Source organism: Mustelus asterias, chromosome 10, assembly GCF_964213995.1.
Source record: "Mustelus asterias chromosome 10, sMusAst1.hap1.1, whole genome shotgun sequence".
NCBI lineage: Eukaryota > Metazoa > Chordata > Chondrichthyes > Carcharhiniformes > Triakidae > Mustelus > Mustelus asterias.
The window spans coordinates 114616343-114760521 of NC_135810.1; the positions used below are offsets into that span (position 1 = coordinate 114616343).

At 46.4% G+C, this 144179-nt stretch overlaps 1 protein-coding gene across 3 annotated transcripts; it reads right to left on the minus strand.

Moving 5' to 3' along the window:
• Positions 1 to 23746: 23746 nt before the first annotated feature.
• LOC144499889 (uncharacterized) lies at positions 23747 to 113718 on the minus strand. 3 transcript variants are annotated; one of them, XM_078222525.1, is made up of 9 exons: positions 113522 to 113713; positions 92330 to 92389; positions 82816 to 82875; positions 80248 to 80307; positions 79094 to 79153; positions 73274 to 73348; positions 69964 to 70065; positions 66247 to 66301; positions 23747 to 23847 (listed from the first exon to the last, which is right to left on the minus strand). In XM_078222525.1, the coding sequence occupies exons 1-8, from the start codon at positions 113580 to 113582 to the stop codon at positions 66261 to 66263; spliced, it is 519 nt and encodes a 172-aa protein (XP_078078651.1). In that variant the 5' UTR covers positions 113583 to 113713; the 3' UTR covers positions 23747 to 23847; positions 66247 to 66260. The 3 variants fall into 3 exon arrangements, with proteins under 3 accessions (XP_078078651.1, XP_078078649.1, XP_078078652.1); XM_078222523.1 differs by lacking the exon at positions 23747 to 23847 and adding an exon at positions 60615 to 63417 and having other exon boundaries at positions 113522 to 113718; XM_078222526.1 differs by lacking the exons at positions 23747 to 23847; positions 80248 to 80307 and adding an exon at positions 60615 to 63417 and having other exon boundaries at positions 113522 to 113698.
• Between the last annotated feature and the right edge of the window lie 30461 nt (positions 113719 to 144179).

The window sequence follows — 144179 nt, forward strand, 5'->3', positions numbered from 1 at the left end:
TTCCCATCCTATTCATGTATTTGTCCAGACGCCCATTAAAAGTCACTATTGTATCTGCTTCCACAACCTCCCCCAGCAACGAGTTCTTCTTCCCTGCTGCCACCAGACTTCTGAATGGACCTACCTCGCACTAAGTTGACCTTTCTTTACACCCTAGCTATAACTGTAACACTACATTCTGCACTCTCCTGTTTCCTTCTCTATGAATGGTATGCTTTGTCTGTATAGCGCACAAGAAACAATACTTTTCACTGTATGCTAATACATGTGACAATAATAAATCAAATCAAAAAAGCTTCTGACTATCCACTCTGTCCATGCCACTCATAATCTTGTAGACTTCTATCAGGTTGCCCCTCAACCTCCGTTGTTCCAGTGAGAACAAACCAAGTTTCTCCAACCTCTCATAGCTAATGGCCTCCATACCAGGCAACATCCTGGTAAATCTTTTCTGTACCCTCTCCAAAGCCTCCACATCCTTCTGGTAGTGTGGCGACCAGAATTGAACATTATATTCCATGTGTAGCCTAACTAAGGGTCTATAAAGTTGCAACACGATTTGCCAATTTTTAAACTCAATACTCCGGCCAATGAAAGCAAGCATGCCGTATGCCTTCTTGACTACCTTCTCCACCTGCATTGCCACTTTCAGTGACCTGTGTACCTGTACACCCAGATCCCTCTGCCTATCAATACCCTTAAGAGTTCTGCCATTTACTGTATATTTTCTATCTGCATTAGATCTTCCAAAATGCATTAACTCACATTTGTCCAGATTAAACTCCATCTGCCACCTCTCCACCCAAATCTCCAATTGATCTATATCCTGCTGTATCCTCTGATGGTCCTCATCGCAATCCACAAATCCACCAACCTTTGTGTCGTCAGCAAACTTACTAATCAAACCAGTTACGTTTTCCTCCAAATCATTTATATACATTACAAACAGCAAAGGTCCCAGCACTGATCCCTGAGGAACGCCACTTGTCACAGCCCTCCATTCAGAAATGCACCCTTCCACTGCTACCCTCTGTCTTCTTTGACCGAGCCAGTTTTGTATCCACCTTGCCAGCTCACCTCTGATCCCATGCGACTTTACCTTCTGCACCAATCTGCCATGAGGGACCTTGTCAAAGGCCTTACTGAAGTCCATGTAGACAACATCCACTGCCCTACCCTCATCAATCATCTTCGTCACTTCCTCGAAAAACTCGACCAAGTTAGTGAGACACGACCTCCCCTTCACAAAACCATATTCCCTCTCGCTAATACATCCACTTATTTCTAAGTGGAAATAAATCCTGTCTCGAAGAAGCCTCTCCAATAATTTCCCGACAGCTGATGTAAGGCTCACCGGCCTGTAAATACCGGTGTGCAGTTCCAGTCACCACATTATAGAAAGGATGTGATTGCACTGGAAGGGGTGCAGAGGAGATTCACCAGAATGCTGCCTGGAATGGAACATTTAATTTATGAAGAGCGGTTGAATAGGCTTGAATTGTTTTCATTGGAGCAGAGAAGACTGAGAGGCGACCTAATCAAGGTGTACAAGATTATGAGAGACATGGACAGAATGGCTAAGGAGTAGCTATTCCCCTTAGTTGAAGGGTCAGTCATGAGGGGACGCAAGTTCAAGGTGGGGAGGAAAATGTTTAGAGGGAATGTGAGGAAAAACCTTTTAACCCAGTGACGGTCTGGAATGTGCTGCCTGGGAGGGTGATAGAAGTGTCTCATATCCTTTAGGAAGTACCTGGATGAGCACTTGGCACATCATAACATTCAGGGCTATGGGCCAAGTGCCAGTAGATGGGATTAGGTGGGAGTTCAGGTGTTTCTTGCATGTCAGTGTAGACTCGATGGGCCAAAGGGCCTCTTCTGCACTATATGATTCTATGATTCTGTTTTGTGATTTTTGAGCCCGCATTGGCCATCAGCATAAACAGCGACATAGTCCCAAAAATCTCACGGGAGTCAGGCAACTACATTCACGCTGGCGAGTTCTCATTTCCCGATTTTCCACACCCCTCGCCCGTGACGTAAAGCTCATTTCAATAAATTTTAATAAATTTTAATTTCACAGCAGGGCTTCCAGTTACAAAGATGGATGCTTAATGTTAACATCCTTTCAGTTATTTTTTCATCTGTCTACTTGTTTCCCTGAACTTGTAAGCATTATTGAGGACTTGGTTTCTATGAGCTGTTGAACAGGACGATGGGAATAAGGTGAATAAAGAAAGTGTGAAGGAGTAATTGCCTCATGACAATGCTGAGAGTTAATCCCGGGACAGTCATTCCACAAAACAATATTCCTCATAGCATCATTTAGAATTTAGTTTCATTATTTGAATAAAAATGTTTTATTTTTGTTTTAAATTGCTCGAAATTGAAATGATTTATCAAACTAACTGTGAAACTTGAGCAGGGATTTGGGAAGATATTTATAAGGATTGTGTTTCATGGGTTAATGTCCTTTTTTTAAAGTTTATTTATTAGTCACAAGTAAGGCTTACATTAACATTGCAATGAAGTTACTGTGAAATTCCCCTCGTCACCACACTACAGCACCTGTTCGGGTCACTCCACCTAACCAGCACATCTTTCAGAATGTGGGAGGAAACCGGAGCACCCAGAGGAAACCCACGCAGACATGGGGAGAACGTGCAAACTCCGCACAGACAGTGGCCAGAGCTGGGAATCGAACCTGGGTCCCTGGTGCTGCAAGACAGCAGTGCTAACCACTGTACCACTGTGCCACCCTGATGCCCACGGATCAGGAAGGTTCTCTTTTTTAATCATTAGCTCTCAGCGGAATTTTCCAGCTACTTCCAACAGTGGAATTTTCCAGTCCCGCCAATAGTTCCAGTCCCTGGGCTAATAGTTTTATTTCTATATTTCTTGGGATCTGGGTTCCGCTGGCTAAGCCAGCATTGAAGTCTTACCCCTAATTGCCCTCGTGAAGGTGGTAGTGAGCTGCCCTCTTGAACCGCTGCAGACCATGTTGCAAATGGAGAAGAGTTTCGGCACTCTCAGTCTAGGGGAGTAAAGAATTCCGGTAAGGCATCTGTTTCTGGTTGTTATCCAGTGACTGCCACCCGCCCCCCCCCCCCACCCCCCACCCCCCCCCCCCCCCCCCCCCCCCGACCCCCGCACCCCCCTCCGCCCCATCACCTTGACGGAAACCCTGCACGCTGGGACAACAAATGAGAAGAGAAGTGGGCTCCACCACTGCACTAGCCGGGGGCAAACAGCATGCCCCACATCACTTTCTGGATACACACGTGGAGTATAAACCATATGGAGCATAAATCAGATAATTGCGGTTGTTGAAGGTGGGACCTCAGATGTAGTGAGACTGCTCCCTTTTCTAACTTGTTCTTTTCCAGGGCTCGAAAGAAAGATAAAAGAAAGATTTGCCTTCATATAGCATTCTTCACAACCATCTCAGAACCAGTGGAATCCTCTGTAAAAGTATAGTCACTGTTGTAATGTAGGCAATGCGGCAGTCAACCTGTTCACAGCAATCACCTACAAACAGCAATATGATAATGACTGTTTTTGTGATGTTGATTGAGGGATAAATATCGGCCAGGACACTAGAGATAACTTGCCCTGCTTTTTCTCAAAGTGGTGTCAGGGGATCTTTTACTGTCACCCAAACAGACAGATGGGGCCTCAGTTTAACATTTCATCCAAAGGACAGCACCTCCAATAGTGCAGTGTTCCCTCTGTATTGCCCTGGGCTGTCAGTATGGACAGCACGGTGGCACAGTAGTTAGCACCGCTGCCTCACAGCGCCAAAGACCCAGGTTCAATTCCTGGCTTGGGTCACTGTCTACGTGGAGTCTGCACGTTCTCCCCGTGTCTGCGTGGGTTTCCTCCGGATGCTCCAGTTTCCTCCCACAATCCGAAAGACATGCTGGTTAGGTGCAATGGTCATGCTAAATTCTCCCTCAGTGTACCCCGAACAGGTACCGGAGTGTGGCGTCTAGGGGACTTTCACAGTAACTTCACTGCAGTGTCAATGTAAGCCTACTTGTGACACTAATAAATAAACTTTAACTTTATGTCCTCCACTTTGGACCTTTTCTCCTTTCATCCTTGTTTCTCTTTTTTTGTGAAACATACTCTCTGAAGCATTAGTTAATGATCTTTGATATTTTGAGCCCCTCCAGCCGGTCACTGTTGTTGGGCTCTGATCTGTTGGTCCCATTGCTGGGTCTGTAGCATGTTTAGGTTAGGAGAGAATTCCAACTGTTTTCTGAGTCAGGTATGCCTGCCAAACCCAAAGCAGGGGCGTCGAGGAAACATAAAGCAGGAATAGGAACCATGAAGAAATCAAAGGTTTGAGAGAATTTGAGAGGGCAGCAATGGGGAAACAAGGGCATGCACAAAGATTCATCCAAGAAGAGCGTCTGTCACAGAGAAACCAACAAGTCAGCAAGACATATCCTGAGGCCTGTGGAAATGCTCTATCCCTTCAACCCTTCGTTATTCTCGACACTGACACCAACCCTTTGGAACAGTGGCCAGTTTCCGCAGGTCTATTGAGTAAATTACTTCTCTCGGAATCATAGAATCCTACAGTACAGGCCATTCAGCCCATTGAGTCTGCACTAACCACAATCCCACCGAGACCCTAACCCCATAACCCCATGCATTTACCCTAGCTAATGCCCCTAACACTAAGGGGCAATTTAGCAAGGCCAATCCACCTAACGAGCACATCTTTGGACTGTGGGAGGAAATCCGAGCACCCGGAGGAAATCCATGCAGACTCGGGGAGAATGTGCAAACTCCACACAGACAGTGACCAGAGGTTGGAATCAAACCCGGGTCCCTGGCGCTGTGAGACAGCAGTGCTAACCACTGTGCCGCCCACAGATGTAAGCTGGCATGACAGAGCTGACTTAGTAGGTCACACCTTGTACATATCAATCTTGTGTGAGGATATGTATCTCTGTGTTCAAAAAAAGGGACACATATGAGGCTCAAAGGGTGCATGAGGGGTGGCTTGTGTGAGTGAGAGAGGGTGATTTTTAAAAATTCATTTGTGGGATGTGGATGTCGCTAGCTGGGCCAGCATTTATTGCCCATCCCTAGTTGCCCAAGGGCAGTTGAGAGTCAACTACATTGCTGTAGCTCTGGAGTCACATGTAGGCCAGACCAGGTAAGGACGGCAGATTTCCTTCGCTAAAGGACATTAGTGAGAGAGACATTGGGCGGAGTTTTCCCATCTCGCCTGCCACGGGAATCATAGCGGGCGGGACACAGGCCATGCAAAGGTCCGTTGACCTCAGGTGATATTTTCCAGCTTTGGGGCGAGGGCGGCCAGAAAATACCACCCATTGGGTGCAATTGAAATATATCCACCGATATCAGATCAGGAGTTGTGGGGCCCTTTCATAGTCTGCAGTAATTCATTTATACTTGCTGCATATTTTCTGTTCTTATTAATGATTATGTTCAATCCTTTCATTTCCAGGAGAGCTCTGCGCGGATACATAACAGGCTTGCATTGAGCTTGGCTCCCACCCATATATTGTAAGTGTATTGAGAGGACAAACAACCCATCAAATGTCCAGAGGGTCGGACAGATTCTGTCAGCATTGTGCAGATCCTTGAGGTGATTTTGCACCTCTGGCTTCTGTCATAAGGTGAGTCTGGAATTACACGGTAACTTTAATATTGCTGTAAGTGGGGAAGAAAACCACCCTGAAAGACGGGGGAGAAAGGTAGAGAGAAAGATAACTGGAGCTTGAATCGGGTCACGGATTCCCGTCCTTAAAAAGGATTAACAATTACAGTTTTATATGTCAGTGCCCTTTATAAAATCTAATCAGGCAAATCTCAATTTTCAAGAGTCCTATTTTTAAATCTAAAACCCAGGGCAACATACCTATTAGGAGTTAGTTAACAAGAAAAGATTTCAAATTAGAACAACAGAATATAAACTTTTTTTTACTGGACGGATTTATCTGCTTAAAACATGTGTTTTTATCTCATGGGCATCACTGGCAAGGGCAGCATTTATTGTCCATCCTTTGACTTAGTTGCCCTGAATGCAGGTGTTGGGTTTTATCGCAGTCCATGCGATGTTGGCACTCCCACAATGATGTGAGGTAGGATTTGGACCCAGCTCGGGAAAAGAATGGTGATTATGTATGTAAGTCCAGCGGCTGTGTGATTTGGAGGGGAACCTGGAGGTGATTGTGTTCCCATGCATCTGCTGCCCTTGACATCCGAGGTGGTGGAAGTTGCAGTCTTGGGTGACGCTGCTGGGAAAGTCTTGGCGAATGACTGCACTCCATCTTGTTGATAGTGCACACTGCAGTCACGGATCATTGATGGTGGGGAGGGGGGGTGGGATATTCCAATGGGTGAACTGTCATTCAGGCAGACTTCTTTGGCCTTCTTTGGATGATGTCAACTTTCTATATCATTGTTGCAGCTGCATCATCCAGGCTGCACTCCTGCTTTGTTTGTGGTGGAGCTCTCTATGAAACATAGAAGATAGGAGCAGGAGGAGGCCATTTGGCCCTTCGAGTCTACTCCACCATTCATCACGATCATGGCTGATCATCCAACTCAGTAGCCTAATCCTGCTTTCTCCCCAATAGAAACATAGTACGGGATCACTAGGTGTTTTTCACCTCAGAATACCTAGCCTCTGACCTGCTCCTATAGCCACGGCATTTATGCGTCTGGTCCAATTGACTTTCTAATCGGTGGTGATCGAGATGTTGATAGTGGTAACTTGGCAGTGGTCGTTCCACTGATTGCCAAAGGGGAAGTGATTCAGCACTCCCTTGTTAAAGATGATCATTGCTAGGCACTCATGTGGTATGAATGTTGCCACTTATCCACCCAAGCCTGGATGCTGTCCAGGTCTTGCTACATGTGGCGATGAACTGGCTTCATTGTCTGAGGTACTATGAGTAAAACTGAAGATAATCACCAGAGAACAGCTCCACGCCTGACTTACCATGAAGGGAAGTTACTAAACTTTATTTATGAGTGTCACAAGTAGGCTTACATTAACACTGCAATGAAGTTACTATGAAAATCCCCTAGTCGCCACACTCCAGTGTCTGCTTGGTTACATTGAGGGAGAATTTAGCATGGCCAGTGCACCTAACCGGCACATCTTTGGACTGTGGGGGGGAACCAGAGCAGACACGGGGAGAATGTGCAGACTCCGCACAGACAGTGACCCAAGCCGGGAATCGAACTTGGGTCCCTGGTGCTGTGAGGCAGCAGTGCCAAAAACCATTGTGCCACTGTGCCACCCTCATGGATGAAGCAGTGAGAAAATTGCACTCAAGAGTCTGCCTTGCAGTCCTACACTGGGGTCCCAGAGCTGAGGCAATAGGCTTCCAACACCGACAACCAGTGTCCAAGTGTGGCTTCAACCACTGGAGAGTTTCCTCCACATTGACATCATTGATGCTGGGGTTCCTTCGGGCTAAACTCTGATCAAATGTTGCCTTGATGTCATGGCCAGTCTGTCTCACTTCACCTCTGATATTCAACTCTTGTGTCCAAGGTGAGAATGAGGCCTTGTGGTCCTGGTGTAACCCAAACTAAGCATCACTGAGCAGGTTACCGGGAAGTAACTGATATCACTATTGACGACTTGCTCTATCACTTTGCTGATGACTGGGAGAAGTTTGATACGGCTGACTTTGTCCATCATTTTACAGACAGGATATCTACGTGGGCAATGTTTCAAATTGTTAGATAGATGCCAGTGCTGGTGTCTTGGGTAGGCAGGTGACTATGGAGCAGAGGTCTTCAGAGCCACAACCAGAATGTTGTCCGGGTTGACAGACTCTGCTGTTTTCAGTGCTCACATCAATTTCTTGATGTCATCTAGAATTAATCAAACGTGCTGAAGACCGGCATCTGTGCTGGGAATGAAACCAGGAGGAGGCTGAGAATTATTGCCAACTCAGCACTTCCGGTTAAAGAAGGTTCCAAGCACTGCAGCCTTTTCTCCTGCACTCAGTTGCTGGACTTGGGCATCATTAAGGATTAGGACTTTCATAGGCCTCTTCCATCTGTTAGTTGCTTAATGGTCAATCACCATTTAAGACCTGGAACATGATGTATTTATGGAATATGGGCGTCACTGGCTGGGCCAGCATTTATTAATCACCTCTAGTTGTCCTTGAGCAGGTGGTGATGAACTGTTTTCTTGAACTATTGCAGACCCTGTGGTGTAGATACATCCACTGTGCTGTTAGGGAGGGAGTTCCAGGATTTTGACCCAGCAATATTGAAGGAACGGTGATATATTCCCAAGTCAAGATGGTGAGTGACTTGGAGGGAAATCTCCAGGTGTTAGTGTTCCCATGTATCTTCTGCCCTTGTCCTTCTAGAAGATAGTAGTTGTGGGTTTGGAAGGTGCTGCCTAAGGAATCTTGATGAGTTCCTGGAGTGCATCTTGTAGATAGTACACACTGCTGCCACTGTTTGTCAGAGGTGTGGGGATTGAATGTTTGCAGAAGGGGTAGCAATCAAGTGGGCTGCTTTGTCCTGGATGGGGTTGAGCTTCTTGAGTGTTGTTGGAGCTGCACTCATCCAGACAAGTGGGGAGTATTCCATCACACTCCTGACTTGTGCCTTGTAAATGGTGGACATGCTTTGGGGAGTCAGGAGGTGATATCACTCATCACAGGATTCTCAGCCTTTGACCTACTCTTATAGCCACAGTATTTATATGGCTAGTCCAGTTTGGTTTGTTCAATGTTGATAGGGGGGGATTCTACATCTAATTTAACAAGGCTTGGTAATCAGACATTATGGTGATGGATAACTGAGGGACAAACTGGGTATGAGGTTATATATTGTGTAGTACGTAACTCTTCTGCAGCCTAAGTGCCTCATAGATGCCCAGTTTTGAGCTGCTAGATCTGTTCTTAATCTATCCTACTTAACATGGTGGCAGCGCCTTGTCTCACAATGGAGGGTGTTCTCAGTGTAAAGGTAGAACTTGGTGTCCTCGAGAATTGTAAAGTGATCACTGCACCAACAATGTTCTGGCCAGATGCATTTCAAAAGGTGCATTGCTGAAAATTAGGTCATCGTAGTATCGTAGTATCACAGAATCCCTACAGTGCAGAAGGAGGCCCATTGATTCTGCACCAACTCTTTGAAAGAGCATCTTACCCAGGCTCACCCCCCCATTCCTGTAACTCTGCGCATTTACCATGGCTAAACCACCTAACCTACACATCTTCGGACACGAGGGAGCAATTTACTGTGGTCAATGCACCTACCCTGAACATCTTTGGAGTATGGGAGGAAACTGGAGCACCCGGAGGAAAGTCACACCGACACTGGGAGAACATACAAACTCCACGCAGATGCCCACCCAAGGTCAGTTAGGTTATTCCTCCATTTCTGGTTCAAACTCATAGAATCACAGAATCATAGAATCCCTACAGCACAGGAGGAGGCCATTCCGTCCATCAAGCCTGCACCGACAACAATCCCACCGAGGCCCTAACCCTGTCACCCCAAGTATTATACCCACTAATCCCCCTGACACTAAGGGGCAATTTAGCATGGCCAATCCACCTAATCCGCACATCTCTGGACTGTGGGAGGAAACCGGAGCACCCGGAGGAAACCCACGTAGACACAGGAGAACGTGCAAGCTTCATGCAGACAGTTACCCAAGACCGGAATTGAACCCGGGTCCCTGGCGCTGTGAGGCAGCAGTACTAACCACTGTGCCACTGTGCCACCCCAATGCTATGTAACTGGCATCTTATTTGACATTGAGATGAGCTTCTGATCACATATCAGCTTCATCTATCTACTTCCATTTCCAGAACAATGCCGGTCTCTGACTCTTCTGAGCTCATCGACTGCAGAAACCTTCACCAGTGCCTTTGCTGCCTCTAAACTTGGCTATTGCAATGGTCCCCCCCTGCCTGACTCCTCAGCCTCCACCCTTTAGAAAGCTGAACTCATCCAATCCTCCTTTGCCTGCTTCTGAATTCACACTGAATCCCATTCACCCATGCCTCTCAGTGATCTAGTTTTGCAGCCTAGCAACAAGTTGATTTTTTTCTCCCTCCTTGTTTTCAAATCCCTCTGTGGACACATCCTTCTTTACCTCGGAAACTTCCATCAGCACTGCAAACCTCCAAGATCTCTCTGCACTCCATCGATCCTGGCCTGTTGCTGTGCATCCTCAATTTTAATTGCCAAACAACTGGTCGCCCTACTTTTCTGTTTATTTGTTCATGGGATGTGGGTGTCGCTGGCTGGCCAGCATTTATTATGTGGAGATGCCGGCTTTTGTGTCTCTGTATGCCCTGTTTGAGAGCAGATATCCACTCCATCTGACGCAGGAGCAGCGCTCCGAAAGCTAATGGCATTTGCTACCAAATAAACCTATTGGACTTTAACCTGGTGTTGTTAAAACTCTTACAGCATTTATTGCTCATTCCTGAGGGCAGTTGAGAGTCAACCACATTGCTGTGGCCCTGGAGTCATAGGTAGGTCAGGCCAGGTAAGGATGGTAGATTTCCTTCCCTAAAGGTCATTAGTGAACCAGATGGGTTTTTCCGACAATCGACAATGGTCATCATCAGACTTTTAATTCCAGATTCCTTTTATTGAATTCAAATTTCACCATCTGTCATGGTGGGATTTGAACCCACGTCCCCAGATCCCCAGGGCGGCACGGTAGCACAGTGGTTGGCACTGCTGCTTCACAGCTCCAGGGACTTGGGTTCGATTCCCGGCTTGGGTCACTGTCTGTGTGGAGTTTGCACATTCTCCTCGTGTCTGCGTGGGTTTCCTCCGGGTGCTCTGGTTTCCTCCCACAGTCCAAAGATGTGCGGGTTAGGTTGATTGGCCTGGTTAAAAATTGCCCCTTAGAGTCCTGAGATGTGTAGGTTAGAGGGATTAGCGGGTAAATATGTGGGGGTAGGGCCTGGGTGGGATTGTGGTCGGTGCAGACTCGATGGGCCGAATGGCCTCCTTCTGCACTGTAGGGTTTCTATGATTTCTTCTATGATTGTATTGGTCTCTGGATTACTAGTCCAGCAGCAATGCCACTATGCCACCAGCTTCACTCCCCTTTGAATTTCCTTGGCCCTAAGCTCTGAAATTCCCTCCCGGAACCTCTCAAACTCTGTCCTTTACCAAGATGCTCCTGAAACCTGACTTTTTCCATTCCCCCATTAGCCACCTCCTAAAATCATAGGACCATAGAATCCCTACAGTGCCGGAGGAGGCCATTGAGCCTGCACCAACAACAATCCCACCCAGGCCCTATCCCCTTAACCCCACGTATTTAGCCTGTTAGTCCCCCTGACACTAAGGGGCAATTTATCATGGCGAATTAACCTAAGCTGCACATATTTGGGAGGAAACCAGAGCACCCAGAGGAAACCCACGCAGACACAGGGAGAACGTGCAAACCTCCACACAGAGAGTCACCCGAGGCTGGATTAAAACCCAGGTTCCTGGCACTGTGAGGTAGCAGCGCTACCCACTGCGCCACCGCGCCGACCCCAAACGTGGCTCGATATTTGATAACTCTCCTGCGACATGCCTTGAGATATTTAACTATGTTTCTATGACACCAATCTACGTACTGTTGCCCACGTAGAATAGAATATGTACTACAAGTGATGGACAAGCCACGTACAGCAGCCCCCATGTAAAACAGACAGTGTAAAATAGCCCTGGAGAACAGAATATGTAAAGCAGCCCCATGTACAACAGACATGGTAAATGTGACAAAAATCAAAAGGAGCAGTCACTGTAGAACTCAACACCCCACCTTGTTTTTATCATAACAATTAAAACTTTTAAATGCTTCCCCAATAAATAATTAATTATCCTGATTTTCTTTGGTTAAATAGTGACTTATCTCAACCATTTTGTACCAGTCCCACATCAGTTGCCCAACATCTTACATTGTTAAGCAACCCAAATAATTCAGGGAAATTATCCCAGAGAGAGAAGGGGGACATATTAGTCCCTTTCTGTTACCCTGGACATGGCGTAATATTGAGTTAACGATTATTGTTGGTGCAAGGTTGTCAGGAGGCGAGTCACCATTTCTTGGAGCTGTAAGTGTTTGCTTATAAAATACCTTTAAATCTACAGGTTGTAAAAACAAAACCCACAACAATGTTGTCATTGCGTTCAAATACACTCGGGAATGAGATTCAATTAAATCAGACATCTAACAAAAACGTGTTAAGACTGCCCGGGGAGGTAAGGAAAATTGCAAGGAGTATTTCATGTCGACATGTTGCTATCACTGCTCACATACCCAGAAACTACTTGTTGCATTTGGTATATTTCAACTTCCTTCCAGCATCCTCCTACTTACTCAACGGGTAATCTGTCTGGTTTGCGCAGAGGAATTACATTTGAATTTCATTTATTTTAATATTGTTACCCCAGTCTCTGTCCTCACAACGTTACAGCTGGTAAAACCCACCCTGAGATCATTCAACCTCCAAGTTGCCAATTAGGATTGGTGAAAGGGTTGCTTTCTCTTTTGTGGGGCTACGGATTAATCAACTGCACTTTATAATTTCAGAGAGAGAGAGAGAGGTCGTGGATTGTGTGAGTCTGTCTGTATCTTGGGGAGTTAATGAATAAAGTTGCTCCTACGCTGTTTTTACCAATGTTTGTCGACAATGCAGAAACCCTCCCCCTATTCAAACCCCCCACTCCTCCACAAAAAAGCATCTTCCTCTTTGACAACACTACATGTTTTCTAAAATATTCGGCCAGACTGTAGTGAGCAGGGTTAGGGGGGGTGGGGGGGAGGGACATGCGTCAAACCCATCGAAACTTTACACACAGAGCAAAATAAACAAATGCTCCAAGACAATCCGGGGAAATTCAGTTAGTGACTGGTGGGGATTTGTCCAGATCAAGAAAGGCAGAGAGAGAGAGAGAGAGAAATGCGGTTTCGGTGGAAAAGGCAGAATAAAAACGTGAGCAAAATGTTAAAATCTCTCGCTGCTTACACCGCCGGAGCTCCAGCTTCCCAAAAAACCCACGCTTGGAAGTCAATTTGTGCAAAGAAGTTGATCCAGATTAGGGTGCTAGTTTTTTTTGTTATTTAAGGGGGAGATTTAAAGGAGTCTTCATCAACCACCCTTTTTATTTTTGAGTGCCAAACTGGAGCCACACAGTCAGGAATACAAATTTCAGAGAAGCGACACCCCCCAATCACACACACGCACACACACACACAACACATACACACAACAATCTGGTACAATAGGAAACTTCCTGGATTCTTGGGAAAGTAGCAAGTTCAGTTCTTCCTGCCTTACAGATATGTTTGCATTATATATATATATATATATATATACACACACACTCACATTCTAAGAGGCTGACTACATTCTTAATGCTAATCTCAAACTGCAGGCTACATCTGGAGGCTGCACACTGATGTTACCAAGACAAGCACTGAAAGGTTGGGGTACATCAACCGGTTGTCCTAGCAAAGCAGGAGAGGGTTGTTGAGTGTGTCTTTTTTTTAAGGGGGTTAGTGGGTAAGTGGAGGTGGGGGGAAGGTGGGGGAAGGTGGGTCAGTGTTGGCAGTCACACTCACCCGTTCCAGTTCAGCTCCTTGCTGGGCTGCCCGCTCAATGTCACACAGTTTGTCCTCGGCGTGTGTGCGCCTTCACCTCTCCACATCAGATGCCGTGGTCGCAGTCGACATCCCGGCAGATGTACCACAGGATCACGTAAAGAATTAGCAGGATGGCGAAGATAAACAGAGCGACAAGAATAGCCTTTGTCACCGGAGAGATCAGAGACTGCATGACACCCACAACTCCTGTATCTAAATGTGTCCAACCCTCGGAGATAGCAGTGAAATGTTGTAAGGGGGAGGGGGGGGGGGTGGTTGAGGGGGGTGGGGGGTGGGGAAAGGGGGGGGATGAAAATTCACAACCAGTTCCCCCAGACAGGCAGCCAAATAGATCCCGACAAGCTCAAAGCACACCGACTAGACATCCAGACAAAACATTGGTGTGTGTGTGTGTGAGAGAGAGAGAGATTCCTGCAACAGAGATGATTTTTTTAGTGTCAACTAGGCAGAGGGTTTAAAAAAAAACAGGTAGCTTCCTTCCTGGCATCCGGAAAAAAGATCACGTCCACTTAGCACATCGAATGTTGACATGGTCACATTAGAGAAGCTGCCTCACACACACACTCACACAGGAAGAGTGGCACAGAGAGAACATGCGAGAGAGCTCCCAGTCTTTGAACGCGTCTTCAGTCAGTGAGAAATCAGTCTTTCACATGTGGGAAAAAGGACACACACACCTCTCTCTCTCTCTCACACACACACACACACACACACCTCACACACACATACCTCTCTCTCACACACACACACCTCTCTCTCACACACACCTCACACACACATACCTCTCACACACCTCTCTCACACACACCTCTCACACACATACCTCTCTCTCACACACACACACACCTCTCTCTCACACACACCTCACACACACACACCTCACACACACACACCTCTCCCCCACCCCTCACACACCTCTCTCACACACACACACCTCACACACCTCTCACACACCACACACCTCTCTCTCACACACACCTCACACACACATACCTCTCATACACATACCTCACACACACACACCTCACACACACATACCTCTCACACACACATACCTCTCTCATACACACACATCTCATACACATACCTCACACACACACCTCACACACACACACCTCTCACACACACACATCTCATACACACACCTCACACACACCTCTCTCTCACACACACCTCTCTCACACACATCTCACACACACACCCCTCACACACCTCTCACGCACACACACCTCTCAGATACACACCTCTCTCACACACGCACCACACACACACACCTCTCTCTCACACACACACTTCTGTCTCTCACACACACACCTCCCTCTCTTGCACACACACACACCTCCCTCTCACGCCTCTCTCACACACACTCCTGACGGTACAGTGTGTCAACAGAATCGGGAGATTAAAGGAAGTTGTGCTTTATTATGCTGGCCCGGTCATTCAGTCTCTCATCCGCTGGGCACAGGGAAGTGTGTGTGAAACGGGTTTGATTAGTATTCCGGCGAGGAAGCTTTCCCAAACACGCTGCTGATCCCAGATGATTGCGGGGTTTCTCTCCCTGTCTGCCTCTCCACTTTACCATTGATTGGTTTGTGTGTGATTTACCTCTCATTGTGTTTATAAAGAGGGGACTTCACCGTCTCCCAATCCCCTGCTTTTCCCAATGATCCCAGGAAGATATACTGCAAGGAGGAAGATCACCGTGCCATGAAAATCAACAATTCATTTCACGCTGTGTGAACTCTCTGCAATCCCAGACAGGATGGCTTCACACTTGTAAAAACCACACTGCAACGCGGGAGGGTGAGGGAGAGAAAGCTTAGTTACTGGGAAGAAGGATGAAAAACACAACTCACCTGTTTAAAAATACCGACCATAACAGACCGATTGTGGGGTTGGGGGGGAGGAACTCCTCTGATTAGGAGGGAAATAATGCCAGGCATGTATCAGAGAATGTGCAAGTGCAGCTCTGTGTTGGATCAAACAGATTGCATGTCAAGCAATCGCTCCTGCATCTACAATTTCCAACTTCTGTTCTGTGGCTGCTACTGTGCAGTGAAATTAGCCCCTAACTTTAAAATTGTGAGATGGTTCATATTTATTCAGACGATTAAAGGGGCTGGGGTTGTTTGTGTTTTATTGATGGGGGCTGGGTGATTTCTTTGACAATTCCATACAGTGGGGTAGTCCCGGATTTATCTCTGCTTTCACAGAGTTGATGTCTGGGTTCTTCCACAGGTTATGTTTTTTCGTATATCCCCCCTGAACGCAAGGGGGGATGTTCCCAGCAGCTTTTTTTTATTCATTCATTTCAGTGCCTGTTGCGCAGCCCACATAAATCTATCACAGTGCAATCAGACCCTTTCCCACTATGCTGGGTGATCTTATAGAGACATATAAGATAATGAAGGGGCTGGATAGGGTAGAGGTGGAGAGATTCTTTCCACTTAGAAGGGAAACCAGAACTAGAGGGCACAGCCTCAAAATAAGTGGGGGCCGGTTCAGAACAGAGTTGAGGGGGAGCTTCTTCTCTCAGATCCCGGTTGAGCACAGTTGGCAACCACATGATGGCCCAAAGCACTTTACAAGCCGTTGAAGTACTTTTGAAGTGTAGTCACTGCTGTCATGTCTGAGAGGTGACAGCCAATTTATACACTGAATGCTCCCACAATGTGATAATGGCCCAATAGCCTCATAGAGCGATCTTGGTTGATGGATAAACGGTGGCCATGGCCATGGGGATAACTCCCTTGCTGTTTCGCGAAAGAGTGCCAAGGGACTTCTTACTGCCTCCCGAGTAGGCAGACAGATGGGGCCTTGGTTTAACATTTCATCCAAAAGACAGCAGATCCATTAATGTTTTTAAATACCTTTTAAATCTCCCTGAGAGGACAAATGAGGTCTCGGTTGACCATCACATCCAAATGACAGGCACCTCGGACAGCCCGTCGGCCTCATTTAGATATTTGATTTGATTTGATTTGATTTATTATTGTCACATGTATTGGTATACAATGAAAAGTATTGTACCTTGCGTGCTGTACAGACTTAGGGGAGACACAGAGTACATAGGGGAGAAGGAAAGGAGAGGGTGTAGAATGTAGTGTTACAGTCATAGCTAGGGTGTAGAGAAAGATCAGCTTAATATATTATAGGACCATTCAAAAGTCTGATGGCAGCAGGGAAGAAGCTGTTCTTGAGTCGGTTGGTACATGATCTCAGACTTTTGTACATTTTTTCTGACGGAAAAGATGGAAGAGAGAATGTCTGGAGCACGTAGGGTCCTTGATTATGCTGGCTGTTTTTCCGAGGCAGCGGGAAGTGTAGACAGTGTCAATGGATGGGAGGCTGGCTTGCATGATGGATTGGGCTACATTCATGACCTTTTGTAGTTTCTTGCGGTCTTGGACAGAGCAAAACGCCTGTGCAGTGTTGAGGGAGTGCTGCATTATCGGCGATGTTCAACCGAGGTCCCGGCCGCCTCCTTGGATGGACATAAAAGATCTCATGACTCTCTTCAGAAAGGTTCTCTGGCCCATGTACATCTGTCAACAGTTTATTGGGTCAATTATCTTGCGGTTGTTAGTGGAACCATTCTGACTGTCGATTCACTGTTCCATTTCTCGAAACAGTCATTGCATTCACAAGCATTCCGTTGACTATGAAGTGTTTTGGAATGTCCTGATGTTGTGAAGGTAAGTCAATTCAAATTATGCCTTCGATCTGTAACGAGGAAGGCTTCAACTCACCTCAGACTGCCATGGCAGAGCAGAGAGAGCGCCATACTAACTTCTCGAGCTTAGTGGTTTACTAAAAATTTAACAAGTAAGAGGGAAAGATGAACACCTCACAAAATGCTGCAACAACGAGTTTGGCATTTCAATGTGAATACTCACTGAATACTCATTACTCGCTGAACATCTGCACCCTGAAAGGTAACTTTTATGTAACATGGCACGGTGGCACACTGGTTAGCACTGCTGCCTTACAGTGCCAGGGACCCAGGTTCGATTCCGGCCTTGAGTCACTGTCTGTGTGTTGTTTGCACGTTCTCCCCATATCTGCGTGGGTTTCCTCTGGGTGATTTGATTTATTATTGTCACATTGTATTAGCATACAATGAAAAGTATTGTTTCTTGCACTCTATACAGGAAAAGCATACCATTCATAGAGAAGGAAATGAGAGCATTCAGAATGTAGTGTTACAGTCATAGCTAGGGTGTAGAGAAAGATCAACTTCATGCGAGGTAAGTCCATTCAAAAGTCTGACAGCAAAAGGAATTAGCTTGAGTCAGTTGGTACGTGACCTCAGGCTTTTGTATCTTTTTTCCGATGGAAGAAGATGGAAGAGAGTATGTCTGGGGTGTGTGGGGTCCTTAGTTATGTTGGCTGCTTTTCTGAGGCAGTGGGAAGTGTCGACAGAGTTAATGAATGGGAGGCTGGTTTGCGTGATGGACTGGGCTTTGTTCACAACACTTTGTGGTTTTTTACGGTCTTGGGCAGAGCAGGAGCCCAGACCAAGCTGTGATACAACCAGAAAGAATGCTTTCTATGGTGCACCTGAAAACGTTGGTGGTCCCGTTTCCTCCCACAGCCCAAAGATATGTAGGTTAGGTGGATTGGCCATGCTAAATAAATTGTCCTTTAGTGTCCCAAGATGTGTAGGTTTGGGGGATTAGCCATGATAAATGCGTGGGTTTACGGAGATCGGGCCTGGGTGGGATGCTCTTTCAGAGAGTCGGTGCAGACTCGATGGGCCACATGGCCTCTTTCTGCACTGTAGGGATTCTATGGTCTATGGTCCTAATGGATGTGATTAGTATCAGTTTTAGTTCTTTCAAACACAACCACAGCTCACTTATCATTCTGATTATGGAGTGCTACTCTTAACTGAACAGGGCAAACTGTGAGGTTTAAGCCTGTTGTATTGCATATGCCTTTCATAAGATCATATTCACATACTTTACCTATCAATGTTCATGAAAGCCTTTGAAGTTCATCTGATTCTTGGATGACAACATCACAATGGTCACTTATGCAGAAACAAATCCACTGAGCACAAGCCATGGTCCACGGGCCCTGTGTATTTACAAAAGATCAAAGGACAGTATGGCACAGGAACAGGCCCTTCGGCCCATTAAGCCTGTGCCAACACATGTCACCTTTCTAAACTAAAGACCTTTTGCCTTTATATGGTCCATATCCTTCTATTCCCTGCCTATTCATGTATCTGTCAAGTTGACTCTTAAATGTTGCTATTGTATCTGCTTCTCCCATGTCCTCTGGCATCGCATTCCAGGCACTTACCACCATCTGTGTAAAAAACTTGCCTTTCACATCTCCTTTAAAACTTCCCCCTTTTATCTTAAACCTATGTCCCCTTTTCATTGACATTTCTACCCTAGGAACAAGACTGGAGGCATGGTGGCACAATGGTTAGCATTGTTGCCTCACAGCGTCAGGGGCCTGGGTTTGATTCCCAGCTTGGGTCACTGGCTGTGTGGAGTTTGCACGTTCTCCCCGTGTCTGCGGGGGTTTCCTCTGAGTGCTCCAGTTTCCTCCCACAATCTAAAAGACGTGCTGGTTAGGGTGCATTGACCCGGAGTTGGGGAATTTCACAGTAACTTTATTGCTGTGTTAATGTAAGCCTTACTTGTGATTAATAAATAAACTTTACTTTTCAGTCTATCCATCCTATCCGTGCCTCTCATAATTTTGGAAGCTTCGATCAGGTCGCCCCTCAGCCTCCGACATTCAAGTGAAAACAAACCAAGTTCGTCCAATCTCTCCTTATAGCTAGTACCCTCCAAACAGCTCAGAAATAGTAGCCTTCAGGAGGTATGATCAATAATCTCTGATTTCACAGAAGTGCCAGATTATGCTTGGCTTTTTTTTTTGTGATTGTACAAGGAAGGTTATCACAGTCTGAAATATGCTTCTCAATCTAAAATGTGTTGAAAAGCTGGAATGTGGGTCAGTGCTTGGAGCAGGAATGCAGCTTTCTGTAGACCTGACAGATCAGCTGATTCTGCGAACATAGAACATAGAAAAACTACAGCACAAACAGGCCCTTCGGCCCACAAGTTGCGCCGGTCATGTCCCTACCTACCTAGGCCTATATATAGGCTTAGCTATAACCCTCAATCCTATTAAGTCCTATGTACTCATCCAGAGGTCTCTTAAAAGAGCCTATCGAGTTTGCCTCCGCCACCATTGACGGCAGCCGAGCTTTGGTGCACCAGACTGATTTTCTCATGTTGGGATGTCCCAAATAAAACAGGGCATTTGAGAGGTACAGGAGATCAGACAGTAACATTGGGTCAGAAGCAGGCCATTTGGCCCCATGAGCCTGTTCCGCCATTAATGAGATTATGGCTGATAGGTGCCCTGATTCCATACACCCATGTTTGCGACATCTCCCTTAACAACTGTGGCTACCTCGTGGCACAGTGGTTAGCATTGCTGCCTCACAGCACCAGGGACCTGGGTTCAATTCCAGTCACTATCTGCGTGGAATTTGCATGTTCTTCCTGTGTCTATGTGGGTTTCCTCCAGGTGCTCCGGTTTCCTCCCACTCTCCAAAGACATGCGGGTTAGGTTGATTGGCCATGCTCAATTGCCTCTTAATGTCAGGGGCGCTTAGTAGGGGTTACATGGAGTTACGAGGATAGAGCTTGGGTGGGATTGTTGTCGGTGTGGGCTCAATGGGCCAAATGGCCTCCTTTTGCACTGTAGGGATTCTATGATACCAAACTGTCAATCTCAGATTGAAAATTACCAATCCTTTGAGCATCTATCACCAGTTGTGGAGGAGAGTTCCAAAATTCCATTACGTTTTGTAGGTAGAAGTGTCTGCTGACTTCACTCCTATGAGGTGTGGCTCTAACTTTCAGATTATGCCCCTTGCTCCTAGACTCCCCACAGCACAGTGATGAGTTTTTGATGTAAGCTACATTGTCAGCACCAATTTAACTGTAGCAGCAGTGGTCAGTTCATCGATTGGTTTCTTTCATTTGGTACAAATAATATTTCAGGTAGAAATTTTAATTCACCAAACTGAACAGAAGGAAAGCGAAATGCCTCTCAGGCCACAAGAAACTAAATCAATCAAGAAGTGCTGACAACATAGCAGATTCCATAGAATCTGAAAAGAGAAAGGAAATGAACATATAGGGTGGTGATTGCTAAATGGAACTGATACAGAACTGTAATGAAATCAATCAGGCCATTGAGGTTGGCTTATTGGAATATGAACTCCCTGATTAAGGATCCAATTGATGGACGAATCAGGGAGTCTTTGTCTTGTACATAACTGGGAGTGTCAGTTCCTCTGACACCCCCGGAGGTAGACTGCTGACTGCGAGCACTCTGTGTACTGCTGTTAGAGTTTGTAAATAAAGGGATTTTGGTGAAGGGACTTCTGCCTCCGCCAACTTATTACAAGAACCCATATAAAAGATTAACCTATTGTTTTCCCCTTTCCATCCAATTCAATTCTCTTCCCACACCCAGTGATGCACTAAGGCAGATTTTCATTTGTTTCCATAGCTAGCAATTCCTGGAACAGGTTGCTCGTCTGTCGTCAGGGGGCTTATAGTTTGAAGGACATCAAGCGTGGCTGACCAGGAGTCTCTCTCACTCTTACCGCCAGCCATTGGCACATTTGGAAGGATTTGCAGGTTGACACTCAACCTGTTTGACCGCATTATCAATGCACCTTCCTTGTCCATCAGGTCCTGGGGTGGGACTCGAGCCCAGAGCTTCTGGCTCAGAAGCAGGGTCACTACCAGCTGCACCACAAGACTTGTTTTCCACTTTGGATGCTTTTAGTAGCAACAGCCTTAACTTATTTAACACCTTTAACATCCCAGGAACTTCGCTGGAATGTAATCTGACAGAATTGGTTGCAAAGCCAATGAAGGAGGAAACAAGGGAGATGACTAAAAGCTGGGTCAAAGATGTAGGCTTCAAGGGGGAGAGGAAAGTGAAGAGGTAGAGAGGTTTAAAGAGGAAATCCTGGAGCTTGGGTTCCACATGGCTGAAGACATTGTCACCAGGTGTTGGGAAAAGAGAGTGGGAAATATGTTGAATTCTCGAATGTTGGTATAACTCGAAGGTTTAGTAATAGAGAGGACCAAATATATTTAAGTCAGCAGATTTGCAGAATGGGTGCATGGGACCTGATGCATGTTAGGATAGTCTTGGCACAGTTTCCAGTGAGCTCAAGTTGATGGAAGTGGGAGGCCAATCAGGAGAGCAGTGGAGTAACCTGGAGATAATCTATAGCATTGAGAAGGATTTTGTACTTTTTTATTCATTCATGGGACCTGGGCATCGCTGGCTGGCCAGCATTTATTGCCCATTCCTAGTTGCCCGAGGGCAGTTGAGAGTCAACCACATTGCTGTGGCTCTGGAGTCACATGTAGGCCAGACCAGGTAAGGATGGCAGATTTCCTCCCCTAAAGGACATGAGTGAACCAGATGGGTTTTTCCGACAATCGACAATGGTTTCATGGTCATCAGCAGATTCTTAATTCCAGGTATTTTCTATTGAATTCAAATTCTACCATGGCGGGATTCGAATCCCGATCACCAGAACATTAGCTGAGTTTCTGAATTAATAGTCTAGCGATAATACCACTAGGCCATCACCTCCTCTTGGTAGCAGAGATGGAGAGAGGAGATGTTATGGAGGTAGAATTAGGCAGGTGGAGACAGAAAGATGTCAGAAGCTGAGCTCAAGTCGAATGGGACACCAAGCCTGTAAACTGTTTGATTTAGCCTGAGAGAGTGGCAGGAGAGGTGGATGGAATCAGTGGAAGGGGAACGGGGTTAGTGGCCGGCACTGATCACAATAACTTAGGTATTCCCAACGTTTATTTGGAGGAAATTGTGATTCATCCACCATTGGATGTTAGACAGGCTGCTGACTCTCATAAGCTGCTGGTGAGTTAAAACTGTGTATTATCAGCATCTAGGGAGAGACAATGGTGTGATTGTACTCACACTGGACTAGTAATCCAGAAACCCAGGCCACTGTTCGGGGGACATGGGTTCAAATCCCACCATAACAACTGGTGGAATTTGAATTCAATTAATAAATCTAGAATATTGACAATCAGTAAGAAACATTGAGAATCAAAACTGTATGTGCTCCTAGAACATGGATCTGCTCAATCACTTTCTCAGACTCCCTCTGCTGGTACATGTGGGTATGGTAGCAATTTTCAATACGCTACAGTTACTACGGCTGCCTGGATGGGACAATTGGTGGAAGGGATAGACAGGTAGTCAGGCTTCAGTAAGAGGAAAGGTGTTGCCACCTGCGAGCCACCATGCCCTTGATGCCAATATCATCCAGAGTAAAGTCATGAATGGCATTGACCATGCTTGTAAGTGAACAGACACTTGGAAGAGATATGTGGAGAGAGGTAATGACTGTGACCCACTGGTAGAATCTAACGGGGTCAGCGATGGGAGCAATGTGTGAGATGGAAAGGAAGTGGGTAAGTTTAGACCTCGCAGACAAGCTAAGTCAGAAAATTGGCAAGAGAAGAAGATGGAGTCATTGGGGTTGTTCCCCAGCCAATCAGCACCGCAAGAAACACTCTGCTAAATGTAGACAAGTCATGCAAAGCAGTGACATATTTATTTTTCCTTACATCCTTTTCAAATGAGGAACAGAGAGAAAATGTCAGTTTCCACAATGCAGGACACCACCGCTAAGATTTTGCCATACACAAAACGAGTGTCACACTTGCCTTCATTGTGACATTGTTCACTGTGTGTGAAGCACTTTGGTGTGTGAAAGGGAATCTTTCTTTTTCAATCAGGATGTAATCTATCACTTGGTAATTTTTATCCCCAATTGTGTGGAAATGTTCTTGTTCTTGTTGTGAACCTTTCACTTTCCTGGACAGGGTTGAGTTTATAAACGTAAGTACAGATTGTACAGATGCTGTGTGAGAAGATGGTGTGTTCGTGAGCTTCTGGGACTGTGGAAATGTCATGGCAAGAAAGGCAATTGGACTGAGATGTTGAATGGTGAATGTTTCTGACCTTCTCCACTCTACAGGCATTTGAGACTCAAACAACTCCCTCTTGATTTAGCTCTTCCTGTCTCCTCTTCTTAATCCTCATTGTTCCCTGCAACATGGGTCCTGACTCTTCACTTAAGTTTTTCATGTAACACAGCATATCTTAAGGAAAGATAAATATTCCAGAGCTTTTCCCAATTTACCTGGAAGACTGGTGAGGAATGGGGCAGTTTCAAAAAAATAAGCTTCACAGAACCTTTCTCCAGGAGAAGAAATGGTTTTGGGGAAGTCCATGATAAACACACATTGCAAAGCAAATTAGTTAGAGTGCTCACTGGCTGCGAGAAGATGGCCCCTATTTCCAAAATACAATGAAATCTTATCATAGAATCCCGACAGTGCAGAAGGAAGTCATTCGGCCTGCACCAACAACAATCATACCTGGGCAGCATGGTGGCACAGTGGTTAGCACTGCTGCATCATAGTGCCCGGGACCCGGGTTCGATTCCCGTCTTGGGTCACTGTGTGAAGTTTGCACATTCTTCCTGTGTCTGCGTGAGTTTCCTCCGGGCGCTCTGGTTTCCTCCCACAGTCCAAAGATGTGCGGGTTAGGTGGATCGGCCATGGTAAATTGCCCCTTAGTGTCAGGAGGTCCAGCTAGAGTAAATGCATGGGGTTCTGGGGATAGAGCTTGGGTGGGATGGTGGTCAGTGCAGACTCGATGGGCTGAATGGCCACCTTCTGCATTGTATGATTCTAAGATTCTACCCTATCCCCAGAACCCCACATATTTACCCTGCTAATCCCCTCACATTAAGGGACAATTTAACTTGGCCAATCAACCTAACCCGCACATCCCTAGGGTGTGGGAGGAAACCGGAGCACCCGGAGGAAACCCACGCAAATACGGGGAGGGAGAACAGGCAGACTCCACACAGACAGTCACCCAAGGCCGGAATTGAACCCGAGTCCCTGGCACTGTGAGGCAGCAGTGCTACCCACTGTGCCACCATGCCACCCCCAAAATTCACAATTCCCTGATCGGGAAGTGAACCCAATGGAGAGAGAACCGAATCCTAATTTAGAGATCTTAAAGATCACTAATGTCCTTTTGGGAAGGAAATCTGCCATCCTTACCTGGCCTGGCCTCCATGTGACTCCAGAGCCACAGCAATGTGGTGGACTCTCAACTGCCCTCCAAGGGCAACTAGGGATGGGTAATAAATTCTGGCCAACCAGCGATGCCCATGTCCCACGAAAGAATGAAAAAAAAGCACAGCAATGAGTCATAGGGCAGACTTTTCCCGTCTTGCCCGCCATGGGAATTGTAACCGGCGGGACACGGACCATGCGAAGGTTTATTGAGCTCAGGCAGGATTTTCGGCTTTGAGATGGGCATGGCCGGAAAATCCCACCCATAGAGCCATAGAGATATACAGCACGGAAACAGGCCCTTCGGCCCAACTCATCCATGCCAACCAGGTTTCCTAAACTGAACTAGTCCAATTTGTCTGCATTTGGCCCATATCCCTCTAAACCTTACTATCCATGTATCTATCCAAATGTCTCTTAAATGTTGTGATTGTACCTGCCTTTACCAACTCCTTTGGCAGCTCATTCCATATGCATACCACTCTCTGTGTGAAAAAGTTGCCCCTTTGAAATCTTTCCCCGCTCACCTTAACCCTACACCCTCTAGATTTGGACTCACCTACACTGGGGAAAATACCTTGACTATTCACCTTACTATGCCCCTCATGATTTTACCTCTATAAGGTCATAGAATCCCTACATAGAATCACTACAGTACAGAAGAAGGTCATTCAGCCCATCGAGTCTGTACCGACCACATCCTACCCAGTCCCTATTCCCGTAACCACACACATTTATCCTGCTAATCCCCGACACGAGAGTCAATTTAGCACGGCCAATCAACCTAACCCACATATCTTTTGGACTGTAGGAGGAAACCGGAACACCTGGAGGAAACCAATGCAGACACGGGGAGAATGTGCAAACTCCACACAGACGGTGACCTGAGGCTGGAATTGAACCTGGGTCCCTGGCGCTGTGAGGCAGCAGTGCTAACCACTGTGCCACCGTGCCGCCCCTTATCCTCCTACACTCCAGGGAAAAAGGTCCCAGCCTATCCAGCCTCTCCAAATCCTCAAGTCCCGATAACATCCTTGTAAATCTTTTTTTGCACCGTTTCCAGTTTAACATCAGCCTGCAAGGGTTAATTTACCCTTTTCCTGTAGGCATAGCCTTACAGACTGTGTGGGCAACCAACAGCTTCTTTCGATGGAACAGCTGGGTTCCCCTCTCATAGACCTTCAAGACTATGCATGTGGATTACATGAATTACAAATACACACACGAGGCTCATCGCTCTAATGCCAGGAACTACAAGCGAACAGCCTGCACTGTAATCCTGTGCTTTTGGGATTTCTTTTCCATGAAAAGTCATTTCTCTTGCAGTAAACAAGTAAACAGAGATGTTAACAGTCTCTTCAGCTTGGTGAGTGAGGTGGCAATAGCTTAGCATTGAAGCTTCCTTCACATATTTCCTCCCAGTTTGAGCTTTACACCTGAGCATGACTAAAAGATCAGAACTCCATCTGTCAAGTTGCATACATTAACAGTTCAGAGAAGCTGTTCCCATCAACTAATTCTCAGCATCAAACCTCCTTGCCTTGTACTTGCTGTGCCTTACATTCCGACCTCATTGAGAAGGAAGCTACCTCTATTTTAAACGATACAAAATTAATTCAGAAACGCCCATGTCTCACACATTAGTATTCCACAGAAACTGGTGAATTAACCTGAAAGCATTAATCGTGCATCTTTGCACCATTGCCCAAAAATCTGAACAAAATTTTACATTCTTGAGAAATGAGACCCAATAACATCACTAAATTAAAATTTGTGAAAAAAATTGGCTTTTGCTGATTTAGTATGAAAACAGAGAAACAGCAGAAATTCCTGAGTAGCTTAGTCATCCTTTAGATCCAAAGTTGACACACAAAAAAATTAACATTTCTTTCTCTGTCAGATGCTCTTTCTTTTTAAATATTATTATCACAAATAGGCTTGCATTAACACTGCAATGGAGTTACTGTGAAAGTCCCCCAGTTGCCACACTCCGGCGCCTGTTCGGGTACACTGAGGGAGAATTTAGCATGGCCAATGCACCTAACCAGCACGTCTTTCGGACTGTGGCAGGAAACCGGAGCACCCGGAGGAAATCCAGGCAGACACGGGGAGAACGTGCGGACAGTGACCTAAGCTGGGAATCGAACACAGGTTCCTGGCGCTATGAGGCAGCAGTGCTAACCACTGTGGTACCTCACATAGAATCATAGAATCCCTACTGTGCAGAAGAGGCTATTTGGCCAATCGAGTCAGCACCGACTCTCTGACAGAGTATCTTACCCAGACATCTCTCCGCCCTATCCCTGTAATACCACACATTTACCATGGCTAATGCCATCTAATCTACACATCTTAGAATTCCATAGATTCCCTACAATGCAGAAGGAGGCCACTCAGCCCATCGAGTCTGCACTGACCACAATCCCACCCAGGCCCTATCCCTGTAACCCCACATATTTACCCTGCTAATCCCCCGACATGAGGGTCAATTCAGCATGGCCACTCAACCTTACCCGCACACTTTTGGGACACTAAGGGGCAATTTACCATGTCTGAAACACCAAACCTGCATATCTTTGGACTGTGGGAGGAAACCAGAGCATCTGGGAGGAAACCCATGCAGACAGGGGGAGAACGTGCAAACTCCACACGACAGTCACCCGAGGCTGGAATTGAACCCGGGTCCCTGAAGCTGTGAGGCAGCACCTGCTTTGCTTAGAATCATTTGACCCACATGAAAAAGGGGTCACCTTACCTATTAGAGCTTAATGAGAAAGCTCACAACTGCAGCACGCCAGGGGAATGACAGACTTTTCCAATGAACTGAATAATTACATGGAGCTTTTTATGGAGACAACACAAAACTGGATTTGTCTAGTTTAACGTAGGTTCTGATATCTCCCACCCATTTTCCTGTCTGTTGTGGTATTAGAATCACAGAATCCTACAGTGCAGAAGAGGCCCTTCGGCCCATTGAGTCTGCACCAATGCATGAAAGGCCTTGACCTGCCCACCTAATCCCACTTGCCAGCATTTGGCCCATAGCCTTGAATGTTATGGTGTTTGAAATTATTGTTCAAAGCAGGCAACTAAAAAAAACAGAACAACAAGACAGGACACAAAATCAACCTCCAATGATGGGATCTTCCCCTCCCGCCGATGGCGACCCCCCCCCCCCCCCTCCCACCCCCACCCCACCCCCGGCAGGTTCAAGCCCGTGCCATAAAGTTCAACAAGCCGATTACTTGGGTTGCATTGAAGGGACATGAGCAACACCCCAAACATCCTTGGAAAATGGCTCGTGGGAAGGGAACCTTTTTCTATCCATTTGTAGGTTTATCGAAAATATCCTCTGTATTCATACCAGCTCTTTTGCGGAAATTATTGGCAGAAGTTTCAACCCCAGGAAAGTTCCAGGTTCAACCCTTATCCAGTGCTCATCAGGATGGGTGGATTATTGGAATTGGCTTTGGTCGTGCCAATCTAGGGAGGGGAAACATTGATAAGAATTCATATTTCTGCCAATATTCTCACCCTGTTGGAAGTGTATGTTTGCATTGCCTAGTTGGCTGTGAGGCTCCATTGACCATTTGACTGCTGACATTAACTTTCTACAAAAAAATTCCGTTCCTACTGTCATGCTTCTTCCTATATCTAATCCACCTATTACAAGTATTGCTGAAAAGAGAGAGATGTCAAAGGGCCTCTTCTGCACTGTAGGATTCTGTGATTCTAATACCACAACAGACAGGAAAATGGGTGGGAGATATCAGAACCTACGTTAAACTAGACAAATCCAGTTTTGTGTTGCACTCATCAGGACTACCAATACAGGGGGAAAATAACAATTTATAGCATAAGAGAAGAGAATGCTGATTGTTTGGCAAGTAGACTCTGATTGGTGTTGCCATGGAGAATGCACCAGTTGATAGTGACTGACAGTTAACTGCCAAGCATTGGTTGAAATTTAAACAAGGTAGCTTGACCCTGTTGGTCAAGACATTGCCCTGAGTCAGTGAATGGCTAGAACTTACTATGGTTTAGCTCACAGGTAACAGGTCAGATAGGGATTGGGAATCATAGATTGCTTACAAAACAAAGGAGGCCATTTGGCCCATCAGGTACACACTGGCTCTCCACAAGAGCATCTCAGCTAGTCCCACTCCACACATTCCAATTGCTTCTCTGCAGATAATGATCCAATTCCCTTTCAAAATTCATGATTGAATCTTCCTGTACCGCACTCTCAGACAATGCATTCCAGATCCTAACCATTCACTGCTTAAAAACATCTGACCTTATGTTTCCAATGGTTTTATTACCAATCACCTTTGCTTCTCAGCCCTTCTGCCAATAAGCACAGTTTCTCCCTGCCTACCCTGCCCAGACCCCTCATGATTTTGAACACTTTGATCAAATCTCCAGTCAACTTTCACTTCCCTAAGAAGAAAAGCCTCAGTTTCGCCTATCTATACATGCAACTGAAGTCTCTCGCCATTCTCCTGAATCTTTGTGCTCCTTGTGATAAGGGACTCACACCTTAGGAAAGATGTGAAGGCATCTTTCCTAAGGTGTGAGGATATCTGACCCATTCTAACTCTTCAATTTAGAAACCGTCTTAATAACAGCAAAGAGAACAAAGAACAAAGAAAATTACAGCACAGGAACAGGCCCTTCGGCCCTCCAAGCCTGCGCCGACCATGCTGCCCGACTTAACCAAAACCCCCTACCCTTCCGGGGACCATATCCCTCTATTCCCATCCTATTCATGTATTTGTCAAGATGCCCCGTAACAGTCACTATCGTATCTGCTTCCACTACGTCCCACAACAGCGAGTTCCAGGCACCCACCACCCTCTGTGTAAAAAAATTGCCTCGTACATCTCCTTTAAATCTTGCCCCTCAAACCTTAAACCTGTGCCCCCTAGTAATTGACTCTTCCACTGTGGGAAAAAGCTTATGATTATCCACTCTGTCCATGCCCCTCATAATCATGTAGACTTCAGCCATCTATGGTTTTAGATGACTCCAATTTTATGCCTCTACTACCCGAACTCAAAGTCTATTCCACATGTTACTCTCTCTTTGCTCAACAAACATTTATCTGCCTAACGAAGTAGGATAAAAGAAGAATCATAGAATCCCTACAATCCAGGAAGAGACCATTCAGCCCAGCAAGTCTGCACTGACAACAATCCCAACCAGGCCTGATGCCTGTAACTTCACTTATTTGCCTCGCTAATTCCCCTGACGCTGAGGGTTAATTTAGCGCGGCCAATCCACCTAACCCGCACATCTTTGGAGTGTGGGAGGGAACTGAAGCACATAGAGGAAACCCACGCAGACGCAGGGAGAATGTGCAAACTTTACACAGACAGCCACCCGAGGCCAGAATTGAACCCGCATCCCTGGCGTTGTGAGGCAGCAGTGCTAACCACTGTGCCACCATGCCACCCATATAAGAGGGGCCAATTTTTGTTGCCAAGGATGTAATAACTTGAAGCAAGTCCGAAGTGAATCCAATCAAACCATTAAGCGGAGATTAACCACGAGTGGAAATAGTCCCTTATCACAAGGAGCAGACTCAAGGGGCTGAATGGCCTGCTCTTAATTTCATATCACAGCATGAGGAAGCAAATTGATCCCTAAGGGCAATTCCTTATCAAAAGTAAACTGTGGCACTGATGCTCTTAAACACACACATTTGACCATTCGCATTGATGGATTAAAATGCAGTGTCAATGTCACTAAGTCCACAGTGGCAGGCAGAACAGCTGTACACTTTCCAAATATTGGCCCTCGCAATGTTCTTCAGATGTTTGTTTAACTTGAAAATTGAATTGCAATGACAGAAAAGTCAACAGTCAAGAACCGACCAACCATGGGCTCAGCTTATTCAGAAATACTTAAGACAGTTTGGGAAAGAGCGTGGGAGAAGCAAATCTAAAGATGTGCGGGTTAGGTTGATTGGCCATGCTAAATTGCCCCTTAGTGTCCTGGGATGCGCAGGTTAGAGGGATTAGCAGGGTAAATACGTGGGGTTTTGGGGATAGGGCCTGGGTCAGACTGTTGTCGCTGAAGACTCAGTGGGCTGAATGGCCTCCTTCTGCACTGTAGGGATTCTATGATTCAATAGCAACTGAGCCACTTCCCTGGTTGACGTGAATACTGCAACTAATGCACGCCTTTGGGGCGTTTGGCAATGTTAGAGAATATGAACGCGTTAAAAGAATGATTTGAAAAATCCAACAGTATCTTGTAAAGATGAAAGGAAAAACCACAAATATAAGTCTGAAAAAAAACCTCAAGTGCCGGGAATGCACAATAGGCCTCAGGAACATCAGGAAAGGTCAAATATATAAGAGCTCAACCCAAAGCATTAATGTGGTATTGGCTTATCTGCTTCTCAAGCTCCAAGCCACTTGGAGCTCTTTTACTGAGGTATAGCCTGCTCCACAAACTCATGTCATGATAGACTCCTTGTTGTTTATAGAAACATAGAAACTCAAAGCAGGAGTAGGCCATTCGGCCCTTCAAGCCTGCTCCGCCATTCATTTTGATCATGGCTGATCATCAAATTCAATAACCTGTTCCCCCGTTCCCCCATATCTCCTGAACCCTTTAGTCCCTAGAGCTACAGAAATATAGCTGTGAATGATTGTCATCTATGGGTCCTCACATGATTGAAGAATCTGATGCAGGATTTTCGATTGCTACCCCTTCAACAAACATTCAATCCCTCCACCACCGACGGACAGTGCCGGCTGTGTGTACCATCTACAAGATACACTGTAGGAACTCATCAAGCCTCCTTAGGTAGCACCATGACTGGCAGCATTGAGAAGGACAAGCGTGGCAGATATCTGGGAACACCACCCCCTGGAGACTCCCCTCAAAGCCAGTCACCATCCTGACTTGGAAATATATCTCCATTCCATCACTGTCGCTGGGTCAAACTCTTGGAACTCCCTCCCCAGCAGCATGGTGGATGTACCTACATCCAGGGAACTGCAACGGTTCAAGAAGGCAGCTCACTACCACCCTCTGAAGGGCATCTGGGAATGGGCAATAAACACTGGCCTTGCCAGCAATGTCCACATCCTGTAACATGAATAGAAAATGGGACTTTCCCCAGGCCCTCTCCCTATCTCTGTAACTCCACACACTTAACATTTCAGAGAATCAACCACATTGCTGAGGCTCTGGAGTCACATGAAGACCAGACCAGGAAAGGGTGGCAGATTTTCCCCCTAAAGGACAATCAACAATGGTTTCATGGTCATCAGTAGATTCTTAATTCCAGATATATCTTTTATTGAATTCAAATTCCACCATCTGCCGTGGTGGGATTTGAACCCGGGTTCCCAGACCATTCTGGGTTTCTGGATTAATAGTCTAGTGATAATAGCACCAGGCCATCACCTCCCACTGCAGATAAGTGGCCTCAATTTAAAATCAATATGTATAAATGGCAATAGCCCTGAGTTAATTTGGGTTCAATTTCAAGAGTGCCATTGGAGTAAAGATTTCCGGTATTGGAAAAAGAAACATTTTCCCATTTCAATCTCCCAAGGAGGGAATTTAATCTCCTGGGAAGAAAATTGGGAGAAGGAGTAGGACCTCCAATCCTCGGAATAGAAGAGCAAATTAATCTTCTTTCTTGTATACTTTTGCATTGAAACCTTCAAATCTGCTCTGGAAGGTTTCATTACAGCTACCAATGGATGATTAAAATTTCCTTCAGCTGTCTTCAGAGACCCTGGCTTGCATGGACTTATTAAGCGTCTTCCAGAATTAAACTTTCACTGTTACTATCACGCCTCTTATTAAACTCAAGTTGCATCTGTAACATCAAAGGATGTTCCGATGGTGCTTCACAGACCAAACAATGAAGAATCATGGAATCTACCGTGCAGAAGGAGGCCATTTTGCCCATTGTGCCTGCACCGACAACAATCCCACCCAGGTCCCATCCCCGTAACCCCACATATTTACAGTCCTAATCCCCCTGACACGAAGGGGCAATTTATCATGGCCAATTAACCTAACCCGCATGGGAGGAAACCCATGCAGACAGGGGGAGAATGTGCAGACTCCACACAGACCGTGACCCCAGGCCGGAATTGAACCCGGGTCCCTGGTGCTATGAGGCAGCAGTACGAACCACTGTGTCACCGCGCCACCCCGGAAGAATACATGGAGGGATAATTTAAAGTATGGTCAAAGAGATAGCCTTTAAAGCAGGTGACCAAAGTGGAGGGGGAGGTGGAGTGGAGGAAACTGGTGAAGCTTGATTGGAGAGGATGTTGCTTCCTATCGGGCAATCTAGAACAAGAGGTCATAGTTTTAGGGTAAGGGGTGGCAGATATAAAACACAGATGAGGAGAAACTACTTCTCCCAAAGAGTCGTGAGTCTGTGGAATTCATTGCGCCAGAGTGCGATGGATGCCAGAGTTTAGAAGGATGAGGGGGGATCTTATGGAAACTTATAAGATAATGCGGGGGCTGGATAGGGTGGAGGCAGAGAGATACTTTCCACTTAGTAAGGAAGTTAAAACTAGAGGACACAGCCTCAAAATAAAGGGGGGTCGGTTTAAGACAGAGTTGAGGAGGAACTTCTTCTCCCAGAGGGTGGTGAATCTCTGGAATTCTCTGCCCACTGAGGTGGTGGAGGCTACCTCGCTGAATATGTTTAAAGCGCGGATGGATGGATTCCTGAGCGGTAAGGGAATTAAGGGTTATGGGGATCAGGCGGGTAAGTGGTACTGATCCACGTCAGATCAGCCATGATCTTATTGAATGGCGGGGCAGGCTCGAGGGGCTAGATGGCCTACTCCTGCTCCTATTTCTTATGTTCTTATGTTCTTATGTTCATTGAGTAAACTTAAGGAAGAGCAGGACTGATTTTTTATTAGTAATGGGTTTGAAGGGCTGTGGTGAATGGGCAGGAAAGTGGAGATGAGGCTGAGATGAGATCAGCCATGATTGTATTAACTAGCGGAGCAGGTTTGAGGGGCTGAATTGCCTACTCCTGCTCCCAGTTCTTGTGTGAGCAAACTAAAATGGATGGAAGTAAGGAACAGTGGAAAATATTTAAAGAAAAATCCAAAATGTGCAACAGAAGTACATTCCATTAAACCTAAAAACTCAAGAGAGAAAGATCTATCTGTGGCTTACTAAGGGAGGTTAAGGATAATATAAGATTAAAATAAATAGCTTGTTATGTTGCAATAAAGTTACTGTGAAAATCCCCTAGTTGCCACACTCCAGCGCCTGTTCGGGTACACTGAGAGAGAATTTAGCACGGCCAATGCACCTAACCAGCATGTCTTTCAGACTGTGGGAGGAAACCAGAGCACCCGGAGGAAACCCACGCAGACACGGGGAGAATGTGCAAACTCCACACAGACAGTGACCCAAGCCAGGAATTGAACCCGGTGCTGTAGGCAGCAATGCCAACCATTGTGCCACCGTGCTGCCCACAAGAGGTAAGGATGACACAAAGAGGCTGCAAAGGGATATAGCCAGGTTAAATGAGTGGACATCAAGGTGGCAGATGGAGTATGACATCATTCATTGTGTGGGTGGCATGGTGGCACAGTGAGGCACACGCTGCTTCACAGCGCCAGGGTCATGGGTTCAATTCCAACCTTGGGCGACTGTCTGTGTGGAGTTTACACGTTCTCCCTGTGCCTGCGTGGGGCGAACACAGTAAGAGTTTTAACAACACCAGGTTAAAGTCCAACAGGTTTATTTGGTTGCAAATACCATTAGCTTTCGGAGCGCTGCTCCTTCGTCAGATGGAGTGGGGCAACAGCTTTGGTCTTCCCAGTACTTAGCTGCAGCACAGAATGAAACATGAATAACCACCAGAGGGAGCTGTTGACATGTGTATTAAATGGTTTGGTGGTAAATTATTGGAGATTTCTGTTCATAAAGCACAAGTGATTAACTTTACTATCATTTTTGATTATAATTGTTTCTTCTTATGATTGCCATTCTGATTATCAAGTGGCTGAGTTTGCAGTACCCTCGCCCCTCAGCCGGGTGAATGTGAATTTCGGTGTTGTTTCAGAAAACGTCAAGGCTCCCACTTCGCCGCAGCGCTGAGGGAGTGCTACACTGGTGGAGGTGCCGTTCTTTTGGATGGCCTCGCAGGGGAATCCCGTGGCACATTTTTTTAAATGTCCTGGCCAATATTTATCCCTGATCCAACATCACTCATGATTGGAGATGCTGGCGTTGGACTGGGGTAAACACAGTCAGGAGTCTAACAACACCAGGTTAAAGTCCAACAGGTTTATTTGGGAGCAAACACCACTAGCGTTTCCTACCAAATAAACCTGTTGGGCTTTAACCTGGTGTTGTTAGACTCCTTACCAACATCACTCAATCAGACTCCTTGATCATTATCTCATTGCTGTTTGTGGGAGCTTTACTTTTTAATTAATTTTGATTTGATTTTGATTTTGATTGGATTTGATTTATTATTGTCACATGTATTAGTATACAGTGAAAAGTATTGTTTCTTGCACGCTATACAGACAAAGCATACCATTCGTGGGACATGGGCATCGCTGGCTGGCCAGCATTCATTGCCCATCCCTAGTTGCCCTTGGAGAGCAGTTGAGAGTCAACCACATTGCTGTGGATCTGGAGTCACATGTAGGCCAGACCGGGTAAGGACAGCAGATTTCCTTCCCTAAAGGACATTAGTGAACCAGATGGGTTTTTCCGACAATCGACAATGGTTTCATGGTCATCAGTAGATTCTTAATTCCAGATATTTTTCATTGAATGCCAACTCCACCATCTGCCGTGGCGGGATTCGAACCCGGGTCCCCAGAACATGGGCTGAGCTTCTGGATTAGTAGCCTAGTGATAATATCACGAGGCGGCATAGTAGCACAGTTGGGTGGCATGGTGGCACAGTGGGCGGCACGGTAGTACAGTTGGGTGGCACGGTAGCGCAGTGGTTAGCACTGCTGCCTCACAGTCCCAGGGACCCGGGTTCAATTCCCGGCTTGGGTCACTGTCTGTGTGGAGTCTGCACATTCTCCCCATGTCTGCATGGGTTTCCTCCGGGTGCTCTGGTTTCCTCCCACATTCTGAAAGACGTGCTGGTTAGGTGCATTGACCCAAACAGTGCCAGATTGTGGCGATGAAGGGAATTCACTTGCAGTGTTAATGTAAGCCTTACTTGTAAGTAATAAATAAACTTTACTTTAGGTCATTGCCTCCCCACTTCCTGTGCTTAAAATGGCTGATGTGTTTCCTTCACTATGACAATAACTGCATTTCAAAAATGTTCTGCTGGTGTTAAAGAGATTTGAGACATAAAGAGACCTTGAAAATCGGTGGAGCAAATCTCTTTCCTATTTTGAGCTGTGCATACCGGGAACATTGCAAGTTTGAGCTGCAGCCTGGATTGTGTTTGCCGGAATCAGTTGGAGGGAGGGTGGGAGCAATAAATTCGGAGAGGAGAGCTGGGGTCAGCAAGGATTTTGGTTCCTCACCAGCATTGATTAACCCGTGTGAAAAAGCACACGCCTGTGAATGTCAATTGAGAACACGCTCTCTCCCGGGTTCACTGCCTTCCTATCCTCACTTAATCGCTCCTTCCATGTAAACTCCCCACAACATATTGCGGGGGAAGGCAGAATCAGGCTTTTAAAGTTCAAAGTTTAGTTATTAGTCACAAGTAAGGCTTACACTAACATTGGAATGAAGTTACCGTGAAATTCCCCTCGTCGCCACACTCTCTCCCTCCATCCCTCTCCCTCCAACTCTCCATCTCTCTCCCTCCAACTGTCCTCTCTCTCCCTCCAACTCTCCACCTCTCTTCTTCCACCCCCTCCCTCCAACTCTCCACCTCTCTTCCTCTAACTCTCCACCTCTCTCCCTCCATCCCTCTCCCTCCAACTCACCACCTCTCTTCCTCCACCTCCCCTTCACCTCTCTCCCCCCACTTCTCCACTCTCTCCCTCCAACCGTCCACTCCCTCCCTCCAACTCTCCACCTCTCTCCTCCCACCCCCTCCCTCCAAGTCTCCACTTCTCTCCCTTCACCTCCCCACCTCTCTGCCTCCACCTCCCTCCCTCTCTCTCTCTCTCCACCTCTCTACCTTCCTGCCTCCACCCCTCTCCCTTCGCCTCTAACCCTCCACCTCCCCAATTCCCTCCCTCTACTCCACCTCTCTCTCGCCATCTCCCTCCACCTCTCCACCCTGACTTTCCTCCTTTAAATCACTTGGTCATTTGTTTTAATACCTCCCCATGTGGCGTAGTGTCACACTGTGCCTGGTGACACTCCTGTGAAGAGCCGTGGGGGGCGCTATCTATAATAAAGGCTTTATATAAATACAAGTTGTTGTTCTGATGACGCCTCCATTTGGAGAGCCTGTTGATAGTCTCAGCTTTAATTTACAGGAAGACCGTTCACAAGATTGGCCAATATCCATGCAGCTGCTCTCAGTGAGTGCGGACCAGCAGCCAGGAAGGAACAACAGCCAGAAATGCAACTGAAAAATGATTCTGCACAGCTGCATTTAAAGTACATTTATTAAATATCGACCTTGTTTGGAAAAATGAACAAATTCTGCTGTAGCTGATCCTCAGAGAGATCCTCTGTCGGATTAATGGACACTGAATGATGCTGGAAAAAAAATCATTATCCAATTGGGAAAATCAAAGTGTAGCTGAACTTTATAAATCTCACCCAATCTGTGCTGATTGATCTGATCTCATCCAGTGCAGTGAGTGCTCTCAATGTCCCTGGCTTCGGGCAGAGAACAGCGGTGGTGAAATCAGTCATTATCAGATCACAAGTGACCAATTTTATTCCTTTGCATCTGGTTCGAACCAATTAACCCGAGGCTTCCCCTGACAGGGAAAACAATGATGTGGAGATGCCGGCGTTGGACTGGGGTGAACACGGTAAGAAGTCTCACAACACCGGGTTAAAGCCCAACAGGTTTATTTGGTAGCAAATGCCATAAGCTTTCGGAGCGCTGCTCCTTCGTCGACGTTGGACGAAGGAGCAGTGCTCCGAAAGCTTACGGTATTTGCTACCAAATAAACCTGTTGGACTTTAACCTGGTGTTGTGAGACTTTTTACAGGGAAAACAATTGCAGTTTCCCCTGACAGGGAGGAACCAGCAATGAGAAGTGGCTCAGGAAGGTATGTCAACCTGGAGGGTTTTGAGAAAGGGTCGTCTGGACTCGAAACGTCAGCTCTTTTCTCTCCTTACGGATGCTGCCAGGCCTGCTGAGATTTTCCAGCGTTTTCTCTTTTGGTTTCAGATTTCAGCATCCGCAGTAAGTTGCTTTTATCCAGTCAACCTGATTTATTTTTTAGTTTGCACATGAGCCGGGAAGAATGAGAGTGTGCGATGAAACTTTAGCCTTCCCCTGAATCAAACCTCCCTTCTTCTCCCTGCTGATTACGAGACCCGGCTTCCTCAGTGGCCGGGTGGAGGGAACTATTTTTTCAGGCCCCTGCTCCCACCCACCCTCCAGCTGCTACTTTGGAGGTGACAGGACCATTAGATGTGAGGCTGGAAGTCGAAATGCAGCGAGCTGGGACCTTGGGCGTCTGTATAACTCATGCACAGTATCATAGAATTGCAGCGGAGAGAGAGACCATTTGGCCCATCGTGCCTGTGCCAACACTTTGAAATGAACCGTCAGCAGATTTCTGGGGCAGATGTTCACTGTTGAGTTTCTGGATTTCGTCCAGATCTGGAAAGGACAGATTCAGTTAAAAAAAAGAAATGTTTGCAGGACTACGGGGAAAGGACAGGAGGCTGGCACAAGAGGGGGAGGCGATGGCCTAGTGGTATTATTGCTAGACTTTATAGTGACTCGGACTCCTTAAGTATCAGTTGGCTAGATGGCTATTGTGGAACAGATTGGAATATGGCCTAGTGGTATTATCGCTAGACTATTCATCCAGAAACTCAGCCAATGTTCTGGGGACCCGGGTTCGAATCCCATCACGGCAGATGGTGGAATTTGAATTCAATAAAGAAAAATCTGGAATTAAGAGTCTACTGATGACCATGAAACCATTGTCGGTTGTTGGAAAAACCCATCTGGTTCACTAATATCCTTTAGGGAAGGAAATCTGCCGTCTTTACCTGGTCTCTCCTGCATGTGACTCCAAACCCACAGCAATGTGGCTCTCAACTGGCCTCCAAAGGGCATTAAATGCTGGCCAGCCAACAATGCCCATGTCCCACGTATGAATAAAAAAATGTGGGCAGCTCTTTCAAAGTGTTGGCACAGGCACGATAGGCCAAATGGTCTCTCTCTCTGCTGCAATTCTATGATACTATCCTCTCCTATTATCCACCCATTCATATTAAGGATCATTAGAGAGAAACCATGAACCCTGAATGGCTTTCTTCCATGGCTCTCGTACAATGATATAATCAATACAGTTGGTCAGATGGAATCCATCCCACCAGGGACACTGGTCCTCGTGGCAATAGGGATTATCATCAATCCTATGTGTGCCCCGGCATCTCTCTTTTCAAATTCCCAACCTTATTTACAAAACCCTGCACAGCCTCTGAAATAAGTCAGCAGAGGCCAATATCCCTTCACCAGATTTCTTTTTACTTACAAGTTCTATTACAGTTCATAGAGTGTCACAAGCTCTGAGTCAGCATTCAAAGTGCCAGGAGACCTGACGCTCCCAATTGTATATACAACAAAGACTCCCTGATCGGGCAGGCAATGATGAGCTCAATCAGGGAGTTCACATTGCCTTCCTATATCCCCTAGTCGCCACACTCCGGCGCCTGTTTGGGTACATTGAGGGACAATTTAGCATGGCCAATGCATCTAACCGGCACGTCTTTCGGGCTGTGGGAGAAAACTGGAGCAAGACACGGGGAGAACGTGCAGACACGGGGAGAACGTGCAGACTCCGCACAGACAGTGACCCAAGCCAGGAATCGAACCTGGGTCCCTGGCGCTGTGAGGCAGCATTGCCAACGACTGTGCCACTGTGCCGCCCCAATAGGATTATGGCTGTTCTGACTCTTCACGTCCATTTTCCTGCCCTTTCCCCGTAACCCTTGATTCCCTTACGGATCAAAAATCTATCCATCTCAGCCTTAAACATACACAACGACTCTGCCCCCACAGCTTTCTGTGGCAAGGAGTTCCTCCATGCCACCCAGTTTTTACCACTAAGCTGGTCCCAATTGCCTGCCTTTGGCCCATATCCCTCTATACCCATCTTACTCATGTAACTGTCTAAATGCTTTTTAAAAGACAAAATTTTGTTTGATAATACTCAAACATTTAATTGTCTCATAGGTGCTATATAAATGCAAGTTGTTGTTGTGATGGGACCTTTCTGTCCTTTTAATTACTGTGATGGTTCTGTCGCTGCTTTCTTACTCTGTGATCATAACAAAGCTCCGGTTCGCTGACTCTGGCCTCCTGGTTGCCATGACATCTTTCATCCAGCTGAGAACTCTGGGTAGATATATGGAAGTTCTGCTGCTTCATATTTCCTGTGGAAAGGGCCTCCTCCCTCTGATTTGAGGTTTTTCTTCCAACGCGATGAACCTGAGGGGTTATATTCAGGAAGCGGCTGGTAATCGCTCACCTAACAGATCTCAGCAGGGAAGGTAGGTGTCATGGCAACCCATCTGGAATGTGGCAAACAACCACAGACTGGTCTGGGCCAGAGGAGCTATAAACCTTCACAGTAATTAAAAGGAGAGCAGACTGCGAGCGGCCCCGCGTTCCCTGACGGTAAGAGCTTGCAACGGTTTGGAGTAAAGGAAACTCCTAGCTTTTTGATACCACCATTTCAATCGATATCATCAGATTCTGATTGTGTCGACCTCAACTCTTGTATAAAGTGAAGTGAATTCAGAGACTACCCCCAACTACCCTCTCCACAGGGACAGTATTTGGGCAGGTGGAAAAGAAAGACTTGCCTTTTGATCATGACTTCAATGATCTTAAGGCATCTCAAAGCACTTTACGGCCAATTAACTCTTGTCATAGAATCATAGAATCCCTCCAATGCAGAAGGAGGCCATGTGGCCCATCAAGTCTGCACTGACCATAATCCCACCCAGGCCCTATCCCCATAACCCCATGCATTTACCCCAGCTAGTCCCCCTGACACTAAGGGGCAATTTAGCATGACCAATCCACCTAACCCGCACATCTTTGGACTGTGGGAGGAAACCGAAGCACCCGGAGGAAACCCACGCAGACACGGGGAGAATGTGCAAACTCCACACAGACAGTGACCCAAGCCGGGAATCGAACCTGAGTCCCTGGCACTGTGAGGCAGCAGTGTGAACCACAGTGCCACCGTGCCACCCCACATAAGAAACATGGCTGCCAATTTGAGCACAGCAAGGTCCCAGAAACCCCCAAAGTAGTAATGACCATAGAATCCCTACAGTGCAGAAAGAGGCCATTTGGCCCATCGAGTCTCACCGACAACAATCCCACCCAGGCCCTATCCCCTTAACCCCATGTATTTACACTGCTAATTCCCTGACACTAAAGGGCAATTTAGCATGGACAATCAACCTAACCGGCACATCTTTGGACTGTGGGGGGAAACTGGAGCGTCCGGAGGAAACCCACGCAGACATGGGGAGAATGTGCAAACTCCACACAGACAGTGATCCAAGCTGGGATTCGAACCCAGGTCACTGGCGCTGTGAGACAGCGGTGCTAACCACCAGACTATCTAATTTTATGACACTGCTTAAGCGATAAATATTAGCCAGAGCACCAGGTCGAGCTCTGAAATAAGAACAGAAACTGCTGGAAATGCTCAGCAGGGCAGACGGTAGCTGTGGAGAGAGAAACGGAGTTAGCGCTTCAGGTCAACATCCTTACATTTTGCACTACGGCTAAGTCGGTATCATTGGTGATCGCCTCGAAGGGTTGAACGGGGACATCGTTTCACACCTCATCCAAAGGGAAGCAAGACCCCCACAACACCATCTCCTTCATCCACCCCACCCCGCCATTAGTATCTCACTGAACTGCCAGCCTGAACTTGGTCCCTGGAGTGCAATTATAAAAACACTGGCCGCAAATTTACCATCCCACCTACCATGGGAATCGGAGTGGAATACAATGGATTGGTCCGTTGACATCGGGAGGGATTTTATGGTTTCAGGATGAGCGAGGCTATAAAATCAGCCCCCCCCCCCCCACCTCTCCACCCAACCCCCCCCCCAACCTCTCCACCCACCCCCCCCCCCCACCTCTCCACACACCCCCCCCTCCCCCCCCCACCCCTCTTCACCCCACTGTCTTCCAACACCAGGGCATGAGTCCCACCCACTGAGTGACATTTGGAAACTACCTTGTGTCGAATTCTTATTGCCAACAATATATTCATGATCGACAAAGCTGATGGTAGCCGCTTAACCTCCTTGGCAAATGGCCCATCCAGCCAGGAGTCAGACGGAAGATGGAACTGTTTGTCTCCAGATCCATTCTTGGTGCCATAAAGAAACAGTGAGTGAGTGGTATGGTGGCTGGGATTCTTCAGCCCTTGCCTGCAGCTGGGATTCTCCATTCCTGCTGCACTGAATGGAGATTTGCCTGAGCGCCAAATTCTCCGTCCTTGCTGGCAGTGGCGGTGGACAAGACAGGAGAATTGAGCCCAAAGATTCTACTGCGGTCCCAACAACAGATTTGCTTGCCACTTTTGTCAGACTCCTCTTTATTGACTACAGCTCAGCCTTCAACACTATTATTCCCACGAATCTCATCTCCAAACTCTGTGGCCTGGGCCTCGGCACCTCACTCTGTGACTGGATCCTGAACTTCCTAACTCACAGACCACAATCAGTAAGGAAAGGCAACAACTCCTCCTCCACGATCATCCTCAACACCGGTGCCCCACAAGGCTGTGTTCTCAGCCCCCTACTATACTCTTTGTACACCTATGACTGTGCGGCCAAATTTCCCTACAATTCAATTTTCAAGTTTGCTGACGACACCACCGTAGTGGGTCGGACCTCAAACAATGATGAGACAGAGTACAGGAATGAGATACAGAATCTGGTGAACTGGTGCGGCAACAATAATCTCTCCCTCAATGTCAACAAAACGAAGGAGATTGTCATCGACTTCAGGAAGCATAAAGGAGAACATGCCCCTGTCTACATCAACGGGGACGAAGTAGAAAGCGTCGAGAGCTTCAAGTCTTTAGGTGTCCAGATCACCAACAACCTGTCATGTTCCCCATGCCAACACTATAGTTGAGAAAGCCCACCAACTCCTCCACTTTCTCAGAAGACTAAGGAAATTTGGCATGTCAGCTACGACTCTCACCAACTTTTACAGATGAACCATAGAAAGCATTCTTTCTGGTTGTATCACAGCCTGGTATGTCTCCTGCTCTGCCCAAGACTGCAAGGAACTACAAAAGGTTGTGAATGTAGCCCAATCCATCACGCAAACCAGCCTCCCATCCATTGACTCTGTCTACACTTCCTGCTGCCTTGGCAAAGCAGCCAGCATAATTAAGGATCTCACGCACCCCGGACATTCTCACTTCCCTCTTCTTCCTTCGGGAAAAAGATGCAAAAGCCTGAGGTCACGTACCAATCAATTCAAGAACAGCTTCTTCCCTGCTGCTGTCAGGCATTTGAATGGACTTACCTTGCATTAAGTTGATCTTTCTCTACACCCTAGATATGACTGTAATCGTAAATTCTGCACCCTCTCGTTTCCTTCTTTATGAATGGTATGTTTTGTCTATATAACGCGCAAGAAACAATACTCACATGTTAATACATGTGACAATAATAAATGAAATCAAAATGTTGCACTCCTCAAATGTCCCAGTTTCATGACCGCTATAGTGCCTCCCTCTGTAAGTCTCACCGTAAGTGTAGGATTCCTCACCATTTTCCCAGCTAAAGGTTAAATACACATTGACCTACATGTTGTTATGATCCAGAATGCTTCATCTGAGAGGCTGATACAAGCAGAAAACATTCAAAAAGAAATTAGTTAAATGCTTGGAAGTGTGTTTTTTTAACCAGAACTGTTCTGGGACCCTTGCTGTTTGTCATTTTCATAAATGACCTGGATGAGGAAGTGGAGGGATGGGTTGGTAAGTTTGCTGACGACACCAAGGTAGGTGGTGTTGTGGATAGTTTGGAGGGATGTCAGAAGTTGCAGCGAGACATAGATAGAATGCAAGACTGGGCGGAGAAGTGGCAGATGGACTTCAACCCGGATAAGTGTGTGGTGATCCATTTTGGCAGATCCAATGGGATGGAGCAGCAGTATAAAATGAAGGGTACCATTCTTAGCAGTGTAGAGGATCAGAAGGACCTTGGGGTCCGGGTCCATAGGACTCTTAAATCGGCCTCGCAGGTGGAGGATGCGGTCAAGAAGGCGTATGGCGTACTAGCCTTCATTAATCGAGGGATTGAGTTTAGGAGTCGGGAGATAATGCTGCAGCTTTATAGGACCCTGGTTAGACCCCACTTGGAGTACTGCGCGCAGTTCTGGTCACCTCATTACAGGAAAGATGTTGAAGCCATTGAAAGGGTGCAGAGGAGATTTACAAGGATGTTGCCTGGATTGGGGGGCATGCCTTATGAGGATAGGTTGAGGGAGCTTGGTCTCTTCTCCCTGGAGAGACGAAGGATGAGAGGTGACCTGATAGAGGTTTACAAGATGTTGAGGGGTCTGGATAGGGTGGACTCTCAGAGGCTATTTCCAAGGGCTGAAATGGTTGCTACGAGAGGACACAGGTTTAAGGTGCTGGGGGGTAGGTACAGGGGGGATGTCAGGGGTAAGTTTTTCACTCAGAGGGTGGTGGGTGAGTGGAATCGGCTGACGTCGGTGGTGGTGGAGGCAAACTCGTTGGGGTCTTTTAAGAGACTTCTGGATGAGTACATGGGATTTAATGGGATTGAGGGCTATAGATAGGCCTAGAGGTGGGGATGTGATCGGCGCAACTTGTGGGCCGAAGGGCCTGTTTGTGCTGTGGCTTTCTATGTTCTATAGGGAAAGAGCAAGAGAACCAGCACAGGAATGATGGGCCAAATAGCCTCCTTTTACCCCAAATCATACCATGCAGTATAGGACGTACATACGATGTATTGAATCTGTTTCTTAATTTATTCCACAGAAATCTCCTTCTGACTAATGGGTCTTCAAAGTTATTCCTCGTGTTGCTTAACGACCAGGTAGGCCTTTCCATAGATAGGTTGGCACCAGACACAGTGGACAGATAGGAGGAGGGAGTTGAAACATATCACAGCTGATCCAGTAAACAGATCAGTTGAACAAACCCGCTGGGGGTTCTCCTTGTTTGCTGTTTAGCTTTGCTGTAGACATGTTCATTAATTCCATTTAAACCAGTGTTAAGGAGCAGGTCAGAAACTCCAAGGTATTTTGTGAAGTTAGCCCAGACCCAACCTTTACATTTGAATTTAGCATTAGGGTGAGCATAAGGTGTTTCACTCCAGGTATGATTCCAATGACCCACTAGGAAGCTTTAATCAAAACAAACTTTATTTAAGAACACAGTTAGAATAATAACGAAAAGGGTTAACATAACTTTTACCAATTAAAATACTTAAACATGACAAGGTATAATTCTTAACAGCTAGCTATCTCTGTTGTTTCAATTTAGCAATACCCCCACAGACATGAGTCCCTTGCTTAGAACCAGTTCGCGCAGAAACCAGAGATGCTTATGTGGGTAATAGATTTCCAGCCTTCTCACACTTCTGAAGAGTGATGCAGACAGACATTGGTCTTTTCATTCTCATGCAACAACTTCCAGAGAAAGTTCAATTCCTCAAATAGTAGGATCTCAGAGAAAAAAGGCTTATTTCTTCATAGATTCCGGTCTCCAGACCTCAGAGACCTCTCCCAAAAAACAGACTGAGCTTGAGTCCTCTGTGTAAACCTAGCTGTACCCAGTCATATGACCTTATGGGGGCGGCACGGTAGCACAGTGGTTAGCACTGCTGCTTCACAGCTCCAGGGTCCCGGGTTCGATTCCCGGCTCGGGTCACTGTCTGTGTGGAGTTTGCACATTCTCCTCGTGCCTGCGTGGGTTTCCTCCGGGTGCTCCGGTTTCCTCCCACAGTCCAAAGATGTGCGGGTTAGGTTGATTGGCCAGGTTAAAAATTGCCCCTTAGAATCCTAAAATGCGTAGGTTAGTGGGATTAGCGGGTAAATATGTGGGGGTAGGGCCTGGGTGGGATTGTGGTCGGTGCAGACTCGATGGGCCGAATGGCCTCCTTCTGCACTGTAGGGTTTCTATGATTTCTATGATTTCTATGATTTCTTACCTGTCAATCAACCTAATCAAGCCCCACTCTGAAATATCCCGGGGGAAAACACAAAATAGCAGAACTCTGCATTAATTCAGATCAAAACAAACACTGCATCAATTAAGATCAATTATGTGGCTGCAGTAACAACGCAATGCTGCTGGATCCAGACAGAACGGCTCTGATGTTAAAAGCAAACATCTACAACCGATCCTGTACAAAAAAACATGACAAATACATTTCTTAAAGGTACAGTATCATCACACCGATACCCTCTAAGGGGCAAGCAGAGGAGTGAAACACCGGAGGAATATCACCTTGCCAAAAAGGAATCGGGTATTGAGCTCCCTAACAACTGATGAAGAAAATGCACTGAAGAAGGGAAAGGGTTAATGTTTTTTTGTACTCAATGTATTTTGTACCTAAAAGGTTGAACTTTGTACCTGGAATGTATCACAAACATAACCCTTCCTTATGGCTAGTCACCCCTTTGTTTATATTGCTCCTGGTAGTAGTATAAGCCATTTGTTCATGTCTTTCATCTTTAACTTTTAGTAGTATAAGCCATTTGTTCATGGTTCCCTCGCTTGTTTGTATCATTCTGATAAAACAGACAGTTAAATATAGATGTTGGGTTGAAAGTCTTACTTTTCCCGTAGGCTTGTCTATGATTTAAACAAAGGAAGCAGCTACCAAATGGTAGAGTGCGAGAATGGCCGTTTGAAGGAGGACTCCCACTGGGACAGCTGCAATCACACACAGTCACTTCAAAGGAAAAGCTGCGGGAAGAGCAGGGGACCAGAGGTGGCACCTTGACTACACCTACCTGGAGAATTGTGCTTTATGACCCAAGGATACCAGATAGTCTCTAACCATGATCCAGAGACTATCAGAAGCTGTTAAAGGAACTATAATTTATGATCAAGGACTGTTAACTGGACTTTGCTTCATGACTTGTATTGGGAACCCTGATGTATAAAGGTCCACGCTTCTTGTGTTCAGGGAGAACCTTGGCTTCCGCTTTCAAGGGGTCAAGTTCTCCCATAAGCTTGTGAGAATAAAGCCTGACTGTATTTTGACTCATACCAGCCTCAAGAGGTATATTTACCGACTTCATGCACCATCCACTGTTCCATTCTCAATTCCTTCTCGAGACTTGGATATTGCTGGCAACTTATTCCCCAACCTGAAACCAAAGTGATTTGCTAGGTTACTCTAGACTAGAGGGTAGTTCTGAGGCACCCTGGTTGTCCATACGTACAGACATCGAATTGGGATTTGGTCAAATATCGCATAATTAAAACCTTTTGTTTCTTTTCATATAATAAAATGGTTAGAAATTGCTCACTCCCATGATGCTTTTAGTATTAATACGTCAAAGCACAATTAAGCTGACACCCTTGTCAAGCTGTTTGCTAAAAGCACAGGCTATCCCTCTTAGCTAGCTCTCATAGTTAAATTGGGAGTCAGTTAGGCAATATAAGGAATGGAACAATGCAAGAACAGGATGCAAACAAGTTGCCCTCTTTTGTTTTGCGAACAAATTCATCCTTCTGAATCTCTTGTCCACAAGAATGCCTGTCACGCCGTAATCAATTATAAATTACAAGCTTTTCAGAGGATTAGACTGGAAAGATCTAAAGCTTTTCTGAACAGGTTGTAGAGAGGTTTAGCATCGGGAAGAATAGCAATTGTCTCTATCTGAGGGAAGGAAAGGTGTAACTTTATTTCTCTGCATGTCCACTGATATTGTGCATATCTGGACTTAGAACCATAGAACCATAGAACATTACAGCACAGAAACAGGCCTTTTGGCCCTTCTTGCCTGTGCCAAACCATTTTTCTGCCTAGCCCCACTGACCTGCACCTGGACCATATCCCTCCACACCCCTCTCATCCATGTACCTGTCTCTATTCCCAGCTGGGGTCACGGTCTGTGCGGAGTCTGCACGTTCTCCGTGGGTTTCCTAGGGGATTTCCACAGTAACTTCATTGCAGTGTTAATGTAAGCCTACTTCTGACACTAATAAATAAACTTAAACAGCCCTGGTCATCTCTGACTATAGCGACTTTACCTTTTATCTTGTTTCTATATAGCTTGAGAGGTACCACTCCACCACTGGGAGTAAGGAGAGGAGGCAACGGCACCTCCATGAACTACAGCAGCAGCATAGGCATTGCAATTATTCTCAACAACCTTTGACTGCTGAAAGAAAGATCATGATGTGGAGATGCCGGCGTTGGACTGGGGTGAACACAGTAAGAAGTCTCACAACACCAGTTTAAAGCCTAACAGGTTTATTTGGTATCATGAGCTTTTGGAACGGAGAAAGATCAGCCAGTGTTCTCCTTCATTGTGAGCTGTTCAATAGTTGGTGTTGTATTAGATTCCGGGTTCAGTTGTGCTGCTCCTGCAAGCAAGGCTCTCTGGTCAGGCTCCTGCTAACCTGGCTGAGTTAGCAGATGGTGTCTGCTACCTGTGAAGGCCGTACCACAGCACAGCAAGGCACTACAGGGAAACATATAGAAACATAGAAACTAGAATCAGGAGGAGGCCATTCAGCCCTTCGAGTCTGCCTCGCCATTCATTTTGATCATGGCTGATCATCGGAATTCAATATTCTTATTCCCCCCCTTCCTCCCCCATATCCCTTCATCTCTTTAGCCCTAAGAGTTATATCTAATTTCTTCTTGAAATCACATAATGTTTTGGCCTCAACTACATTCTGTGGTAGTGAATTCCACACATTCCCCATTCTCTGGGTGAAGAAATTTCTCCTCACCTCAGTTCTAAAAGGTTTACCCATTATCCTCAAACTGTGACCCCTAGTTCTGGACTCCCCCACCATCGGGAACATTCTTTCAGAATCGACACTGTCTAAAGGGAGAGAGGGACATTTTGGAAGAAAATCAAAAACCCATAGCAAGTGTGATATTCCATATCTTCAATAAATGCGAGTGTGTAAATTTTTTTTTTTAACCCATTCAAAATCATTTTTGGGCAAAAACAAGACTTTAGATGTAGGGGGGATATTCCCGATGGTGGGGGAGTCCAGAACCAGGGGTCACAGTCTGAGGATTCGGTGTAGACCATTTAGGACGGAGATGAGGAGACATTTCTTCGCCCAAAGAGCGGTGAGCCTGTGGAATTCATTACCACAGGAAAGGTAATGTAAAAGGTGAAGGCGGGAAAATCTGTACGGAACCAGTAGAAATGGCAGAGGTGCTTAATGAGTATTTTGCCTCGGTTTTCACAGAGGAGAAGGACATGGGTGGATGTACTGTGGGCGTGCGGTGGTCTGAAAAGATTGAGTATGTGGACTTTAACGAAGAGGTTATGCTGGAATCTTTGAATTGCATCAAGATAGATAAGTCGCCAGGTCCGGATGGGATGTACCCCAGGTTACTGTGGGAGGCGAGGGAAGAGATTGCTGAGTCTCTGGCGATGATCTTTGCGTCGTCGATGGAGACGGGAGAGGTGCCGGAGGATTGGAGGATTGCGGATGTGGTTCCTATTTTCAAGAAGGGGAATAGGGATAGCCCAGGAAATTACCGACCGGTGAGTCTAACCTCAGTGGTTGGTAAGCTGATGGAGAAGATCCTGAGGGACAAGATTTATGAGCATTTAGAGAGGTTTAGTATGCTCAAGAATACTCAGCATGGCCTTGTCAAAGGCAGATCGTGCCTTACGAGCCTGGTGGAGTTCTTCGAAAATGTGACTAAACACATTGACGAAGGGAAAGCGGTAGATGTGGTTTATATGGATTTTAGCAAGGCGTTTGATAAGGTCCCCCATGCAAGGCTTCTCGAAAAACTCCCCCACCATATCCCCCCTGCATCCAAAGTCTTGTTTTTGCCCAAAAATGATTTTGAATGGGTTAAAAAAAAAATTTTACACACTCGCATTTATTGAAGATATGGAATATCGCACTTGCTATGGGTTTTTGATTTTCTTCCAAAATGTCCCTCTCTCCCTTTCGACAGCGTCGATTCTGAAAGAATGTTCCCGATGGTGGGGGAGTCCAGAACTAGGGGTCACAGTTTGAGGATAATGGGTAAACCTTTTAGAACTGAGGTGAGGAGAAATTTCTTCACCCAGAGAATGGGGAATGTGTGGAATGGGATCCAAGGGGCTGCTGCCCTGTGGATCCAGAACTGGCTTGCCCAAAGGATAACTACTCCATCTGACGAAGGGGCATCGCTCCGAAAGCTTATGGTATTTGCTACCAATTAAACCTGTTGGACTTTAACCTGGTGTTGTGAGACTTCTTACTGTGCTTGCCCAAAGGAGGCAGAGAGTGTGTATAGATGGGTCTTTTTCTAATTGGAGGTCGGTCACCAGTGGTGTGCCCCAGGGATCTGTTCTGGGACACTTGCTGTTTGTCATTTTCATAAATGACCTGGATGAGGAAGTGGAGGGATGGGTTGGTAAGTTTGCCGATGACACGAAGGTTGGTGGGCTTGTGGATAGTCTGGAGGGATGTCAGAAGTTACAGAGGGACATAGATAGGATGCAAGACTGGCGGACAAGTGGCAGATGGACTTCAACCCAGATAAATGCGTAGTGGTCCATTCTGGCAGGTCAAATGGGATGAAGGAGTACAATATAAAGGGAAAGACTCTTAGTACTGTAGAGGATCAGAAGGACCTTGGGGTCCGGGTCCACAGGACTCTAAAATCGGCCCCGCAGGTGGAGGAGGTGGTTAAGAAGGTGTATGGTGTGCTGGCCTTTATCAATCGAGGGATTGAGTTTAGAAGTCCGGGGATAATGATGCAGCTATATACTTGGAGTACTGTGCTCAGTTCTGGCCGCCTCATTACAGGAAGGATGTGGAAAAGATTGAAAGGGTGCAGAGGAGATTTACAAGGATGTTGCCTGGATTGAGTGGCATGCCTTATGAGGATAGGCTGAGGGAGCTCGGTCTTTTCTCCTTGGAGAGACGTAGGATGAGAGGAGACCTAATAGAGGTATACAAGATGTTGAGAGGCATAGATCGGGTGGACTCTCAGAGGCTTTTTCCCAGGGTGGAAATGGCTGCTACGAGAGGACACAGGTTTAAGGTGCTGGGGTGTAGGTACAGGGGAAATGTTAGGGGGAAGTTTTTCACACAGAGGGTGGTGGGCGAGTGGAATCGGCTGCCGTCAGTGGTGGTGGAGGCAAACTCAATAGGGTCTTTTAAGAGACTCCTGGATGAGTACATGGGACTTAATAGGATGGAGGGTTATAGGTAGGCCTAAAAGGTGGGGATATGTTCGGCACAACTTGTGGGGCCGAAGGGCCTGTTTTGTGCTGTAGTTTTTCCATGTTTCTCGGAAGTAGTTGATGCCAAAACATTGAATGCATTCAAGAGGTGGCTGGATATAGCACTTGGGGATCAAATATTATGGAGAGAAAGCAGGATTAGGCTATTGAGTTGGATGATCAGCCATGATTGTAATGAATGGCGGAGCAGGCTCGAAGGGCCGAATGGCCTCCTCCTGCTCCTATCTATATTTCTATGTTAAAACCTCACATCTGAAATTGGCTGCATTCAGTGAAAATTGAAGCAGCGTGGGGTTACGGGAATAGGGCCTGGGTGGGATTGTGGTTGGTACAGACTCGATGGCCCAAATGGCCTCCTTCTGTACTGTAGGGATTCTATGATTCTATGATGCTCCTTGCTGCAGCTAAGGTTGAATTCTTTCAGTCTTTTCACACTGAGGAAGGCAGATTTATCCAAGTTTGCAGTTTGGTGGCATCACTCTTTCGACTTTGGCTAGCTGTTGCTGTAATTGACACCACAAACTGAGCAGCACGAAGGTTCGATGCCAAGAATGCAAGTCATTAAACAGGGATGAAAAGATTAGAAAAGAAGAGGAGATTAGATAAATCAGTGAAGGGGTGATTATGTGTTGTCAAGCCTATTTTCTTTAAAAGCAGATTATCTGGGAATTCATCTCAGTGGGTGTTTGGCAGTGAGCAACCCCGTCATATTATGGGGATTACGCATGTTACTTGCTGCATTACGAAAATCGGCAAATGCAAACTTTGCTTTAATAACCGTACATTTGGATTCGGATACCAGGAAGATCCCATTCCTGTTGTATAGTGAAGGAACAAATCTCTGGCTCGAATCACCAAGTAATAGCTCACTGTTAAAATAGAGAAGGACAAACCGTCTCCTCCCTCTACTCCTGATTGCTCCACAGTTAGTCTTTTGGGAGGTGAGCGAGAGAGAATGATCTGGTCAGGATAAAGTTGGACTGGACTACAATACCCTGCAGTTAAATAGAATGTCAACACTCACTGTTGAGACTCCCATGTTAAAGTTAAAGTTTTATTTATTAGTCACAAGAAAGGCTTACATTAACACTGCAATGAAGTTACTGTGAAATTCCCCTAGTCACCACACTCAGGCGCCTGTTTGGGTCGATGCACCGAACCAGCACGTCTTTCCGACTGTGGGAGGAAACCAGAGCATCCCGGAGGAAACCCACGCAGACACGGGGAGAATATGCAAACACCACACAGACAGTGACCCAAGCCGGGAATCGAACCTGGGTCCCTGGTGCTGAGAAGCAGCAGGGCTAATCACCGTGCCACCGTGCTGCACATGAGGAACAGCTATCTGAATACATCATGGTGGCACAGTGGTTAGTACTGCTGCCTCACAGTGCCACAGACCCGGATTCGATTCCTGGTTTGGGTCACTGTCAGTGTGGAGTCGGCACGTTCTCCCCGTGCCTGTGTGAGTTTCCTCCAGGTGCTCCGGTTTCCTCCCACAGTCCGAAGATGTGCAGGTTAGGTGGATTGGCAATGCTAAATTGCCCCTTAATGTCCAAAGTTATATAGATTAGGTGGATTCGCCATGGTAAATATGTGGGGTAAAGGGAATTGAGAGGGGTGGTTCTGGCTCAGCTGCTCTTTCAGAGAGTCGGTGCAGACTCGATGGGCAGAATGGCCTCTTTCTGCACTTTACAGCGAGGTCAAACTCTCACTGGAAAAGGAAAACAGCCTCTCATTGGAAAAGAGGCCGCATAATTTATTTAAATATATTGTAATATTCATTTGCATGTGTTTAGTGAGCTCAATCAAAGGCTCACTTGCCTTTATGGCCTCGCCGAGAGAGGTTCTCTCCAGTGTGCAAAACATCTGCTTCCTATGAATGGGGAACAGTCGTGTTGGCCTCACTCGTGGAACGGGAGGCCAAGGGCAAGGGGATGCCCTTTAAGGCAGGAGGCGAGGCCCATGGGGAGTGGGGGAGGGATGATGCGCACTCTGCAACGGGATCGGGGGTGGACACTGACACTCTGCAGTTGTGATTGGATCAGGGGAGGGGGGATCTGATCAGTCTGGATGGGGGGGCATAGGGAGTACAGGCGGCGGGGGTTAGGTGCCCATGCGTTGTGAGTTGCGGCTGCCTGCAGTAGCTCGCTGTCAGGCCCCTGCAGTTGCTATTGAGCATGCGCTAAATCACATGCACAGTAGCTCCCTGCATAGGCCGGCTGGCAAATTAAGCCCAGCCCACTGCCTGCAGCAGCTAGAAACAGTCTAGAACATTTTTTCAATGATTAAGTGCATAAAATTAGGCGTGAAAACTCACCCAACAAATGGATCAGAAACTCTCCCATTTTCATGCTAGCTGGACACTTGGAATCATTCTCATAAAATTCTGCCCAAGCTGTTTTCATTGGAGCAGAGAAGACTGAGGGGCGACCTGATCGAGGTGTGCAAGATTGTCAGGGACATGGACAGAGTGGATAGTGAGCAGATGTTCCCCTCAGTTGAAGGTCAGTCATCAGAGGACACAGGTACAAGATGAGGGACAGGAGGTTTTGGGGGAATTTGAGGAAAAACCTTTTTAGCCAGAGAGTGGTGATGGTCTGGAATGCGCTGCCTGAAAGGGCGGTGGAGGCAGGTTGCCTCACATCCTTTAAAAAAGAATCTGGATCAGCACTTGGCACTCCATAACATTCAGGGTTATGGGCCAAATGCTGCTAAATGGGATCAGGCAGGTAGATCAGGTGGTTCTCACGTGTCGGTGAAGACTCGATGGGCTGAAGGGCTTCTTCTGCACTGTATGATTCTGTGATTCTCCACATCTAACCTGTCGAACCTTTTCATGATATTAGAGATTTCTATTAGGTCAACTTCTCTTTTCCTGAGAGAATAACAAGGTCCAGAATATTCAATCTTTCCTGATAGGTATAATCTCTTCGATTTGCTATCATCCTTGTAAAAGATTTTTGCATTTTCGCCAGTTCCTTTATGTTGGCTTTTGAGATGGAGATCAGAGCTAGTCAAGGTACCCTAAATATGGTCAAACCTCGGTTGAAAGAATGCCAATGATTTTAGTCATTGCTTCCAGGTTTCTGTTGAAGTTACAGTGAGTTCACAGGAAAACATTTGTGGAATTTCTACACCACTCTATCTCCGGATTAAACTAGCTAAATTTTATTACACTTTGCACGTGTAAATGTCAAGTTAAAATAAAAATATTTAATAGGGTGTGGGAATTGCTGGCACGGCCAACATTTATTGCCCATCCCTAATTGCTTTTGAACTGAGAGGCATGCTGGGCCATTTCAGAGGGCAGTTAAGAGCCAAGAACGTTGCTGTGGATCTGGAGTCACATATAGGCCAAACTGGGTAAAGATGGCAGATTTCCTTCCCTAAAGGACTTAAGTGAACCATATAGGTTTCTATGACAATGGGTCACTATTAGACTTTTATGTTGGAGACCACTGATCTCACCCACAGCTGGGATTGTCCAGTCCCGCTGCAGTGAATGGAGTTTTGGCTAAGTGCCAAATTCTCCATTCTCACTTGCAGCGGGGTGGAACAAATGAGATCGGACAATCCTGCCTTTAATTCCAGATTTTTATTGAATTTCACCATCTACCATGGTGGGATTCGAACCAGGTCCGCAAAGCATTACCCTGCATCTCTGAGGTTACAAGTCCAGTGACAATACCACTATGCCACCAGTTCCCAAATCTCAAACAGTTGATGTTTCTGAATAACATTTTTTGTGAAACACATTTTAACTCTTATTTATAATTGAGCCACATGTAGAAATGAGAGAGGAATTGTGTTTGTGCCAGTTTACCAACAAACCCAAATGTTCTTACTCAGACTTCTCAAGATAGGTTTTCCTTACCCTAACACCAAACCTCGGCTGATAGACAAGTCCTGCTCTGAATTTTGATTTGATCTCATTTATTATTGTCACATGTATTAACATAGTGAAAAGTATTGTTTCTTGTGCGCTATACAAAGCATACCGTTCATAGAGAAGGAAAGGAGAGAGTGTAGAATGTAGTGTTACAGTCATAGCTAGGGTGTAGAGAAAGATCAACTTAATGCAAGGCATTCAAAAGTCTGACAGCAACAGGGAAGAAGTTGTTCTTGAGTCAGTTGGTACATGACCTCAGACTTTTGTATCTTTTTCCCGATGGAAGAAGGTGGAAGAGAGAATGTCCGGGGTGCATGGGGGTCATTATTTATGCTGGCTGCTTTGCCGAGGCAGTGGGAAGTGTAGACAGAGTCAATGGATGGGAGGCTGGTTTGCGTGATGGATTGGGCTACATTCACAACCTTTTGTAGTTTCTTGCAGTCTTGGACAGAGCAGGAGCCACACCAAGCTATGATACAACTAGAAAGAATGCTTTCTATGGTGCATCTGTAAACGTTGGTGAGAGTCGTAGCTGAGATGTCAAATTTCCTTAGTCTTCTGAGAAAGTAGAAATTTGCAGTCAGCCCGAGTAGCACAGCAACTTTGAAATAGTTCATGCAGATATTGAACAGAGGGGTCAATCAGTGGAGTTCCATGAACTGGGTCTCTTTCCAGATCTTTCCCTTTTTCTTTTGAAACAGCAGTGTGGGCTAGATCTTTCCCTCAGCACGGTACAAACTTTGCCACTGCTGAGTTGTCTTTCCCCCATTATTGCAGTTAGGTCAAAAAGGTAGCTAACTGGGTCAAACTCTTCATAGAAATCATAGAAACCCTACAGTGCAGAAGGAGGCCATTCGGCCCATCGAGTCTGCACCGACCACAATCCCACCCAGGCCCTACCCCCACATATTTACCCGCTAATCCCACTAACCTACGCATCTCAGGACTCTAAGGGGCAATTTTTAACCTGGCCAATCAACCTAACTCGCACATCTTTGGACTGTGGGAGGAAACCGGAGCACCCGGAAGAAACCCACGCAGACACGAGGAGAATGTGCAAACTCCACACAGACAGTGACCCGAGCCGGGAATCGAACCCAGGACCCTGGAGCTGTGAAGCAGCAGTGCTAACCACTGTGCTACCGTGCCGCCCATCTTGAAAGTGCTCTTCAAAATGCAGCCTCCCCTTTTGTGCGATTCTTTGTATGGTTTGCTTCAGTTAAAAGACTTCATTTTAAGATATTTCTGCCTGTATAACTAACTACGCGAAGCTTCAAAGCTAACTTGGCCACATTTTTAAACTCAGCAGGCATTCTGGGATTAGCTTAGAAATTGATTGTATTCTTTGAAAGTACAATGCAAGATAAACAGGCTTTCTTACAAGCCAAAACAGAAGCTTTCATGGCCACACGGCTGCCAATTGTTTATGAAAGTTAGGGACACAGTTTGTACCTGCCATTTCAATAACACAGATTATGAATAACATACATTGTGCATTTCAGTGTGTGGTTTCAGCTCAGTATTGAGTCTTAAGACCATAAGACCATAAGACATAGGAGCGGAAGTAAGGCCATTCGGCCCATCGAGTCCACTCCACCATTCAATCATGGTTGATTTCAACTCCATTTACCCGCTCTCTCCCCATAGCCCTTAATTCCTCGAGAAATCAAGAATTTATCAATTTCTGTCTTGAAGACGCTCAACGTCTCGGCCTCCACAGCCCTCTGTGGCAATGAATTCCACAGAGGGCTTGTTTTTGAGTTCAGTGAGTATTTGAGATTAGCACAGGAGGCTGGCAGTGAAAAAGCAAAGTTAACTTTTCTCTTTCTTTTCATTTCTGTCATGTTAATTTTAAGTTTTATTCAATAAAGAAAATCATTTTTAAAAATCGTACCAAGTGCTGCCTACGCCTAGTCTGAGGAATGAATGGACCCGACACCTTTTAAAGGCAATCTGCATGATGGGGGTGCTTTTCTTACACAGCAAACTCTGCAACACGCACAAAAACAAATCAGTGGTGTTTGGCAAGTGCTGTCTGTTACAGTCTTTTCCGAATTCATAGAATCATCGAATCCCTACAGTGCTGAAGGAGGCCATTCGGCCCACCGAGCCTGCACTGATAGCAATCGCATCCAAGCTTATCCCCATAACCCCACGTATTTACCCCACTAATCCCCCTGACATCAAAGGACAATTTAGCATAGCCAATCACCCTAACCTGCACATCTTTGGAGCTTGGGAGGAAACTGGAGCATCCGGAGGAAACCCACGCAGACACATGAAGAACTTGCAAAGTCCACACAGTTGCCCAAGGCCAGAATTAAACCCAGGTGCCTGGCTCGAAGAGACCACCGTGCCAATCACTGTGCCACTGTGCTGCCCAATTAAACCAAGTCATAGATTAATAAAACACAGGAGGCCACCATTCAGTCAACTGAGTCTGTGCATGGCGGATCTCACACTCCTGCTCTTAACCCCATATCCCTGCAATATTCTGTTGTCTTTTTCCAGTTCCCTTTTGAAAGCCAAGATTGAATCTGTATCCACCATCCCATCTGTATCCACCATCCCATTGCTTCCCAAATAATGATCATTGCTTACATAGAAAAGAATGCATAGAATCCCTACAGTGCAGAAGGAGGCCATTCAGCCCATCAAGCCTGCACTGACAACAATCCCACCCAGGCCCTATCCCCATAACCCCACGTATTTACCCTGCTAATCCCCCTGACACTAAGGGGTAATTTAGTACGGCCAATCAACCTAACCTGTACATCTTTAGACTGTGGGAGGAAACCGGAGCACCCGGAGGAAACCCACGCAGACACGGGGAGAATGTGCAAACTCCACACAGACAGTGGGCCCGAGGCCGGAATTGAACTCAGGTCCCTGGCACTGAGTTCCCAGACTTTTTATTGAATTCAAATTTCACCATCTGCTGTGGTGGGATTTGAATCCGGGTCTCCAGGGGCATTACCCTGGCTCTCTGGATTACTAATCCAGTGACAATAATTAAAAACGTTTCCTTCATTTCGACTCTGATCCCTTTGCCATTCATCTTAAAATTGTGCCCCTTGGCTATCGACCTTGAGCCATCGGAAATGGTTTCCTTACTTACTTGGCCGAAAACCCTCATGACTTTTAAACATCTCTGTCAAATATCCCCTTGGCTTTCCCTGTTCCAAAGGAAACATGAAACTAGTGGTGGGCAACCTGCAGGTTCTGAGTGCGGCCCACAAGACATTTTCTATTTTAAGCTCATTCGCTGTAGTTTTCCGTTATTATTACCTTGCTGCGCGCAATACCAATACTCCAAAATGGCAGATCCGTCTGTTTGTAATGCTATGGCTCACTGCGCAGAGTTAAGATTAGGGTCTGTCACCCGGGCAACCACCACTGTCATGGTACTGAGTTTATTGCCTCCTCGGATTGAAGCAGTAATCCTTTCTTGTTGATTTGTCTAATTCCTAACACCTATTCTGCAGCGTAAAAGGTAGGTGTAAATATTTATTTGGCTTTTTACCATTTGACTACAGTACTTTTCCTGTTTACGAATGAGTAAAGCAATTTCTGTTAATCATTAAAAAGTTTATTTATTAGTGTCACAAGTAAGCTTACATTAACACTGCAATGAAGTTACTGTGAAAATCCCCTAGTCGCCATACTCCAGCACCTGTTCAGATACACCGAGGGAGAATTTAGTATGGCCAATGCACCTAACCAGCAGGTCTTGCGGACTGTGGGAAGAAACCGGAACACCCGGAGGAAACCCTCACAGAGACGGGGAGAACGTGCAGACTCCACACAGAATGTACCCTCGCTGGGAATTGAACCCGGGTCCCTGGCACTGTGAGGCAGCAGTGCTAACCACTGTGCCGCCTCATTATGAAATACTTGGTGCATATTTAATCTTATTGATGGGGTCATGGTTGGTGAACAAGCCCCATTTTGATCTTGTGGCCCACTGAGGTGATGGAGGGCTGCACATGCGGCCTACTCACGAGCCTAGGTGGTCCATCACTGCACTGAACTGTTTCAAACACATGGATGGAATATAAAACCAAAGGAAAAGATACTGGAAAATTTCAGCAGGTCTGGCAGCACCTGCCAGGAGAGAAAAGAGCTGACGTTTCGTGTCCAGATGACCCTTTGTCAAAGCAAATGGATGGAATATATCTTCTCTCTCCTGCTGAACAAAAGTGTAATAAAATTACCTACCTGTTGCATATTTCTTTAAATTAATGACATCGACAAAGAGTAAAAATTCAAAGCTATTTTATTTGCACGTTAGAGGCCATTTGTGATCAATTCAGACAATTTAGCAGAATTCCTCATCAGGCTGTGCTCACTATAACACATATTAAAGTAATAACAGTAATTCCCAGTTTTAACAACCCCAGCAATAAATATTGAGAGCAGTTTCTTTTGTCGATTAAAACGTGACCATCACATGAGTTACATCCTTTGATGTGGAGATGCCAGCGTGGGCATGGTAAGAAGTCTCACAACACGAGGTTAAAGTCCAACAGGTTTATTTGGTATCACAAGCTTTTGGAACACCGCTCCTTCATCAGGTGAGTGATCACCTGATGAGACTCACCTGATGAAGGAGCGGCGCTCCGAAAGCTCATGGTATCAAATAAACCTGGTGGACTTTAACCTTGTGTTGTGAGACTTCTTACTGTGCATCCTTTGAATTAGGGTGCAATGCAAAAACTGAGTCGAGGCTGCCAGTACCTGTGGCAAATGAAACTAGTAATGGAATAAAATCTGACAGCGTTCCTGCCTCAAAGCAGGAGGGATTTGACGTCAAGTGAAATGACGGAAAGGAGTTAGGAGGGTTTTTAAATAATAAATGTTAACTTACGGAGGCTGGGTGGATTCCGTCACTCTAACCCTTTTCCTCCGAACACGATAAAGTGAGAGCCCCTCTTGCCCTGTCCCGTCACGCTGCACTAAACTCCAGAATGCTCCCCCATATTTTCCCCCCACTCTAATGAGCAAGTCAACAATGGACAACTTACTGAGGAGAAAATAAGCATTTCAGCCTAAAAAAACCCCACATCAAATCCCTAGAAATGTTGCTACTCTATTGCCACATCAAAAGGTGAAGATGTAGATGAAGTCATAGAAAATCTTCTGTAAACATTGTGAATGATGGCTGGAATTCTCCAATCTCGTTGGCCTCGTCCCTGCTGCCAGCGAGACTGGAGAATTTGGCGCTCAGCCAGATCTCCGTTTACATTGTCTGTATAGCGTGCAAGAAACAATACTTTTCACTATACATGTGACAATAATAAATCAAATCAAATCACGTACTGCAGTGTGACTGGAGAATCCCAGCCCAATATTTGTAAATGCTCACACTTTGAAAACATGAGGTTCTGTAAAAGGCCTGCCTGCCATTATATGAACATAGAGTCATAGAGGTTTACAGCATGGAAACAGGCCCTTCGGCCCAACTTGTCCATGCCGCCCTTTTTTTAAAAAAAACATTCAGCTAGTCCCAATTGTCCGCATTTGGCCCATATCCCTCTATACCCATCGTACCCATGTAAATGTCTAAATGCTTTTCAAAAGACAAAATTGTACCTGCCTCTACTACTATCTCTGGCAGCTCGTTCCAGACACTCACCAGACACTCAACCGAAGAACCATGAAATCCCTACAGTGCAGAAAGAGGCCATTTGGCCCAATAAATCTACACCGACTCTCCGAAAGAGCATCTTACCCAGGTCCACCTGCACATTTACCATGGCTAATCCACCTAACCTGCACATCTTTAACCAGCTGGAATACTGTGTGCAGTATTGGTCCCCTTATTTGCGGAAGGATATGTTGGTCTTGGAGGGAGTGCAGAGAAGGTTCACCAGGTTGATACCAGAGATGAGGGGTGTTGATTATGAGGAGAGACTGAGCAGATTGGGTTTGTACTCATTGGAATTTAGAAGGCTGAGGAGGGATCTTATAGAGACCTATAAGATAATGAATGGGCTGGATAGGGTAGAAGTGGAGAGATTCTTTCCACTTAGAAAGGAAGCTAGAACTAGAGGGCACAGCCTCAAAATAAAGGGGGGGTCAGTTTAGGACAGAGTTGAGGAGGAACTTCTTCTCTTAGAGGGTGGTGAATCTCTGGAATTCTCTGCCCACTGAAGTGGTGGAGGCTACCTCGTTGAATATGTTTAAATCACGGATAGATGGATTCCTGATCGGTAAGGGAATTAGGGGTTATGGGGATCAGGCGGGTAAGTGGAACTGATCCACTTCAGATCAGCCATGATCTTATTGAATGGCGGGGCAGGCTCGAGGGGCTAGATGGCCTACTCCTGCTCCTATTTCTTATGTTCTTTGGACTGTGGGAGGAAACCGGAGCACCCGGAGGAAACCCATGCAGACACTGGGAGAATGTGCAAACTCCACACAGACAGTGACCCAAGGCTGGAATCGAACCCAGGTCCCTGATGCTGTGAGGCAGCCCAGCTAACCACTGTGCCATTATATGACATTCTTCGGTCTGCTATGTCTAAAGAAATAACAATGGATTTAACGGATTGTGTTCCCCTGTGGAACCCAATTTCCTTCGCTCCACCGTTGGTGAGTGTGTCTACAGCTGTCCAAGCCACCAGCTCAGGAATTCCCTCTTATGCCTCTCTCTTCTTTAAGACACTCCTTGAACATCTTTTACCAAGTTTTTTTTGGCGGGGGGGGTGGGGGGGTAACGGGACTAATATCAAATGTGGATCAGGATCAAATTTTGTCTGGTCCACAATCTTCAAACCATGGAAAAGTTACACTGCAGAAAGGAGCCATTCAGTCCATCATGTCTGCGCCATCTAAAGGAACTAGCCGCTCAGGGTGGCACAGTTGTTAGCACTGTTGCCTCACAGCGTCAGGGACCCAGGTTCGATTCCTGGCTAGGGTCACTGTCTGCGTGGAGCTTGTATGTTCTCCCCGTGTCTGCGTGGGTTTCCTCCGGATGCTCCGGCTTCCTCCCACAGTCTGAAAGAGGTGCTGGTTAGGTGCATTGACCCGGAATGTGGCGACTTGGGAAATTTGACAGTAACTTCATTGCAGTGTTAATGCAAGCCTTACTTGTGACTAATAAATAAACTTTAAATTTTAATCTCACTTTCCAGCTCCTGGGAAGCAGTTTCATGATGCACCATGGGATAATTTTACACGTAAAGGCAGTATATAAATACAAGTTGTTGCTGAAAATAAAACCTCCACTGATAAGAGCACCGCGCTATGACTGAATTAATTGTTCACACACTAGTAACACGAACAGCCACCCCTAATGTTTGACTCTTTGGATAGTCAGTAGTTGCACATGACCAATCACCAATGCCTAAAGCCTTTGAACCCAACACTCTTGTGTTCAACACATTTTTATCAACAATTCGCCTATTCAGCCACATGGGCCGCACACTGAGATACTTCCTATCAAAACTATACAATTAAGCACAGGTGTTTCAAAGTTCAACATTTCTGTCAAAATCTCCCAATTATGTCAAGTTATATATACAGCTGTAATGCGAAGACAGTAATTGTGCAATGCTCTGAATTTCTAATGCGCAGCACTTACAGCTACTGTTCTATAATTACACAATTCCCACAGTGCAGAAGGAGGCTATTAGCCCATCGAGCCTGCACCAACAAAATTCCCACCCAGACCCTATTCCCATAACCCCCACGTATTTACCTTGCTAATCCCCCTGACACTATAGGGAAATTTATCATGGCCAATCAACCTAACGCACACATCTTTGGACTGTGGGAGGAAACCGGAGCACCCGGAGGAAACCCACGCAGACACGGGGAGAATAATGGCTTTGTGAAGGATATAGTTTGAAAATGGAGGCTTGCCAAACGTAGACAGACGTGAAAATCCACCTCATCAAGACAGGCCCACGGACATATTCCAAACCAATAACAAAAGCAGATTTGACAGGAAGTTTAAAAACATGTCTGAAGCATAACCAGTGCCCCAGGAAAGAAACCCGAGGGAGGATCCAAAATGTCTCAAGTCGGACAGCAACCATCTCACTCTTCCAGTCTCTTTTCGACGATCGTTTCGATTTACTTCCGACAGGTCTTTTGGTGGAAGAGGACTGTAAACTGGAGGGGGGGGGGCAAGTGGGGGAAGAACACACAGAAATGAGAAACAAATGCCCCACATCACGCAACAGGCACCTGCAACGGACACAGCGTTATTAAGTAAATACTAGTTTGTGGGACGACAGCACACATTTTTCACACAGAGGGTGGTGAGTGTCTGGAACAAGCTGCCAGAGGTAGTAGGAGAGGCGGGTACAATTTTGTTTTTTTAAAAAGTGTTTAGACAGTTACAGGGGTAAGATGGGTATAGAGGGATATGGGTCAAAGGCGGGCAATTGGGACTAGCTTTGGGGTTAAAAAAAGGGGTGGCATGGTCAAGTTGGGCCGAAGGGCCTGTTTCCATGCTGTAAACCTCTATGACTCTATGACTCTGACATGTTGTACTCTCTAACTCTGGTCTTGGTTGAATTGGCAGTGAATGGGAGCTTTCTGAATTGCCATTGATTGATCACAGTTGGGCTTGGTGGGAAGGGGGGGAAATACCAGCGAGAGTTCCCGCTCTGATGGTCCTGGTTGTGGGTTTTCATGGATGCATGGACAGGATTGGTCTTCCAGAATTTGCCAGGGTTGTCACAGAGTTTTCAGGGAGCGGGGCCAATGCTGGTCCACTCAGTAGGTATTTACAGTTCAAACAAACACTTCCTGTAAATGCCTGGCCTGCCACTCATTCCCTAATGCCAGAATCAGTTGGCAGTACTAAGGGAGTGCCGCGCTGTCAGAGGCGCCGAGGGAGTGCCGCGCTGTCAGAGGCGCCGAGGGAGTGCCGCGCTGTCAGAGGCGCCGAGGGAGTGCCGCGCTGTCACCATGGGTGGCACGGCAGCACAGTGCCACACTGCATCTCAAAAGTGCCAGGGACTCAGGTTCAATTCCAGCCTTGGGTGACTATGCAGAGTTTGCACGTTCTCCCCGTGTCTGCATGGGTTTCCTCCGGGTGCTCCGGTTTCCTCCCACACTCCAAAGATGAGCAGGATAGGTGGATTGGTCATGCTAAATTGCCCCTTAGTATCAGCAAGGTAAATCTGTGGGGTTACAGAGATAGGGCCTGGGTGTGATTATTGTTAGTGCAGTCTTGATGGGCCAAATGGCCTCCTTCTGCACTGAATTGATTCTATGAATCTTCCACCATCAATATCTTCCAGATTGCAATTGACCAGAAACTTATAAATGCAGCAGTTATATAAATGCTGCAAACACAAGAGAAGATAAGATGCTGGATAACTCACCACCTGACTACCCAAAGCCTGTCCATAAGGGGAGTGATGGAATATTCTCCACCTCCCTAGATAAGTGCAGCTCCATCAACACTCGAGAAGTTTGACACCGTTCAGGACGAAGCAGCTTGTCTGATTCGAACCTTATCCACCACAATAAACATTCACACCCTCCACCATCACCAGCTCACATTTCCATGTCTTGCAGTTGTCTCTTGCCCCAGCAATGCTGAGAGATAATGGGGGAGGAGTAATGTCACTGGGCAAGCGATCCACAAGCCTAGGCAGCTGGGGGCAAGGGTTCAAATCCAACCACCACAGCAGCTGATAAATCTGGAATATAAAGATTGTCTCAGCGATGGTGCCTATTTCTATCACCACCAAGTGCTGTAAAACCCATCTGGTTCACTCATGCCCCTGATTGGGGAAGGACATTTGCTGCCCTTACCCAGTCTGGGTGACATTCCAAACCTACAGCAATGGGGTTACTCTTAAACCAAAAGAGAAAATGCTGGAAAATCTCAGCAGGTCTGGCAGCATCTGTAAGGAGAGAAAAGAGCTGACGTTTCGAGTCCAGGTGACACTTTGTCAAAGCTGAAAGGCATAGAAAGTGGGAGATATTTATACTGTCGGATGAAGGAATGAAAGATCAGTCATAGCCATAGAAACCAGGGGAAAGGCTGCTAATGGCAGCCCATAGAGAGAATAGGTGTGAATGGCCAAACAGCAGAGAAGCTGAAATCAGAGGGTAAGCTGTGACAGATGTAGATGTGGGGGGGAGGGGGGGGCGATGGGTGGGAGAGAGGTCAAATTGATTAAAAAAGGGGGAAAGGGGAAGCAAATGGAGAGAAAATGTAAGGAAAGGGGGATAAAATAGGGGGCAAGAAAAATAAAGAAAAACAATAAAGAAATAAAAGGTCGAGAACAGTTGACTCTTCACTGCCGCCTGCAGTGGCCTAGCAAGCTGCTCAGTTCAAGGACAATTAGGGATGGACAACAAATGCTGGCCCAGCCAGCGATGTCCACGTCCCATGAAAGAATAAAAAAAACTTACTCTTTAGTTCTTTTACTACAATTGCTTAAAAAGCTGTTCCTCTCTCGCATTTTCCATCGATGATGAAATATCATTGACCTGGAAGGTTCTCTCTCTTTCACTCTGCATCGATGCTAGCTGGCCTTTTTCAGTGTATCGATTAGTGTCATAAGTAGGCTTACAATAACACTGCAATGAAGTTACTGTGAAAATCCCCCTGCTGCCACACTCCGGCGCCTGTTCGGATACACTGAGGGAGAATTTAGCGTGGCCAATGCACTTAACCAGCATGTCTTTCAGACTGTGGGAGGAAACCGGAGCACCCGGAGGAAACCCATGCAGACACGGGGAGAATGTGCAAACTACACACCGAGAATCATCCAAGCCGGGAATTGAACCCGGGTCCCTGGTGCTGTGAGGCAGCACTGTGCCACCCTGTGCGAACCCGATGAGTGTTTCCAGCATTTTGTGTTTTTACACACAAAAAAAAAGGATTTTGGGATGAATCAAAATGAGATATAAAGTGTTTGAACCAAAAGTGTTTCTGATGGAGAAACGTTGTTATATTTGTGACTCTATACGTACCGTTGTGCATCCTCTCATTGTTCCTTTGCGTTAGTGTACTGCTCAGTGAACATTTCTGATGATAAAAAGAGAATAAATTAATGAGAAGTCAATGCATTCCTGCTTTTACCTTCTGCAGACCATTCATTGAAATAAGAGGGTCGGATCCAGTTCTAGCAAAGATGACCCCGACCTCCTTCATAGCGGCTCCATGTACAACAACTTACTGAGAGAATGCAATTGGATAGCTCCATGAAAGAGCCGGCACAGGCATGATGGGCTGAGTGGGCTCCTTCTGAGCTTTATCATGCTATGATTCGAGTAAAAGTTTTTTTTTACACTCTTCTGTAATCATAGGAATTATATTTGCCCTTGTTTAGCATATCCCATAAGTTAGGGCGGCACGGTAGCACAGTGGTTAGCACTGCTGCTTCACAGCTCCAGGGACCTGGGTTCGATTCCCGGCTCGGGTCACTGTCTGTGTGGAGTTTGCACATTCTCCTCGTGTCTGCGTGGGTTTCCTCCGGGTGCTCCGGTTTCCTCCCACAGTCCAAAGATGTGCGGGTTAGGTTGATTGGCCATGCTAAAATTGCCCTTAGTGTCCGTAGGTTAGAGGGAGTAGTGGGTAAATATGTAGGGATATGGTGGTAGGGCTTGGGTGGGATTGTGGTCGGTGCAGACTCGATGGGCCGAATGGCCTCTTTCTGTGCTGTAGGGTTTCTAAGATTTCTAAGATTCTAAGATATCCTTTAGACCACGTTTGTTTTCAGGTTGAAGACATACAGTAGCTTCAAGGACAAAACAATCATGATATTTAGAATAATGAAAAGCTGTTCCCATTATTTTGTAGCACCTGGGTGATCTTACTGATCGTTTATGCCTCACTGCCGACGCAAGCAAAGAACAAAGAACATTACAGCAGAGGAACAAGCCCTTCGGCCCTCCAAGCCTGCACCGACCTTGCTGCCCGCCTGAACTAAAACCCCCTACCCTTCTGGGGACCGTATCCCTCTATTCCCATCCTATTCATGTATTTGTCCAGATGCCCTTTAAAACTCACTATCGTATCCGCTTCCACTACCTCCCCCGGCAGCGAGTTCCAAGCAGCCACCACCCTCTGTGTAAAAAACTTGCCTCGTACATCTCCTTTAAACCTTGCCCCTCACACCCTAAACCTACGTACCCTAGTAATTGACTCTTCCACCCTGGGAAAAAGCTTTCTAAAGCAAGCACAGAGAATTTGGCGCTCAGCCAAATCTCCATTTACTGTAGCGGGACCGAAGAATCCCGCCGGCGTGAACAGCCGGAATATTCCACCATGTGTTAAATACTTGGAAGAGATCCTTTTTAAAATCAGTCCTGAACACGTGCTAATCCTTCTGTATTAATGACATGCACATTTATATAGAGGCTTTAACATATTCAAAAGACCCAAGTGGCTTTATAAGAGCATTACAACAACAAAAGCAGGGAAGTCATGTTGGAGCTATATAGAACTTTGGTGAGGCCACAGCTAGAGTACTGTGTGCAGTTCTGGTCACCTCATTATTGGAAGGATGTGGTTGCATTGGAGGGGGTGCAGAGGAGATTCACCAGGATGCTGCCTAGAATGGAACATTTAAGTTATGCTGAGAGGCTGCGTAGGCTTGGGTTGTTTTTGTGAACAGAACTCCCACTCACCTGATGAGGGGGCAGCGCTCCGAAAGCTAGAGGCTTGATCTACCAAATAAACCTGTTGAACTTTAACCTGGTGTTGTGAGGCTTCTTACTGTGTTTACCCCAGTCCAACGCCGGCATCTCCACATTTGTTGGAGCAGAGAAGACTGAGGGGCAGCCTGATCGAGGTGTACAAGATTATGAGGGACATGGACAGAGTGGACAAGGAACAGCTGTTCCCCTTAGTTGAAGGGTCAGTCTCAAGGGGACATAGGTTCAAGGTGAGGGGCAGGAGGTTTAGGGAGGATGTGAGGAAAACATTTTCCACCCAGAGGGTGGTGATGGTCTGGAATGTGCTGCCTGGGAGGGTGGTGGAGGCGGGACGCCTCACATCCTTTAAATAGTACCTGGATGAGTACTTGGCACGACATAACAAGTGCTGGCAGATGGAACTACGTGGGAGTTTAGGTGTTTCTAATGTGTCGGTGCGGACTCAATGGGCCGAAGGGCCTCTTCTGTACTGTATGACTCACCAAGAGAATGCAAATGGATAGCTCCACGAAAGAGCTGGCACAGGCATGATGGGCTGAGTGGCCTCCTTCTGAGCTTTATCATTCTAGTAAAAGTATACATTTTTTACACTCTTCTGTAATCATAGGGAATTATAGTTGCCTTTATTAAGGAAGGACACAGCGGCATTAGTTTTCACCTTCATTACCTGGCTATCAAATTGATGGGGAGATGGGAAAATTTAGCCGGGTGGATTTGATGTCAGAAATAGAGCCCGATGGATCTCCCATCCATCCAAATTAATTGAAGGAAGTCTTGGGGATTCTGGGAGAGGAGCATGGTCCGCCTGCTGGGTTTTTGCGAATGCACGGTCCCCAAAAGATGGGCAATCTTGAATTTTAGCCAATCAAACATCCCTTGGCACTTCCCAGAAGAGTTAAGTTGTTAAAAGGAGCTGTACGAACATAAGCTGTTGTTCATGCCCAGGCTCTGGGGACAACAATTCATCTCAGGATTTTGTAGACTGCCCACAAATCACATGTAAAATGATTTCCTCCTGTCCAGTTAAGAGCTGCTCTGTAATGAAACCAATGTACACTGAAATGTGCCAGCGTGAGGAGGAATCAGACAGAGTGGGCGGGATTTTCCGGCCACGCTCGCCCCCCCAAGACAGGAAAATCCTGCCCGAGGTAAATGGACCTTCCCATGGTCCCCCTGCACCCCCCCCCCCCCCCCCCCCCCCCCCGCTATGATTCCCGTGGCGGGGGGATGAGAAAATTCTGCCCAATGTTTCAGAGTTACAATGGGTGGGATTTTTCAGTCACACCCACCCAGAGACAGGAAATTCCCGCCCGAGGTCAAACAACCTTTAAATTGTTCGTCAAATTTTCCATCCTGCCCGCAATGCTTCCCGCGGTGGGTGGGACTGGAAAATTTAACCCAATGTATTTTTAGTCTCCAATAACTGACCTGGGCGACCTGGACAATAACAGGGTGGCACGGTGGTACAGTGGTTAGCATTGCTGCCTCACAGCGCCAGGGACCCGGGTTTGATTCCCGGCTCGGGTCACTGTCTGTGTGGAGTCTGCACGTTCTCCCCGTGTCTGTGTGCGTTTCCTCCGGGTGCTCCGGTTTCCTCTCTCAGTCTGAAAGATGTGCTGGTTGGGTGCATTGACCCGAACAGGCGCAGGAGTGTGGCAACTAGGGGAATTTCACAGTAACTTCATTGCAGTGTTAATGTAAACCTACTTGTGACTAATGAATAAACTTTAAGTTTAACATGAAAACCTTGCCAAGAAGCTTCATAAAGAAAGTTGAGGGGGGGGGGGGGGGGGGGGGGGTGTGTGGGTGGGGGGCCGGGGGTGGTAGGGTTAGGCCTCCGATTCTTCTCTCCCTCAAAACCTTTCCCAGGGATTAGTTAACCCCCAACCAGTAACTCCACCTGTGAGATATTCAGTCACACAGCAACAAATGTAATGACCAGCCACAGGTTGAAGAAGCAGGAGGGAAATGTCTCCAACCAGCAACAGTCTTGTTCGACAACGTGGCACACACAGGGCAGCAATCACTTACCCAGCAAACTGAAGCACACCTTCTTCACTTGTTCTGATGTCCCACCTATCAAAGACATCACCAGGTCACTGATGAGGTCAATCACGGTGGGAGGGTCCTGACCTGAAAAGATTTTTAAGATACCCATTGTGATCATGTTGTTTCAGCTGCTCCATATTGACACGACTGCAAACTGACATCCCGACGTGAGATAATGAGTGTATTGTTTGTGTCTATTGCTGAAAAGAGGGAGGCATGTTGCCTAAGCCTCTTGTCTTGCACTTAGCTGGACAAACTCAGGAATGCCAAATTTCAAACAATTTAGAGTACTGGAGAAAAGGGGTGCCGACTGGTTGGCAAGTTGGCTTCAATTGGCCAAGGCACTGTCCTGGAGAGAGAGAGAGAGAGACGGGGAACGATAGGCTCCTCAAGATCCCAGATGATTCAAAAAAATGTGCAAGGCTTGATCATATTCGTAGAATTATAGAATCCTTACAGTGCAGAAGGAGGCCATTCAGCCCATCGACTCTGCATCAATTTTTGGACCATCCCACCCAGGTCAACCTCCCTCCACCCCATTCCTGTAACCCCACACATTTACCTGGCTAATCCCCTAACCTACAGATCTTGGGACTCTAAAGGGCAATTCATCATGGCCAATCCCCCTAAACTGCACATCTTTGGACTGTGGGAGGAAACCAGAGCACCCGGAAGAAATCCGCGCAGACACAGGGAGAAGGTGCAGACTCCGCACTGTCACCCAAGGCTGGAATCAAACCCGGGTTCCTGGAGCTGTGAAGCAGCAGTGCTAACCACTGTGCCACCCTGCCAGCATTCCTCTTGTATGCAGAGAATAGGTGGCTGTGTATGAACATACATCATTTTTAGAACGCAGAAATGAGCCATGTTACGTGCACAACTGATGATCTTAAATGGATTACCAGTGCAGCTATTCGAGTACTCAGGACTGTTCATTAAGTGCTGCCCAGTCGCCAAATCACACCTAAGAGTTCGGCACAACTTGTGGGCCGAAGGGCCTGTTTGTGCTGTAGTTTTTCTATGTTTCTATGTTCTGTTTTGGATTTTGCAAACACAGGCTCAATACAGTCTACACTCTGCCAATTATGAACAACCAAATGCTTGTTGGTTTGAATCAGCCAATTGTTGGACGGCCTACATACCTGGCACTGAAAATTATACACAACTTTGCTCAGCTAGATAGGAGGCAGAATGTCTTTTTGGAAATATCCTATTCATTTGTTCATCTGTTTTTAATGTGATCTGTTGAGGAATTAATATTGATCAGGGCACTGGGGAATATGCCCTTGCCCTTCTTTGAATGTGTGCCGTGGGATCTTTTACAACCACCAGAGAAGGTAGGCAGGGCCTCAGTTTAACACCTCAACCAAAGAATGAGGCATCTTGAGTGCAGCACTCCCTCAGTACCACACTGGTCCTGTGCACTCAGTCCCATCCATTGACTCTGTCTACACTTCCTGCTGCCTTGGAAAAGCAGCCAGCATAATCAAGGACCTCGCGCACCCCGGACAATCTCTCTTCCACCTTCTTCCGTCGGGAAAAAGATACAAAAGTCTGAGATCACATACCAACCGACTCTAGAACAGCTTCTTCCCTGCTGCCATCAGACCTTTGAATGGACCTACCTTGCATTAAGTTGATCTTTCTCTACTTCCTAGCTATGACTGCAACACTACATTCTGCACCATCTCCTTTCCTTCTCTATGTACGCTTTGTCTGTATAGCGCACAAGAAACTATACTTTTCACTGTATACTAATACATGTAAGAAGTCTCACAACACCAGGTTAAAGTTCAACAGGTTTATTTTGTAGCAAAAGCCACTTTTGCTACCAAAAGTGGCTTTTGCTACCAAATAAACCTGTTGGGCTTTAACCTGGTGTTGTGAGACTTCTTACGGTGTTTACCCCAGTCCAATGCCGGCATCTCCACATCATACTAATACATGTGACAATAATAAATCAAATCAAGTCAAATTGTGTCTAGAAATGTGTAGGTTGGATAGATTAGTGCGATCAATGTGTGGAGTTACGGGGTCAGGGCGGGGGAAGAGGGCCAGGATAAGAATCTCTCTCAGAGAGTCAGTGCAGACTCGATGGGCTGAATGGCCTCTTCTTCATTGAGATTCTATGATTCCTTCCAGCTGGGTTTTCAGGAAGTGATATGGCCACAAATCAAACATTCATCCATTCGCTCAGCAGTCTCATGAATTACCAATATTTTCTTTTTTTTCTAAATCTCGGGACAACTACATTCTCAATCTTTCCCATTCAGCTTCAGGCTTGATTGGCTGCCACCAGTCAGCATTATCACACACTAATTCTGTCGCTCTTCATTGTGAACGCCATTCCCAAGAACCAGAAATGCAACCACGTTTAATTACTTAAGGAACAACTAGGATTGAGCGTGTAGCTTATATTACTGATAGGGGGTGGTGTTACCAAAAAAATTCTAAATGCCAAATGAGCGTGAAAATGGGAAAGAATCGCCCCCATTTTTTGGGCAAACCCCCAGACGCAACCGCATGGCCAGGATGTGATTTTCACCAGCAAGGTAGGTGGGCAGGGCCTATTCTCACCATTAAGCCGGCTGATGAACGCTAGCTGTGCCAGTGTGCAGTTACCCCCATCTCCCTGTGCAATGTGTACAAGTGTACAGAATGCACTGGGAGATCTGTCACTCCCCGCAAACCGCCCCCCCTACCCCCCCCCCCGCCCCCCCCCCATCCCGCCATCCTGATCAACACTCCAGACATTCCCCCCCCCCCACCCCCCTTCCCCGATCGACTCGTCAGACGTCGGACAAGACAGTAAGATCGCACCCCCCCCCCCATAGAGTTTCACCCGGGTTTGATTTCCGGCTTAGGTCACTGTCTGTGTGGACTCTGCACGTTCTCCCCGTGTCCGCGTGGGTTTCCTCCAGGTGCTCCAGTTTCCTCCCACACTTCAAAAGATGTGCAGGGTAGGTGAATTGGCCATGCTAAATTCTCCCTCAGTGTATCTGAACAGGCGCCGGAATGTGGCGACTAGGGGATTTTCACAGAAACTTCATCGCAGTGTGAATGTAAGCCGACTTGTGACACGAATAAATAAAAGTTAACTTTTTAACTTGAATTATGGTTGCATTTATGGTTCTTGGGAGTGGCGTTCTCAACCTAATGAACCGCATTATGGGTGTATTTTAAATTAGAATAAATCCCGTCATTACTATTTGTTCAGTAACATGTTATGACATATTGCTTGGCACCTTTGCAACCATGAGGATATACAGTAAGGGCTGAAATAAAGGGTTACCTTTAGAATTTGTCTTTTCAGGTTTATAATCACTGTTCACAACATGTTGAAGGTCAGAATCATCAAATGTGCCAGCTGCCAGAGTGAAGGAAACACAAATTAGAACAACACCGGGAGCTATTTCGGGTTTCTACTGAAAATATGGCCGCAATTCTCCCAGAAGTGCTGATTTGGCGGAAAGACTGTTCCAGCTCCCGACTGTTTTGCCAGTTCAGCTTCTCACCCCGAATCTCCGTACTCTGTGCACTGCAGAGGTCCCAGTCGTGAACCTCATTAAAAACCCGGGAGGGGTGGTGGTCTATTCGCGCCGGGGTCTGACAGTTCTGGAACTCTGCACGTGCGCAGTGGCCCCAATCTGTTAGTCTCTCCGTTTGCTGGTCAGCTCAATCGCTGGCCAGCCCGGACCCCCGCAGTGCTGCCCCTCCAGCCCCCCCCCCACCCCTCGGCCCCCACAGCAATTCCAGGACTAGCCCTGATCCCCACCCCCCCACCCTGGAGCACCTCAATGTCCAGTCCACCCCCTCTCAGTAGTGCAATCCCCCCACCCCCCTCACCCCGGCAGTCACCCTCCACCCCATGCTGGCCCCCCTGGGGTCAGACCCCCCTCCCCTCCCCCCAGAGGCAGGCTCCCACCTGCAGACCACCACACCCAACCCCCCCCAATCGCTGCCCTCCCTCCATCCCAGACTGATCCTGTCTGCAGATGGCAACGGGACCCCCTCACTCCCACCAATCACCCCCAGGTCCCGCCCACATAAGCCCCACTCGATGCCCAGTGGGCAGTACCCAGGTGCCCCCTGGGCATGGGCACATTGCCCCTCGGGCAGTGCCATGGGGCACAGATTGGCACTCCTAGAGTGCCCATACCCAAGGGCCACCAGCCCCCACCACCTGACCCCTGGAGGGCTCCAATTGCCTCCTCCTTCATTCTGGCGGGGTCTCCTGCTAGTTCTGCGAACGTGGGGAGCTAGTCTGAACTCCGCCAGAATGAAGTACTCCTGGTGGAGTGGGAGATTCAATCGGGACCTGATAGTTCCCAATAATTACATTGAAAACACATTTAAAACAGGTTCAAATGACTTACCTGCCTTCCTGCCGGTTTCCAGCGTGGTCTGACCAGCGGCTGTTTGCCGGCTCTGGGAGATGCACATGCATTCCCGGCGCATGCGTAAATCCCGGAACAAGGCCGGCGATGCTCTTCTCCCACCGCGACCCGCCAGAAAAGTTGCGGGTCGCGATGGGAGAATCGCGGCCTATATTTCTTCTCAAACTTGGACCAGAATCTTTCCGTCCAGCCCGCCACGGGAATCGTAGCGGACAGGAGGCGCACCATGCAAAGGTCCGTTGACCTCAGTGGGATTTTACGGTCTTGAGGCAAGCGCGGCGGGAAAATCCCACCCATAGAGTTTCAGACCAGTGTTTAAGGTACAGTGGTTTAGCAGTTAAACTATTGCATTAATAATCCAGCGCCTGGGCCAATATCGGGAGATCTGAGCTCATAATCCCACCACAGCAAAGTTACTAACCAAATCAGTTACATTTTCCTCCAAATCATTTATATATATTACAAACAGCGAATGTTCCAGCACTGATCCCTGAGGAACACCACTTGTCACAGCTCTCCATTCAGAAATTTAATTCACGTCAATTGATTGAATAAAGAACAAGGTTCAACATTGGTGTCCATGAAAGTAGCAGATGGTCCTAAAGACCTGTCTGGTTCACCGATGTCCTTTAGGGAAGGAAATCTGCTGTCTGTACCCGGTCTGGCCTACAAGTGACTCCAGACCGAATGATCTTAAACTGCCCGATCTGAAATGGCCTCGGAAGCGAATCGGTTGTAGCACACACACCCCACCCCTCCCCTGTGCCCATCTTCTCAAGGGCGACTGGCATTGACAATAATTGCTGATTTTCCAGCAACACCCACATCCTGTGGATGAATAAAATCAAAGACATACAATGACTCATCACTTCCCCGATGACTAGAATGAGCCTTTCCCTGTTCAACATCCAGTTGTTTTGAAGTAAGTTTGGGAATTGAACAGAAAGCATTGTTTTGCTTTCCCTGCTGATGAGAACATATGCCCGCAACCATCTCCACCTGGAAGGACAAGGGCAGCAGATACATGGGAACACCACTGCCTGCAAGTTCCCCGCCAAGCCACTCACCGTCCTGGCTTGGAAATATATCGGCTGTTCCTTCGCAGTCGCTGGGTCAAAATCCTGGAATTCCCTTCCCAATGGTATTGTGGGTCAACCCACAGCACGTGGACTGCAGCGATTCAAGAAGGCAGCTCACCACCACCTTCTCAAGGGCAACTAGGGATGGGCAATAAATGCTGGCCCAGCCAGAGATTTACAGGATTTACTCCCGCTTGGAAATAAGTGGACGTATTAGTGAGGGGCGACATAGTTTTGTGAAGGAGAGGTTGTGTCTCACTAACTTGATCGACTTTTTCGAGAAAGTGACGAAGATGATTGATGAGGGTAGGGCAGTGGATATTGTCTACATGGGCTTCAGCAAGGCCTTTGACAAGGTCCCTCATGGCAGACTGGTGCAGAAGGTGAAGTCGCATGGCATCAGAAGTGAGCTGGCAAGGTGGATACAGAACTGGCTCGGTCATAGAAGACAGAGGGTAGCAGTGGAAGAGTGTGTTTCTGAATGGAGGGCTGTGACAAGTGGCGTTCCTTGGAGATCAGTGCTGGGACCTTTGCTGTTTGTAATATACATAAATGATTTGGAGGAAAATGTAACTGATTTGGTGAGTAACTTTGCAGACGACACAAAGGTTGGTGATTTGTGGATAGCGATGAGGATGAGGATACAGCAGAATATAGGTCAGTTGGAAACTTGGGCAGAGAGAAGACAGATGGAGTTTAATCTGGACAAATGTGAGGTAATGCATTTTGGAAGGTCTAATGCAGATGGGAAATATATAGTAAATGGCAGAACCCTTAAGAGTATTGATAGACAGAGGGATCTGGGTGTTCAGGTACACAGGTCATTGACAGCGCAGGTGGAGAAGGTAGTCAAGAAGACTTGCCTTCATCGGCTGGGTCATTGAGCTTAAAAATTGGCAAGTCATATTGCAGCTTTATAGAGCCTTAGTTAGGCCGTATTTGGAATATAGTATTCAATTCTGATCGCCACACTACCAGAAGGATTTGGAGGCTTTGGAGGGGGTACAGAAAAGATTTACCAGGATGTTGCCTGGTATGGAGGGCATTAGCTATGAGGAGAGGTTGGAGAAACTTGGTTTGTTCTCACTGGAATGACATAGGTTGAGGGGCGACCTGACAGAAGTCTACAAGATTATGAGGGGCATGGACAGAGTGGATAGTCAGAAGCTTTTTCCCAGGGTGGAAGAGTCAATTACTAGGGGGCAGAGGTTTAAGGTGCGAGGGGCAAGGCTTAAAGGAGATGTACGAGGCTAGTTTTTTGACACAGAAGGTGGTGGGTGTCTGGAACTCGCTGCCGGGGTAGTGGAAGCAGATACGATAGTGACATTTAAGGGGTATCTTGACAAATACATGAATAGGATGGGAATAAAGGGATATGGTCCCCGGAAGGTTTTAGTTAAGTCGGGCAGCATGGTCGGTGCAGACCTGGAGGGCCAAAGGGCCTGTTCCTGTGCTGCAATTTTCTTTGGTCTTTGTTCTTTGATATTAGAGGCAAGATTTATGCTATTTGAATACACCTTTTAATATATCCCTCTCTCAATGCCTACACTTGTAAAGCCCCAGGCTGGCTTCTCCAACCTCGCCTGAGGCTGGGATTCTCCGGTCCGGCTGCAGTGAACAGAGATTTGGCTGAGCGCCAAATTCTCCGTTTTCGCTGGCAGTGGGGCGTGAACAGCCGGAGAATTCCAGCCATGTTCCCTGAACCAAAACACAAAGACCACCCTGGATTAAGTGATCTCAACTGTGGAGCTATAACTGCTGTGTTTATCTACAATAAAATGGCAGATGAAGTCATCAAGTAGGAGAGTATCTGTGGAGAAAGGGAAATATCATCTCAGGGCCTGTGATCCTTAAAGTTTATTTATTAGTGTCACAAGTAGGCTTACATTAACACTGCAATGAAGTTACTGTGAAAATGAGCATGGAAAGGTTAGAAGTGTCATAGGTTTGAAGGAGAGATCTGTTTAGGCTTGGAGGGTGGGGGAGAGACAATGGCAAAATGTCTCATTGTGCAAGACCAAAGTGAGTGTTATAGTACAAGTACAGAAACAAAATGTGTCCGAAGAGGAGGTGTGGATGGTGGGATAAGCTGCCATCCTAACGTAAAGTAAAGAAGATAATAGAATCCCACAGTGCAGAAGGAGGTCATTCAGCCCATCAAGTCTGACAAAGTGTGGCTTTTGCTACCAAATAAACCTGTTGGACTTTAACCTGGTGTTGTTAAACTTCTTACTGTGTTTACCCCAGTCCAACGGTGGCATCTCCACATAAAGAGTATCTTACCCAGGCCCTTTCCCACACCCCATCCCCCGCAACCCCACACACTTACCATGGCTAATCCATCTATTTTACACATCTTGGGACACTAAGGGGCAATTTAGCATGGCCAATCCACCTAGCCTCCAAATCTTTGGACTGTGGGAGGAAACCGGAGCACCCGGAGGAAACCCACACAGACACGGGGAGAACGTGCAAACTCCACACAGACAGTCACCTGAGGCCAGATTTGAACCCGGGTTCATGGCACTGTGAGACAGCAGTGCTAACCACTGCGCCACCCCACAGGTAAAAGAAAACAACAGCTGCTTCCAGGCGCCAACAGCAACTGGTAGAATTCAAATTCAATTACTAAATCTGGAATCAAAACCTAGTCTAGTGGTGACCACAAAACCATTGTCCAATTGGGGTAAAAACTCATCTGGTTCACTAATGTTCTCCAGGGAAGGGAATTTGCCATCCTTACCTGGCCTACATGTGGCTCCAGAGCCACAGCAATGTGGTTGATTTGCAAATATCCTCTAAAATGACCAAGCATGGTGACATAGTGATTAGCACTGCTGCCTCACAGCGCCAGGGACCCGGGTTCGATTCCTGGCTTGGGTCACTGTCTGCGTGGGTTTCCTCCGGGTGCTCTGGTTCCTTCCCACAGTCTGAAAGACGTGCTGGTTAGGTGCATTGGCCATGCTAAATTCTCCCTGAGTGTACCTGAACAGGCGCCGGAATGTGGTGACAAGGGGATTTCACAGTAACTTCATTGTGGTGTTAATGTAAGCCAACTTGTGACACTAATAAATAAACTTTTAACTTCAGTGTATCAAACTGCTACGAAGTCTAAAAAGAATGAAACCAAATCGACCACCTGTCATGGACATGGGTACCGGGCATGACAATGCCACATCCAACCCTGTCGACCTTGTAAAGTCCTCCTTACCAACACCTGGGAGCTTGTACCAGAATTGGGAGAGCCGTTTCACAGACTAGATAAGCAACAGCCTGACATAGTCATACTCACAGAATTATATCTTACAGATAACGCCCCAGACACCGCCATCACCATCCCTAACTGTGTCCTGGGGGAGGGGGGGGGGGCTGAATCTTATATGGGAAGGTTGATTTAACTCCGTTAGAGTTTAAGAGACTGAGAGGTGATCTTATTGAAGCAGACAAGATCTCGGGGGGAGGAGGGCCTTGATGAGTGGATGTAGAGAGAGGATGTTTCCCATTTTGGGGCAGACTAGAATTAGAATATACAATTTAAAATGAACACAAAACCACTTCAAAAAATCTGAGTATTGGACATCACCCACTTGCAACCAAATCTTTCTATAAAAACAAACATTCTTCATCAATACTTACTGCGGGGTTTCGAGGAATCGTCTCTGAGAGCATCACGGAGATCAAACTCGTCATTGTCATCTGGAAGATAAATACAGTTATTGTAACTCCCATTTAAGATGGAGATGCAGGGATCTGTTTTTCTCTCCGAGGCTCCTGGTTCTTTGGGACTCTGTAAGCCAGAGAGCTGGGGGCAGAGTTAGTGAATGTCTTTAAGGTTGGGTTGGTATCTTCTTGGCTAACAAGGGCGTCAAACGCTGTCTGGTGTAGGTGAGAAAGTGGAGTCGAGGCCCCAATCGGATCAGCCATGATCTTGTTGAATGGTGGAGCAGGCTCAAGGGGCCAAATGGCCAACTCCCACTCCTAATTCATAGGTTTGTGTGTACAGGCGTTCTTAATATGCTTCCCGTCCTGGCTTCACACTCTCACCAACTTCTACAGATGCACCATAGAAAGCATTCTTTCTGGTTGTATCACAGCTTGGTATGGCTTCTGCTCTGCCTAAGACCGCAAAGAACTACAAAAGGTCATGAAATGAAGCCCAGTCCATCACTCAAATCAGCCTTCCATCCATTGACTCTGTCTACACTACCCACTGCCTCGGCAAAGCAGCCAGCATAATTAAGGACCCCCACGCACCCCGGACATTCTCTCTTCCACCTTCTTCCGTTGGGAAAAAGATACAAAAGTCTGAGGTCATGTACCAACTAACTCAAGAACAGCTTCTTCCCTGCTGCCATCAGACTTTTGAATGGACCTACCTTGCATTAAGTTGATCTTTCTCTACACCCTTGCTATGACTGTAACACTGCATTCTACACTCTCTCCTTTCCTTCTCTATGAACGGTATGCTTTGTCTGTGTAGCACACAAGAAACAATACTTTTCACTGTACACCAATAAATGTGACAATAATAAATCAAATCAAAAGGTAAAACTTCAACAACAGGGTCAGTACCGATGAACATTTCTGAATAAAATCTCTGTCAAACATTTCAATTGCCTCATCAATTTAGGAAATACTTTTCCATAAAAGCCACAGTGCTTCAAAATTAACTTATTGTACAAAACATGTTAGATATGCTTGAACACAAAACCACTTCAAAAATCTGCGTATTAGCCACTGCCTACTTCCAACCAAATCTTTCTATAAAAACAGTCCTCATCGATACTTACTGGGAGGTTTAGCAGAATCATCTCGGAGAGCATCACGGAGATCAAACTCGTCATTGTCATCTGGAAGATAAATACAGTTATTGTAACTCCCATTTAAGATGGAGATGCAGGGATCTGTTTTTCTCTCCGAGGCTCCTGGTTCTTTGGGACTCTGTAAGCCAGAGAGGTGGAGGCAGAGTTAGTGAATGTCTTTAAGGTAGGGTTGGTATCTTCTTGACTAACAAGGGAGTCAAACGCTGTCTGGTGTAGGTGAGAAAGCGGAGTTGAGGCCACAATCAGATCAGCCATGATCTTGGTTTGATTTGATTTGATTTAATATTGTCACATGTATTAGTATACAGTGAAAAGTATCGTTTCTTGCGTGCTATACAAAGCATACCGTTCATAGAGAAGGAAAGGAGAGAGTGCAGAATGCAGTGTTACAATCATAGCTAGGGTGTAGAGAAAGATCAACTTAATGAAAGGTAAGTCCATTCAAAAGTCTGACGGCAGCAGGGAAGAAGCTGTTCTTCAGTCGGTTGGTACGTGACCTCAGACTTTTGTATCTTTTTTCCGATGGAAGGTGGAGGAAGAGAGAATGTCCGTAATGCGTGGGGTCCTTAATTATGCTGGCTGCATGGCCAAGACAGCAGGAGTGTATACACAGTCAATGGATGGGAGGCTGATTTGCATGATGGATTGGGCAACATTCACGACCCTTTATAGTTTCTTGCAGTCTTGGACAAAGCAGGAGCCATACCAAGCTGTGATACAACCAGAAAGAATGCTTTCTATGGTGCATCTATAAATGTTGGTGAGAGTCATAACTAACTTGCCAAATTTCCTTAGTCTTCTGAGAAAGTGGAGGTGTTGATGGGCTTTCTTAACTATAGTGTCAGCATGGGGGGACCAGGACAGGTTGTTGGTGATCTGGACACCTAAAAACTTGAAGCGTTCAACCATTTCTACTTCGTCCCCATTGATGCAGACAAGGGCATGTTCTCCACTACACTTCCTGGAGTCGAATGAAGTTGAATGGTGGAGCAGGTTCAAGGGGCTGAATGGCCTACTCCTAATTCATATGTTCGTGTGTACAGGCGTTCCCAGTATGCTTCGCGTCTTGGCTTAACACTCTCACCAACTTCTACAGATGCACCATCGAAAGCATTCTTTGTTGTTTCACAGTTTGGTATGGCTCCTGCTCTGCCCAAGACTGCAAGAAACTACAAGGGTCGTGAATGAAGCCCAGTCCATCACTCAAACCAGCCTCCCATTCATTGACTCTGTCTACACTTCTCACTGCCTTTGGAAAAGCAGCAAGCGTAATAAAGGACCCCACGCACCCCGGCTGTCCTGGCCCGTCCATGCAGATAATATGGTTAAGAAAGCCCATCAACACCTCCACTTTCTCATCAGACTAAGGAAATTTGGCATGTCAGCTGCGACTCTCACCAACCTTTACAGATGCACCATAGAAAGCATTCTTTCTGGTTGTATCACAGCTTGGTATGGCTCCTGCTCTGCCTAAGACCGCAAGAAACTACAAAGGGTCGTGAATATAGCCCAATCCATCACGCAAACCAGCCTCCCATCCATTGACTCTGTTTACACTTCCGCCTGCCTCGGCAAAGCAGCCAGCATAATTATGGACCCCGCGCACCCCGGACATTCTCTCTTCCACCTTCTTCCGTCGGGAAAAAGATACAAAAGTCTGAGGTCATGTACCAACTGACTCAAGAACAACTTCTTCCCTGCTGCCATCAGACTTTTGAATGGACCTACCTTGCACTCAATTGATCTTTCTCTACACCCTAGCTATGACTGTAACACTGCATCCTGCACTCTCTCATTTCCTTCTCTATGAACAATATGCTTTGTCTGTACAGCGTGCAAGAAACAATACTTTTCACTGTATACTAATACATGTGACAATAATAAATCAAATTAAATTAAATCAAAAGGTAAAACTTCAACAATATAAAATAATATAAAATAATGAGGGGCACAGATCAGCTAGATAGTCAATATCTTTTCCCAAAGGTAGGGGAGTCTAAAACTAGAGGGCATAGGTTTATGGTGAAAGGGAGAGATACAAAAGTGTCCAGAGGGGCAATTGTTTCACACAGAGGGTGGGTGAGTGTCTGGAACAAGCTCCCAGAGGTAGTAGTAGAGGCGGGTACAATTTTGTCTTTTAAAAAGCATTTAGCCAGTTACATGGGTAAGATGAGTTTAGAGGGATATGGGCCAAATGCAGGCAATTGGGATTAGTTTAGGGGTTTAAAATAAAAGGGCAAAATAAATGGACAAGTTGGGCCGAAGGGCCTGTTTCCATGCTGTAAACCTCTATGACTCTATAACAGGGTCAGCACACATGAACATTTCTGAATAAAATCTCTGTCAAACATTTCAGTTGCCTCCTCATCAATTTAGGAAATACTTTTCCATAAAAGCCACAGTGCTTCAAAATTAACTTATCGTAAAAAACATATTGATATGTTTGAACACAAAACCACTTCAAAAATCTGCGTATTAGCCACTGCCTACTTCCAACCAAATCTTTCTATAAAAACAGTCCTCATCGATACTTACTGCGGGGTTTAGCAGAATCTTCTCCGAGAGCGTCATTGAGGTCAAACCCATCAATGTCATCTGGAAAATAGAGTGGTTACAGTTTATGTAACTTATTGACTTCATTACCCAGTAGCACAATGGTAATGTTAGATAATTTTCCCATTCCAACCGCTACGGGAATCGTAGTGGGCAAGGGCCAAACCATGCAAAGGTCCGGTGACCTCGGGTGGGATTTTTCGGTTTTGGGGCGAGCGTGGTGTTTGAACCTGTGAAGGAGGCTTGCCCTTGGTTTCATAAATTCATCCACAAGAACCCGATGGCCAAACCATAAGCCAGTCAGGCTATCCCATCCACCACTATCATCTCCACTAGTGGGCAGGGGATTGGTGCAGAGAGAAATGACCCATGTGCCAATTGTCACAAAAATGCAGAGTGGCAGCAGCAATATAAATCAATAAATCAGCAGTGAATACTCCAATGGGATGATATTACAGCTGATCGATGGTCACCATGGGGATCCAGCGCTACTTCCCACACCAGGATTCTGACATTCCCCAAGTGATGTGGGTTTCCTGGACTGTGTTCAGCTTTTGCTTGATGGCCTTCACCACTCGCACACACTGGCAGCTGTGTGTACCGTCTACAAGTCGCACTGCAGCAACGCATCAAGGTTCCTGAGGCAGCACTGCCCAAACCTCTACCGCCTGGAAGGACAAGGATGCAACCCCACCAGCTGAGAGTTCCCCTCCAAGCCACACAACATCCTGACTTGGAAATATATCGTCGTTTCTTCACTGTCACTGAGTCAAAGTCCTGGGACTCCCTCCCTAACAGCATTGTGGGTGTAGCTACACCACATGGGGCTGCAGCGATTTAAGGCGGCAGCTCACCACCACCTTCTCAAGGGCAATTAGAGATGGGCAATAAATGCCCATGTCCCATGATAAAATATTTTAAAAAGTTAGCATCAGCAGCCAGCCACTGGAACTCATTCGGCCAACAACAAGTAGCCTCTCGCCTCGGGGTACCCCAACAGTGCAGGAGGAGGCCATTCGGCCCATCAGGTCTGCACCAAAAACAATCCCACCCAGGCTTTATCCCCACAGATTACCTGGCTAATCCCTCTGATGCTGAGGGGCAATTTAACATGGCCAATCAACCTGACCCATACATCTTTGAACTGGGAGGAAACCGGAGCACCCGGAGAAACCCTCGCAGGCACGGGGGAGAACGTGCAGACTCCGCGCATACAGTGACCCGAGGCCGGATTTGAACCTGGGTCCCTGGCGCTGTGAGGCAGTAGTGCCAACCACTGTGCCACCTTAGAATGTGATCCACATTTCCCATCTGTTGAACATGAACGGGTGCAGGAAACGACTTCAACCGAGAGTTTCGGTTCGATGTGTTTATATTATCCCAATGTCGTTATTTTGACATCAACACAATTTCCCTAATGTTTGTTACTTTTATTGCTGAATCATCTGCCCAACCATATACAATCACCGTCCAGGGCTGCTGGAGATGATATAAAATCTATTTGGAGTTATGCAAGCGAATCCTTTGAAAAATATTTTGATACCAGTGTCTTGTGCTTCAACAAAGGAGACTACAAAGGGATGAGGGAGGAGTTGGCTAAGGTGGACTGGGAGCAAAAACTTTATGGTGGGACAATTGAGGAACAGTGGAGGACTTTCAAAGCGATCTTTCACAGTGCCCAGCAAAAGTATATACCAGTGATAAGGAAGGACTGTAGAAAAAGGGATAATCAGCCATGGATATTGGGGTGTGGAATGGACTGCCTGCGGTGATAGTGGAGTCCAACACTTTAGGAACATTTAAGCGGTTATTGGATAGGCACATGGAGCACACCAGGATGATAGGGAGTGAGATAGCTTGATCTTGGTTTCAGATAAAACTCGGCACAACATCGTGGGCCGAAGGGCCTGTTCTGTGCTGTACTGTTCTATGGTCTATACATTTTTCAACAACTGTTATTGATTCATATGTTGCTGCCGTCACTCTGAGTGCTAGTGGCCAGTGCCACCCAGTTGTTTTCTCCCTGCCCCCATCACCATCTCCCCATTGCCTCCTCCGCCTCTCTCCCCCCCCTCCCCTTCCCCCTTCCCCCACACAGTACACCTCGCCGGAACCACCCCCCCTCCCTCCCCATCCCTAGTTGTCATGATAATGCCAGAATTTGTTTCCCGTGAGAATCCCATCAATGTGCTTTTTTGAAGGAAGGAAGGAGGAAGCCGATGGGACATGCCAGAGAGTCATATGGAATAGAAAAGGCCCTTCGGCCCATCGACTCTGCACCAGCAATAACTACCACTAAAGACAGGCTAGTCCCATTTTCCAGCACATCCTTAAATGCTCTGATACGACAGATGATATGATATAATAGGGGCAGCATAGTGGCATAATGGTTAGCACTGTTGCCTCACAGCGCCAGGGACCCGGGTTCGATTCCTGATTTGGGTCACTGTCTATGTGGAGTTTGTATGTTCTCCCCGTGTCTGCGTGGGTTTCCTCTGGGTGCTCCGGTTTCCTCCCACAGTCTGACTGCGGCTGTATTGACCCGAACAGGCGCCCGAGTGTGGCGACTAGAGGAATTTCACAGTAACTTCACTGCAGTGTTAATGTAAGCCTTACTTGTGACTAATAATTTTTTTTAAAAAGATACTTCAAGTGGTCATCCAAATACTCTTTAAAGGTTGTAAGGTTTCCCTTCCCAGGCAATGCATTCCAGATTCCCACCACCCTCTGTGTGAGAAAGTTTTTCTCAAATCCCTTGCCCCTTACCCTAAATTCTGCCCCCCTCAGGATTAACCCCTCAACCAAGGGGAACAGCTGCTCCCTGCTCACCCTGTCCATACCCCTCATAATCTTTTTATGCGAAAGCAAGTCATGCAACAGCATAGGAGCTGTGTAGCCGCTGCTGAGTATCCCACAGCCAAACATTTACTTACCGAGATAAATAAACTTGTGTCTATTCAGAGAAGCAAGGGCCTGCTTCAGCAGGGAGACTGTGAAAGAACTGTGCCACAAGCTGTAAAATGGTCTGCAGCCAAACTTGCTTATAAGCACAACACATGCCAGTGGTTGCACACAACATGCCGTGACTATGACATGTCAAAATGACACCAAAGAGCCACTGGCGATGTTAGCCAATTTGAAATGCACAGACCTCTGAAGTAAGGAGTGGGGCTTTCCGTGTCTGACCCAATGAATGACAGCAACATGATAATAGGTAATTTTACTGAATGGCAGGATTTCCAAAGGAGTGGGGTGTGAGGAATTGCTCTGATGTGATAAAGCACATTGTAAGGAAGCCTGGGTGTCAGATGTAATAAGTCTTCAGAGGCAGAAATCCCTTCACCAAAATCCCTTTATTTACAATTCCAACAACAGTGCACAGAGTGCTGTCAGTCAACAGTCGACCTTGAGGAGTGCCAGAGGAACTGACACGCCCGGTTAAATACAATGAAAAGACTCCCTGATTGGCCCATCAATTGACTCCTTAATCAGGCAGTTCATATTCCAATAGGTCAACCTCAATGGCCTGATTGAAGTCATTACAGCAGATTTTAGTGCAACTCAACCATGTTTATATTAATTTCTTGTGAGCTTAACAAGGTCAAGATGCCATTTTGTGCTAATACGGAGATAAAAAGCCATTTTGTATTCTGGACTTTATAACCACTCACATGTATCAATTAACATTTATTATATAATTAGGAACCAGCCAGGAATAGCTGATGACCAAATAGTGTACCACAATTATAATCGAAGAAATAGTAATTAAATCAAATTGCAATCTTAAAGCTGCAGTTAAGACTTCAGAAATTTAAACACTATTTTGATGTGACTGCATTGGATGAGCATCAATCAGATGTGTTGTTCAGCGAAGCCCATGACCAAATGGACAATAGACAATTGTGCAAAGTCAGATAACAAGACACTGCAAAAGAAGCATTGGCTAGGATTCTCTGGTTGTTCATGCCCTGCCAGCGCTGCGAGCCAGGATGAGGAAGTTGGCGCTCAGCCAAATCTCGGTTCACTGCAGTGGGACCGGAGAATCCTGCCAGCGTGGACGGCCAGAGAATCCTGCCCATTGTCCTTTCAAGAGATGATGCATGTAGGTAGTCAAGCTCCAATTAAAACAATTGAATTCACCAACTAGGAAATTTCATAGTCATGGGCAAGGATTCTCCGCTGTTCACACCCATCGACAGCAGAGCCTTCCGCGACTTTCCCGGCAGTGTATAAGAACATAAGAAATAGGAGCAGGAGTAGGCCATCTAGCCCCTCGGGCCTGCCCCGCCATTCAATAAGATCATGGCTGATCTGAAGTGGATCAGTTCCACTTACCCGCCTGATCCCTATAACCCCAAATTCCCTTGCCGATCAGGAATCCATCTATCCGTGATTTAAACATATTCAACGAGGTAGCCTCCACCACTTCAGTGGGCAGAGAATTCCAGAGATTCACCACCCTCTGAGAGAAGAAGTTCCTCCTCAACTCTGTCCTAAACTGACCCCCCTTTATTTTGAGGCTGTGCCCTCTAGTTCGAGTTTCCTTTCTAAGTGGAAAGAATCTCTCCACTTCTACCCTATCCAGCCCCTTCATTATCTTATAGGTCTCTGTAAGATCCCCCCTCAGCCTTCTAAATTCCAACGAATACAAACCCAATCTGCTCAGTCTCTCCTCATAATCAACACCCCTCATCTCTGGTATCAACCTGGTGAACTTTCTCTGCACTCCATCCAAGGCCAATATATCCTTCCGCAAATAAGGGGACCAATACTGCACACAGTATTCCAGCTGCAGCCTCACCAATGCCCTGTACAGATGCAGCAAGACATCTCTGCTTTTATATTCTATCCCCCTTGCGATATAGGCCAACATCCCATTTGCCTTCTTGATCACCTGTTGCACCTGCAGACTGGGTTTTTGCGTCTCATGCACAAGGACCCCCAGGTCCCTCTGCACAGCAGCATGTTGTAATTTCTTTCCATTTAAATAATAATACAATTTGCTATTATTTCTTCCAAAGTGAATAACCTCGCATTTGTTAACGTTATACTCCATCTGCCAGATCCTTGCCCACTCACTCAGCCTGTCCAAATCTCTCTGCAGATCTTCTACGCCCTCCACACGATTCACTTTTCCACTTATCTTTGTGTCGTCTGCAAACTTTGTTACCCTACACTCAGTCCCCTCCTCCAGATCGTCTATATAAATGGGAAATAGTTGAGGCCCCAGTAACGATCCCTGCGGCACGCCACTAGTTACCATCCGCCAACCAGAAAAGCATCCATTTATTCCGAAACTCTGCTTCCTGTCGGATAGCCAATCCCCAATCCACGCTAGCACCCTACCTCCAACTCCGTTTGACCCAATCTTCTTCAGCAACCTTTTGTGAGGCACCTTATCAAATGCCTTTTGGAAATCCAAAAACACCACATCCACCGGTTCCCCTCCATCAACCGCACTAGTCACATCTGCATAAAAATCCAACAAGTTCGTCAAGCACAACTTTCCCCTCATGAATCCATGCTGCGTCTGCTTAATCGAACCATTCTTATCCAGATGGCCTACTATTTCTTCTTTAATGATGGATTCCAGCATTTTCCCAACTACAGACGTTAAGCTAACCGGCCTGTAGTTACCCGCCTTTTGTCTATTTCCTTTTTTAAACAGCGGCGTAACATTAGCCGTTTTCCAATCCGCCGGCACTACCCCAGAATCCAACGAATTTTGATAAATAACCACTAACGCATCTGCTATTACCTCTGACATTTCTTTCAGTACCCTGGGATGCATTCCATCCGGGCCCGGGGACTTGTCCACCTTCAGTCCCATTAGTCTACCAAGCACTGCCTCCCTGGTAACATTAATTGTATTGAGTACCTCTCCTCCCACCAATTATATTCGGTAAACTATTTGTGTCTTCCACCGTGAAGACCGACACAAAAAACTTATTTAAAGTTTCAGCCATTTCCTCATTTCCCACTATTAAATCCCCCCTCTCATCCTCCAAGGGTCCAACATTCACTCTTGCCACTCTATTCCTTTTTATATATTTGTAAAAGCTTTTACTATCATTTTTTATATTTAGAGCTAGCCTAGCTTCATAACCTATCTTTTCTTTATCGCTTTCTCAGTGCAGGGTGCAATCAATGGGAAACTCCATTGACAGCAGCGGGACCAGAAGATTCCTCCACCTGCAAACGTGCACCACCTCCCACCGCGGGAAACATGCCGTAGGGAGGCCAGAGACCCTCCCCGCCCCCTCTCCCCCATGGTCTGAGATGAGGTATTAACAATTTAAGGTGATTAAGTTTAACATAGAACATAGAACAGTACAGCACAGAACAGGCCCTTCGGCCCACAATGTTGTGCCGAGCTTTGTCTGAAACCCAGATCAAGCTATCCCACTCCCTATCATCCCGAAGTACACCATGCGACTATCCAATAGCTTCTTAAATGTTCCTAAAGTTTCTGACTCCACTATCCCTGCAGGCAGTCCATTCCACACCCCAACCACTCTCTGAGTAAAAAACCTACCTCGGACATCCTTCCTATATCTCCCACCATGAACCCTATAGTTATGCCCCCGAGTTACCGCTCCATTCAACCAAGGAAATAGTCTTTGAACGTTCACTCTATCTATCCCCTTCATCATCTTATAAACCTCTATCAAGTCTCCTCTCAACCTCCTCTGCTCCAAAGAGAAAAGCCCAAGTTCCCTCAACCTTTCCTCATAAGACCTACCCTCCAAACCAGGCAGCATCCCGGTAAATCTTCTTTGCACTCTTTCCAGTGTCTCCACATCCTTCTTGTAGTGAGGTGACCAGAACTGCACACAATATTCCAAATGTGGTCTCACCAAGGTCCTCTACAGTTGCAGCATAACCCCACGGCTCTTAAACTCAAACCCCCTGTTAATGAACGCCAACACACTATAGGCCTTCTTCACGGCTCTATCCACTTGAGTGGCCACCTTCAGAGATCTATGGATATGAACCCCAAGATCTCTCTGTTCCTCCACATTCTTCAGAACCCTACCTTTGACCCTGTAATCCACATTTAAATTTGTCCTACCAAAATGAATCACCTCGCATTTGTCAGGGTTAAACTCCATTTGCCATTTTTCAGCCCAGCTCTGCATCCTGTCTATATCTCTTTGCAGCCTACAACAGCCCTCCACCTCATCCGCTTCTCCACCAATCTTGGTGTCATCAGCAAATTTACTGATCCACCCTTCAGCCCCCTCCTCCAAATCATTTATAAAAATGACAAATAGAAGAGGACCAAGCACTGATCCCTGTGGCACTCCGCTGGTAACCGGTTTCCAGTCCGAAAATGTTCCATCCACCACCACCCTCTGTCTTCTGTTAGATAGCCAGTTACGTATCCAATCGGCCAAACTTCCCTCTATCCCACATATCCTTACTTTCTTCATAAGCCGACCGTGGGGGACTTTATCAAACGCCTTACTAAAATCCATGTATATGACATCAACTGCACTACCTTCATCTACACACTTAGTTACCTCCTCAAAAAATCCTATCAAATTTGTGAGGCAAGACTTGCCCTTCACAAATCCGTGCTGACTATCCCGGATTAAGCTGCATCTTTCTAAATGGTCGTAAATCCTATCCCTAAGGACCTTTTCCATCAACTTACCGACCACCGAAGTAAGACTCACTGGTCTATAATTACCAGGGTCATTTCTATTCCCTTTCTTAAACAGAGGAACCACATTCGCCACTCTCCAGTCCTCTGGCACCACCCCCGTGGACAGTGAGGATGCAAAGATCAATGCCAAAGGCTCTGCTATCTCATCCCTTGCCTCCCAAAGAATCCTTGGATATATTTCATCAGGCCCAGGGACTTATCGACTTTCACTTTATTCAAAATTGCTAGTACATCTTCCCTCCAAACATCTACTTCCTCCAGCCTATCAGCCTGTGACACCATCTCTTCCTCAAAAACATGGCCCCTCTCCTTGGTGAACACCGAAGAAAAGTATTCATTCATCACCTCTCCTATCTCTTCTGACTCCATGCACAAATTCCCACTGCCGTCCTTGACCGGCCCCAGCCTCACCCTGGTCATTCTTTTATTCCTCACATAAGAGTAAAAAGCCTTGGGGTTTTCCTTGATCCGACCCGCCAAGGACTTCTCATGCCCCCTCCTAGCTCTCCTAAGCCCCTTTTTCAGCTCATTTCTTGCTAACTTGTAACCCTCCATCGAGCCAACTGAACCTTGTTTTCTCAACCTAACATACGCTTCCTTCTTCCTCTTGAAAAGGGCTTTAAACGATGGACATCTTTGCTGGCTAGTAATGCACTGGATGCTTTTGAGACAGAATTTGGAGGAATTACTGTCAACGGAGGAACATGATGTGGAGATGCCAGTGTTGGACTGGGGTTGGAGTTCACCTGAGTGAAGGAGCAGTCCTCCGAAAGCTCGTGATTCCAAATAACCCTGTTGGACTTTTAACCTGGTGTTGTGAGACTTCTTACTGAATGGAGGAACAGGAGGACAACCTTACTCTTCAATCACCTGATCATTAATTTGAAGCTTTAACTATTTTGTGTTAAGTTTGAATTTTGCTTTTTAAAATAAACTCTCTTTTTAAATTTGCCACTAGAGAATCCATTTTGCCGTCTGGTCATGTTTTATTCAAACCTAAATATTTAATTGATTATATTGGGTTACTCTGAAGTCAGATAATTAAGGATTAATATAGAATAAGATAATCTATATATTAAAAGAGAAAACCTACAGTGTTCCTTTCCCAATGTCACCACCTATCAAATCTCTCCATTTGTGATCATCAGTGCAGGTCCTTGGCTCTGTCCCTTGATGCTTCATGTTGAGCTGTTTTCTGGAGTTTTATTTCTCTCTCTGACCCACACTTTGCCACTGCCTTTCATTCTCAGTGTAAGGACAAAGAGGCAACTCTGAAGTCTACCACAGCCGAAATGGGAATCAAAGCCTCACTCAATCACAGCCTGTCATTACATACCCAAAGACTCAGCAGGATCATCTTTCAAAGCATCACTTCGATCAAAGCCATTCCCATTCTCTGACAGATAACATTTAATCACTCCAACTTACAACAACAATGTGCTCTTATATAGTGCCTTTAATAAAATATCCCCAGGAGATTCACAGGATTGCAAATCAGACAAAAATGAAACTTACTTAAACTTTCAGGTACAACCTTGGAGGTACGCATCTCTCAATCAACATAGAACATTACGGCGCAGTACAGGCCCTTTGGCCCTCGATGTTGCGCAGATCTGTGAAACCAATCTAAAGCTCAGCTAACCTACTCTATTCCAATATCATCCATATGTTTATCCAATGACCATTTAAATGCCCTTAATGTTGGCGAGTCCACTACTGAACCTCACAACAAACACTCTATCTGGAGAGGTTGGATTGTTTTCACTGGAAAGACAGAGGCGGAGGGACGACCTGATAGAGGTCTACAAAATGATTGTCGTTACATACCTCGGGGTTCAGCAGGATCATCTTTCAAAGCGTCACTCAGATCAAATCCATCCCCATATTCTGAAAGATAAAATTTACAGTCACTTCAACTTACAACAACAGTTTTTATATAGTGTCTTTACTGTAAGTAAAACATCTTCGTCGGTGACCTATGCATATAAACACCCAGGTCCCTCTGCTGTAGAGTTGTGCCCGGTATTTTATATTGTGTCGCCACGTCCTTCCGACCAAAATCTCTTCACATTTCCATGCGTTGAACTTAGAAACATAGAAACATAGAAAACTACAGCACAAAACAGGCCCTTCAGCCCCACAAAGCCTTCTAGGCCTACCTATAACCCTCCATCCTATTAAGTCCCATGTACTCATCCAAGAATCTCCTAAAAGACCCTATTGAGTTTGCCTCCACCACCACTGATGGCAGCCGATTCCACTCGCCCACCACCCTCTGTGTGAAAAACTTCCCCCTAACATTTCCCCTGTACCTACACCCCAGCACCTTAAACCTGTGTCCTCTCGTAGCAGCCATTTCCACCCTGGGAAAAAGCCTCTGAGAGTCCACCCGATCTATGCCTCTCAACATCTTATATACCTCTATTAGGTCTCCTCTCATCCTACGTCTCTCCAAGGAGAAAAGACCGAGCTCCCTCAGCCTATCCACATAAGGCATGCCACTCAATCCAGGCAACATCCTTGTAAATCTCCTCTGCACCCTTTCAATCTTTTCCACATCCTTCCTGTAATGAGGTGACCAGAACTGAGCACAGTACTCCAAGTGGGGTCTGACGAGGGTCTTATATAGCTGCATCATTATCCCAGGACTCCTAAACTCAATCCCTCGATTGATAAAGGCCAGCACACCATACGCCTTCTTAACCACCTCCTCCACCTGCGGGGCCGATTTTAGAGTCCTATGGACCCAGACCCCAAGGTCCTTCTGATCCTCTACCGTACTAAGAGTCTTTCCCTTTATATTGTACTTCATCTGCCACCTGTCCACCCGTTCTACCAGCTTATTCTTTTGAAGTTTTACACTGTCCTCCTCACAGTTCACAATGTTTCTAAGTCCTGCACCATCTGCAATCTTTGAAATTGTGCCTGTACTCCAAGGCCTAAGTCACGAATATATATCAGACAAAGCAAGAGACCTGTAGTACCTTACAAAGACAGGCGACCACCATCTAAATTAATGAAGGGATGGTTTATTAAGATAAGTAACTAAGTACAGAGAGTGATATAAAGTCTACCGTACTCTACAACTCCCAACTGCATGGAAAATCCACGCTCAGCTCCAGGATTCGTGCGCTCGGGTCCGATTGGCCGAGTGGGTCACATGACCATGTGAGAGCTTGTCCCTTAAATGGGTACGCTGCCACAAGGCTTAACACTGACCCCTGGGGAACTCCACTACAAACTTCCTTCCAGCCCAAAAAAGAAATCCAGTAATCACCACTCTTTGTTTTCCGTCACTCAGCCAATCCATATCCTTGTTCCTGCTGTCCCTTTCATTCTAAAGCTATAGGTTTGTTCACAAGTCTGTCCTGTGGCACTGTATCAAATACCTTTTGGAAGTCCATATACACCATATCCACAACAATACCCTCATCAACCCTCTCCGTCACCGCTTCACAAAAATCCCAGCAATTTAATTAAAAATGATTTTCTCTTAAGTAATCCATGCCTTAGTTAACATGCAGTTGTCCATGTGACTGTTAATTTTGGCCAGAATTATTGTTTCTAGAGATTTCCGCACGACCGAAGCTAACCTGACTGGCCTGGAGTTGTTGACCTTATCTCTTCTGAACAAGGGTGTAACGTTTGCAATTCTCCAGAACTCTGGCACCATTCTGGAGTCTAAGGAAGATTGAAAAATGATGGCCAGTGCCTCTACAAGTTTCACTCCCCAATCCCATAGGATACTTGGATACATCCTATCTGGTCCATGTGCCTTATCAACTTTAAGTACCGATAACCTGTCCAGTATCTCCTCCTTTTCAATTTTAAACCTTTCCAGTGTCTAGATTAACTTCTCTTGTACCAAGGTTTGGGTCGCATCTTCCTCCATGGTAAAGACAAATGAAAAGTACTCATTTAACATCTGCTACGTGTCATCTCAGCTGTGACCTCCTGCAGGCTCCAAGCAGTCCCCCCACTCCTACAATCGCCCCACACTCCTAAATATCAACTCCCACTGCCTAAAAATCACTAACACTGCTCTTCGAAATTTACTTGCAGGTCTAGAAATCCTCCGATCTCTGAAGGAAGACACCGACCTGGCAGAGACCCTGAGAACCCCAACACGCTTCTACAATTGCCCCACACTCCTAACTATCAACTCCCACTGCCGCTCCCACTTCCAACATCTCAGCTATGCCCCCATTTGCAAATCCACTTTCGGGTCTCTGATCAACCCTACTCCTCCCACAGTCCAAAGTTGTGCAGGTTAGCTGGATTGTCCATGCTAAATTGCTCCTTAGCTTCCCAGGATGTGTGGATTTGGGGGATTAGCGGGGTCAATATGTGGGGTTATGGGAAAGAGGGCCTGGGTAGGATGCCCTGTCAGAGATTTGATGCAGACTCGATGGGCCAAAATAGCCTCCTTCTGCAGTGTGTTTTCTACCAAACATAAGCAAATCTTTTCTTTCTTGTCTTAATGTTTATCTCCCTTTGTCCTCCAGGGAGCTCTAGATTTGTTTGCCCTACCTTTCCCTTTCGAGGGATTATATCTTGACTGTGTCTGAATTATCTCTTAATTGAAGGCTGCCCGTTGTCCAGCCACCATTTTCCCTGTCAACCGTTGACAACAATTTGTTCACCCAGACCATCGCACTTTAAAGAGTACTTCATAGGCTGTAAACTACTTTAAAGCATCCAATCATTGGGGAATGTGCTGTCTGAAATGCAGGTCTTTTTTTAACCTTCGACATTTCAGTTGACTCAAGTTGTCAGGTTTACACTGGGAGCTGCAGCAGCCTCTAAGCGGGTTAACTGTGGGCGTTAGTGTGCTAACTAAGCACATTTAAAACAGAGGCAGCATTTAAGGCCCTGGTGCACACATTGACAATTCAAAGTCAGCGCAGATGAGGTCTCGAGTCTCACAACGGCTTCCACCCGATGTTTGGGGGAATTCTCACACACAATGAGATGTACAAGATCATGAGGGGTACGGACAGGGGGAATAGAAAGCAGCTGTTGAGGGGTCAATCACAAGGGGGTAGAACAAAGAACAAATTACAGCTCAGGAACAGGCCCTTCAGCCCTCCAAGCCTGCACCGACCATGCTGCCCAACTGAACTAAAACCCCCTACCCTTCTGGGGACCATATCCCTCTATTCCCATCCTATTCATAAATTTGTCAAGATGCCCCTTAAAAGTCACTACCGTACCCACTCCCACTATCTCCCCTGGCAACGGGTTCTAGGCACCCACCACCCTCTGTGTAAAAAATCTGCCTCGTACATCTCCTTTAAACCTTGTCCCTCACACCTTAAACCTGTGCCCCCTAGTAATTGACTCTTCCACTCTGGGAAAAAGCTTCTGACTATCCACTCTGACCATGCCCCTCATAATCTTGTAGTCTTCTATCAGGTCGCCCATCAACCTCCGTCGTTCCAGTGAGAACAAACCAAGTTTCTCCAACCTCTCCTCAAAGCTAATGTCCTCCATACCAGGCAACATCCTGGCAAATCTTTTCTGTACTCTCTCCAAAGCCTCCACATCCTTCTGGTAGTGTGGCGACCAGAATTGAGCACTATATTCCAAGTGTGGCCTAACTAAGGTTCCATAAAGCTGCAACATGACATGCCAATTTTTAAACTCAATGCCCCGGCCGATGAAGGCAAGCATGCCTAGAGTTTTAGGGTAAGGGTTAGGAAATTCAGAGGGAATTTGAGAATTTATTTTTTCACTCAGAGGGTGGTGGGAATCTGGGATGCACTGCCTGGGAAGGTAGTGGAGGCTGGAAACCTCACAACCTTTAAACAATATTTAAATAAGTACTTGAAATGCTTGAAACACTTGGATGACACTTCTCCACGCCGCGACTGCCTCTGGGTCCTCTTTTCACCCACTCCTCTGTGGTGTGTGATTACTGGTCCTCCCTGCACCCGCTCTCAATAAAAACCCGAGACTATCCAATCTTTCCTCACAGCTCAAGTTCTGCAGTCCATGTAAATCTCCTCTGCAACCTCTCTACTGCGATCACCTTCTTCCTATAATATGATGACCAGTACTGCAAGCAGCATCCTACGTTTGGTTTAATTAGTGTTTTGTACCGTTCTAGCATGGACTTCCTGCTCTTACATTCTATGCCTCAGTTAATGCATGCAATTCAAGGTCCTCTACACTTCTCAGTATCCTATCAATTTATTACCTTGCTTATTCTCCCCAAATATTTTACCCCATACGTCCCGGGATTGAATTCAATCTATCACTTTTCTGCCCACTTGTGCCTGTCAGTGACCTGGCCATCTACAAACACCTTAATCATGGCATCAAGAGCTCAACATCAAACTTGACATATGCACCGACCAAGTGCAGATCACTGAATGGCAAAGAAACCATATAATGCAATTTCAGCACAGAATCCCGACAGTGCAGAACATGTCATTCAGCCCATCGCGTCTGCACTGAATCTCTGACAGAGTATCTTACCCAGTCCCTCTCGCCCGCCCTATCCCCGCAACCCCACACATATTTACGATAGTTAATCCCCCTAACTTACAGACCTTTGCACACTAAGGGACAATTTAGCATGGCCAATTCACCTAAACTGCACATCTTTGGAGTGTGGGAGGAAACTGGAGCACCCGGAGGAAACCCACGCAGACACGGGGAGAATGTGCAGACTCCACACAGACAGTGACCCAAGCTGGGAAATTGAACTCAGGTCCCTGGCGCTGTTAGGCAGCAGTGCTAACCACTGTGCCACCATACCACCCACAGAAAGCATGAATAGAGTGAAACAGCCTGGGTGTGTTCTGGTGACTGTGCACAACACTTAACGCGAGTGTAGTGTTGTCTGCAATATTGTGAATCGACTGTCTGTGTGTGACAGCACGCAGAATGCGTGACTGCAGCAGAGTTAATGTCAGTGCCTCAGTTCTGATTCCACTTCCTTTCATTTTGCAGACCTTCCTTTCACAAAACCAACACTCATTTGCAGAGAGCTTGCATTCACCGCGTTCACCACAACAGAACACATCGGCATGCAACACTAGGAGCAGACTGTTCAACTCATTCTGCCTAACATGCAAGCTCGAGTTGGTTAAATCAGATTTATCACACCTTATCCATGTACCCACACTCCCCGTCTCCTTTTTAAACACCCCAGTTTGTTTGGCACTTGAGGGATTATGAACCAATGGATTCCATATTCCAAAAAACCTTTGCTTTTAGCTACGTTAGGTTGAATTTTAAGATTCCCTTACCTTAGACGCACTCCCTATTTACCTCCCAATTTTCCTCCTTATTTTAAACAACTCAATAAATAATTCCTGCTCAGTTTCATGTTTTTTGTTACATTCCGCTGCATCTACTGTTCCCAAATTCCAGATATTTTTTATTGAATTCAAATCCCACCATCTGCCGTGGCTGGATTCGAACCCAGGTCCCCAGAACATTAGTTGAGTTTCTGGATTAATAGTCTAGCAATAATACCATTAGACCATCGCTTCCCCTATGGGAAGTTTAAATGCCCCAGCCACTTTGAGAAGTTAGGGGAGAAGGTAAGCGTGTGAGAGAAGAGGGTGGATTATTAGGGTGGATCTGGGGTGGTATAGTACTAGTGAACCACTTCTAACTTTGGGTAACTAATCCTCCTAACTTTTGCTGCTAAGTAAGCCGTAACCACCCAAAGTCTCCGACGTTAAATTGGAGTTGCAGAGGGTTCCAGACACAGGGTAATTGCCCAACACAAGTTGAAACTTCCTAGGCAGCCCTCATATGGGGACTTCAAACTTCGGCTCATCCTCCAGGATGAGGGGGGAATGAGCTTCTGCAGAATGGAAGATCTGGGCCAAACGTTGATTGCCCATCTCTCGTTATCTTTGAGAAGGTAGTGATGAACGATCTTCTTGAACCACTGCAGCCTGTGAAAAGTAGGTATGCCCCCACAATGCTACCAGGGAGCTCCAGGAATTTGACTCATTGACGATGAAGAAATGGAGATATGTACTCAAATCAGAGTGGTGTGAGATTTGGAGGAGGAACGCATGAAGCTGGTGCTGTTCTCATCCCCTCGCTGCCCTTCTCCCTCTAGGTGGTGAAGGGTGATGCGCTATCGAGGTCCACCACAAAGGGCTCAGGTTTGTAAGGTGCTGACTAAGATGTCTTGGTGAATTGTTGAAATGCATCTGGTAGCTGGCACACACTGCAGCCTGCGCACCGATGTTTGAGGCAGGGAATGGTTAAGGTGACGGATGGGGTGCCAATCAGGCAGATTGCTTAGTTCCATACAGTGTCAAGCTCCAAAGATGTGGGGGTTAGGTTGATTGGCCATGCTAAATTGCCCCTTAGTGTCAGGGGGGGCTAGCAAGGTAAACAGGTATAGGGCCTGCATGGTATTGTGCAGACTCGATGGGCCGAATGGCCTCCTTCTGCACTGTAGGGATTCTATGATTCTTGAGTTTCACTCAATCGGACAAATGGAGAACATTCCATGTTGCCGTGTGTCTTGTAGCTGGTGGACAGGCTATGAGGAGTCAGGAGGTGAATCATTTGCCACAGAACTCTCAGTCTTTGAGCTGCTCACATCGCTGCAGGATTTATGTAAATATTGTGCAAATTAATAGGAACCGTTTCCAACAGCAGAAACGCTGGTGACCAGAAAAAACAGATGTCAAGTAACCAGCAAAAGAACAATAGGGCAATGTGTGCTGTGGATAGAGTGGAACTGGTGGGTGTACTGTCCTTCCGGGGTCGCTTTAGCTCAGTTGGCTGGACAGCTGGTTAGTGGATTTTCATGATGTGGAGATGCCGGCGTTGGACTGGGGTGAACACAGTAAGAAGTTTAACAACACCAGGTTAAAGTCCAACAGGTTTATTTGGTAGCAAAAGCCATATGTGGCTTTTGCTACCAAATAAACCTCGTGGATTTTCACAGCAACTTCATTGCAGTGTTAATGTAAGCCTACTTGTGACACTAATAAATAAACTGATGCAGAGCAACACCAACAGCGTGGGTTCAATCCCGTACCAGCTGAGGTTATTCACGTAGGCCCCTGTAACAAGTCTTGGGAGGCAGAAATCCCTTCACCAAAATCCCTTTATTCTAACAGCAGTACAAAGAGTGCTATCAGTCAGCAGTCTACCTTCGGGAATGCCAGAGGAACTGACACTCCCGGTTAAATACAAGGAAAAGACTCCCTGATTGGCCCATCAATTGACTCCTTAATCAGAGAGTTCATATTCCAAAAGGTCAACCTCAATGGCCTGATTGAAGTCATTACAGTCCTGCCCCTCGCCTGAGGTGTGGTGACCCTCGGGTTAAATCACCACCAGTCAGCTCTCCCCCTCAAATGACAGAGCAGCCTATGGTCATCTGAGACTATGGTGACTTTACCTTTACCCTGTCCTTTCATGGAGCACCTTATTAAATCCAAGGTCATTGCGGAAAATAAAAGCTCATGATGTTGGTGGCAATTTATCGGTATTGATAGAAGATTGGCTAGCTAACGGGAGAACAGAGGGTAGCCATAGATGGGTCTTTTTCAGGTTGGCGGAATGTAGCCAGTTGTGTGCCACAGGGATCAGTGCTGGGGCTTCAGATTTTTACAATTTATGTCAATGACTTTGATGGACAGATGGTATAGTTGCTAAATTCACTGGTGACACAAAGATAAGCAGGAAAGTAAGTTGTGAAGAGGACGCAAAGAGGCGACAAAGTGAGGTAGATAGGTTAAGTGAGTGGGCGAAGATCTGGCAAATGCGAGCGTAATGGAGGAAAAGGTGAAATTGTCCATTTTGGCAGGAAGAATAAAAATTCATATTATCTAAGTGGTGCGAACGCAGAGCTCTAAAATTCAGAGGGATCTGGGTGTCCTAATGCATGAATCGCAGGTACAGTAATTCGGAAAGCTAATAGAATGTTTTGGTTTATTGAGAGTGGAATTAGTTACAAAAGTGGGGTGGTTCAGCTTCAGTTTTGGTGAGACCACATTTGGTGTACTGTGCACAGTATTGGTCTCCTTATTTAAGGAACTATGTAATTGTGTTCGAAGCGGTTCAGAGAAGGTTTGCTGGACTAACACCAGGAATGGACGGGTTGTCTTATGGGGACAGAGGAGAAGTTAGGTTTGTATCCACTAGACTTTGGAAGAGTAAGAGGCGACTGGATTGAAACCTTTAAGATTCTGAGGGGTATCGACAGGGTGGGTGTGGAGAGGGTGTTTCCTCTTGTTAGAGAATCTAGACCTAGGGGTTACAGTTTAAAAATAAGGGCTCACTCATTGAAGAGAAGATAAAGAGAATTTTGTTCTCTCAGGGGGCGCTGAGTCTCTGGAGTTATTTTCCTCAAAAGGCAGTGGAAGCAGGAACTTTGAATATTTTTAAGGCAGAGCTAGAAAGGGGTTGAAAGGTTATCGGGGGTAGGTGGGAATTTGAGGTTGAGATTACAATCATATAATGCGTGAGAAGGCCATTCGGCTCATCGAGCCTGCACCGACAGCAATCCCACCCAGGTCCTACCCCCGGACCTCACGAATTTACCCTGCTAATCCTCCTGACACGAAGGGGCAATTTAGCATGGCCAATCCACCTATCCCGCAGATCTTTGGACAGGGGGAGGAAACCGGAGCACCCAATTCTGACCTCGGGTCACTGACTGTGTGGAGTTTGCACATTCTTCCCGTATCTGCATGGGATTCCTCCGGGTGCTCCAGTTTCCTCCCACACTCCAAAGATGTTAGGATTAGGTTGATAGGCCATGCTAAATTGACCCTAGTTTTAGGGGGATTAGCAGGGTAACAATGTGGGGTTATGGGAATAAGGCCGGAGGGGGGGGATGCGGTCGGTGCAGACTTGATGGGCCAAATGGCCTCCTTGTGCACTGTAGCAATTCTATGATTGTATAACAGTTCTGCGAGTTGGACACTAACAGTTCAAATGGGCTTTTTTTCCTGGATGTCTGGTCAGAGTTCCAAGCAATGTGTTTTAATAACACTGTGGAGTACATTGCAGATAAAAAGCATTTGATTGCAGCTTTGAAGCATTAGATCTCATAATTTCATACATATTTATATTTCTGTGCAGCTGGAAAGAATAAAATTATGATTTTAAAAATCATTTCGTAGCTTGTGATGATCATGCTATCTGCGTCAAGAAGTCACATCAAAAACACTTAAAACAGAGAGATGGTTCCTGCTGTCTTCTCTCTAACCTTGATAACCTATCCCTTGGGGCAGGAGCTGGGGACTTCCAGTCATCTGCAAACCTACAGAAGCTGCAATGAGCAAATAGTGCAATATTTAGTCTCACCATGTCTCGGTTTGGATCAGGAACCCTTGGCAGCAGCCTTAAAGAGACAGGCCTACTCAACATAATTACAGCAAACACCTAACGCAATGGAAGCCGGGACTTAGTGGTTATGTTCGGAGCCTCTGGGTCAGAAGGCTGTGGCTTTAAGTCTGGCTCCAGAGGCTTCAGCATTGCACTTCCGGAAGTGCCATCTTAAGGAGAGATGCTAAACGGAGATCTCACCTGTTCTTTCAAGTGGACACAAAATACCCTGTGGCACCATTCAAAGAAGAGCAGGGGAGTTATCCCCTATCCCTCAACTAGCACTGCTGCCTCACAGCGCCAGGGACCCGGGTTCGATTCCTGGCTTGGGTCACTGTCTGTGCAGAGTCTGCACGTTCCCCCGTGTCTGCGTGGGTTTCCTCCGGGTGCTCCAGTTTCCTTCCACAGTCTGAAAGACGTGCTGGTTAGGTGCATTGACCCAAACAGGCGCCGGAGTGTGGCGACTAGGGGAATTTCACAGTAACTTCATTGCAGTGTTAATGCAAGCCTTACTTGTGACTAATAAATAAACATTAAAACAATGCTATAGGTTATCTGATCAGGATCACATTGCTGCTGTGGAGCTTGCTGTGTGCAAACGGACATCCTGATTTCCCAACATCACAATGGTGACCACACATCAAGCATATTTTCCAGGCTGTGTGCCACTCTGGGACATCCTGAGGTTCTGAAAGATGCTGGGGGTGGTTTTTCCACCCCGCTGCATCGGTCGAGTAGCATAGCAGGGCGGGAACTTTGAGCAGAAGACTAAACATTGGAATCCCACCCGGTGTCTGTCCATGGGGGGGGCGGAATTGGCCATCAGGTGGGCGTTGACATATCTCCCCTATCTTGTGTACACTTGTATGCAGCATAGGGGAGTTCAGGGTGCATACCCAGCAGCCTACAGCCGGCTTCCTCGGTGAGCTTAGGCTCCCGCACCCCCTCCCCACCAGCCTGAAACTCCCTACTGTCAAAGAAATTGACAAGAGTGTGGGGAAATTGTGTAGGGAAGCTCGCTGGAAAAAAAACGAGTGAAAGACCCCGGATTTCAGACTCCTGTGACACTGAGGGCGGAATTTTCCCATTCCGCCCACCACAGGAATCGTAGCAGGCAGGACAGAAAATGTAACGCAACATGAAAAGATTCGTTGACCTCGGGCAGGGATCTCCGGCCTTGGGGCCTGCATGGCCGGAAAATCCCCGCCTTTATAATTGTTTTGGGTGAAATTGGCCCGCGATGGAGATACAGGTAGAGTGAAGGGAGTCCCTTGCTGGTTACTGTTGAAGCAGCTTTCACTTCAGGGAGATTTTCAGCACCGTTTTGCCACAGACACCGTGCACAGAACAAAGAAAATTACGATGTGGAGATGCTGGCGTTGGACTGGGGTGGACACAGTAAGAAGTCTCACAACACCAGGTTAAAGTCCAAAAGATTTATATGGTATCATGAGCTTTCGGAGCGCTGCTCCTTCATCAGGTGAGTGAAAAAAAAATTACAGCCCAAGAACAGGCCCTTCGGCCCTCCAAGCATGCACCAACCATGCTGCCTGTTCGAACTCAAATCCCAAAGAACAAAGAAAATTACAGCACAAGTATGTTTAAACCATATCGATAGATGAATACATGGCTGATTCCTTCACCTGGAGCCTGCCTGAAATGTGGAACGCCATCACTTCAAAATACGTTGCTAATTTAAAGTGAAGTAAAATTCATTTATTAGTCACAAGTAACACTTACATTAACACTGCAATGAAGTGACTGTGAAATTCTCCTAGTCGCCACAATCCGGTGCCTGTTTGGGTCAATGCACCTAACCAGCGCATCTTTCGGACTCTGGGAGGAAAACGGAGCACCCGGAGGAAACCCACACAGACACAGGGAGAATGTGCAAACTCCATAAAGACAGTGACCCAAGGCTGGAATCGAACCCGGGTCCCTGGCGCTGTGAGGCAGCAGTGCTAACCACTGTGCCACTGTACCGCCCCTAAAACGGGAGCAGTCTTGGGGAAGAATCCGTAGAGATGCAAGAACATGTGTGGGAGCAGGATGGACTGTCCAGTCTGCTGATCCTTTTCCACCATTCACTATGACCATAGCTGATCTTCGGATTCAAAGCCATTGTTCCGCTCACTCCCCTTTTTCCTTGAGACTAAATGTCTGTCACAACGTAAGTATTCAATGATGGAGCATCCACAACCTTCAGCAGTAGATATGGGCATCGCTTGTTGGCCAGCATTTATTGGCCATCCCTAGTTGCCCTTGGAGGGCAGTTGAGAGTCAACCACATTGCTGTGGCTCTGGAGTCACATGTGGTCCAGGCCAGGTAAGGACGGCAGATTTCCTTCCCCAAAGGACATTAGTGAATCAGATGGGTTTTTCTGACAATCGACAATGGTTAAACGGACATCAGTAGACTCTTGATTCCAGATATTTCTTATTGAATTCAAATTCCATCATCTGCCGTGGCAGGATTCGAACCCGTGTCCCTGGAACATTAGCTGAGTTTCTGGATGAATAGTCTAGCGATAATACCACGAGGCCATCACCTCTCCACAAATTCCAAAATATTCACAAGTCTTTTGCTGAAGAATTTTCTCCTCAATGAGCAGCCACTCATTTAAACTTTTATTTTAAACTTTAGCTTAATTTATTAGTGTCACAAATAGGCTCACATTAACAGTGCAATGAAGTTACTGTGAAAATCCCCAAGTCGCCACACTCCAGCACCTGTTCGGGTACACAGAGGGAGAACTTAGCATGGCCAAATGCACAATTTTGGATTGTGCCAGGTTTAAGATTCCCCAGGATAGGGGAAAGAACTGCTCGATATCTCTAATCCAAAGCCCCTTGTATGCTTCAATTAGCTAATGCTATTCTTATAAAGTCCAGAGAATATAGAACCAGTTTTCTCTATCGGGCAAACTGCTCATCCCCAGAGACCCACCTGGTAAACCTTCGCTGTACATCCTCCAGTGCAAGTATATCCTACCTTAAATATGGAGACCAAAGTTGCACACAGTGGCCGGAGTTCTCCGGCCATTCACACCTCGCTGACAGAGAGGATGGAGAATTTGGCACTCAGCCAAATCTCCATTCACCGCAGCGGGACAGGGGAATCTCGCTGGCGTGAACAGTTGCAGAATCCTGCCCAATATTCCAGGGCCAGAATATTATCTTGCTTGGGTAGGTGTACACCTGCCTCGGAACTGCGTGACATCGCACAAAAAAACTTCAGGCCCGTGTCCGAAGCACTCCTGCAATATTTCGGTCGGCAGGAGCACGCAAGTGCCGGAAGTGCGCCCGCTATCAGTCAAGCAGGCAATTTAGCCCATTAAGGGACCAATTGAACACCATTTTACATGACCCATCTACTTTTACGGTCTAAGAATCATCTAGACGTTGACTCGATTCTCTCCCCATAGATGCGGCACGGTAGCACAGTGGTTAGCACTGCTGCTTCACAGCTCCAGTTTCCCGGGTTCGATTCCCGGTTCGGGTCACTGTCTGTGCAGAGTTTGCACATTCTCCTCGTGTCTGCGTGGGTTTCCTCCGGGTGCTCCGGTTTCCTCCCACAGTCCAAAGATGTGCGGGTTAGGTTGATTGGCCAGGTTAAAAATTGCCCCTTAGAGTGCTAGGATGCGTAGGTTAGAGGGATTAGCGGGTAAATATGTGGGGGTAGGGCCTGGGTGGGATTGTGGTCGGTGCAGAGTCGATGGGCCGAATGGCCTCCTTCTGCACTGTAGGATTTCTATGCTGTCAGACCCGCTGAGATTTTCCAGCATTTTCTGTTTTTGCTTTTATGGTTGATTGACCTTTATGGCCTAGTTTCAACCTGGACCCAGGGCAGGAAAAAGGTGTCACGGGGCTCAGGTTTGACTGTGCCAAGGAGGCACGCTTTGCAGAGTTCTTCCCTCCAATTTATTTTTCAGCGGCTCCCTGAGAGAGCGCCGCAGCAGCTGTCACTCTGAGGAAGGTACGCTGGAAACACTGGCCCTTTTCATGGTGCCCGCCCTCCCCGGGAGCACTCGGCCTAGCCAGTCAATTGGCCAGCCAGCGTGTAATTGCACTCCCGGGCCTGGGAACACTTTTCACACCCACCACTGGGCCCGCTCTGTGCTTCAGGCCCAGGTGTGGTCTCACCAAATAATTGGCTCCTACTGCAGCGACATTCCATTTGCAATTTCCCATGACTTTTGCCAAGTTCCTTTGTTCCATGTTCCTCTGCGACTGAAGACAGAGTACTGGGCTAATGGTAAGATACTTGGTAGTGTGGATGAACAGAGGGATCTGGGTGTCCACGTGCATAGATCCCTGAAAGTTGGCACCCAGTTTGATAGGGTTGTTAAGAAGGCGTACGGTGTGTTAGCTATTATTGGTAGAGGGATTGAGTTTCGGAGCCAGGAGGTCATGCTGCAACTGTACAAAACTCTGGTGCGGCCGCATTTGGAGTATTGCGTACAGTTCTGGTCGCCACATTATAGGAAAGATGTGGAAGTGTTGGAAAGGGTGCAGAGGAGATTTACCAGGATGTTGCCTGGTATGGTGGGAAAATCGTATGAGGAAAGGCTGAGGGGCTTGAGGTTGTTTTCGTTAGAGAGAAGAAGGTTAAGAGGTGACTTAATAGAGGCATACAAGATGATCAGAGGATTAGATAGGGTGGATAGTGAGAGCCTTTTTCCTCGGATGGTGATGGCTAGCACGAGGGGACATAGCTTGAAATTGAGGGGTGAGAGATATAGGACAGATGTTAGAGGTAGGTTCTTTACTGAGAGAGTAGTAAGGGCGTGGAATGCCCTGCCTGCAGCAGTAGTGGACTCGTCAACATTAAGAGCATTCAAATGGTTATTGGATAAACATATGGATGATATTGGAATAGTGTAGATTAGAGGGGCTTTAGATTGGTTCCACTGGTCGGCGCAACATTGAGGGCCGAAGGGCCTGTACTGCGCTGTAATGTTCTATGTTCTATGAATCGTGAACTTCCCAACCCACAGACCGCAATCAGTAAGGATAGGCAACAACATCTCCTCCACGATCATCCTCAACACTGGTGTCCCACAAAGCCGTGTCCTCAGTCCCCGACTATACTCCTTATGCACCTTTGACTGTGTGGCCAAATTCCCCTCCAACTTGGTTTCCAAGTTTGCTGACGACATCACTAGAGTGGGTTGGATCACAAACAATGACGAGACAGAGTACAGGAATGAGACAGAGAAGCTGGTGAACTGGTGCAACAACAATAATCTCTCCCTCAAACTTCAACTTCAGGAAGCGTAGTGGAGAACATGCCCCTGTCTACATCAATGGGGACGAAGTAGAAATGGTCGAGAGCTTCAAATTTTTAGGTGTCCAGATCACCAACAACATGTCTGCTCCCCCCATGCCGACACTATAGTTAAGAAAGCCCACCAACGTCTCGACTTCCTCAGAAAACTAAGGAAATTTGGCATGTCCGTTATGACTCTCACTAACTAACCAGCCTCCCATCCATTGACTCTGTCTACACTTCCCGCTGCCTCCGAAAAGCAGTCAGCATAATTAAGGACCCCACGCACCCCGGACATTCTCTCTTCCACCTTCTTCCATCAGGAAAAAGATACAAAAGTCTGAGGTCACGTACCAACCGACTCAAGAACAGCTTCTTCCCTGCTGCCATCAGACTTTTGAATGGACCTACCTCGCATTAAGTTGATCTTCCTCTACACCCTAGCTGTGACTGTAACACTACATTCTGCACTCTCTCCTTTCCTTCTCTATGAACGGTATGCTTTGTCTGTATAGCGCCCAAGAAACAATGTTTTTCACTGTATACCAATACATGTGGCAATAATAAATCAAATCAAACATTGCCCCCTTGGAAAATGGTGCAGAGTGTTGGAAGGATTCTGCAGGCTGATATGACAAACCTGCATTGAACGAATACAAATCCACCACAAATCCATTCCTTGCTTGCTCCAGAAACCAAATTCAAATTCCAATTGAATCCAATTAAGGTCCCCCACAAGGGAGACAAGCAAGATCCAAGCTGACATTACACCCCATCTTGGGCTTGATCTGACACTTGACCCTTACGGCCAACAAATCTGTAGGGGGAAATTGAGACCATGACCTTCGGGAGCTCAGGGGCAGAGCAATAGTACAACCAACTAAGCCACCCTACGTAGGCTGGTAAGTCTACATTTGCCAGTGCAGTTGGGATGGTCCAGTAGTGTACCACAGCACTGCAAAAAAGAAATTACCCCAATTGAAGCACTTAACCACATAGAACTCCCTGAACCGCACAAAAAAAATAGGTCAAAGGTGAAAGCAAGATGGGTGGGGAACTGTCAAACTGAGTCATAGGCAGAAAAAGAATGAGAAAAAAAAAGACTCGACTCCAGCTCAAAGTTTGCACGAGTTTCTTTTGTGGTTTCAAACATTGGCAGAACAGCGAGAGAGAACCAAACCAACAGTGGTTAAAAGAGATGGCATTTTATCTAAAAAAAGATGTTCAATTAAAAAAAAGGATACTTCCTGACACAAAGATGCACATCAAGTATTTGAGAAACAAGTTAAAATGAAAAGACACTGCTACCAATTGGTGCCGCCCTCATAACAGCAAATAAAATACTATCCAAAACCAAGGGCAGGACTTTCCACTTGGATTGGAAGCCTGGCGTTGGGCTCCGTCAACAATGGTCAGCTGACATCAGCTTTACAGGCCAATTAGTGGACAGAGAGCATGCTCACCACCCATTGAAGGATGGAAAGCAGGCTTTGGAAGGCGGGGGCCCCAATAGGAGGCCCTTTAGCACGGGTGGGAGAGAGATGGTTGCTGCATCTGTTGTGAGGCACCTTCTCAGAGCTTTCTGCAAATGGCCACAGCTGTGGGGCCACCCTTGTGGTGGGAGTGGGTGGGGAGAGCAGGCCTGCAGCTGCAGCTTTGGCCAGCTAGGAATCATGGCCTGAAAGTGGTCCTGCAGTGCTGGCCCTCTTCCTGGTCTGCTGGCAGGAGGCAGCTTCCTAGCTCCTGTTCTGCTCCCGATGCCATGCGAGTGGGGGGAGGGTTGGAGAGGCGGTGAAAGAAGGTAGCCACTGGTCAACTGGACAATTCTAGCCCACAGGGATGGTTCTACTGCCAAGAAAATGGTCGCGAGTCAGGACAGCGGCAAGGCAACAGCACAACGGCCAGCACTGGGAAGTTCCTTACCAGTCCCCCCCCCCCCCCCCCCCCCCTCTGATTCCAAACCCAAATCATCTCCAAAATCCTGCCCCAGGTGCTTTTAGAAAATGAAACCAGCCTCAAGAAGTAGATATTGTGAACATTGCTTATTGTAATACTTATTTATGCTTGCTTGCTTATATTCCAACAACAGCTACACTTCATAAGCACTTCCACTGGTCATTAAACCTTCTGGGGGCTTCTGAAGTAAGAACAGGCACTGTTCTTTATCTCTCCCTCCTGCCACCTTTTCTTTTACTATGTCAAAATTTGACCTCAAACACGCTCCCTGTTCCAAAACAATTCACTCTGTGCCCTCACCCTCATTTAGGGTTGCCAACTGCGATTACATTTATTCCTGGAGATTTCATTACACATCTTGCCCCAACACATTCAGCCATGAGTCGGCCAACGCATCCCATCCTTGTGATGCACTGACTTCCGACGCCAATTGGACAGCAAAAAGACTCATTACCCAATCCTGTCTCACCGGGAAGATGATGGTGGAATGGGTGACATGATGGCACAGTGGTCAGCATTGCTGCCTCACAGCGCCAAGGACCCGGGTTCAATTACAGCCTCGGGTGACTGTCTGTGTGGAGATACACGTTCGCTCCATGTCTGCGTGGGTTTCCTCCGGGTGCTCCGGTTTCCTCCCACAATCCAAAGTTATGCAGGTTCGGTGGATTGGCCATGCTAAATTGCCCCTAAGTGTCAGTTAGCAGAGTAAATGCGTGCGATTGCGGGGATAGGGCCTGGGTGGGATTGTTGTCGGTGCAGGCTCGATGGGCCGAATGACCCACTTCTGCACTGTGGGGAATCTATGATTAGGCTCACTGGACTTAGTAATCCAGAGACCCACGGTAATTGTGGACCTGGGTTCGAATCCCACCACGGCAGATGTCGAAATTTGAATTCAATAAAAATCTGAAATTAAAATTCTAGTGATGACCATGAAACCATTGTCGATTGTCATAAAAGCCCATCTGGTTCACTAATGAACTTTAGGGAAAGAAATCTGCCGTCCTGTGTACACTGCTGTGTAGTTGACTCTTAAATGCCCTCGGGGAAGGCCTAGCAAGCCACTCAGTTCAAGGGAAAATTAGGGATGGGCAACAAATGCTGCTCTTGCCAGAGATGCCCACATCCCATGAAAGAATAAAGAAAATAATTGGATTATGTCTGACTGTCAACTAACCAGCCTTCCCCCCCTCCCCCCCCCAACCCCACTGGTAAAGGAAAATGTTCAAAGAAAATGACCAAAAAATCCTTTTTAATGTCGCTATGTCTGCTCGTGTCCAGATTGATCTGCCCCCTTCTCGAGGTCCACTGGCAGTTTGATTCAGCCGAACCCTTTCTCACACTTCTCATCCATGCTTTCAAACCTACCCATGGCCTTAACAGATATTACAGTTTAAACAATCTCCTCCAACTCCACAACCCATCAACCCTCCGTCATTCACTTCCTTCCAACAGCAGTGACTGCGTTACAACCTTCCGGGCCCAACATCGAGTTGAGTAATTTCCACTCCTAACCACTGCTCCCATTTCTTCAGACAGCGGAACGTTCTGCTTTTTCCCACTCACTCTTCCCCAACTTTGGTTCCTTTTTTCCCCCTTACATCACCATCCCTTTAATGAAAATAAAATACTGCAGATGTTGGGGGGCTGAAATAAATGTCGGTAAAACAAGGAGATAGTCATCAACTTCAGGAAACGTAGTGGAGTACTTGCCCCTGTCTACATCAACAGTGATGAAGTGGAAATGGTCGAGAGCTTCAAGTTTCTCAGTGTTCAGATCACCAACAATCTGTCCTGGTCCCTCCACGCTGACGCTATAGTTAGGAAAGCCCACCAACGTCTCTACTTTCTCAGGAGGCTAAGGGAATTCAGCATGTCCGCTACAACTCACCAATTTTTACAGATGCACTACAGAAATCATCCTTTCCGGATGTATCACAGCTTGGTATGGCTCCTGCTCTGACCAAGACCGCAAGAAACAACAAAGGATGTGAACATAGCCCTTTCCATCACACAAACCAGCCTCCCATCCATTGACTCCGTATACACTTCCCGCTGCCTTGGAAAAGCAACTAGCATAATCAAGGACCCCATGCACCCCGGACATACTCTCTTCCACCTTCTTCCGTCAGGAAAAAGATACAAAAGTCTGAGAACACGTACCAACCGACTCAAGAACAACTTCTTCCCTGATACCATCAGACTTTTGAACGGAGCTACCTCATATTAAGTTGATCTTTGTTTGCTCCCTAGCTACGACTGTAACACAATATTCTGCACTCTCTCCTTTCCTTCTTCCCTCTGTTGAGTGTTTTTCAGGCACCTTCTATTTTTAATCCAGTTCTGAAGAAGTTATATTGGAATCAAAACATTAACTCCTTTTCTCTCTGGAGTTTTTTTTAAAAGCCCTTTCTATATTTACCACCACAATACCTTTTACCATGTAACCTCTCCTGCCTTCCAGCCTATCAGAGATCTTCCCTCTTGTTCTTTGTTCCCCTCCCCACCTTCCCCTGCCTACTTAAACCAGTCAATCTTTAACTGCTGCCATTGTTGGCAAAAGATGATTGACCTGGGGTGGCACAGTGGTTAGCACTGCTGCCTCACAGTGTCAGGGACTCAGATTCAATTCCTGGCTTGGGTCACTCCCTGTACAGAGTCTGCACGTCCTCTACGTGTAGGTTTCCTCCGGGTGCTCTGGTTTCCTCCCAAAGATGTGGAGATGCCGGCGTTGGACTGGGGTAAGCACAGTAAGAAGTCTCACAACACCAGGTTAAAGTCCAACAGGTTTATTTGGTAGCAAATACCATAAGCTTTCGGAGCACAGCTCCTTCGTCAGATGGAGTGGATATCTGTTCTCCAACAGTGCACAGACACAGACATCAAGTTATAGAATACTAATTAGAATGCAAATCTCTACAGCCAGCCAGGTCTTAAAGGTACAGATAATGTGGGTGGAGGGAGCATTCAACACAGGTTAAAGAGATGTGTATTGTCTCCAGACAGAACAGCTAGTGAGATTCTGCAAGATCAGGGGGAAAGCTGTGGGGGTTACTGATAATGTGACATAAATCCTTGGGTTAGGTGGATTGGCCTTGCTAAATTGTTACCCTAGCGAGGGTAAATACATGGGGTTATGGGCATACGGCCTGGGTGAGATTGTGGTCGGTGCCGACTCGATGGGCCTTTTTTTGCACTATAGGATTTATGTCACATTATCAGTAACCCCCACTGCTTTCCCCCTGACCTTGCAGAATCTCACTAGCTGTTCTGTCTGGAGACAATACACATCTCTTTAACCTGTGTTGAATGCTCCCTCCACCCACATTATCTGTACCTTTAAGACCTGGCTGGCTGTAGAGATTTGCATTCTAATTAGTATTCTGTAACTTGATTTCTGTGTCTGTGCACTGTTGGAGAACAGATATCCACTCCATCTGACGAAGGAGCTGTGCTCCAAAAGCTTATGGTATTTGCTACCAAATAAACCTGTTGGACTTTAACCTGGTGTTGTGAGACTTCTTACTGTGTTCCTCCCAAAGTCCAAAGATGGGAATTTTCACAGTGATTTCATCGCAATGTAAGCCTACTTGCGACAAATAAGTAAACCTTAAACTTTTTAAAAAGGTGTGCGGGTTAGGTGGATTGGCCTTGCTAAATTGTTACCCTAGCGAGGGTAAATACATGGGGTTATGGGCATACAGCCTGGGTGAGATTGTGGTCGGTGCCGACTCGATGGGCCTTTTTTTGCACTATAGGGTTCTATGACCTGAAACATTAACACGCTTCCTTCTCCACCTTTTGGCTAAGATCTAGTGTCTCCCCATGTCTGCGTGGGTTTCCTCCAGGTGCTCCGATTTCCTCCCACACTCCAAAGGTGAGGTAGATTTGCTCAATTGCTCCTTAAGGTCCCAAGATATGTAGTATAGGGGGATTAGCGGAGTAAATATGTGGGGTAAGATGCCCTGTCAGAGAGTCAATGCAGACTCAATGGGCCGAATGGCCTCCTTCTGCACTGTACGGATTCTATGGATCAAGCCCAGATCAGGTGCAATTCTTGTCAGCTTGGATCTTGTTTGTCTCTCTTGTGGGGACCATGAATTGGATTCAATCTGAATTGGTTTCGGTGGTGCATTAAGCGCCCTACAGCACCTTAGAAGCTTGCTGTAGAGAAGGAGGCCATTCGGCCCGTCGCGACGGTTCTGGCAGAAAGAGCCAATTAACAGAGACAGTCTGTCCAAAGCTGGAGACATTAACTTTACAGTTGTTGACAACTGTCCGATTCCGGAACCCTCGCTCCCTCTCTCTTTATTTTGAACAGATTTTCCTTTTTGACATCTTAAAAGTTCTGGGGAAGTCATAAAAGAGGTGAAACTTTCTTTTCCCCGGCACTGAAATCGTGAGAAAAGACTGTGCAAACAACTTTAAAAAGCAACATGCATGAGACGGTGGGGAGATTAGAAGTTCCTTACCGTCCGCTCGCACCAAGACAAATGTCAGGCAGACAAAGACCAAGCTTCTCAAAAGCAACATTTTGCAACAACAAAAATAAAAAAGTGCTCCTGGCCAAACTTAAAACAGAGCTTCCTTTCATTAACTTTTAGCCAGGCGGCTGGCGAGGCAGTGGGTAGTTAATTTCAGCAAGTCTATTTCCCCACCCTATTGACACAGCCAGATTCCTGTCAATCCAGCTGACTGACAGCTCCCTCCTCCAATTGTAAAACCCCCCTCCTTCACCAATCCCTGCTTCAACTTTAAAGTTTGCCGAGGCGACGCCCAGTTTAGAGTTTTGACAGATGAATAGTGAAACAGGAATATCCTGGTTCGGTCTCATTGCTGAATCCGCGGCCAAGACCGCACCCCGCGGTGCGGTGGAGCTGGCAGGAGAGGGCATGAACAAACTGGGATTGCTGAACATCTGATCATTGTACAAATCAAACGGATTTAAAGTAAAGTTTATTTATAGGTCGCAAGTAAGGCTTACCTTAACACTGCAATGAAGTTACTGTGAAATTCCCCGCACTCCAGCACCTGTTGGGGTCAACACATTTTAGACTGTGGGAGGAAACCAGAGCATTGGAGGAAAACCACACACACACACAGGGAGAATGTGCAAACTCCACACAGACAATGACCCAAGCCAGGAATTGAACCCAGGTCCCTTGCGCTGCAAGCAGTAGTGCTAACCACTGTGCCACCCATTTTTAAAATACTTTTCCAATTCAATCAAATCAAGTCCAATTCGGAGTCTCAACAAGTTGAGACATTTCCGATCCAAGCTGACAAGACAGGGCATGCAATCCTTTACCCTGTCTTGGGCCTGATCTACATGAGCCAAGCTGATTGGAGTAGGCAGACGTCTCCGCCCCCCCCCCCCCCCAGGCTTGATCTCATTTGCATCTTAGCCAAAAGGCCGAGATACCGCTTTTAAAAATTGCTTCATATGGAACATATGAAGCTTAAATGCAACCCAATGGCCACTACCAAGTGCAGCATCCGCATAACCACACTACTCCACATTTGGAGTACTGCGTCCAGTTCTGGTCGCCGCACTACCAGAAGGACGTGGAGGCGTTAGAGAGAGTGCAGAGAAGGTTTACCAGGATGTTGCCTGGTCTGGAGGGTCTTAGCTATGAGGAGAGATTGGGGAAACTGGGGTTGTTCTCCCTGGAAAGACGGAGAATGAGGGGAGATATAATAGAGGTGTACAAGATTATGAAGGGGAGAGATAGGGTGAACGGTGGAAAGCTTTTTCCCAGATCAGAAGTGACGTTCACGAGGGGTCACGGGCTCAAGGTGAGAGGGGCGAAGTATAACTCAGATATTAGAGGGATGTTTTTTACACAAAGGGTGGTGGGGGCCTGGAATGCGCTGCCAAGTAGGGTGGTGGAGGCAGGCACGCTGACATCGTTTAAGACTTACCTGGATAGTCACATGAGCAGCCTGGGAATGGAGGGATACAAACGATTGGTCTAGTTGGACCAAGGAGCGGCACAGGCTTGGAGGGCCGAAGGGCCTGTTTCCTGTGCTGTACTGTTCTTTGTTCTTTGTTCTTTGATCTTAGCCAAAAGTTCTGAGAAATGTTTTTTTTCAATTAACCATTAGGCTACAGACTTATTTTTTTGCTCCTTTTCTGACCCTTGGGATAAAAATTTAGAAATTATTACTAGTGTTAAAACTTATTTGGAATTAATAATGAGTGATTTTTGATTTGATTTGAGGGGAATTTCACTGTAACTTCATTGTAGTGTTAATGTTAGCCTTACTTGTGACTAATAAATAAACTTTACTTTATTTAATTTGATTTGATTTATTATTGTCACATGTATTAACATACAGTGAAAAGTATTGTTTCTTGCATGCTATACAGACAAGCATACTGTTCATAGAGAGGGAAAGGAGTGCAGAATGTAATGTTACAGTCATAGCTAGGGTGCAGAGAAAGATCAACTTAGCGTGAGGTAGGTCCATTCAAAAGCCTGACAGCAGCAGGGAAGAAGCTGTTTTTGAGTCGGTTGGTATGTGACCTCAAGCTTTTGTATCTTTTTCCCGACAGAAGAAGGTGGAAGAGAGAATGTCCAGGGTGCGTGGGGTCCTTGGTTATACTTTTCCGAGTGGGTCTTATTTTGTATCCAATGCTCCAATGCTCACAAACATTCTGTTAAATTTTTAAACTTTATGGCTTTTTGAAGCTGTTTTAAAAATATCTGTGGGTTTTTATGCTTTTTCATTTGAATTCATACTTAGTAGTTTGTGGTAAGTGGTTTTGCTTTTGCCCTGACATCAATGCTAAACTGCATGCATTAATCCAATAAGAACCTTGAACTGAGTTTGAAACAACGCCATCCATCAATTTCTTTCAGGTATCAGACCGGACCCCAACTCTGGATTCAGGCAGTATTTAAAGTTTAAATTTATTTATTAGTGTCACAAGTCAGCTTACATTAACACTGCAATGAAGTTATTGTGAAAATCCCCTAGTCGCCACACTCTGGTGCCTGTTCGGGTACACTGAGGGAGAATTTAGCATGGCGAATACACCTAACCAGCACATCTTTCGGACTGTGGGAGGAAACCGGAGCACTGCTGACAGGTGAAACTAGAATGTTTAGGGTGGCACGGTAGCACAGTGGTTAGCACTGCTGCTTCACAGCTCCAGGGTCCTGGGTTCGATTCCCGGCTCGGGTCACTGTCTGTGTGGAGTTTGCACATTCTCCTCGTGTCTGCGTGGGTTTCCTTCGGGTGCTCCGGTTTCCTCCCACAGTCCAAAGATGTGCGGGTTAGGTTGATTGGCCAGGTTAAAAATTGCCCCTTAGAGTTCTGAGATGCGTAGGTTAGAGCGATTAGCAGGTAAATATGTGGGGGTAGGGCCTGGGTGGGATTGTGGTCGGTGCAGACTCGATGGGCCGAATGGCCTCCTTCTGCACTGTAGGGTTTCTATGATTCTAGAACTAGGGGGCATAACCTCAAAATAAGGGGGAGCAGATTTAGGACTGAATTGAGGAGGAACTTCTTTACCCAAAGGGTTGTGAATCTGTGGAATTCCCTGCTCAGTGAAGCAGCTGAGGCTACCTCGTTGAATGTTTTTAAGGCAAAGATAGATAGATCTTTGAGCAGTAAAGGAATTAAGGGTATGGTGAGTGGGCGGGTAAGTGGAACTGAGTCCACAAAAAGATCAGCCATGATCTTATTGAATGGCGGAGCAGGCTCGAGGGGCCAAATGGCCTACTCCTGCTCCTAATTCTTATGTTTTTATGTAAACCCATGCAGACATGGGGAGAAAGTGCAGACCCAAGCCAGGAATCGAACCTGGGTATGAATGTAGTACTGCTCCAAATCTTTCTCTTGCGATGGCAAAGCACCCTCGATTAAGTGGTGATCAGTGTTGCATAGTTGCAGTATTTAAGCAATAGTTTCTTTACTCCATACAGATCTCATGCTAAGACATGGGCAGCAACATTTTAAATGACCTCAAATTAGTGGAGAGTGCACACAGAGGGCAGCCAGCTGAATAATAATTTGATTCTGGCTTCTTCCGATTTATAATTTGCTCTTTCAGCAATGTGATAGTCATTATTTTATCTGCTTTGTTACTGTTGTCATGCTTCAACAGAAAAAAAACCTCACTTTCCGAACTATGAATAACTTGCTGTCAAGCAGCATCTAGAAGAAAAAGATCCAACCATAAGATTATAAAAAAATAGGAGCAAAAGTAGGCCATTCCTCCCACAGTGCAAAGATGTGCAGGTTAGTTGATTTACCATGGGAAGTGTGCAGGGATACGGGGATAGGGCAGCAGGGGGGTGGGGGAGGGGGGGGTGGTGATTCTGTGGGTAGGTAAGATGCTCTTCAGAGAGTCGGTGCAGACTCGATGGGCTGAATGGCCTCCTCCTGCACTGTCGGGGTTCTACGGTTCTATGGCAAACATTGGCGTGGACAACTGAGAGATAATCATCGCCGGCCGTGAATTCAGTATGCTGACTGTTTGCAGGGGCACAAGGAGAGGTGAGCAGAAAAGGAAAGGTCTGCTGGCTGAGGGGAGGACCCAGAGAAAGCAGAGGCCAATGAATCCTGCACCTTCTCAACCTCCTGTCTCCTTCTGGAACAAATGAGGAAGAGACTGACATTCCAGAGTGGGGCTCCTTAGCCACACCAGCTGATGTTTAATACAGGGTTAACCACTACAGTGTAGGTCATCGTGATTAAGTTCGAATCATAGGATAGAAACCCTTCAGTGCAGAAGAGGCCATTTGGCCCATAGAGTCTGCACCGACTATCTGACAGAGAGTATCATACCCAGGCCCTCTCCCCTGCTCTATCCCCGTAACCCCACACATTTACCCCACTAATTCCCCTAACCTACACATCTTGGAACACCAAGGGGAAATTTAGCATGACCAATCCACCTAACCCGCACACCTTTGGACTGTGGGAGAAAACTGGAGCACCCGGAGGAAACCCACACAGACACGAGGAGAACATGCAAACTCCACAGTTACCCAAGGCCGGAATCGAACCCAGGTCCCTGACACTGTGAGGGAGCAGTGTTAACCACTCATGCCGCTAGTGAAACAAATGGGTCTATGTTGATCTTAAACCTGCAGGTGGTTACAGTGCTAGAGGAAGGTCATTTGAAGAGTACACATTCTCTCTTCTCTGGGATCTCAGGTGGAATCCACCATGATCCATTCTCCAAATTTTCCCGTTCCATTCGAGATGGTGTCAGGACTGGAAAACCCCACCCATGAGTTCAAACCCTGCCATGACACTTGGGAAATACAAATTCTGGTGAATAAGTAGGGTGGCACAGTGGTTAGTGGCCACGGTAAATTGCCCCTCAGTTTGTCGGTGTGTGAGTGTGTGCCCTGTGATGGACTGGCATCTGCCCTGGGTGTACCCCACCTAATGCCCAATGTCTGTTGGTATAGGCTCCAACTTCCTGCAACCCTGAATTGGAGTAATGAGTGAAGTGTAGTAATTAAATAAACCTCAATTAATTCTAAAAATACCAGTATCAGTGATGGTGACCACAAATTGTCATTAAAACCCCATTGGGAAAGGAAATCTGCCACCCTTGTCTGTTCTGGCCTATTTTTGACTTCAGAGCCAAAGCAATGTGGTTGATACTTAGAATGTTCCCAATGGTGGGGGAGTCCAGAACTAGAGGTCATAGTTTGAGGATAAGGGGTAAACCTTTTAGAACTGAGGTGAGGAGAAATTTCTTCACCCAGAGGGTGGTGAATGTGTGGAATTCACTGCCACAGAATGTAGTTGAGGCCAAAACATTGTCTGATTTCAAGAAGAAATTAGATATAGCTCTTAGGCTAAAGGGATCAAGGGATACGGGGGGAAGAGGGGGATCAGGATATTGAATTCGATGATCAGCCATCATCAAGATGAATGGTGGAGCAGGCTCGTAGAGCCGAATAGCTAACTCCTGCCTCTAGTTTCTATGACATTTAACTGCCTTCTAAAATCACCCTGCAAGCCATGTATGAAAAGGTGGCCCACCATTGCTTCCTCAGCGCACTGAGGGATGAGAACTGTGTCCGGCCTCGCTGCTGATATTCACCTCCCATGAATGAATGAAAAAAGCGCACCACTCAATTCCAAACTTTTCTGGTCCTGCACTATCGCCAGCCATTGCTCCATTTTGAGCCAGATTGTGAATTCTACGGATCCTGGGCAACACGAATATTGGGGTGTCCACAATCTCCTCACAATGATTCTATCTGTTAATGTACGAATATCTTTCACTAAGAGGAGTCATTTTTGCACTAGGCCTCTGAACCCTATGGCCCAATGATACATTGTTGAAGATGCTAAGAAAATCCTGGTATCTCTATACAGGGGATGGACCTGATGTGAAAGCCTCCTCCATATTTCCTTCTTCACTGTTTCTGGCGACTCAATAATTTGCAAATTCAATGAAATGGAAAATTATTCTTCATGGCTAAACTCAGGAATGTTTGACCCTGATCCCACTCTTGTCCAGCCTTTTCAGGATCATTTTCATGTTAACCCTTTCCCTGTTGTTCTTGCTAAACTGGGGAAGTAAATAATTTCCATTGTACCAATCACTGATGACAACACGGGGCGGCACGGTGGCACAGTGGTTAGCACTGCTGCCTCACAGCGCCAGAGACCTGGGTTTGATTCCCGGCTTGGGTCACTGTGTATGTGTGGAGTTTGTATGTTCTCCCCGTGTCTGCGTAGGTTTCCTCCCACAGTCGGAAAGACGTGCTGGTTAGGTGCATTGACAATGCTAAATTCTCCCTCAGGGTACCCGAACAGGCGCCGGAGTGTGGCGACTAGGGGATTTTCACAGTAACTTCATTGCGGTGTTAATTTTTTAAAAGTTTATTTATTATTAGTCACAAGTGAGGCTTACATTAACACTGCAATGAAGTTACTGTGAAATTCCCCTAATCGCCACACTCCGGCGCCTGTTCGGGTCAATGCACCTAACCAGCACGTCTTGGAGACTGTGGGAGGAAACCAGAGCACCCAGAGGAAACCCACGCAGACACGGGGAGAACGTGCAGACTCCGCACACAGACAGTGACCCAAGCTGGGAATCGAACCCAGGTCCCTGGCACTGTGATGCAGCAGTGCTAACCACTGTGCCGCCGTGCCACCCACCCACCGTACAGTTCAACGGCATGTGTAATGTAAGCCTACTTGTGACAGTAATAAAAATAATAAAATACTTTACATATAAACACACTGTAAAATTATTTGTCATTTAAATGTGACGGAAAAGGACACACTTAGCCCCCCGAGACATTTGCTGCATATTGAACAATGAAGCATCAAGTGTATGGGACTGTAATCCATTGTGTTAATTTTCATTAACACTGCTGGGGTGACAGAGAATCAGGCCATTGCTGAACTTATCTGATTATTATCTATTTGAACTCAATAGACAAGCATAGTGCCAGTTCTGCAGTGAGCAGGCAGTCTGGTCCACCAGGTTACTGTCCAGCAGTGAAGATGAAGATTTCTCCCTTCCATCTTGGACATACCGCATTGTAACTCCATTGCAGTGTGAATGTAAGCCTAATTGGATTCGAATAAATAAACATTAAATCTTTTCCTGTGCTATCACCCACTATCAAATCACATGGAGACAGACACAGTCATCAGTAAAACGTTACACTCACTCTGGCCCTGATTGGTCTGTTCAAAAGGTTCACCAAAAATGGTACGCTCAGATTGGCCACCGGACTCAGAAATCGATTGTTTGGTACAAATAGGTTAGCGCTTTGCGATTGGGTGGATGGACAACAAAGAACAAAGAAAAGTACAGCACAGGAAGAGGCCCTTCGGCCCTCCAAGCCTGCGCCGATCATGATGCCATAACTAAACTAAAAAAAAACCTTCTGCCCTTAATCAGTCCATATCCCTCTATTTACTCCCTATTCATGTACCCATCCAGATGCCTCTTAAATGTTGTTAACGTGCCTGCTTCCACCACCTCCTCTGGCAAAGCGTTCCAGGCATCCACCACTCTCTGTGTGAAAAACCTACCCCGCACATCTCCCTTAAAGTTTCCCCCTCTCACCTTGAACCTGTGCCCTCTTGTAATTGACACTCCCGCCCTGGAAAAAGTTTCTGACTATCCATCCTGTCTATGCCACTCATAATTTTGTAGACCTCTATCAGGTCTCCCCGCAGCCTCTGCCTTTCTAGTGAAAACAATCCTAGTTTATTCAACTTCTCCTCATACCCAATGCCCTCGAGACCAGACAACATCCTGGTGAACCTTCTTCGCACTCTCTCCAAAGATTCCACATCCTTCTGGTAGTGTGGCGACCAGAACTGCACGCGATACTCCAAATGTGGCCCAACGAGGGTTTTATATAGGCGCACCATGATTTCCCAACTCTTGTACTCAATGCCACAGCTCATGAGGGCAAGCATGCCATATGCTTTCTTAATCATCTGTGTTGCCACTTTTAGGGAACTGTGGGCCTGCACGCCCAGATCCCTCTGTATTTTAAGTTTCTGGATTAATAGAATCATAAAATCCTACAGTGCAGAAGGAGGTCATTCAGCCCAATGAGTCTGCACTGACCACAATCCCACACAGGCCCTATCCCCACAACGCCATACATTTACCCCAGCTCGCCCCCTGACACTAAGGGGCAATTTAGCACGGCCAATCCACCTAACCTGGTCATCTTTGGAGTGTGGGAGGAAACCGGAGCAGCCGGAGGAAACCCATGCAGACATGGAGAGAATGTGCAAACTCCACACAGACAGTGACCCAAACCGGGAATTGAACTTGGGTCCCTGGCGCTGTGAGGTACCAGTGCTAACCACTCTGCCACCGTGCCATCCTTAGTCTAGCAATAATGACCACCCTACAAGTAGGGTGTTGATTCATCAGTTGGAACAGAAATGCTCTTGATGCTGTGTTGGTGAACAAGGGCAGGCAGGCAGGCAGGCAGGCACATTAACCAATAAAAGAGTGCAATCCCTCCACGCCATTGCTGAAGCTGTGTTGGCTCGCACATGCGTTGGACACAGGCAAACAGGGAAATCCGGTCGTGTGGTGACCAGAACTGCACGCAATACTTCAAATGCGGCCTACCCAAGGTTTTATACAGCTGCAACATGCGAAAAGGGACAAACACATTCCAGCATATTGTTCCAAAGCTACTGTGGAAATGGCTGCATAGGAGAGAGGAATCGAAGTGAAAAATTCAACAGGCCTCGGTGTGTGTCTCATTTCTAGTGAGAGATTCGCCAACAACAAGCTGCAATAAGTCTTCGGAGGCAGAAATCGCTTCATCAAAATCCCTTTATTTACTATTCTAACAGCAGTACACAGAGTGCTATCAGTCAGCAGTCTACCTTCGAGAGTGCCAGAGGAACTGACACTCCCGGTTTAATACAAGGAAAAGACTCCCTGATTGGCCCATCAATTGAATCCTTAATCAGGGAGTTCATACTCCAATAGGCCAACCTCAGTTGCCTGATGGAAGTCATTACACAATCAAATCTTGACAGAAATTTCACCGAAAAGCACTATTTTAGCCAGAGTTTATCCGAATGGAGAAGGCCGCAAGAATGCAGTGTGGCACACACTGTCCACATGCTGTCAATCCCATTGAGTACCTCCGATTTCATTTCAGATTTCCAACATCTGCAGTATTTTTTAAAAAAATTAAATCTAGAAACACGTTCGCTGAGGGGAGACGATGGCCTAGTGGTATTATCGTTATTAATCCAGAAACTCAACTAATGTTCATGGGACCCAGGTTCGAATCCCGCCAGGGCAGCTGGTGGAATTTGAATTCAATGAAAAATGTCTGGGATTAAGAATCTACTGGTGACCATGAAACCATTGTCAATTGCCAGAAAAACCCATCTGGTTCACTCATGCCCTTTAGGGAAGGAAATCTGCCGCCCTTACCTGGTCTGGCCGACATGTGACTCCAGGGCCACAGCGATGTGGCTGATTCTCAACTGACCTCGGGCAACTAGGCATGGGCAATAAATGCTGGCCAGCCAGTGATACCCATGTCCCGACGAATGAATGAATAAAAAATGAGTGAAAACATTGGGTAGAACTGCTACTTGTGGCAGCTCAGGGGATGGTGAAATGATAAAAGTTGACCACCAGCCTGAAGAGTGGCTTCTCCAAGTCTCGCAGCAGCTGATTTTAAAAATGACAATGGAATTATTCCACATTTAATGTATCTGTGAAGACTGTGTGGGACAGAACGGTGAAAATGACCACAGACATCGCCTGCCAGCAGACTGAGGATCTACATTCAGGTCTAGTGTGAGCAAGAGTTTTCAAATGTGAAAGAGCGAGGTGTGGAGCCAATTAAAACACCCGACCCTCGCTTCCCCTCCTCCCCTCCCCTCCACCCCTTGCAACAGCATAAAACCCAAGACATTTGGGGTGGCACGGAGGCACTCCTTCCCTAAAGGGCATGAGTGAACCAGATGGGTTTTTCTGGCAATTGACAATGGTTTCATGGTCACCAGTAGATTCTTAATCCCAGACATTTTTCATTGAATTCGTGCTGCTACCCCACAACGCCGGGACCTCGGGTTCAATTCTGGCCTCGGGTGACCCTCTGTGTGGAGTTTGCACATTCTCCCTGTGTCTGCGTGGGTTTCCTCCGAGTGCTCTGGTTTCCTCCCACACTCCAAAGATGTGCGGCTTCGGTTGGCTGGCCGGCATTTTGCATGGCTTTCCTGTCCTGTTGCCGGGAGGGGTGGGGGTGGCCTTCGGCGGGACTGGAAGATCCCACCAGTGGGAAGGGTTGGAAAATCATGTGCTTCTGATTAAATTGTTTGTAAAAAAAAATAGCTATTGTCAATCAATAATGTTGCCAATCCCTGGGTGTGGGGTGAGAGGAGGCTTGTGTGGAGCATAAACACTAGCAGGCAAGTTGGGCCAACTGGCTTGTTTCTGTGCTGGAAGTCAATTCTATGCTGTTTTCGCACTGCTTCTCTGACTTAACCATTCACAGATGCTTAACCAGCACAACCTGGAACACTCTGCTGGGGATGGCCTCACAGTGCAACTTAACTTGCTTCACTTATGAGCCACCGATGGCTTTCTTCCCACAAGCAGAAAAAATTAAAGATTTATCCTCATGTTAAGAAGCTGCGGGTTTTGAAGTCATTTCAATGATTCGAGCATTAGTCTGAGTTGATTCTAATTTAGTAACCTGTCACGACATCATGTGACTTGGAAAATGTAAATGGGCGAAACAATATTTATACCCAAAGTTTTTCTGCGGTTTTTTGCAAGTTAAGAAATGAGGGTGTTTATTCTGTTGGGAGACTAACTGTTGCTCACGGACATGTCATCTGATAGATTGGAAAGTCAGAGTGGGCGGGGCAGTGTTTAATTTGTTTCAGCTTAACACTAAGCATATTGCTTTTCCAGGTCACATGTCTGTTACTCTGCCAGCAATAAATTCTTTTCTGGTGCCTGAGGCAACTCTTCTGAACAGAGTTCTTGTTTTGCTGCATGTCTCTTTGCAGGGAGGGAGGGGATGGAGTTTGATTGTCTCTCCCAATTAAATATTTCTGATTGGAGAGAAAAAAAGATTATTCAGTCTTCTTAATCACATCATCCAGAAAACACCACTGTATGGATGTGGCAGTGGGGAGTGGGGTACAGTTTTATTTTTGTTCATTCGTGGGACATGAGCGTCGCTGGCTGGCCAGCATTTGTTGCCCATCCCTAGTTACCCTTGAGAAGGTGGTGGTGAGCTGCCCACGGTGGCGCAGTGGTTAGCACTGCTGCCTCACAGCGCCAGGGACCCGGGTTTGATTCCCAGCTCGGGTCACTGTCTGTCCGGAGTCTGCACGTTCTCCCTGTATCTGCGTGGGTTTCCTCCAGGTGCTCCGGTTTCCTCCCTCAGTCCAAAAGACATGCTGGTTAGGTGCACTGGCCTTGCTAAATTCTCCCTCAGTGTACCTGAACAGGCTCCGGAGTGTGGCGACTAGGGGATTTTCACAGTAACTTCATTGCAGTGTTAATGTTAGCCTACTTAAACTTTCTTGAAATGCTGATACAACTGAGTGCTTTGCGAGGCCATTTCAGAGGGCAGTTGAGAGTCAACCACATTGCTGTGGCTCTGGAGTCACATGTAGGTTACACCAGGTAAGGACGGCAGATTTCCTTCCCTGAAGGACATGAGTGAACCAGATGGGTTTTTCCGACAATTGACAATGGTTTCATGGTCATTAGTAGATTCTTAATTCCAGATATTTTTCATTGAATTCAAATTCCACCATCTGTAGTGGCGGGATTTGAACCCAAGTCCCCAGAAAATTAGATGAGTTTCTCGATTAATGGTCTAAGAATAATACCACTAGGCCATCGCCTTCCCTGGTGTTGAGCAAGGACAAGGCAAGGGCTAGGCTTCATATCATCCTCTGTCAAATAATCTCTTGGAAATTCTGAGAATGCTCAGAAATCAGATCATGATGCTTAATTTCTTTATTAACAGCTTAATTGGAGGGAGTAGGATGGAAATTGATGTCTTTCATAGAATCGCAACAGTGCAGAAGGAAGCCATTTGGCCCATCGAGCCTGCTCCGACATCAATCCCACCCAGGTCCTATCCCCTTAACCCAATGTGTTTACCCTGCCACTCCCCCTGACACGAAGGGGCAATTTAGCATGGTCAATCAACCTAACCTGCACATCTTTGGGCTGTGGGAGGAATTGGGTTCATATCACACTATCTGTAACCCCCACAGAGTTTCACTGGCTGTCTTGTCTGGAGACAGTACACATCTTTTTAGCCTGTCTTGATGCTCTCTCCACTCACATTGTTTTGTTTCTTAAAGACTTGATTAGTTGTAAGTATTCGCATTCCAACCATTATTCATGTAAATTGAGTCTATGTCTTTATATGCCCTGTTTGTGAACAGAATTCCCACTCACCTGAAGAAGGGGCTTGCAGCTCCAAAAGCTTGTGTGGCTTTTGCTACCAAATAAACCTGTTGGACTTTAACCTGGTGTTGTTAAACTTCTTACTGTGGGAGGAAACCAGAGCATCTGGAGGAAACTCACGCAGACACAGGGAGAACGTGCAAACTCCACATAGACAGATACCCGAGGCCGGAATTGAACCCGGGTTCCTGGCGCTGTGAGATAGCAGTGCTAACAACTGTGCCACCGTGCCGCCCTCTCTTTAACATGGCAAATTAAGTAAAAGGACAACTCTACCACTCAGGAGCTAGCCCTCATTTTGTGGGGGCTTAATTTGTTCTTTGCTGTGGAAGGTAACGCTTTCTTTGGCCTCGTTATGGAAGGCCACATTTGTGCACACTGCATTTGTAGAGGCAGGGTGTTAAGACCTCTTGGTCCTCTGCAAGAGAAGAAAGAAAGGCTTGCATAATATAAGTTTGCATGTGTATATAATATGTATATATTTTAAATATATATATATGCTTTATAGTCAATGAAATATATTTGAAATAATGTCGGAAACGCAGCAGCCAATTTGTGCACAGCAAGATCCCACAAACATCAATGTGATAACCTGCTCTCATGAGGTTGGTTGAGGGATAAAAATTGGCCAGGACACAGATATCACCCCCATGCTCCGCCTTTAAATTACAGTTTTGGGACCTTCCGTGTCTACCTGAGAGGGATCCCCAGTTTAACATACTGTTCAAAAGGTGCCCCATCAGACCGTGCAGCACTCCCTTGATTCCACATTGAAGTACAAAGTCTCTGCAATTTGGACTGGTAACCCACAGCCTTCTGATTCAGTGTCGGAGAGTGCTACTTACTGAGCTCACAACTTGCTAGCGCATGCATTTTTGCTCAGCCGGGTGGAACTAGAATATTTGCTACCAATTGAGGCTCGGAGATAATTTCGTCTCGGTGCTTATGTGCTGCGAAAACAACCTCAAAAAACGCTTTGCTGCAATGAGGCACTCTCATAGAAATCATAGAAACCCTACAGTGCAGAAGGAGGCCATTCGGCCCATCGAGTCTGCACCGACCACAATCCCACCCAGGTCCTATCCCCATATCCCTACACATTTACCCCCTAATCCCTCTAACCTACGCATCCCAGGACACTAAGGGCAATTTTAGCATGGCCAATCAACCTAACCCGCACATCTTTGGACTGTGGGAGGAAACCGGAGCACCCGGAGGAAACCCACGCAGACACGAGGAGAATGTGCAAACTCCACACAGACAGTGACCCAAGCCGGTCCCTGGAGCTGTGAAGCAGCAGTGCTAACCACTGTGCTACCGTGCCGCCCTCTCTGCTATCATGTCTGGAAAGTGGCATCAAACGTGCACATAGTGAGGTCCCATAATAGCAATCAGAAAATGACCAGACAGTCAAGTTTACTGACCCTTTACCACGCTAAACATGTTTCTTCAGAAGGAACTCTTCCAATGCAGATAATGAAAATATAACAAAACTTACCCCAACTTATAAATCAAAGAAAGGGTTTAACAAAGAAACATCATTACTCCAAACTTGGTGCCTCGCCCTGGGCAACTCAAAGCTCCCCACAATTCCCAACAGGTTCTTATTTCAGGGGAATTTCACAGTAACTTCATTGCAGTGTGAATGTAAGCCTTACTTGTGACTAATAAATAAACTTTAACTTTAACTACAGTGAGTCAGCTGGTCAGCTGACTATTACATCATTCTGTAATTGGTTCCATGGTTTACTGGGTCAGCTGACCCTTACAGTTTGTTGCCATTGGTCACATTACACCCAATACACAAGGTTGTCACCGGTTACATTCTAACAAAACACACTGGTGTAAGTTTTCTCATCCCGTCGCCCACCCCGGGTGGAATAGACAATGTGATGGACTATTGAAAGGTTCGTTGAGCTTGGGAATTTCTGGTCTTGGTGTGGGCGGGACCAGAAAGTTCCACCCACTATTTAAATGCAGGCTGTTGTTGTTGGAAGAATAATGTGGACCAGGCCATCAGGGAGTAAACCTCATTTCTTCAAATGACAATGAGATCTTTTATGCCCACCTAAGGGGGAAAACATTACATCTCTGGCTGTGTAGAGATGCAGAGTAGGCATGGGGAGGCTGAACGACCCACTCTTGTTCCTAATTTGTATGCTCACAGCACCCCCTCACTCCTACATGGGAGTGTTAGCCTGGATTATATACTGGAGCAGGGAATTGAACCGTCTGACTCAAAACCACCAGTGGTTAGTGCTGCTGCCTCACAGCGGCAGGGACCCAGGTTCGATTCCAGCCTTGGGTGACTGTGTGGAGTTTGCACGTTCTCCCCGTGTCTGCGTGCGTTTCCTCCGGGTGCTCCGGTTTCCTCCCACAGTCCAAAGATGCGCAGGTTAAGTGGATTGGTTTACAGTTCCAAGATGTGTAGATTAGGGGGATTAGCGGGGTACATATGTGGGACTATGGGGATAGGGAAGGGAGGTAAAATGCTCTGTTGGAGAGTCGGTGCAGACTCAATGGGCCGCATGGTCTCCTTCTGCATTGTAGGGATTCTATTATTGTGTGATAAAACAAGAGGGCTGCCAAACTGAGCTTGAGATGACAGGTGAGTGAGTTGAGGAGTGGTGGAGGTGGGGTGAGTTCCATGTGTTTTCTCTGTTAATGATTGGAAGTAGATACAGACATGTCAGTTCAATTGGAGGGTGGGGTGATGACTGCTCACAGGTTGCGAGAAGTGATTCATGACTCAATGGGGAGTTGTGCTCACTGCAATTCTTTTCTTTCTGAGTCCTTTAGTATCCTTACTTGCACACAAATTCTCATTCCATCATTATCTGAGTCAATATCCTGGAATTCCCCGTGGGAATGCACCCTGCCAGCAGCCTAGTGCCACTCTTCCTGGCTTCTATTGCCACTTAGCCACTGTGCAGGCCTGACAGGAGTTCCAAGAACCAGGAGGAAGAGAGGTACCAGAAGGTGGTCCATTTATATTATCAAGTCCTGCATTGCAATAAAGACCACCATACCTTCAAAATACTTCATTTACCCAGCACAGCGCTTTGCGATGTGCTGATTTATCCAGAGGTTATGAAAGGCAATATTTTTAAAATTCATTTATGGGACGTGGGCGGGGCTGGCTGGGCCAGCATTTATTGCCCACCTCTAGTTGCCCGAGGACAGTTGCGAGACAAACATTGTTTTGGCTCTGGAATCGCATGTAGGTCAGACCAGGTAAGGACGGCAGATTTCCTTCCCTAAAGGACATTAGTGAACCAGATGGGTTTTTCCGAGAATCGACAATGGTTTCCTTGGTCATCAGTAGGTTCTTAATTCCAGATTTTTTTTTATTGAATTCAAATTCCACCATCTGCCATAGCCAGATTCGAACCCAGGTCCCCAGAACATTAGCTGAGTTTCCTGGATTAATAGTCTAGCGATAATACCACTAGGCCATCACTTCCCCAGTAATATATATAAATGCAAATCCTTTTATTCTTCAGTTGCAGCCAACACGAGACAAATTGGCTGAATGATGCACTTATTAAACATGGCTTGTCAGTTGCCTTGGTGACCAGCTGTAGGGAGGCACAGGAAAAGTTTCCATTTGATGACACAACTCTTCTTGCTGAAGGGAAGTGAATAATCAGTTCTTGGTATTCCACCCGACTGAGAGATGATTTTTATGGCAACAAGCATAAACTTGAATGTTTGCACTGTCAGGGGCATTGAGCTCAATGTGACTGGACCTTATTCTAAAAGCAGGGGAGACTCATTCTTCAGAAATCTTTGCAATGCCCTTGCATTTGGTGTGTCTTGCCTGTGGCTCAGTCCCAACACTCTTACCTCGGAGTGACAAGGCTGCAAACTCAAATCCAATGCTAGAGCTTTGTGTTTACAAAATTGTAGGCTGGTGCTTGTTCGCAATAGCGCTGACCAGAACATTATGGACATGCATTGAGGCACTAGCTGGCAGAACGTTGGTCCTCTCCCTCTCTGGGAAAACACATTAACAAGCCCTAGCAGCCAGGGACCAAGACAAAGCAAAGATAGTTGGAGGAGAATGGAGGTTGCAGGAAATCCTGTGACACTTGGTGTAACTTTAGAGGGCGGCACAGTGGCACAGTGGTTCGCACTGCTGCCTCACAGCACCAGGGACCCAGGTTCAGTTCCAGCCTCGGGTCACTGTCTGTGCAGAGTCTGCACATTCTCCCCATGTCTGTGCGGGTTTCCTCCAGGTGCTCTGGTTTCCTCCCACAGTCCGAAAGACGTGCTGGTTAGGTGCATTGGCCGTGCTAAATTGCCCCTCACTGTAGCCGAACAGGCACCGGTATGTGGCGACTAGGGGATTTTCTCAGTAACTTCATTGCAGTCTTAATGTAAGCCTACTTGTGACAATAATAAATAAACTTTAAACTTCTTACATAGACAAACATCTATATCATAGAATCATAGAATCCCTCCAGTGAAGAAGGAGGCCATCTGGCCCATCGAGACTACACCAACAACAATTCCACTCAGGCGCTATCACCGTAACGCTGACAGTAAGTATCAATTTAGCATGGCCATTCAGCATAACCCACACATCTTTGGACTGTGGGAGGAAACTGGAGCCCTGGAGGAAACCCACGCAGACATGGAGAGAGCGTGTAAACTCCACACAGACAGCGACCCAGCCACAGGCTGGAATTGAACCCAGGTCCCTGGCGTTGTGAGGCAGCAGTGCTAACCACTGTGCCACCATGCTGCCCTGCAGGGGTTAATGCATCCAAAACCATGCAGAGTGGGAAGATGACACCTACTCTATGCACCATTAGCCAGAGCTACCCAAACAACTGATTGACAAAGGGTGAACGGCCAGCTTTCAATTAAAGTGTTGTTAATGGGTGCTTGGATGTTGAGGGGCAGTGCTCATCAGGCAGCTAACCTCTTCAGATGGAGGAGGCCCGGGGGGAGGCGGGGGGGGGGGGGGGGGGGGGGGAGGCGGGGGGGGGTGGGCGGGGAAGGTGGAGGGCAAGAGCTTTCTAGAACCTCTGTTCGTTTGAGGAAGAAGAGAACTGAACAGACAAGACTCCAACGCCCCTTCTTTAGAGATCAGCATCATCCTCCAAGACTAGTAAATCATAGAAACATAGAAGATAGGAGCAGGAGGAGGCCATTTGGCCCTTCGAGCCTGCTCCACCATTCATCACGATCATGGCTGATCGTCCAACTCAATAGTCTAATCCTGCTTTCTTCCCATAAACTTTGACCCCATTCGCCCTAAGTGCTATATCCAGCCGCCTCTTGAATATATTCACTGTTTTGGCATCAACTACTTTCTGTGGTAATGAATTCCACAGGCTCACCGCTCTTTGGGTGAAGAAATGTCTCCTCATCTCCGTCCTAAATGGTCTACACCAAATCCTCAGACTGTGTCCCCTGGTTCTGGACACCCTCTCCCTCGGAAACATCCTTCCTGCATCTATCCTGTCCAGTCCTGTTAGAATTTATATATCTCTATGAGATTCCCCCCTCATTCGTCTGAACTCCAGCGAAAACAATCCTAACCTAGTCAATCTCTCCTCATACATCAGTCCCACCATCCCCGGAATCAGCCTGGTAAACCTTCGCTGCACTCCCTCGAGATCATCCTCACCTGTCACGGGCTGTATGTTTTTCCTGTCTATTTAGCTTCTGCATCATGTTTAACCCATTGATTCATAATAAACTACTTTTAAACCACCTCAATCACCTTCTGTAGGTAATCTGTGACTCCTGAACCCACACCCAAATCTAAAACCTACATTCCCGCATGTAATGTCCTGACTATGTTAGGGGTTGTGGATTTTAAACAAAAAAAAAGACATGGTTTGCACATGTTGATTCAAACTAACAACAAGGTTTATTGAAAGAGATGTTCTCTGCACAGAACTGAAAATGAAACGAAACAGCAGTCTGTGAAACACCCCAATGACATTACCATCAAATCATATGACCAGTTCTTAAATCAATCATGCAACCACTTAAATATATAACAACTAGCAGATATCTAGTTTCACTCTCCTAATTTTGGGCCCAAAGAATTGTGGTTGCCTCTTGGTAATCATCTGCAAAGGCTTCCCATGTGTGTCTGCTTTCTTCGCTAATTGTATGTATTGTCAGCCAATCCTCATCAGACGTCTCAGATGTTACTCACTCAACACTGCATTAGGGGGCTAGCATAGATTTTTGTACCCAAGCCCTGGTGTGAGATTTGACTTTGAAACCTTGTGACTAGCAGGCAGGAGTGTGACCAATTGAGCTACGTCTGTCAACAAAAGGTTGAATACAGGAGTTAGGACGTCTTGTTGAAGTTGTACAAGACATTAGTAAGGCCACACTTGGAATACTGTGTACAGTTCTGGTCACCCGATTATAGAAAGGATATTATTAAACTCGAAAGAGTGCAGAAAAGATTTACTAAGATACTACTGGGATTTGATGGTTTGAGTTATAAGGAGAGGTTGGATAGACTGGGACTTTTTTCCCCTGGAGCTTAGGAGGCTTAGGGGTGACCTTATAGAGGTCTATATAATATTGAGGGGCAGAGATAAGGTAGATAGTCAACATCTTTTCCCAAAGACAGGGGAGTCTAAAAGTAGATGGCATGGGTTTAAGGTGAGAGGGGAGAGATACAAAAGGGTCCAGAGAGGCAATTCTTTCACTCAGAAGGTGGTGAGTGCCTGGGACGAGCTGCCAGAGGTAGTAGTAGAGGCGGTACAATTTTGTCTTTTAAAAAGCATTTAGACAGCTACATGGGTAAGATGGGTATAGAGCGATATGGGCCAAATGCGGGTAGTTGGGACTAGCTTAGTGGTAAAAACTGGGCAGCATGGACAAGTTGGGCTGAAGGTCCTGTTTCCATGCTGTAAATCTCTATGACTCTAAAAGAGTAGTGCCCTGTTCGAATTGCTGTGTCCTGTCTCCTTTCTAAAGTCGACATATGATTCCTCAGCATATTGGAAAAATGAGCAGGGGAGTTATCCCTAGTGTACTGGTCAATATTCATCCCTCAATCAACAACGCAAAGATAGGTCATCATGCCATTAACACATCTCAGTTTGTGGGACCTTGCTGTGTGAAAGGTATCCTATGTTACACCAGTAAACATTTGGCATGTCCTCAAAGAATCTCTGAAGCAGTCATAAGACCATAAGATATAGGAGCTGAATTATGCCATTTGGCCCATCGAGTCTGCTCCACCATTCAGTCATGGCTGATATGTTTCTCAACCCCATTCTCCCGCCTTTTACCCATAACCTTTGATCCCCTTACCAATCAAGAACCTATCTATCTTTGTCTTAAATGCACCCAATGACCTGGCCTCCACAGCCTTCTGTGGCAATGAATTCCACAGATTCACCACTCTCTGGCTGAAGAAATTCCTCATCTTGATTCTTTACTCTGAGGCTGGGCCCTCGGATTCTGGTCTCTCCTCCTAAAGGAAACATCTTCTCCATGTCCACTCTACCCAGGCCTTTCAGTATTCTGTAAGTTTCAGTGAGATCTCCCCTCACCCTTCTAACATTCCTGTCGATTCATGGGAGATACTAGCTTGTGATGGACCAAAACAGAAAAGTCTCATTCAGGAAGGCACCAAACACTTTGGGAAACTTCATCCGGAATGTGCAGAGATTAAGTCGGAGAGAGCGCACCAACCTTCAAACTCCAATGCCGAAAACCTCCAACCTCGCCCGCGGCTGGGATTCTCTGGTCCCGCTGCAGTGAATGGAGTTTTGGCTGAGCGCCAAATTCTCCATTCTCTCTGGCAGCAGGGGCAGGAACAGACGAAATTGGAGAATCCCGCCCCATATCTATCCAAACCTTAAGGTGCCACTTGTCCTGCGTGTGACAGGACCTGCAGATTGTGCACTGGACTGATCTGCCATTTTAGAACCTCCGAGCTGGAATAAAAACAAGTCATCCTTGATCCCAACAAACTGCCGAAGAACGAAGTGCCCTTCTGAAAGATGCCGCAAAAGACATTATATAGAAACTTTATATAAGGTGGCATGGTGGCCTCACTGCGCCAGGGACCCGGGTTCGATTCCGGCCTTAGGTGACTGTGTGGAGTTTGCACGTTCTCCCCGTGTCTGCATGGGTTTCCTCCGGGTGCTCCAATTTCCTCCCACAATACAAAGATGTGCAGGTTAGGTTGACTGGCCATGGTACATTGTCCCTTAGTGTCCATAAATGTGTAGGTTAGATGGATTAGCCATGATAAATCTGTGGAGTTACAGGGTTAGGGCAGGGGAGGGGGCCTGGGTAAGATACACTGTCAGAGAGTGGGGATAGACTCGATGGGCCAAATGGGCTCTTCCGCACTGCAGCGTATCCAAGGTCGGTATTTTATAACCTCGCTCAGGCGAGGATCGTAAAATTCTGCCCGAGATCAGCGGAGAATGCCGTTCTGCGAGCCTCGGTTTCCGATTCCGGAGTGGGCGTGCCGGTAAAATTCCTGCTAATGTCTTTGTTTACTTTTTGCAAGCTTCACATCTGCCTGGTGTGCCCTCGATGATTGGTGTAAGGTGGGTATACACACTGGGGTCAGATATATAGTCCCCATCATTTGGAGCTGGTGCATTGGCATCAACTCATTTTTTTCACTATTGATGGTCGGTGGTAAAGCGAGGTAATCAAATTGTTTTTAAAATAAGAAGTCTCTCTTTAACAACTGCGTTCTCTCATGGTTAGCACTTGTGTCCAGAATCTCATTATTGTTACCAGGTGTGAACAACTGATTGAAGCTGCTTGAATTCTGAAGTAAGTCAAGCTTTTTAAATTGTTTAGTGCAGGGAAATTTGCATTTTAAATACATTGCAAATGGTGTCTTTCACACTGACAACTACGCCAGTGGCAAATGATTGGTACTATTTTTCTGATGTAAACTGCTGCTAATGATAAGTATGGACAGTGGAAGAGATTGGGACTGCATAGCAAGTAAACAAGAAAACCTCACATTAATGTTGCACTTTATATGATAACCAGATGTCCCAAAGCACCTTACAGCCACTTTTAAAATAGAAACAAAGAAAATAGGAGCAAATGCACCATAGAAAGCATTCTTTCTGGTTGTATCACAGCTTGGTATGGCTCCTGCTCTGCCCAGGACCGCAAGGAACTACAAAAGGTCCTGAATGTAGCCCAATCCATCACACAAACCAGCCTCCCATCCATTGACTCTGTCTACACTTCCTGCTGCCTTGGCAAAGCAGTCAGCATAATTAAGGACCCCCACGCACCCCGGACATTCTCTCTTCCACCTTCTTCCATCGGGAAAAAGGTACAAAAGTCTGAGGTCACGCACCAACCGACTCAAGAACAGCTTCTTCCCTGCTGCTGTCAGAATTTTGAATGGACTTACCTTGCATTAAGCTGATCTTTTTCTACACCCTAGCTATGACTGTAACACTACATTCTGCACTCTCTCGTTTCCTTCTCATGAGCGGTATGTTTTGTCTGTATAGTGCGCAAGAAACAATACTTTTCACTGTATGTTAATACATGGGATAATAATAAATCAAATCAAATCAAAGAGTAGGCCATTTGGCCCATCAAGCCTGCTCTGCCATTCAATAGGATCATGGTGGTCCTCTACTCAACACCATACTTTCATTTTCTCCCCATGCCCTTGGATGCTGTTATATTTAGGAGACTTGAGCCGGAGTTGCGGTACAATAATACAAAACTTTATTCAGCCTTCAATGTTACATACTGGTATCAATTCTTTGCTTTCTTCCACAATGCCTACAACTTTTATGACTCCTCTCAGAGGCAGGGTTGTGAGAGTGTCAGTTCCTTACATGGATTGTTTGGAATATGCCGCAGTGGGATGTTACCCCACTGACTGGGTTTATCCCCCACTGATTAGGTTCATGCCTTAGTCACATTCACATGTTGTGTTTTTGGGGATGTCGGTTACTGAGTAACTGAACTTGTGTTGATTTTCACATATACTTTAATTTAGTTCCACAACACCTGCTGCTGACCACAGCAGTTGGAGACAATCCGCAGAACCTAGCAAGTCTCGTTTCCATGTTCGACCTTTGGCAAGGTGTCGAGACTCAAATCAAATCTCAGCATGTAGCTCAGCAAGTCTTTGACATCAGCAGTATGGCACACACAGAGAGTTGGTTCCTCTTCTGATTGTTATATGCAAGCAGTTTTATACATTAATAACCATCTACTCCTACAATACCTTTCGAGTCAAGAAATCTATCTATTTTCTTCTTGAATATATTCAGTAACATGGCCTCCACAATCTTCTGTATTAGAGAATTCAATAGGTTCACCATCCTAGAAGTTTCTCCTCATCTCCATCCTACATGATCTATCTTGTATCCCGAGAGTGTGATCCCTCTAGACACCCCCATCCAGAAAAAAACACATCCCCACATACAGTTTATCCAGGCCTGTCAACATTTTACACATTTCAATTGGGTTCCTTCTCACTCTTCTAAATTTCAGTGAATACAGGCCCATTCGACCCAATCTCTCCTCATACAAAAATCCTGCCCTTCCAGGAATCAGGGGTAGCTGAGCTCAGGCTGTTTGAGCCTCTTAGTTGCAATCCAGTAAAGGAAACGCAAGTCCTGCTTCTTCATTAACTTCCTTTATTTTCTGATACAACTCCACACACACATCTCCAACACCCCCGCGCCACCTCTAACCCCTTTATAAATCCCGGTGAGTTCTATTAAACAATTAACATAACAAATTAGGTCTGAGGTGGAAGCTCGTAGTTAACCCATTCCTAACACAGGTTCCTCACTCAGTCTGAGCAGAAGGCAGCTGAGCCGCAGGTGAGAATCGAGATCATGCCTGCCTTAGGAGCAACCTCGATTCCAGCAATCCACCGAGTGCCAGAGGCCTTGGCTGTTATTGCCGCCGCCTGCTGTGGACATTTGTCTGTGAGGTGACTGCAAGAGTGTGACCCCACTGAAGTAGAGAGATATATGACCCGGACAAGCGTGTGTCTTTGGGCTGGTGGAGGGTGCAGATGAAGATTGTGACATCCCTACAGGCATGAAGGTCTCCTCCGAGGTCTCCTGGGGGCTGGGGCTTATGTCTAGGGTGGAGGTAGGCCTCCCCCTCTTCCTGCTGACACCCAGAATGAAGGAAAGAGAAGAATGAATTACTGCCTCGGCTGATTCAGACATTGCATTCATCAATCACCTTGATTTCCTAATTTCTTGGACCAACACATTCTTCCTCCTTAGATTCTTGGAGGGCCGAAGGGCCTGTTTCCTGTGCTGTACTGTTCTTTGTATTCTTGGGGGAGGACAACCTCGCTGTCAAAAAAGGCATGATCTCGATTCTCACCTGCAACTCAGCTGCCTTCTGCTCAGACTGAGTGAGGAACCTGTGTTAGGAATGGGTTATCTACAAGCTTCCACCTCAGACCTAATTTGTTATGTTAATTGTTTAATAGAACTCACCGGGATTTATAAAGGGGTTAGAGGTGGCGCGGGGTGTTGGAGATGTGTATGTGGAGTTGTATCAGAAAATAAAGGAAGTTAATGAAGAAGCAGGACTTGCGTTTCCTTTACTGGATTGCAACTAAGAGGCTCAAACAGCCTGAGCTCAGCTACCCCCCACCCACCCCCTGCACCATCTTTTCTCTCTCCCTCCTGTTGTGGGCTGATTCTTCCAGAATGAAGACATATCAATGGACTGTGAGCACACCTGATGACAGAACAGGTCATAGGCTGCTAACTCTTTGGTTAATAACTGACTCCCCTTAGGCAGTCCACCATCTGCAAGGCGCAAGTCAGGAGTGTGATGGAAGACTCTCTACTTGCCTGGATGACTGTAGCTCCAACAACACTCAAGAAGCTCAACACCATTCAGGATGAAGCAGTCACTCCCTCCATCACCAATATAGAGTGGCAGGAGTGTGTAACATCTACAAGATGCACTGCAGGACTCAGCAAGGCTCCTTCAGCAGCACCTTCCAGAGTCATAGAATCATAGAAACTCTACAGTGCAGAAGGAGGCCATTTGGCCCATCAGGTCTGCACTGACAACAATCCCACCCCAGGCCCTATCCCCACAATCCTGCACGTTTACCCGCTAATCCTTCTAACCTACACATCATGCGACACTAAGGGGCAATGTAGCGTGGCCAATCAACCTAACCCACGCATCTTTGGACTGTGGAAGGAAACTGGAGCACCCGGAGGAAACCCACGCAGACATGGGGAGAATGTGCAAACTCCACACAGACAGTGACCCAAGCTCAGAATCGAACCCAGGTCCTTGGAGCTGTGAGGCAGCAGTGCTAAGCACTGTGCCACCGTGCCGCCCACACCGAGAACCATGACCTGTACCAGCCAGAAAGACAGGGGCAGAAGCTGCCCTCTTCTGCACACGCCATGGCTATGTCTTCACTGTAACTGGGTAAACATACCGCAGTTAACTCTCTAACAGCATCACATGTGGGTTGTAGCAGTTCAAGAAGGTGGCACCCCACCATTTTCACAAGGGCATTTAGGGGATGGGTAATGCAAATGCTGGCCTTGCCAATGATGCCCACATCCCAAGACAGAATCACAAAATGAGTTTTGATGCGAGTTTGGGATGCGTAGAATGTTCACTTGTTCCAGCAGAGCAGATGAGATAATTCACCCGTATTCCTGCACTGCAGAGTCTTCCTTTGAACATCATGGGCACTGAGCACCCTGGTGAACTTTGATGAGGATTTATCAGAATTGTTTTGGGGATGAGAGACTCCAGTTATGTGGACGGATTGTCAAAATTGGGACCATTATCCTCAGAGAAGAGAAGGTTGGAAGGAGATTTGGTTGAGGTCTTCAAAACCCTGAGTAGTCTGGACAAAGTAGATAGGGAAGAATTGTCCCCTTGTGGCAAAATATTTATGAACCGCAGGATTCATCTTTGAGGCAAATGGCACAAAAAAGAAATGACATGAGGATAAAGAGACACTCTGAAGAAAACATTTGGACACAGTGCATAGTGGAGCAACAGATTTAATCTTGGCTTCAAAGGGGAATAATTATCTGAAGAGAAAACATTAAGTGGGTTCTGAAGAGAAGACAGGGATGTGGAATGAGGTTGACCTCTTCCAGAGCCAACACAAGGCATGATGGTTGGAATGGTTTTCTATGACGTAACCATTCTATGATTCTATTTCTTAAATTGTCCCAGGTCTGATGAAAGGTCTTTACAAAGGTGATCTTTATTCCTTCCATCTCAGATGCTGCCAAATGTACTGTTTATTTCCAGCGTGTTCTGTTTCTATATCAAGCTAATGACTCATTGTAATTACTAGGCAAATGTTCCCTTTCACCGTTGCTGCTGCTTCCAGGTATCATTTAAAAAACAGTGGAATGAATTTAATGAAGTTAATCTGATTTGGTGGTCTGGCAATGCCTCAATTTAAACATTCTCAATCACTGCTGCCTCACAGCGCCAGGGACCCGCATTCAATTCAGGCCTCGGGTCACTGTCTGTGTGGAGTTTGCACATTCTCCACGTGCCGTTGTGGGTTTCCCCTGGGTGCTCCAGTTTCCTCCCACACTGCAAAGGTGTGTGGGTTATGCTAAATTGTCCCTTAGTGTCAGGGGCTTTAGTGGGGTAAGTCCGTGAGGTAAATCCATGGGGTTACGGGGATAAAGCCTGTCGGTGCAATCTCAGTGGGCCAAGTGGCCTCTTTCTGCACTGTAGGGACTCTATGATTCTTTCCAAATCCTCCTTGGCCTTGTCCCTTTTTATCTCTGTAACTTCGTCAATCTGAGGTGGCATGGTGGCACAGTGGTTAGCACTGCTGCCTCACCACGCCAGGGACCTGGATTCGATTCCCGGTCACTGTCTGTGTGGAGTCTGCATGGGTTTCTCCCGCAGTTCAAAAGACGTGCTGGTTAGGTGGATTGGCCATGCTAATTTCTCCCGCGGTGTACCCAAACAGGCGCCGGAGTGTGGCAACTCGGGGATTTTCACAGTAACTTCATTGCACTGTTAATGTAAGCCGATTTGTGGCGCTAATTTAAAAATGGGCAGCACGGTGGCACAGGTGGTTAGCATTGTTGCCTCACAGCACCAGGGACCCGGGTTCAATTCCGGCCTCGGGTCACTGTCTGTGTGGAGTTTGTACATTCTCCCCGTGCCTGCGTGGGTTTCCTCCGGGTGCTCTGGTTTCCTCCCACCGTCCAAAGGTGTGCAGGTTATGTTGGTTGGCCATGCTAAATTGCTCCATAGTGTCAGGGAGGTAAATACGTGAGGTTAAGGGGATAGGGCCTGGGTGGGACTGTGGTCGGTGCAGACTTGATGGGCTGAATGGCCTCCTTCTGCACTGTAGGGATTCTGTGATTCTATTCTATGATTCTTTCTGAGATTTCTGCACTTCTCCACTTCAAGCCTGTTGAGCATCCCCGATTAGAACCATAGAACCATAGAAAATTACAGCTCAGAAACAGGCCTTTTGGCCCTTCTTGTCTGTGCCGAACCATTTTTTGCCTAGTCCCACTGACCTGCACTTGGACCATATCCCTCCACACCCCTCTCATCCATGAACCCATCCACGTTTTTCTTAAATGTTAAAAGCATTTACCACTTTATCCGGCAGCTCATTCCACACTCCCACCACTCTCTGCGTGAAGAAGACCCCCCTAATATTCCCTTTAAACTTTTGTAATTGCTCCGTTGCTGGTGGTTGGTGTCTTCAGTTTCGCAGGCCCGAAGCTCCGGAACGCTCTCCCTCAACCTCTCTACTTAGCTCTGCTCCTTATAACTTACCTCTTTGACCGAGTTTTTATGGTCACCTGTCTCATTCCGTGGCTCCCTGCGAGCTGCTGTGATCTGGAATACATAGCCTGTGGGGTGGTAGAAGTAGGTTCAGTCATAGTATTCGGAAGGGAACCAAATCATGCAAATTTGTGAAGACTTGGGGAAAGAGCAGGGAATTGGGACTAATAGGATAGCTCTACCAAAAAGCCAACATTGGCACAATGGGCCAAATAACCTCCTGCTGTGCTGCATCAGTCTACAATTTCTATAATTTGTAAACATGCCTTCCGGCAGGAAGGATGCAAAACATGTCACATGATTACTAATGCGAGCTTGGTGCAGCTGTCTTGTTTTCTGCTGAGCATTTGGTATCAGTGTCATTGTCCATATTCTGCACAATATAGCTGGTAGCCATCTGTCAGTAGCAAGGAAGTAAATAATGGATGATCTCTCTTTTGTTTGCCTGGCTACACATTAATTAAAAGGTGTTAAAATTTGTAGAGAAGCTTCCTGCCCTTTCCCACCCCATCCATCCTCACACTGACTGATCCTTTATGAAATGCAAACCTGAATTCAGAACTCATTGCCTATTTCCCCATTGCGGGGTCTTGCCCCAGATTAACATTTATCAACATTTATCATCTATCTGATGAAGAGTCATCCTGACTCGAAACATTGGCTCTAATCTCTCTCCACAGATGCTGTCAGACCTGCTGAGATTTTGCAGCATTTTCTGTTTTTGTTTCAGATTACAGCATCCGCAGTAATTTTCTCTTAACATTTATTAGCAGTGTTTTGGAGACATTTCAGTACCCCTGGCCTATTGTTTATTGCAGAGTTTTAACAACGGATCAATGACTGTGTCAAAATAATGGATAAAGGAATCTGTGCACAAACGTATTTAACCACTGTTCCACAAGATTAAATCAAGTGATGCCACTCATAGTTTTAGGCCCAAAATGGCTTGACTGCTTTGTTGACATGCTCCCTTAGCAGGAGTGCAGAAGAAGGGCCCAGAAATAGGCCAGGGTAGGCTGTGAGCCAGCCTACGTTTCAAATTCCAGCTTGCTTTCAATCTGAAGAAACCTCTGCCAATGCAGTGCCCTGGACACCAAGAAAAACGAATGGTAATTTTTATTGTAAATAGAAGCGAGGCTTCCCTGGTAGTACTCCCACTGCTGAGTCAGAAGGCTATTGGTACAAATCTCACTCCAGGACTTCAGCATTGTGATCGAGGCCTACACTCCAATGCAGTGTTGAGGGACTGCTACAATGTCAGAGGAACTGTCTTTCAGATGAAGCATTAAACCGAGGCCCATCTTAGAGTTAAAGTTTATTTATTAGTGTCACAAGTAAGGCTTACATTAACACTGCAATGAAGTTACTGTGAAATTCCCCTAGTTGCCACAATCCGGCACCTGTTCGGGTCAATGCACCTAACCAGCACGTCTTTCAGAATGTGGGAGGAAACCAGAGCACCCGGAGGAAACCCATGCAAGACGCCGGGAGAATGTACAAACTCCAAACAGACAGTGACCCAAGCCGGGAATCGAACCCGGGTCCCCGGCGCTGTAAAGCAGCAATGCTAACCACTGTGCCACCGTGCCGCCCATCTGCTCTCTCAGCTGGTCAAAATGGCATGAATTCTGAAAGAGCAGGTGAGTAATCCAAGTTGTTCTAGCCAATATTTATCCTTCAATTAACATCACAAAGATGGATTGTCTGGTCATTACCACATTCCCATTTGTAAGAGTTTGCTGTATTCAAACCAGCTGCCGCATTTCCCACATTACAACAGTGACGATACTTCAAATAATTCATTGGCCGCAAAGCACTTTGGGATATCCACTAATGCCAGGTGACTTTTGGATACCATATTTAAATTGCCAATCAGTCTTGTCAATCTATTTGACAATAGCAGACATCACAGTAGACCTTGTCCTGGCACAATAGGAAAATAAAACAAGACTTGTACTTATATTATTGTATTTTTCATAACCTCAGTATGCCTCAATGCACTTTACAACCAATTAGGTAGTTTCATAGTCATTACTGTAATGTAGAAAACACGGAAACCAATTTGTGACACAAGCACACACAAGAAATAAATACTGGATCATGCATTTGTACAGCACAGAATGAGGCCATTCAGCCCATCATGCCTATCCCAGCCCTTTGAAACAGTCATTCAATTAGTCCCACTCCCTGCTCTTTGCCCTGCAAATCTTTCACTTTGATAGTTACAATTGAATCTTTCCTCATCGCCTTTTAAGCCATTACATTGGTGGCAGAATTAGAGACCCTTAATTTTAACCTGTGCCGAAGCAATACCTCAAAACTTGATCATTTTCAATGACATCACTTCTCATTCTTTGAAACCTAAGTTAGTACCAGCCCAACTTCCCTTGCTTTTCCTGATAAGCCATGGAAATATAGGAACATTGAAACTAGAAGCAGGAGTAGGCCATTCAGCCCTTCGAGCCTGCTCTGCCATTCATTTTGATCATGGCTGATCATCAAATTCAATATCCTGATCCCCCTTTCTCTCATATCCCTTGATCCCTTTAGCCCCAAGAGCTATATCTAATTTCATCTTGAAATCAGACAACGTTTTGGCCTCAACTACTTTCCGTGGAAGTGAATTCCACACATTCACCACCCTCTGGGTGAAGAAATTTCTCCTCACCTCATTTCTAAAAGGTTAACCCTTATCCTCAAACTATGACCCCTAGTTCTGGACTCCCCCACCATTGGGAAAATTCTTTCTGAATCTACCCTGTCCAACCCTGTTAGAATTTTATAAGTTTCTATGAGATCCCCTCTCACTCTCCTAAACTCCAGTGAATATAATCTAATTTAGTCTCTCCTCATATGACAGACCTGCCATCCCAGGAATCAGACGGGCAAACTTTCACTGTAGTCCCTCTATAGCAAGGACAGCCTTCCGCAGATAAGGACACCAAAACTGCACTCATTATTCCAGATGTGGCCTCACTAATGCCCTATGCAATTGCAGCAAAACATTCCTATTCCTACACTCAAATCCTGTCGCTATGAAGGGAGTTGTGTTCACAAACTGGGCATACAAAGACACAAACTCAATTTACAAAATAATGGTTGGAATGTGAGTCTTTACAGGTACCATTATTTTGTAAATTGAGTTGTGTTTTTATATGCCCTGTTTGTGAACAGAACTCCCACTTACCTGATGAAGGAGCAGCGCTCCGAAACTAGTGGCTTGTGCTACCAAATAAACCTGTTGGACTTTAACCTGGTGTTGTGAGACTTCTTACTGTGTTTACCCCAGTCCAACGCCGGCATCTCCACATCATGGCTATGAAGGCGAACATACTCATTCCAAGCATTAGCCTGGTGAACCTTCTCTGAACCAATGCTCTAATTTTAGCAAGACTTTCCTACTTTTATAC

Excerpts from the sequence above, each read along its gene's own strand:
- LOC144499889 (XM_078222525.1), bottom strand. The coding sequence starts at position 113,582 with ATGTTGCTTTTGAGAAGCTTGGTCTTTGTCTGCCTGACATTTGTCTTG. Across the intron at positions 79,154-80,247 it reads TGATTCTGCTAAACCTCCCA|ATGACAATGACGAGTTTGAT; the intron begins GTAAGTATCGAT and ends TTTATCTTCCAG. Across the intron at positions 70,066-73,273 it reads TGAAAAGACAAATTCTAAAG|GTCAGGACCCTCCCACCGTG; the intron begins GTAACCCTTTAT and ends AAATCTTTTCAG.